Source organism: Pipra filicauda, unplaced genomic scaffold (assembly GCF_003945595.2).
Source record: "Pipra filicauda isolate LSUMZ 115617 unplaced genomic scaffold, ASM394559v2 scaffold45_size4122338_pilon, whole genome shotgun sequence".
Lineage (NCBI taxonomy): Eukaryota > Metazoa > Chordata > Aves > Passeriformes > Pipridae > Pipra > Pipra filicauda.
The window spans coordinates 3,854,039-3,990,657 of NW_024104598.1; the positions used below are offsets into that span (position 1 = coordinate 3,854,039).

General features: G+C 53.4%; 9 protein-coding genes and 1 long non-coding RNA gene across 13 annotated transcripts in view; 3 read left to right on the forward strand and 7 right to left on the reverse strand.

The window, feature by feature from the left end:
* The window catches only part of DNAJC17 (DnaJ heat shock protein family (Hsp40) member C17), a 16,097-nt gene extending 15,695 nt beyond the window's left edge, over window positions 1–402 (reverse strand). Inside the window, exon 1 of the mRNA XM_027717960.2 lies at window positions 270–402. Coding sequence (XP_027573761.1) covers window positions 270–347 — 78 coding nt within the window. The 5' untranslated portion in view covers window positions 348–402. The remainder of the gene's footprint in view (window positions 1–269) is intronic.
* Window positions 403–1,594: 1,192 nt separating this feature from the next.
* On the forward strand, window positions 1,595–3,053 carry LOC113986332 (pre-mRNA-splicing factor 38B-like). 2 transcript variants are annotated; one of them, XM_027717959.2, is made up of 2 exons: window positions 1,595–1,905; window positions 1,991–3,053. In XM_027717959.2, the coding sequence occupies exons 1-2, from the start codon at window positions 1,828–1,830 to the stop codon at window positions 2,831–2,833; spliced, it is 921 nt and encodes a 306-aa protein (XP_027573760.2). In that variant the 5' UTR covers window positions 1,595–1,827; the 3' UTR covers window positions 2,834–3,053. The 2 variants fall into 2 exon arrangements, with proteins under 2 accessions (XP_027573760.2, XP_027573759.2); XM_027717958.2 differs by having other exon boundaries at window positions 1,598–1,905; window positions 1,969–3,053.
* A 1,431-nt stretch (window positions 3,054–4,484) lies between these two features.
* On the reverse strand, window positions 4,485–12,936 carry LOC113986329 (SITS-binding protein-like). Its single transcript, XM_027717948.2, has 10 exons — window positions 12,478–12,936; window positions 10,567–10,738; window positions 9,625–9,829; window positions 9,346–9,496; window positions 9,084–9,263; window positions 8,384–8,652; window positions 7,796–7,932; window positions 6,626–6,747; window positions 5,396–5,575; window positions 4,485–4,751 (listed from the first exon to the last, which is right to left on the reverse strand). Exons 1-10 carry the CDS (start codon window positions 12,934–12,936, stop codon window positions 4,578–4,580), a joined length of 2,049 nt encoding a protein of 682 aa, XP_027573749.1. The 3' UTR covers window positions 4,485–4,577.
* Window positions 12,937–20,429: 7,493 nt separating this feature from the next.
* Window positions 20,430–27,757, reverse strand: LOC113986334 (ras-related and estrogen-regulated growth inhibitor-like). Its single transcript, XM_039386014.1, has 5 exons — window positions 27,655–27,757; window positions 23,497–23,553; window positions 22,939–23,012; window positions 21,972–22,453; window positions 20,430–20,963 (listed from the first exon to the last, which is right to left on the reverse strand). Exons 1-5 carry the CDS (start codon window positions 27,749–27,751, stop codon window positions 20,798–20,800), a joined length of 876 nt encoding a protein of 291 aa, XP_039241948.1. The 5' UTR covers window positions 27,752–27,757; the 3' UTR covers window positions 20,430–20,797.
* Window positions 27,758–34,349: 6,592 nt separating this feature from the next.
* MRPL21 (mitochondrial ribosomal protein L21) lies at window positions 34,350–46,102 on the reverse strand. Of its 2 annotated transcripts, none has more exons than XM_039385978.1 (7): window positions 45,917–46,102; window positions 43,958–44,018; window positions 42,556–42,644; window positions 40,470–40,633; window positions 38,818–38,870; window positions 35,073–35,176; window positions 34,350–34,581 (listed from the first exon to the last, which is right to left on the reverse strand). In XM_039385978.1, the coding sequence occupies exons 1-7, from the start codon at window positions 45,957–45,959 to the stop codon at window positions 34,517–34,519; spliced, it is 579 nt and encodes a 192-aa protein (XP_039241912.1). In that variant the 5' UTR covers window positions 45,960–46,102; the 3' UTR covers window positions 34,350–34,516. The 2 variants fall into 2 exon arrangements, with proteins under 2 accessions (XP_039241912.1, XP_027573764.1); XM_027717963.2 differs by lacking the exon at window positions 45,917–46,102 and adding an exon at window positions 44,946–45,023.
* Window positions 45,191–70,968, forward strand: IGHMBP2 (immunoglobulin mu DNA binding protein 2). The gene is made up of 15 exons (XM_027717947.2): window positions 45,191–45,264; window positions 46,032–46,201; window positions 46,434–46,626; window positions 47,263–47,360; window positions 52,494–52,657; window positions 53,406–53,606; window positions 56,499–56,646; window positions 59,155–59,329; window positions 62,820–63,002; window positions 63,627–63,745; window positions 64,797–64,891; window positions 65,193–65,316; window positions 67,415–68,248; window positions 68,663–68,835; window positions 70,657–70,968. Exons 1-15 carry the CDS (start codon window positions 45,191–45,193, stop codon window positions 70,852–70,854), a joined length of 2,949 nt encoding a protein of 982 aa, XP_027573748.2. The 3' UTR covers window positions 70,855–70,968.
* Window positions 58,437–66,236, reverse strand: LOC120324202. Its single transcript, XR_005565318.1, has 5 exons — window positions 66,178–66,236; window positions 64,082–64,205; window positions 60,272–60,532; window positions 59,139–59,385; window positions 58,437–58,992 (listed from the first exon to the last, which is right to left on the reverse strand). It is a non-coding gene; the product is annotated as an uncharacterized LOC120324202 (long non-coding RNA).
* Window positions 70,969–72,672: 1,704 nt separating the features above from the next.
* Window positions 72,673–82,035, reverse strand: SYT12 (synaptotagmin 12). Of its 2 annotated transcripts, none has more exons than XM_027717957.2 (8): window positions 81,495–82,035; window positions 78,734–78,798; window positions 77,176–77,369; window positions 76,500–76,892; window positions 74,631–74,846; window positions 74,416–74,536; window positions 74,078–74,211; window positions 72,673–73,370 (listed from the first exon to the last, which is right to left on the reverse strand). In XM_027717957.2, the coding sequence occupies exons 2-8, from the start codon at window positions 78,768–78,770 to the stop codon at window positions 73,197–73,199; spliced, it is 1,269 nt and encodes a 422-aa protein (XP_027573758.1). In that variant the 5' UTR covers window positions 78,771–78,798; window positions 81,495–82,035; the 3' UTR covers window positions 72,673–73,196. The 2 variants fall into 2 exon arrangements, with proteins under 2 accessions (XP_027573758.1, XP_027573753.1); XM_027717952.2 differs by having other exon boundaries at window positions 78,734–78,973; window positions 81,495–82,034.
* Window positions 82,036–84,812: 2,777 nt separating this feature from the next.
* On the reverse strand, window positions 84,813–119,214 carry PTDSS2 (phosphatidylserine synthase 2). Its single transcript, XM_027717949.2, has 12 exons — window positions 118,942–119,214; window positions 110,133–110,234; window positions 104,970–105,052; window positions 99,588–99,655; window positions 97,765–97,899; window positions 96,916–96,966; window positions 94,818–94,931; window positions 93,804–93,922; window positions 92,998–93,112; window positions 91,067–91,212; window positions 86,795–86,980; window positions 84,813–85,710 (listed from the first exon to the last, which is right to left on the reverse strand). The coding sequence occupies exons 1-12, from the start codon at window positions 119,121–119,123 to the stop codon at window positions 85,566–85,568; spliced, it is 1,446 nt and encodes a 481-aa protein (XP_027573750.1). The 5' UTR covers window positions 119,124–119,214; the 3' UTR covers window positions 84,813–85,565.
* Window positions 119,215–127,121: 7,907 nt separating this feature from the next.
* Window positions 127,122–136,619, forward strand: part of ANO9 (anoctamin 9) — an 11,253-nt gene continuing 1,755 nt past the window's right edge. Inside the window, exons 1-20 of the mRNA XM_039386044.1 lie at window positions 127,122–127,433; window positions 127,664–127,780; window positions 127,997–128,133; window positions 128,331–128,380; window positions 128,623–128,681; window positions 128,892–128,974; window positions 130,140–130,274; window positions 130,386–130,482; window positions 130,784–130,844; window positions 131,796–131,878; window positions 132,139–132,243; window positions 133,017–133,181; window positions 133,271–133,307; window positions 133,874–133,985; window positions 134,166–134,223; window positions 134,392–134,489; window positions 134,665–134,831; window positions 135,320–135,472; window positions 135,754–135,901; window positions 136,515–136,619. The exon at window positions 136,515–136,619 is cut by the window's right edge and continues 15 nt beyond it. Of these exons, the coding sequence (XP_039241978.1) occupies window positions 127,122–127,433; window positions 127,664–127,780; window positions 127,997–128,133; window positions 128,331–128,380; window positions 128,623–128,681; window positions 128,892–128,974; window positions 130,140–130,274; window positions 130,386–130,482; window positions 130,784–130,844; window positions 131,796–131,878; window positions 132,139–132,243; window positions 133,017–133,181; window positions 133,271–133,307; window positions 133,874–133,985; window positions 134,166–134,223; window positions 134,392–134,489; window positions 134,665–134,831; window positions 135,320–135,472; window positions 135,754–135,901; window positions 136,515–136,619 (2,282 nt within the window). The remainder of the gene's footprint in view (window positions 127,434–127,663; window positions 127,781–127,996; window positions 128,134–128,330; window positions 128,381–128,622; window positions 128,682–128,891; window positions 128,975–130,139; window positions 130,275–130,385; window positions 130,483–130,783; window positions 130,845–131,795; window positions 131,879–132,138; window positions 132,244–133,016; window positions 133,182–133,270; window positions 133,308–133,873; window positions 133,986–134,165; window positions 134,224–134,391; window positions 134,490–134,664; window positions 134,832–135,319; window positions 135,473–135,753; window positions 135,902–136,514) is intronic.

The window sequence follows — 136,619 nt, forward strand, 5'->3', positions numbered from 1 at the left end:
GAGAAGGCACAAGGGCAAACTGAGGGCAATAACGCCAATATCGGTAAACCCGGGATAAAATAACCAACACCGGCAAAACCGGCCTTTCCGCACGATTTCACAGCCCCGGCCCCGCAGCAGCGCCCCGGGCAGCGGGAGCGCACCAAGAGCGCTCGGAGCAGCCGCTCAGCTCCGCCCCGGGCAGAGCGCGGCACCGGGAACATCCCGTTCCCGAGGACGCCGGGACAGGGAGGGAAGGGGCCCGTCCCGAGCCGTCCCGCGCCCACGACCTCCTTCTCCGACGCCTTCTCGCCGACTCCCAGCAGCCCGTAGAGGTCCAGCTCCAGCAGGTCCTTATCGACCGCCATCTCCGCGTTCCCCGGTGCCGGTCCCGCTCCCGGTGCCGCTCGTTCCCTTTCCCGGTGCCGCGGCCGGGCCGCGCCGCTCGCTGGGAAACGTAGTCCCCAAGCGCTGCCGCGCCGCGCGCCGCTCCCGCGGGTGGACTACAATTACCGTGATGCACCACGCGCCCCCGCGGAAGGGCGCGTCTGACGGGCGCCGTGCGCCGCGTGGTGCGCCGGGTGCTGTAGTTCCTTTGCGGCTCCTGTGAGCGGGAAAAGGCGGGAAGAAAACTACAACTCCCGTCGGGCTGTGCGCGAGAGCCGGCGCGCCCGTGACAGCGAGTTCATCGAGGAAAGCCCGTCCGGGACATGGAGTCCCACTGTCCCCCCCCACCGCTGGCCATGTCCCCAAGTGCACAGACACATCCATGTGGTAGATCCCTCCAGGGGTGGCGACTCCATCGCTTCTCCGGGCAGCCTGTGCCAGTGCGGGGTGCTGCGAGCCCAACTACAGCCCGTTCCCAAAAGCATCCTTGTTTTTGTTGTTCCCAGAAAAGCATCCATCTCAGCCCAAGGCACGGCTCCTTCGGAAATTCCTATTGTCTTCTTATTGACCTAAGATGCCTTCCTTTTTTTCCACGCAGTTCTGAGTAGGAAGCACTAGTCTATCCAATTATTCCATTACATAGGAGATGGAGTTTTTTCAGTCTTTATTCGATTATTGTAGAAGGATTTGTGTCCTTGCTGGCTGAAGGACTAAGAGCCTTCAGACCATTTATTTTAATCAGCAATATTAACGAACCTGAGATCATGAAGAAAATTGGGTAAATGTGAATCCAGCAAAGTGTATGTTTGGGAGATGTTTTCTAACCTAGCAGTGCAATGAAACCCAAGAATTCTGGGTCCGTCTCCATGGAGCTTCACCCAAGGAGAGCAGGAGCCTTGCTTGTCACAGACTCATAGAATGGTCTGTGTTCAAAGGAACCTTAAAGCCTGTTCAGTCCCATGGGCAGGGACACCTTCCACTATCTCAGTTTGCTCAAGCCCCGTCCAACCTGGCCTTGGACACTTCCAGGGATGGGGCAGCTGCAGCTTCTCTGGGAAATCCACTCCAGTGCTTCAGCACCCTCACAGGACAGAATTTCTTCCCAGTATCCCATCTAACCCCACCCTCTGGCAGTGGGAAGCCATTCCCCCTTGTCCAGTGACTACAGTTCCTGATGAGTCGCAGCCCTGGGTGTGCTGAGGGCACCTGTGGCCATCGTGGTGCCACCTCGGGGACCTCCCTCTGGGGCTCCACTCTGGAGTCCCCTCCTGTGACACCATCTCACCCTCGAAGACACAAAGTATATCTGCTGACACGTGTCCCTAAACCCAGCCACAGCACCCCGGCCCTTCGGGGCTGTCCCTTTGTGACACGGGCGCGTGACGGGGCCGACCTCACCCGTGACACCGCGACGTGGGCCGCGTCAGAAAGGGCCGTGTCCCAGCATTCCATGGAATCGGGATGGGGGCACAGATCTTCAGTCAATCCCGTGGGGAGACTGGTGGGCGGCAGGCCCCGCGTGACAACACCGCTGCTGAGGTGTGGGACGGCTCCGAAGGGACGAGGCACTGTGGGATTTTTCTGAGGGACGCGTGTCCGCAGAGAACCTTTGTGTCTCTTGCAGGGCGAGATGTCATCGAAGGAGGACTCTCCAGAGCCGGGCACCTCTGCTGCCAGCACCAGCCAGGAGCCACGGGATGGCAGCGAGGAGAACCCCGCCTGCCCGGCGTGCCGGGACATCGACACCAAGTGCTCCAGCTTGTGCTGGCACTGCTTCTGCCGCTTCTGCCTGTGGGATTGGAGCCTCAGCGACGCCGCGTGCCCCCAGTGCCAGCGGCCCATCCGCCACACGTACCCCCAGCACGTGGCCCTGTACCACGAGGTGCAGGACCAGGTGTACGACAGCAAGCAGAGGCAGCTCGGCCGCTCGGAGCAAGGCACGTGGAGCCGCTCAGGACACAGCGGCAGCAGCCACGATGAGCTCTCGGAGCAGGGCCGAAGGAGGTCCTTGAGGTGGCACCGTGACGGCCACCAGTGGTCTCAGCACGCCCAAGGGAGCAGCTTCTTGAGAAGGAGGAGGCGTCGGCGGAGAAGGAGGAGGCGTCAGTGGAGAGGGGATCGGGACAATGTGCCTGGCGAGGGACGAGCTCCGGGGTCTGAACAGGACACCTCGGACTCCTCGTGGGGGAGGCGATCCCGGCGCGGGTCCCACACGCCACGGAGCCAAGATCAGCAGGGACAGGCACGGGGCCGCCGCAGCAGACAGAGGTGGCGGAGGAGGAACAGGGAGCGTTCCCACGGCTGGCGCAAGCAATGGAGCAGGTCCCGCAGGCAACGCCGGGACACCCAGACATCATCCTCAGGAACGGAGCCCCACGACGACTCCGCGAGGCAGAGGCACTGGAGGAGCAGGAATGCTGGTGAGCAACGAGCTCCGAGGCACCAACAGCACATCCCAGACTCCTAAGGGAGGAACCGGTACCGGTGCAGGACCCAGAGCCATGCAGGGCACAGGACCCAAGAGCCCACCCTCCCAAGAGGGGAAAGGCCACACTCAGTCCTGGCACAGGACAGCCCAGAGTGTCCAGCCAGCCTTCTGTGATCTCCCAGCATGGAGCCACCAGATCCTCTCTGGGCATCCCGTTCCGGGGGGTTTGACTCCCTCCGAATAAACAAATGTCACTTTAGCCCAGCGCTTCCTTTATTTCCCTTTGTGCTTTTTGCTGCCTCAGGAGCCTCCACAGGTATTTTGGAGCACCCCAGGCCGTGGGGGTGCCTTGGGTTGCCCTCATGAGCCCTATCCTTTCCCTCTCTGTGCTCCCTCCAGCGCCATCATGTGCCTCTGTGGATCAAGGAAGGAGCAGGGGGTTCTCCCCACATCCCCACGGGCTCTTCCCCTCTCTGTGCCCCAGGATTCCACAGCTGAATTTGATTTATTTGTTTTTTTTTTTTTTTTTTTTTTTTTTTTTTTTTTTTTTGCTTTTCCTCCAATTTTATCCGGGGAAATTTTGCTGGGAAAAGCTGGAAGCCCTTAGCATTTTTTCAGCGGAGCCACGCCTTGGTACAGGAACATTTTCCACAAAAAAAAGGTGTAGCTGATACCATTCAGTGCTGGAGGTGCCCTAGCCCTGCCCCAGGGCCAAAACCTGCCCTTCACTTCCCTCCCAGCTGTCACCCAGCCCCTGTCCCTAAATGCCAGCCTTTGGAATCACCCCAATAACCTGCACTGTCCCATTTATCCCTCACTTGGGACATCAGTGTAGTTGATAATCTCCCTAAATGCACATTCAGCACGTGGGACATGGATTTTGCCAATGGATATGTACTGTGCTGGATGGAAGGAGGCTGATCACACTGGATCCCTCTTGCACTGCTAGAAATAATTGGGAACAGAAGCCATAAAATTCAACAGATGGTGAAAAACAGGACCTGGGGCTCACAGGGCTCAGTGCTGAGCTCTGGAGCTTGTGGGCAAGGATCCTGGATGTCCACACCATGCTCTGGTAGAGCCACTCCTTTCCTTGAGTGAATTTATTTTTCTTCCACATAAGCCTGCTTCAAATAGATCCGGAGTTCACCCATTTTCCCAGATTATCCTCAAAGGGGGGCTCTTGCTACCAGAGACTCCTGGCAAACACACCCAGTGTCCGGTGGGAGAAGCGAGGAGCGCTGGGCACAGGAGGGGGCCACGCACAGGAGCAGAACTATCCTGTTAATTTTTCCCTGGATTTACTTTTCTCATTAAATCCCAAGCTTCCCATTTGGTGTAAGCTGTTCAGTTTTCCCTGGATTTACTTTTTTTTTCACTCAGTACAAAACTTCCCATCGGGTATAAGCTGATGTTTGTTTATCTCCCCGGAAAATCCACTCCCTGGCCAAGGCAGCCTCTCTGAGCACCTTGCCAGGGATCTGGAAACGCTGGATGTGTCCACCTAAACACACTCACGCAAATATTTCAATGGGAAAACCCTGGAAAGATACAGGTGAGCATTCATTGTGGGTGGATGGTGGTGGCAGAGCCATATTGCTGTTATTTTCGGATAACAGCGAGTAAGACAACTCAAACAATTTCTCCTGAAATAAAAAAAAAAAAAAAAAAAAAAAAAAAAAAAGGCTCTTGGAAAAGTGCAAACAGTCTGGAAGTGTCAGGGAAGAGCCTGTGGCCAGTGCTGCTCTCTGAGGTCACCGTCCAGGAGCTGCCCAGGCTGGATTCAGGAGGTCTTTACGAACACGGGCACCTCGGCCAGGCTGGCAGAGTAATTCCTGAGGATGGTGCCTCCATCAAACACACGGGCAGAGTTGGTGTCCAGCCAGAGGTGCCCTTCTCCAGGCAGGAAGACATCCCTCCATGTTTGTCCTTTTTCTGTTATCGGAGCAACCAGGACCTGCAGTGAAAAACAAAAAAATTAAGAAAGAAAAAAGAACTTTAGCAGGTGGTGGATTGGGCGGGATGTACGTGTGGGGATGAGACGGTCACCAGGGAATCCTGGAATGGTTTGGGTTGGAAGGAACCTTAAAGCCCATCTCATTCCACCCCCTGCCATGGGCAGGGACACCTTCCACTATCCCAGGTTGTTCCAGGTCCCGTCCAACCTGGCCTTAAAACTGTTTTCCCTTGTTTTACAGGAAAAGCGGTATCCAGCATTCTGAGACTAGAATAGTTGTACAACTGTTTTTATCAACTGGAAAAAGCTGTGATTTTCCCTTTTTTTTATTCCCTTCCTGCATGGCAAAGGTGTGCTAAACAGTTTTTCCTTTTAAATATATAGAAGACCAAAAGTTCTTGGATACCCAAAGCTGAATTCCCCCTTGGAGGAATTCCTGCTAAATCATTTCACTTCCAAAGCTGAAAGAGGTTTCCAGGGCCCTGAATAATAGTTCTGTGAAGAAAGCCAAGCTTTTCCAAAAAGGAAAAACCCCAAACCCACATCAACCAGCTGCTTTGGCTTGGATTTAAATCTGCTTGACTACGAAGCTCCGGTTTGTGTTTCGGCAGAGCTGGGCTCACGGGATGGTGCAGAATTCCCACCTCATCTCCAATGAGAAATTCATCCTCTATGGTGAAGGCGGTCGGATCCGTGGGGCTGAGCCACCAGGCTGGACGGAAGATGGGGTGTCCCAAACTCTGCCACTCCTCGCTGTATTTTAGGAGGAGCGGCAGCACAAAGTCCCGGTGCCTCTGGATGCATTGGCGGGTCAGGTTCAGGACCTGCAGGGTCAGAGGGAAATCCGTGAGGAGTCTGACATCCAGGAAACAGCAAAGCAGGCAGGGAAAAATGAAAATAAATAAATAAATAAAAATTTTATATATATATATATATATATATTCCCTTGGGAAGAGAGGTGACTGAATTCCAATGTCCTGATCAAGTTATGGCAGCCAACAAGGTACAAACAGGGTTGATATTGGATATTAATTTATGTGGGTATAAATCCATTGATAACAGGTTTAACTCAATTGATAATGCATATGAATCCATTGGATTTAAATGGTTTAAATCCACTGATAGTGGATGTGAATCCATTTGAATTAAATCCATTATCAATGGATATAAACCCACTGTATTTAAATTTTTTATAATGAATATTAATTGGATTTTAATGGATTTAAATCTATTGATAATGAATATAAATCCATGGGATTTGAATGGATTTAAATCCATTGATAATGAATATAAATCCATGGGATTTGAATGGATTTAAATCCATTATAATGGATATTAATTAATTGGATTTAAATGGATTTAAATCCATGGACAGTGGATACAAATCCAGTGGATTGACATGGATTTAAATACACTGACAATGGACCTAAATCCATTGTATTTACATGGATTTAGATCCCTTGATAATTGATATAAATCCTTTGGATTAAAATGGATTTAAATCTATTGATAATTGGTATAAACCCATTGGTTTTAAATCTACTGATAACGGATATGAATCTGCTGCATTTAAATTGATAAAATCCATTGATAATGGATATGAATCCATTGGATTTAAATGGATTTAAATCCATTGATATTGTATATAAACCCCTTGGATTGAAATGGATTTACATCCATCGACAACTGGATACAAATCTGTTAATTTAAATGGATTTAAGTGGATTTAAATCCATCGATAATGGCTACGAATGCACCCGATTTATGTGCATTTAAATCCACTGATAATGGCCATAAATCCTTTCCATTTAAATCCCTCGGATTTTCCTCATGAGAGAGCCGGTGTCGTCCTGGTCAGGGGGAGGGATACACACCCAGGAGTCACAGCAGAGCCAGGGTGGGGACCCGAAGGCCATCACGGGCAGGAAGGTCACGACCTGCAGCCACCGCACAAACAGCTCCGGGTCCCCCGCGGAGTCACCGGCCAGGCTCCCTCCTGCGGGAACACAGGGCTCAGTGGGGCTGCTCAGGGGCCTCCCACGGGAAAAGGCGGCTCTTGGGAACACTTAGAGCCCCTTCCGGTGCCTAAAGCCCCCCCCCAGGAGCCGGAGCATCCCTGGGAGCCGTCGCTCCAAAAACCTGCCCCAGCTTCCCTAGAAACGGCACGAGCCGAGGGCTCTCCCAGCCATCCACAAATGCCCATTTCCCCCCAGAGGCTTTTCCCAGCTTTTGCAGCTCTCAGAATGTTGGGACACAACCCAAGGGGCCACGTGCCCCAGTAGCAAACACCCCAACCCTCTCCATGCAGGGGGACCTGCGCTCCCGTCCCGCTTCCCTGGAATAAGTCGAGGGGTTCAGTGTCCGTCGGGGTGGGAACTGCCGTGCTGGGATTGCCTGAGCCACATTTTCTAAGGAAAACAGGCTAAAAATAGAGGCCAAATTGAAAAAACTGCTTCCAACCCCTATTTCGGGGCTGTTATTTAGCTCCATTCTCCAGGTCTGAAACCCCGTCCGCTCCAAGAAAAGGGGCAACAGTCCGCTTGGCCCTGATTAGAGGTTGTTTCTTGCCTTTTATAACGTGTTTATTTAAGGATTTCTCCAGCCATTGTGCTTCGGGGCAGAAAGGCAAACTTGGAGCACAGCTGCTTGAGCTTTAGGAACATCCACTCCCCAGCCAGGAGCCTGGGGATGTGGATCCTGGCTAAGGGCTCCCTCCTGGCTGTACCGGGTGGGATTTAGCCCAAGCCAAGCCCTGGGGGGGTGGGTTGTGGTGGAGCTCTGCAAAGGGCATCCCCAGAGACCTGGCTGCTGATGGGGCTGCCTGGTAATATTTACAGCATGTTCTTTTGTTTTTAAATTCCTCAGCTGATTCCCTGGTAACGTTCATCCCAACCAAACCAGCAGAACAGAAAATCAGGGAGCAAAGTGCTCCAAGCCTTCCCATAGCACACCTAAGGTACAAATGCACCTCCTGCCTCGAAAAACTCCGCAAAAATCACTGAGGAAAAGGCAGAAATAACGAAAAAACCCAAACAAATCCTTACCTACAGTGTCAGGGATGAAGAAGTTGTAGCCCAAGAGGCTGTAGTGCAGCACGGAGGGGATCAGCCCCTTCAGCCCCGCGTGGCTCCAGTCGGAGCGCAGGGGGCTCATCTGGACGAACAGAGGGAGGTGACTGGAGCTGGGGAGGCAAAACAAACCCTTAGAGGTGCTTAGAGGGATCACAGGAGCCAAAATTCCACAATGCCTGGCTGGCTTGGCAGTCACTGGGGTCAGATAGAGAATCCTGGAATGGTCTGGGTGGGAAGGGACATTAAAGCCCATCCAGTCCCACCACCCCCGCCATGGGCAGGGACACCTTCCCCCAGCCCAGGTTGCTCCAAGCTCCGTCCAGCCTGGCCTTGGACACTTCCAGGGATGGGGCAGCCACAGCTTCTCTGGGCAACCTGTGCCAGGGCCTCACCAACCTCAGATCCCACACGGATCATCGACTCCAACATGCTGCCCTGGACCACCTCCGTGCCACTTCCCTGGGTGCTGAGCACTCCTGGCATCCCAAGGACATCCCCTCAACCATCCCCCAGGAACTCACACACCCCTTGGCTCCAGCAAAGCCTGTCCCCGGTACCCACCCGGCCCCGGCGCTGACGACGGTGCCATTGCCCAGTGTCGCCAGTGCTGCCGCCAACACCCTGGTGTATCCATCACCTGCCAGCTCGGCGGGAGGTGGGACATCCTGCTCCAGGAAGGAATTACCCTCGACTCCCTCAAAGGCCACGTGTGTGGCCCCCAGCACCTGCCGCAGGCGCCGGGCACGTGCCAGGTACCAGGCCAGCGCCGCCTCGCTGGTGACGTTCAGGCGGGCACAGAGCTGCCCCTTCCAGGTGGTCAGCAGCGGGATCTGAGGATGAGGACGGAAGTGGCTGTTAGATCCATAAAATATCCTGCTTATTCCAGGGTGTGAGGCTGGGGGATGCCACTCTGCCCCCGCGCCGCGGCGCAGCACGTGAAGGTGTCAACCCTCCCTCGATTCCCCCCCAAAACCCCCCCAGTGGGTGGCAACGTGGCTGATCATTAAACTGACCACAAAAACCAAAAAAAAAAATGGAGCTGAGGGATTTTCTGAACACGGGCAACTTTTTAGAATCTTTTGGAAGTGTGGGAATTTCCAAGCTGCTTCCGTAGGAGCCAGGAGAGAAGCTGCTCCCCACAGCACTGCTGTGCCCCAGCACAGGGGCGCTGGGCTGTTCCCCCCGTAAGTAATAAACCCGAGAGGGTTTATCCAGTGCTAATTTTTGGGTTTAGGGTTGAGGGGGGTCCTGTATCCTGTACCGTGCTGCCCCCAGGTCGGGGCTGGCGGCTCAGCCAGTATCCCGCGGCCTCGCCGCGGTGCAGGGATTGCAGGAAGAGCGGGGAGGTGATGCTGGCGTAGGGGGACAGAGTGATGGAGAGCTGCAGAGGCTCCACCAGGGCCGGGTCCTGCCTCTTCCAGCGCTCCGAGGGCACGTGCTCCTGCGGGAGGGAAAGGCAGGGAGGGGTGGTCGGTGGGAGCGGCGATGCCGAGCTCTCCGTGGGCGCGGGGGGACGCTCGTACCGCTGCGGCCAGGATGGCGGTGCCGCGCTCCCCCAGGGCCACGACCCCCTCCTGAAGGCCGTGCCGCTTCAACCTCCTCACCAGCGACCTCAAACCTCGCTTGATTTTGGCGGCGGAGCCCTCCGGGCCGTGGTACCGCCACATCGGAGACCTGCGGGGTGGGAAAAGCCGGGGGGTGGGTGGTGGTGGTGTCGCGGTTTTGGGCCGGAACAAGATGCTCCGGGCAGCGACCTGGGGCTCCTGGGAGGATGCCCATCGCCGGGAGGAGGGAACACCCACCCCAGGAGCGCCGTGTCCGGCCGTGCCCGTGCCGGCCCCGCCGGGGGGTTGCCCCTGTGCCGGTGCGCGGCCGCCACGTCGGTGCCGATGCAGAGCAGGTACCGCAGGGGCTCCGCCCGGCCCGCCGGCGTCTCCAGGCAGAAGTGCCGGTGGCTCTCCAGCGACAGGAGCAGGGGCACGTCGGGCGCCACCGTCACCGTCACTCCTGGGGGGAGAAAAGAGGGGAATTCGGTGTCTCGGCGAGCGCCCGGCTCCTCCCAGTCCTGGCACTTGTGCGCTGCCAAGACCTCCCCGACTGATCCCACCGCAGATCCAGCCATGCCGACCGTCCCCATTCTGTTCCTGCTATTCCCTTGTAGCCTCCAAAATGCCTTTCAAGGGCTAGATTTCTCCCATTCCTGCCTTTTTTTGCTCAGCATGCAGTGGCTGCAGCAGTTCAGGGTGGCTGCAGCAGTTCAGGGCAGCTGCGGGTCATTGGATAAATTTGGGGGAATACCCAAAGTTCAGTGCTCTGCAGAATAATCCCAATGTCCACCCAAAAACGACAACAGCAGCTGAACTCCTGCCTGAATCCAGCATCCCACAGCAGCATCGGGGAGCTGTGAAGCCGCTCAAGCGGAGATAGAGGAAGCAGCAATGGGCACAGACTTAAGAAAAAAAAATCCCAGACACGTGAAGAGTACAGGATGTCCCCGGGGTGACCTGGACCGTGCCATCCTCAGGCACTCAGGTTCAGTATCACAGCCTTTCCCACAGGGATGAGGCGGTGTGGGATCCAGGCAGTGCCACATCCTGCTGCCGGTTGTCATTACGTTTGTAGGATATTTAATTCTTGGAGGCATCTACGCTGCTCTTAAACCAGCTGCTTTGGAGGTGAGGAGGGGGATGGGGAAGCACAGGGATTGAAGCCATAGGACAGGGGACAGGGAAGGCTGTGATTACCTGTCGAGCCCAAGAAGTACCTGTCCAGGACAGGCCCGAAGCCGTCGGGGTTGGTGCCAAGGTCTCCGCTGACGAAGGGCTGCACGGGGCTCTCGGCGCCGTTGAGGGGCCAGCGCTGGGCACGGATGCTTGGCCCGCCGTACCAGGAGACATTGGCCATGGAAAAGCAATCCTGCAACCGGGAGAGCGTCGTTAAAGAGCAAGGAACGCTCAAGGTGAGGAGAAAGGTCAGGCTGGGTGAGGCCGGGAGCAAACTGTGCTAGTGGAAAGTGTCCCTGCCTGTGGAATGGGGTGAGCTTTAAATTCACCTTCAGGAGCCCAGCTGGGAAATCTGTTTGGGGTTTCTTGGTTTGTTTGGGGTTTTTGTTTGGTTGTTTTTTCTTTCTTTGGTGCTTTTTCTTTGTTTGCTTTACTTCTTAGTTTGTTTTACTTTTAAAGACATTAACCTTTCTATCCGCTTTTCCCAGAGTTTCTGGCACGAATTTACAGCTGCAACTGCCCCCACCTGAGGGAGGTTTTAGCCCTCACCTCGATGGCACCACGGCATCCCTGGAGGGACACGTGCTCTCTCCCAAGGCACAGCTTCCCAAGGGCTCATAACAAGAATCTCCCTCAACGAGACTCAGTTTGGGGGATTTGGGACACTTCTCATAGGGCTGACAGGACCCTGTGCCCGGGGACATCCCCATCCTTGACCCGCCTCCTGCCAGAAACCATCAGTTTTCACTTCAAAGCCTCTAAAACTTTCTCCTTTCTGCCAAGTCAAGGGATCAGCAGGACTTAAGAGTCCGCGTGACTTCCCAGGCGGGACGGGTTTCCCCGAAATCCCGAGGATTTGGGGCCGTGGAGGGAGGCTGGGGCAGGCAGAGGAGACCTGAAGAACCCCAACTCAGCCCACCCCCTGTTTATTCCCAGTCCCAAGGCTTCGGAGCCTCCTGGAGCCCTGAGCTCGGGGCACAGAGAGGTTAAGTCTCTCCAAGAGGTGGGGAGAGGAGGTGTAAATTATTAAAGTGGAAACCCTGGAGGCTCGGAATAGATGTACCAGGTGTCAGCTGAACTCGTTACACCAGCTGGAAAAGAGGGAAAAACAGCCTGTCCTAAACTCAGATTCCTCTGGATCATATTTTCCAATGGTTTGTTTTTTTTAAAAAAAGTGGGGAAAAGCCTCTTCTGTCTTGCTCATCCTCTCGTACACCCCACACCAACGCCAGCAAAGGGGACCCAGCCCCGTACGCAGGGGTTGTGCTCAGGCAACACCTTCCACCCACCCAAAATGGTGCCAACAGGTGATTTACAGCTAAAGGGGAACAATCCCCCGTCCCACACCGCCCCATCCTGCTTTCCTCCCTGTCCTGGGGGCTCCCCACAACCGGACACCTCACTCTGACAGGGTTCCTCCATCCCCTCCTAACGCTCCCTTTCAGAGCCTGCTTTCGTTTAACCGAGGGACAAAACAGGGAATGATACCAAAAATAAAGCCCCCCTCAGTGGGTTATTCCCATCCCATGGGAGCTGCCCATTGTGTCTGTGTTGGAATGGACCTTCCCGAGGTTCTCGCCAGCATTGTCTCCAGCAGTTATTTACTCTGTCTCCATATAAACACAGTTCTCCCACCCCGGGGTCACCAACACGGCACCACCAGGGCCCCCTGGGGTTTTGGGGGGCTCAGCATCAGGTCACGATGCCGCCAAAAGGCTTTTCCAACGTGGCACCGGCCACAGCCCCTCGGGGTTTTGGGGGGCTCAGCATCAGGTCACGATGCTTCCAAAAGGCTTTTCCCACCCGGTCGCTGGAGGCTGTGGGAGCTGGGGAGCTCCACGGGAGCTGGGGAATCCTGCCAGGCCAGACCCTGCCCGCTTTGGCTCGTTGGGCCCCGAACGATGCCGAGCTGGGCAGGGGGGTCCCCGTTACCTTCAGCGTCACGTCGGGGCGCAGGGGGGTCCAGCGGACGCCGTAGCACTCGGTGCCGGGGCCCGCCGGGGGCTCCAGGGAGAGCCGGAGCTCGGCGTCCTCCTCCCAGGAGTAGCAGAACTGGCCGCCGTCGTGCCAGCAGTGGTCCCGCGGCGGCGGGGGCTCGGCGGCCGGCACGCCGCCCACCGCGATCGCCGCCACCGCCCGCCCCGCCGGCAGCGCCCGCAGCACCAGGGCCCCGCGCCGGCGCTCCCACAGCATCCCGCCGGCCCGGCCGCGCAGCACCCACTCCTCCGGGGACTGCTCCAGGGCCTGCCAGGAGATGATGCCGATGGTCATGGCGAAGAAGACGGCCACGCCGAGGCAGCCGACGGCGCCTTTCCAGGGCTCCGTCATCTCCCTGAAGCCCAAGGTCCAGTTGGACTCTGGGATTTGGCCGGTGTGGCGGGAGAGGGGCATGGTGATGCTCCGCTTCTCAGCCCTCCTGCAGCGGCACGAGAAAGAAAAGCCTCTGGGGTTGCTCCAAAAGACTCCCTGGGACCGCTCCAAAAGCATGTACAAAAAATTAATTCCATTAAAAAAACGGTTTAAAAGAAGGAAAGCTGCAGCTCTGTTCTCTCCGCACCGATCCGAAGGTAAGAGGAGTCCCTTCCACAGCCTCCTCCACGGCAGATCCTGCTGCTGGGCTCGGTGACGGAGGCTCAGCTCCCAAAGCCTGTCCTGGAGCCAGCTCAGCCCCTTGGCACGGCTGACAGCACCCACACAGTGACACTGAGGAGGAGGACACGCGTGGCCCAGAGCCCGGGAGGGAGATGGGGCCGTGGCCGGTGGGAAGCGGGGCTGTTCTCCAGCCTCTGCTGATCCCTGGGGTTTGGCATCAAGTCACTGCTCCATTTGGAAGCAGCAGGAAATAGCCAGGGGTGCAGGAAAATATCACAGGATGGTTGGAGAAAAGAGAGGGGGGGGGGGATGCAACATCCTCTTTCCGTCTCCTTTCTCTCTTCCCTGGAAAAGTATTTGGATATTGCGCAGAGCAAAAAACACCCATGGGCAAGGTCCAGGTGCTGGGTGAGTCCAAGGGAACGGGCACCTGGTGCTCCCCCAGGTAAGGGGTCACCTGTGGTGACAGTGTCATGGGGTGGCACTTGTTGTTCCTGCACCTCAGGGTGCCCCCCCATCCCGCTGCCCGACAGCAGGTTGGGAATGGTGCCGACTCCCCTGGCACAGCACACCCACCCCTACACCCCCCACCGCCCCCTCCCCACATTTCTTTACCTGAAGGCAGGTTCAGGGATGCTGTTGCAGCCTCTCAAGTCTCCTCAATGATTTTTCCCGCCGGTTTTCCCGCCAGCAGCAGGTTTTCCTCCTGTTTCCCAGGGCAGTTTTCCCTCCTGGCTGCGTCCGAGGTCGAGCCGAGGCAACTTGATCCAGCCTAACTCAAGAGTGTTACTTAAGACCAGCTCCCTCCCTCCCACCCGCTCCCCTGCAGCTTGCACGTAGCCACAGGTGGCTGTTCATCAGAGACAGGGGCAGGAAATTAAAAATAATAAGTTTTAAAGGCTTTTCTTTACAGGGGAATAATTTTAAAGGGTTTTTGTTTTTTTTTTGCCGAGTTTTTGAGGCGGCTCTGGTTGAGCCTTTACCACGCACCTGTGAACCCACACGTGAGAAGCCCTGGCAGTGCTGAGAACTCCTTCTTCTGCTGCTTTGGATTTTGCGGTTGTTACTGTTATATTTTTGGGGGTTCTATCCCTGTTTTTTACCTCACAAAAGCCACTGGACACCCCTCAGATCATCTCCAAGGCTGCCAAAATGGGAGCTGCAGGTAAGGGTGCTGCCTGCACCCCAAAGCAGAGGGAAGCAACTTCCTGAGACACTTGCAAACCCCATCAGTGCAAAAAAATGGAAATCTGGGATTTCCATCCATTTTCCATGCCCCAGTCACCGTTCACGCTTATCCCACCCTGCCTACAGGTGATCAGGGAAGACCTGGGTTTTCCAAGCAATATTACAACCTGTTGGCTGCCAAGATATAAAAAAACCTGGGATTTAAAAGCAATTCCCCATCGTGCATCCAGGCCAAACCCCGACAATCCCAAGCCCTGAACCCCAAGGCCAAAGCTCTGCTCACCTCTGATGTTGCTCTTTGGGAAAATCCCAGGACAGCCAAATCCACCAGGAAAATTCTCATCCGTGGCTCAAAGTAATTCCCTGGAGGGACCTTTCCCCATCAGGATCAACTTTTCATTCCAGCTGGGGCAACATCCAGTGTGGGATGGAGGGAAAATGGGTGGATGGTGTTGGGACAAGCCTCTCCCTGGGCCTCTGGAGCAGGAGAGAAGGATGGATCCAGGATAAGGAGAAAGGATGAGTCAGGCTGCCCCAAAAACTTGGGTGTGAGCTGTGAGACAGTGGATGTCCATCCCAAAGGAGCTGGGAATCCCCTGGGAACACGGATCAGGAGGGGTTAAGCAAAGCTGTAGGAGGTAGAGCAGGGCTGGGTGCGAAGCACTAAGTGAGGAGGTCACAGATCCCGTGGCACCCTAAAACAAGTTAAAATTAAGGGGAAAACATCCAAAAAAGAAGGAAGAAGGGGTGCTCCTTCCACCAGGGGAGTTACAGGCACTCGGGGGGCTCAACACACCCCACGACCTGGAAAAGGGGAACAAGTAGAAGTGAATAAACCCCATGGTCATTCAGAGCTGTTCACCCACAGCATCAGCCGGAGCTGATGGAATTACTGGTGTGGGATTTGCCACCATTTTATGAGGCTTTATAGGTCCATGTGCCCCAGGCAGGGATTGGTTTGGCTGCAAAACCTTCAGAAACGGGGCAGAGGAGAGAAAAAAATAAAGATCTTTGTGATGACCTGGAGTCCTGGTGCACTGGGAAGGATTAATCCTCTGTCCAGGGGAAAGAAGGGAATGCAACAGCAGCGTCCAAAAGCTGCACAGGGATCTGCAACTCCCTGTTTCCCACCCTAAAACGGGCTGGGGGGGGGGGGCGACTAACGGTGGTGTTTGGCTGCAGCAGCTCAAGGCAAAGCTCTGTCACATGGCCCACGATTAAATCACATCCATGGGATGGCAGAGGGGCCCCCAAGGTGGGATTAGAGAAACCCCGGGATGGCATGTCCGGTGGTGCGGATGCAGCGGGATAAGAGGGGGAAGGGTGTGCGGAGGGGCCAAACCCAGGTGGGATCTCAGGAAACAGGGGGATTTTTTAAAAAAGCTTTTCTTAAAAAGCATCTCAAGTCCCGGGGAAAAAGTCCTGCTGGAGGTTTCAACAAAATATTTGGCCAAGTTTGGGCACCCCCCCCGCCCCCCCAGCGCTGCACGTGGGCAGGGTTTGGGCTGAGCCCTCTTCCCTCCCAGAACTGCCGTGTTTTGGGAGGAGGAACAGTTTTGGGAGTTTTCCTGCCCCTCACAGATCGCAGCACGAGGCGGCTCCCGCGAGCAGCAGGAAGCCTCCCTTCATCTTCCTCACACTGCCAAGGAAAACCACTTTGCCTTGGCCCGTTACAGGAAAAAAACCCATCATTTTGGGGTGGCTCCTGGATTCCAGGAGAGTGTCCTGCCCCCCTGCTTCCAGTAGCTGGGGTTTTGTTATACATTCTTAAGTCTCCTCCTATGCAAAGTGGAGCATCTTTCCTCCTTTCCTGACTCTGCAGGGCTGAAAGGACCTTAAGTTTCCCTTTTAATATCCCCCGGGGCTTTCCAAGCTCCAGGGATGCTGAGGGGTTCTGGGCAACCTGGATAGTGGAAGGTGTCCCTGCCCATGGCAGGGGACCATTCCAGGATTCTGGGATTTGCCAGCCCTCGAGGTTGTTTGGGATGCAGCACCAATAGGTCCCCGGGGAAGGATGGAGTGGGAGGCTTGGAAAGACATTTAACCCACGAGCACCAATAAGCAGAGCTCGGGAATCCAAGCTTTTTTGGTGAAACACCCAGAAAACAGGGATTAAGGGTTATTCCCCCTGGGATTTAGGATCAGCAGCCCCTAAGAGAGGCTTTCTTCACCGTGTACCCTGTGGATCACACGTCACATCCTTTAAGAGTCCTGTTGTCACCTTTCAGTCTGGCTGGAAAAAGAGAGACCACGGAGAGCCACAGGGATTTTCCATGTGTGTGGGGTTGCACTTGGGAAGGACCAGCCCTTTCCATCAATATTTTCCTACAGCCTTGAAGCACCAGCAATTACAGCCACAGCTTCCCAGCAGCACGGCCAGACCCTCCAGGGGAGGCTGGTTTGGGGTTTCATAAATATTAATGTTTAAAAAAAAATAATAAAGGAAAGCTGTGTGGGTTGGCCAAGAGCAAAGGAAAACTGGTGGGAGCAGCAAAGCCCTCCAGGACTTGGCATCTCTCCTTGACTTTCCCCAGTCAAGTGGAGCAGCCTCATCCCAAACTCTCCCTGGGGGGACGGATCCTGTGGTACCAAAAACCCACTACACCAAAGCCCCACTTTTTATCCATTTTCCCATGATATCCACAAGCTGGGAGACACAGTGGTGAGGCAGGGTGGATTACCTGAAGCTGGAAGCACGGATGTACATGGATATACTGTCCTCCCGCTCTCCCAAGGTTTGTCTCATGGGAGAAGGTGCCTTCAGAATCCGTCCCGGGAATAAACCAGCCGATGTGCTGTGGTGGGTGTTCTCCGTCGGTTTTCCTTCCCCTTGCAGTTCCCAGTCTTTCCTTTCAGTGCCAGCAAAAGCCTTTGGCTTGTGCTGGAATTCTCCATGCCTTAGGAAGCCTTGTGCTTCTTATTCCAGCTGGGACATTTATCGCTTTAAAAGAAAAAAGAAGCAAAAAGGGTGATACGGCTCCAAAACACCCAAATCTCAGCCCAGATTTCCTCCTGGAAAACAATTCCAGGTTTCCATGAACTCCACAGCTATTCATAAAGCAACAAATGAGCAGCAGGACTTGGAATGACAATGGAGCTTTACCAACAGGAACAGCCCTTGGAAGTGACTGCAGGACGACTGTCCCTTCCCATCCCTATCATGTCTCCCAAACCAGGAGCACCCGGACACAGGGGGCTCTTTGTGTCCATCCACAGCCCATCCGTGCTTTCAGGGAAGTCTCACATGGAGCAGCAGATTCTGGGGAGAGGGTGGTCTGGGGGACAGCCCAGAGCACCCACAGTGACCCATGGATGGATAATTTTCTAGCTGGAAAGTCCAAAGCTCCAGCTGCCAACTCCGGTTGGTGCTGGTGGGATAGGAACAGCCCCCGTGTATCCCTTGTCCCCTCTCCCTCCAGGCACAGCCCGATATTTTGGGAATAACCAAGGTGGTGAGAAGGAGGCAGGGACCAAACCCTAATGCACAATATTCCCTAAACTTGCTAATGTGGGGAGAGAGGAGCCCGCTGTGCCGAGGAAAACCCCTCCATGGAGCACTCACCCCCCTTGCACTCCCAGACTGAGCCCAGGCATCTTAAATCCAGGGATTGTTGTAGCATTCAGACACCCTCAGTGTTCCTGCTCTGAGCTCAGATCCCTCAGAGTGGGGTGGAGGTGCTGATTTGGGGTGTCCAAAGGCAGCACCTGCTTGGGAGGGGCCATTGGCAGCTCTGCTCTCCCCATAACCCCAGGAATGGGGCTGGAGCTGCAGCAGGGCCAGATCCATGTGCTGCTCCTCCAGGAAAAGCCTTCAAAAAGCCCGAACTATCTATTTTTTTTCTTAAAACAAGGCACAACTGCTGATAAAAGATGTGGCTGCCAAGAGAAAGCAGCTGCACCCCATAACCTCAGCCCGTGATTTTGGTCTTCCAAAATCCCTTGGTTTTCCAGCAAACCCTTTGGCAGAGGGGTTAAGAGGGGGTAATGGGGAGGCTTGACATGCCAGGGAGCTGCTGGAGGTGACCACAGGCGAGGGAGCTCTTGGAAAGGACCTTTCTGCTTCATCTGCCTCTCCCAAGCTTCCTAGAAACCTGCTGAGCAGATTCGCAGCCCACGTGCTGCCAAATCCAATCCCGGCCCTGGAGATGCTGTTTGGGAGATGAGATCAAAACTCTTCCTGTGGAGCTGAGCTGGAAAGGTGCAGGACAACCTTCCTGACAGCCACGTGTCCCCAGAGGAGTGACACCTCCCAGCCACACACAGGAACACCCACCCAGGGGATTGCCACAGGATACCCCGGCTCCGTCCATCCCTCTTCCCTGTGGGGGTCATTAGCAGCCCTGAAGCCCTGTGCTCCCTAAGGACAGTCGTGGTTCTTTTGGGAGAGCTCCAAGGCACACCAAACCCCAGCCCTCGCTCCCGGCTTCCATCCCAAAAATGCCCTGGGGTGTAGTTTTGGTGGCACGGCCCTGCTCTGCAGGGAGGAGGCTGCAGGTCACACGTCCCCACGGAGCTCTGGGCTCCTCCTCTCCAGGGAACTGGCTTGGACTCACCTCCCCGGGGCTCTGAAGCTGCAGGCTCTGCTCTGAGGAAGGCACAGATCTTCCTCTTCCTCCCCTTCTTTGTCTTTTTTACTTCCTCCTCTTCTTTGTCTTTTTTTCTTCCTCCTCTTCATTTTCTTCTTAGTTCCCTTCTTTTTCTTCCTCCTCTTCTCCATTTCCTTCCTTGCCCAACTCCTGCACACCCCCCACCCCACCAATTTAGGATTTATGGGGTTACCCCAGTGCTGCCCCCCAGGATCCACACAGAGGGAACCCCCCAGACTTGTCCCCACCCATCACAGATGCTGCATCCTGAAGATTTTATACCCGGGAGGGGAATCTCCCCCCTGGAGAGCCAACCAGGGGGGCTTCCAGTAATTAGCAATTACCAGCCCTGGCAGCTCCCCTGGCCTCTCCCAAAGCAGAGCCCAGCACTAATGAGGTTTTGTGCTAATTATAGTGGGCAGGCAGGGCCAGGAGTCCTGGTGAGGGGCTGCAGCAGCTTTTGGCTGGAGACCTTTCTGGATTCCTTGGGGTATAAAACACACTGGGGTTAATCCAGGACAGCAATCCCAGCCGTGCCCAGCACCCCTCCATTCCCAGGAATGCTGGGGGTGCTGTTCCAGCACTGGCCCTGCTTCCTGCTCACGAGCTGGTCCTTTTTCATCCATCTCTTGGAATAATTCCTGCTGAATATTGCAGGATTCTGCCGTAGCTGGCACTGCACTGACCTGGAGATCGAGCCAGCAAAGGGAAATCCAGCCCTTTGGACAAACCTTGGGGGGATATTTGGGAACTGAGCAATGTGGATGAGGCACCCAAAGCCTGTGCAATGACAGATTTGAGCATGTGTCCAGCATCCCAGCAGGGTTTAATCCTTCTTAAGCTCTTCTCTCCCCATCCCAGCAGCTGGCTCAGCACTTCCCAAATTCCTGCCAGGGCAGCAACACCCACCCCAGCTGCCCTATCACAAACCTCAGCCCAGCTCCCACCGTTCAGCTCCCTTGGGAATGCTATAAACTCTCTAAAATTAAACAAAAAAAAACCCAAACCTTGTCCAGCTCTCCCCCTGTGCAGAGCCCTGAGCGAACTTTAATTCCCTAGATTAAACATAAATCAATAAAACTGGGATTTTAATGAAGGTGCTGGGAAGGAACAGCCACAAATTACTGTCCTGGCTTGGCCCCCTCATGGGGCTCCTTTTCCCCTCAAGGTGTATGGACAAAGGTGGGATTTAACAAACCCCTTGGAGGGAAACCCCTCAGACAGACCCAGGCAGCGCCAGGAAACACTTTTGGAAGCTGCAGGGTGTCCAAGTGGGTTCCATGGCAGGTTGGGGATGTGGGATAAGTGGTTTCCCAGGCTGTGATGCTCCAGGGAAGCTCTCCCAGGCACGCATCCAGCCATTCCCATCCCTAGGGATGGAGGGACCCAGGACAGCTCATGGTGCTTGGGCATGGGTAGAGGGTAAGGGGGATGCCCAGCCCTAATTTAAGGTGATCCCACAACACTCACCCCTTTGCTTCTGCTCCCTGAGAGGGACCCAGCACCCTAAAAATAACCCATGGGAGCAGCACAGGTGCTTGGGAACTCGGCTTTTATTGTCACAGGACGCAGCAGCAGACAATGGGGTCGGTCACAACAGGGGGGACAAGGGAGAGGTCACACCACAAGGTCCCAGCACAGCCACCCTGAACAGCCACAGAGCCCCCAGCACTGGCAGGGAGGGAGGGAAACGTGAGCTGTGACCTGGATCCTTCCCATGTATTTCCTGCCCCATCCCTGTGCAAACAGACAAATTCTCAGCCCGTGGTGATTCTCCCTTTGGGAATGGGGAAATTAATGAACAGACACAGGGGCCCCTGCAAGCAACAGCATTTGTACCTCCTGGAATCGGCTCCGTCGTGTCCTTGCTGCTGAGCGGCAGGGCATCAACGGGAGAAGCTGCCCTGGGAATGCTGCTCTTCTGGGATGGAGAAGGGGGATCTGAGCCTAAGGGCTCGGTGTGCATCCGAAATCTGGGCAGGTCGATTTGCCTCCCCCAGGGATGGGCTGCCCCGGCGAGGTGGAGATGTCAGGCCTGGGGTGACTTGGAACCTTGGAAAGCAGGGAGCAGGTGGTGGATTCAGCAGGGATGGAGCATCTGCTGCCCTTCTTCCAGGGTTTATTTACAGTCTCACTAGAGGAGAGCAAGCCAAGGGGCCTGAAATGTTAAAAAATGGCTTTTTGGAAAAGCCAGGGATTAGCAGGCTTTTCCCCCCGCTGTAAACAGATCCCTGTTTGCTGTAACGTGCTCGGGGTTCCAGCCGTGTGCAGCCGGTCGGGAGAGGGGCTCCAGCAGCCCCTCCACAGCCGCTTCAGTTCGCAAATCCAGGGGAAAACCGGGATGGAAGTTCAGCCCTGGCCTCTGGCAGGGGCTGGAGATGGGCAAACCCAGCTGGCCTGGTTCTCTGGGGGACAGCAGTGGAGGCAGAGAGGGACACAGCCCCCTGTCACCCTCCTCCGTACGGTGCAAGGGTCTGGGGGCACTTAGGGGTGGGTGTGGGCAGGGATCACCCCCGGAGCAGCTGGATGGGCTGGCAGGGTTTGAGAATCCAGGGGGTTTTACCAGCCACAGCGGGCAGCAGAGGCAGCAGGGTCCATCCCCAGGGCAGGGACAGCTGGTGGCATTCCAGGAGCCAGTGCAGCCCTCAGGGTCACCCATTGTGGGGGCTGGATTTGGGGCGCAGACAGACACAGCCAGCTTAGGGCAGTAAGGAAAGACCCCCTGGATGTGCCTGTGCTGGATCTGAACCTTGCCAAAACACAGCTGAGCCTCCAAAGGTCGGCCCAACACCACTGAAGTCACCAAGGGCCAAGGTGCTGCTGACTGCAGCCATGCAGGAGGGGGAAGAGGGAACAAAGGGGTCAGAGGGATGAAGAACATCTTCCCTGCTGGCACAAAGCCTGTTTGTAAGAACCCACGGGCTCTTGTATCCCAATCCCACCCTCCCCACTCTCCACCTTCCCCTTTGGGGAGCCGGCACAGCCCCACCAGCCTCCCTTGACCCTGGGGCTGGAGCAGCAGGATGAGCCGTCCCGCCGTCCTGGAGCCAGGACACTCACTCAGGGATGTAGTCCCTGAAGGAGTTAAAGCTGAGGCTCCGGCCCACAGAGTTCAGGGTGGAGCTGGCCTGCATCTTGGGAATCTTCTCCATCAGCTTGGACACTGTCCTCCTCTTGAAGGAGCCCGGGGAGAAGTGCCCCTGCCTCAGCAGCTCCTGGTAGAGGCTGCTGAACACGGCCACTGGCTCCTCGTAGCTGTCCCGGGTGGAGATCTCGTAGAAGGGAAGCTTCAGGGCTTTGGAGAGGTTCTCGCCGTCCTCTGTGGACACCATCCTGTCGAACTGCAGGTCCTTCTTGTTGCCCACGATGACGACGGGGGGCTGCTCGGCGCCGCCGCTGCGCTTGGGGCTGGCGTGGAGGTGGTTGATGAGGAAGCAGAGCCGCATCACCTCGTCGAAGCTGCACCGGTCGGTCACCGAGTACACCACGGCAAAGCCGTCGCCCCACTTGATCTTCTCCTCGATCTGCAGGGAGTCCTCCTCCTGCCGGGGCAGACGGGCTCCAGTTAACGCCCCTGGAATTCCAGCACTGCCGGGCTGCGACCCGGAAAAACCTCCCGAGGGCCCGGCCCCGTCCCCGGGAAGGTTTTGACTGTGGGTTCGCAGAGAGCAGTGACCTGCAGGCAATGCCTGGGGCAGGGACGTGGTGGCAGATGGGGACGGCCATCAGCCTTGTCCTGGCACGGGTAAGGGGGGAATCACTGCTCCCTGGAGCCACCAGGATGCTCCACCGGCAGAGCGGTGCCACGCACCAGCAACGGGAATGTGGAAACATTCCCCTGAAGCCACACTGTGACTGACATTAGAGAGACATAAATTCACCAAGGCATCCTTTTTCTGAGATGGACACCATGAGGGGTATCCCAGACACCACGGGTTAAGGCCAGTGGGAGGGCGGGGATGGCCTTCCGTGGCAGGTTGCTCTGCTCCAGTGGTGTTCTCCCGGGCTCTGAACGGCCTGAGCTCACCTGTCCTGCCGTGTCAAGGATCTCAAAGTGCACCATCTCCCCGTCAATGACAGCCACGTGCCTGTAGATCATTTCTGGGGGGGACAGACAACAAAGGTGTGTGAGAGAACCCCAGGGGAGCAGCCACAGCCCGGGTGGCTGCGATGGAGCCGTGACAGAGAAGTGGATTTTCACCTGCTGCATCCCACAGCCCTGTGGCCTCTGTTTCAAGGCCACATCTTGAGCCAGCCCGTCTTTCCATGCCCAGGAAGGGCAGCCCTGTGCTGTAGCATCAGGCCCAGCATCTCCCATGGCACCAGAGACCCCAGGACACGTGGATGGCTGAGGGGGCAGCAGTGACTAAAGCGTGGGAGCAACATGGGGTCATGGAGCAGCAGAGGGAAAATGGATAATAATAATAACAACAGAAAGGGAAAAAGGGATTCAGGAACCAGGGAGAGGCCAGGATGGCTGGGGGCTCTGCCCACTGCCAGTCTGGACAAGGAGGAACAGGAGGGAATGTGGTGAGTTCGGGACAGTTAACTCTGTGACAGCACCAAGGAAAAGGAGTTTCCCTACCCAGAGTTGGATCATAGTCTCCAATGAATCTCCTGGTGATGAATCGTACGGTCAATGCTGGAAATAAAAACACAACAAAGCCTGTTATGGTTGTCAGATCAAACTGCAGGGAAACATCAGCTGCCTGAGGCAGGAGGGATGGAGGATGGATCTGTGGGAAGGATGAAGCAGGGATGTAGAGGAGGAACAGAGCAGGAACCTGCAGAATGGATGGAGCAGGGACCTGTGGGAGGGGTCCCATGAATTTCAGCCCAGTCTGTTTAACCTGACCCAGACACAGCACGTGGAGAAGGGAAGGCTGCTGGCACCAAATTTCATGGAATTCACCAAAAGGCCAAAGTGGGAGGAACACAGGGCACGGCAAACCAGGATCTCCTCCCTAGGCCAGCCATGCCTTGCAGGAAAGCAGCGCTGGAAGCGACACCAGGAGCTGGGAGAGGAGCTGAGCTGGTGTCTGGAGGATCAGCCCATTCTCGGTCCTCACATCCCCTCCCTGCTATGCCTGAGCCTGGGAATTCACATCCCTGGGATGCTGGGCACAACTGGGGACCAGTTTCATCCTTGCAAGGCCTCCAGCACCCCAGCCCCTTCTGATGCTGCCACAGCACCAACACAGGGATCTGCTCCTTTGCAACGATTTTTCCTCTTTGCAAGGGCAAGGAGCAGCAGGAGCAGCCACAGCTCGGGCAATTAAACCCCCTCATCCAATTACAGGTTTCCCTGTGCCAGAGCCAAGCCAGGCAATTCCCAAATTGCTGGCAGGGTGAGGGCTGCTGGTGCTGTAGCCTTGCCCAGCCACTCCATCAGCACAGCAAGGGCTCTCTCCTGGCTGCCTCTCATCAATCCCAGCCAACCAGGCTGAGGGATCCAGACCCTGGCTCCAGAGCAGGGCTGGGAGGTGGGCAAGCTCCCTGGGCACTGCAAAAGACCTCCACAGGCTCCTCAGATTTTCCTGTGAGAGGCAGGAAAAGCTTTGCCATGGTGCAAAGTCTCCAGACAGGAATTTCCAGCCATGGGGAGAGTGGCACCGACGCCTGGGGGGAAATTTGTGGTTGGGAAGCTGAAGAGAGTTCAGAAGCACGGGTGGAAGTGGTTCCTGAGCCATTCAAGCTGTTAATGATGGTAATGGAGATGGGAGTGAAAGGCAGTGGAGAGGCTGAGAGCTGGCTTGGAAAGGCAACAGGAGTGGAGAGGGAAATTAGAGGAAAACGAGTGGGAACAGGGGAAAAAAGAACAGCCAGAGCAAGGCAGGAGTGCGGATCCAGGAGGGAGAGGATGGAGAAGCTGCACACCAGGTGCCAGTGCAGCGGGAGGAAGGGAACAGAGCAGGAGTGTGACGGGAGAATAACCCTCAGCAGAACCAGGATGTGATGAAAACCCCTCCAGAAACACAAGGGGGGATGTAAAAATCCAACACCAAGCCAGCACGACGCTCCAAGCTTACCTTCCCTGTGCATCCTGGGGTCAGTTGGTCCCATCTGCCCATCAGCAGATATTCCCAGTGTCCTGCCCTTATAGACCCACACCAGACCAGTCAAGATCTGTGTGCTTGTCCCAGGAATGTGGCATCCCACCTAAGTCAGGCTTCCTGCTCCACCAGCCCCAACAGCTTCTCCTGCCTCTCGCAACCTGCCCGGCTCCTGTTTGGGGGATTCACCATCCCCTCACCCCCCAATCCGCCTGTGGGTTTAAACCTGCCCAGCAGGGAAGGGATTTGATGGGAAAAGCAGGTAATTTAGCCAAACTGCTCTGAGGAGATAACCAGGGATCCCTGCAGGAGGCACCTATCGGCACCTTCAAAGAGGCAATGGAATTATCAGGGGGAGTGGGACGAGCCAGGCTCGGTCTGTAGAAAGCACCTGATTGTGTGTCATATGTCAGGCAGCCACCCAAAGCTGGAGCACATGCTGTGGGATGAGAAGAGGAGCCAATTAGATTGATTAAAAATTGGCTGGAGCGCAGGAACAGGAGCGGAGTTGCCAATGGGGGAAGCGGCCGCAGGCAGAGCGGCCGTGGCCACCCAGCCTTATAAGGAGGTTTCTTTCCCCATCCTGAACATCAGTAACCCCGGGGAGGGCTCTCTGAGGAGAGCCCCGGAGCTGAAAGGGTTAATTGTGTATAGAACCTGGGCTCCAGGGGTGGCTGTGGGCTCGAGGGGTGATTTACCTGCCACGGGGAGGGCTGGGCACCTCCTGTTTGCTCTGAGCGCCTGCCCACGTTGCTGCCCTGTTTGTGCTGCTGTGGAACGGTGTCCAGCACCGATCCATCTTCTGTCCACGTGCTGCAGCAGAGCTCTGCTCTGGATTATGGCAAAGTTTACGCTGGGCAGCAGCAGCAGAGGATAACACAAGCCCTGGCCGGGCTGCGTTTCCAGCTCCCGAGGGTGAGACGCACAGCCCAGACCCTTAAACCACAGGGCTGCCCCCAACCCCCCTTCCTACTCGGAGGGTCTGTGACCTCAGATCACCACACCCTGAAGGTTTCCAAACTGCTCCAAAAAACCCCAAACTCTTTCTGAGAATTAAGGAGATTTTTTTCCCTCTTGCAGCTGCCCAGATATGAGTTACCCTCTGGTTGTTCCCACCCCTCGGCTCTCCCAGCCTGGTTCTGTGTCCTGCAGGGTGGACGCAGCAGCTCGTCCTGGTGATGCTCCAGTGTGGGGCCCATTCACATCCTGGGGGCTGCTCCCTGTTCCTGGCACACTCCTCTGCAGGAGCCACGTATCAATGACCTCCCTGTGCCCTGATTCCGTGGCCTCTGTCACCATCACACGGGCAAAAACCCCACTGCTGGAGGACACGAGTGTCGATGGCACCAACAGAAGCCACAGTTGAGCCCAACTGGAGGAACTTTTAAAGACCCTCAGCACGATCCCACCCGAAGCAGGAGGCGCAACAGACCCTGCAGGAAGGGCCTGAAGCTCCCAGGAATCCGCTCTGTGCTGGGTGGGATCGACACCAGCAGGAAGACACGTGTTCAGGTCGGGGTGGGGGTGAGCCAAAGGGTCTGTGTGTGCTGTACAGGCTCCATCTGCTCTGTCGAGGCCGAATACTGCCCTGGTGCTGCTCTGGGTACTGCAGAGCTGAGCCCCATCCCGTGCTCCTGTGCTGCTCATGGAGAGCTGGGAGCTGCCTCCTCTAATTCAATCAGGGAATTATAATTTTTCACTAGTGCCAGTTGCTGTGCACAGAAAAGCAACTCCAGCGGCTGCAACAGCCGCCGGTGCTGCGGCACCGGCACAGGTGATGCCTTTTCCAAAGGGGCAGGACATTCCCTTTCCCCGAGGACGTGGCAGCTTGGCTGTGTCCCAAAGGCTCCCCCAGGCTCTGCACGGGTCACGGATCATTGCAATAAACCGGTGCGGATCCACATGAATACACACCTTCCCCTGCCTCTGACCCCCTCCCGGCACGCTGGGTGCCGCCGAGGGCACCTTTGCCCCCAAGTGCTCACAGCCCGGGGTAGAGGAGTGGGAAGGGGGAAAGGATGATCCCCAGGAAGGAATACGGCGAAGGAAGGAGCTGAGATGCTCCCGGCAGAGCATCCCGAACCCCCGCCCCGACGGGCGCAGACGGAGAGCGCCGAGCAAGGCGCAGGGAAAGAGAGTTTTCCTGAAGGAAAACAGCCAGGGCGCCGTGCAGGAGGCTCCGCAAAGCCGCTGCGGGCGCCGGGAATGAGCGGCGAACTCCCAACACCTAGGAAAGCCCAAACCCGAGCCCAGCTTTTGGGAAAGCTCTCCCGGTCAGCGATGTGCCCCCCCCGGACCCACCACTCCCGCGCAGCCGGGGACCCCTCGGGCACGGGAAAACCCCCCGAGGGACGAGCCCCGGCTGCGAAGTGTCCACGCGGGGAACTCGAGGGGAGGGAAACTCGGTGCCCTCAAACGCCGTGAGCTGGGGGACACCGAGGTTATGTTCCCCATCCCGGCTTTCTAAGGGACACGGGAGGGTCGGTCCCTCTGCCCGGGAAGAAGCCAAAGGGGAGATACCGGGGGGACGCCTGGGGATGCCAGAAGGGTACCGGGGGGTGCCGGAGGGATGCCGGAGGGATACCGGAGGGATGCCGGAGGGATACCGGAGGGATGCGGGGATGCCGGAGGGGTGCTGGCGGGAGATGCCGGGGGGACACCGGGAGGATGAGGGGGAAGCCCCGTCCTACCTGTCTTGCCCACGGCGCTCTGCCCCAGCACGACGAGGCGCAGGGTGCGGGCCGGGCTGAGGCTGACGGAGCGGCGCAGGGGCCGCGGGAAGCTCATCCCGGCGTCGGGCCGGGGCTGCCCCGGGCTCCGCCGTCCTCCCCGGCGCTGCTGCACCGGCTCCGCCCCGGGGGCCGGGCTGGGCTCAGCCCCGGCTGATGCCGCCCTCCTACTCCTCGTTCTCCTCCTACCCCGTCCCGGAGGCTCTTCGGGAATCGTAGCTCAGTTTTCCCGGACCCCTCGCAGCCGGCCGGGAGAGCTGCTCACCGCAGAGGGGCAAAGACAGGGCTGGACGGGGCGTGGAGCGACCTGGGCCGGTGAAAGGTGTCCCTGTGCGTGGCAGGGGGTGGAACTGGGTGGGCTTCGAGGTCCCTTCCAACCCAAATGATCCTGTGATCCCACGAGTCTGTGAAAGTGAGGAAAGAATTGGAGAAGTGGTGCAACAACTCCCCAGCCAGGCAACCAACGGCCAGGGTGCTGCCTGTCCCTAAATCCCTGCCTGAAATCATGATTTCCTCCACGTCTGTGCATAAGACAAATTAATAAAGGTGAGTGGAGGTGGGTTAGCCTCAGCCTTTCCCCTCAACCACAAGCAGGGAAAGGAGTGAACCCCGGCTCCAACACAAACCACCGACTAAAATCCCCATGGATATCAAAGAGCAAGGACTTCACACCAGGCCTGGAACCAAATTTAGTGTGTTTTGGTGCAGCAGCATCACCAGGCTGTTAAACACCAGTGTAAGGGTGTACCCAGGAACAAGGTGTGCAGGTAACGAGTAAACAGCTCAGAGCAGTACCTGGAGCAGGCAGGGATGTGTGTTGGGTGTCCTGGAAAAAAGGGAAAAGCTTGGCAACACCTCAGCTGTCTCCATCAGAGCCCAGGACGCCACTGGCCTGTGGGGTGCAGATCCCAGGTGACACCAGTGCTGCAAACGCCAGCAGAAGGGACCTGGCCAGGAGTGTGGAGCCCTCAAATGCCCACACCAGGGACTCAGTCCCTTTTCCAAAGGCTGCAGCCATTTCTCTGGCACAGGGATCTCTGTCTGCCCATCTTGGGTGACTTGGCACTGGTGCTGGAGGGAACATGAACCCACCTGGTATTTATAGCCCGTATCAGATGTCCAAAGGGAACACTGCTGGTGCCTATGGAGACATCAGCACTCACCCAGCCCCGGAGGGTTATCAGGAGCACAGCTGCCAGCAGGATTAGTGCTGGAGAGGGGCCCAGGATAACACAGGGGCTGCTGTGGGGAGCCTGGAGAGAGAGCAGACCTCACCTAAACCCCCACTTTGCCATCACGTGTGTCTCCCTGTGCATCAGCCACCGGCAACAGCCTGGCTCCAGCTTCTCCAAAGACTCATGGCTACATCTGGGGCCCAGAAAACACCAGCGAGGCAATAAACCTCGGATTTCGGGACAAAAGCTGATTCCCAGCTGGGGAACAGCAGGGTGTCAAGAAAAAGAAGTCTCCGTTATGATCCTTCCCTATTTTTAGCCCCATTTCCTACGGAAATGAGATGTCTGCAATCAAGTCCTCTTCTTGCCTGATCCTCTGCAAACACCAGTTTTAATACATTGCCTGATTTCAGGCAAATGAGGGATAAGCCACAGAGAAAATCCTTTTCCTGCAAGTTGCGTGACAAAAAAAAATGGCCAAATTTCATGGAAAAGCACAGCCTGTGCTTTTTGGAAGGCAGGGACTGGCCAGCAGGTCCCTGGCTGGGGGATCCAGAGTAACAATTCCTGCTGCTCCAAGGAAGCCAGGCAGTCACACCTGTACACCTCTGCCTGCCTCAGTTCCAGGTGCATTAACAGGGCACGGATTTGCAGGGGTGAGGGAACAAACGGACAAGAAGCACGGAGTTAACGTGGAAACCACCTTGGGAAAATCACTTCACCTCCCTTTACGCCACCCCCAGGACCAGGCTGGATTGGATCACTGTGACCCTCCAAATCCAATACCAGCTGCTCCAGGAAAATACACCCCTGGATTCTTTAGGGAAAGATCAGTGTGGGCCCTGCAGCTGGGAGGGGGTTGTGTCCCCGACAGCACATCTGGGGACTACCCAGAGAAACTCCTGCTCCTCACGCACGGATCTCCCTGGCATGGTGGGAGCCACATGTGTGTTCCCACAGGAACACTCAGCACCACGTCCCACGTTTGCCAGGGAACATTTGGCTGGGTGACAGTGGAAACAGGACTTTATCATCTGCCATCACTGAGTAAGCCACCTGTGGCAGAGCCAGGTGGGAGAGGTGCAGGGGATATTGTTTTCTGCTGAAATATTTGCGGCCGGGCCATTCCATACTTGCTGTTTTATAAAGACATGGAGTCTGCTCTGGGAAAGAGGCCAGGGGCTCCCATGAATCACGGCCCTGCAAACAAAAAAATCAACTGAAATGAAAAGTTGGCCTAAAGCAAAGGACCAAATCTCCTCAGGCTGCAGTCTCAGATCAGGGGGATCCTGTTCTGTACTCCAAACCACTTCCCTACTGGATCATCAGCTATTTGACAGCTGCCAAAAAAACTGAACTTTGTTGCTTCTGAAAGACAGCAATGGCGTGGTTTTATTTAGTAAAGGGAAATAAAATAACAGCAGTCCCTTTTCTCTGCATTAGATGATCCAAAGGCACGGGATGCCAGCAAATCCATGCGGGAGCCAACTCCAGTTTTCAAAAACGACCAAGGCATCTCAAAGTATCTCCACAAGGTTTAGCTCCTCTCCTGAGCCTCCATTTCAAGGGCTCAAACCTGTTTCCAGCTCATCCATCACGTTTAATTGTCACTCACTGATGACTGCACAGACATTCCCGTGTGCGGCTCGGCTGCCGGGGGAGTTAATGCCAGATGGAGCCATCAGGGAATGCTCCCCGAGGATAAAACCAAAGCCATGCTGCCCTGTCAATAAGCACATTTTGGGTTGTTACAGCAAACCCAGCACCCCCAAGGATCCTCCCAGCCTTCAGGCCCTCACCTTCCTCATGCCCTCCGTGGACTCGCTCCGTTCCTTCCGAACCCGATCCCTGGCCCTGCTGCAGCTGTGAACCCATGTTCACATCCAGGATGAGGCACCAGGAGCAGGGACACGGATCCCAGTTGCTTCTCCACGTGCTATAAATAGCAAGAGGGAAAACAGATGAAAGGCCCTGAGCCCCAGCACTGCCCAGGCACTCCGGCTGCAGCCGGACTTCTCCGTGCGGGATTTGCATCAGCCCAGACCCGCTGGGGAAGCATTCCCTTTATTTTCTTAATAAAAGGCTGGTTTTTAGGCCACAGAAGATGATAAAACCTCTAGCACAAGAAAAATCCAACCAGCACAGGTTCCTGGTATCCCATTCTGTCTGTCACTGAAACGGATTCCGAAGCGTGTCCGGATCACGCTGGGAAAATAAATCTGGCTCCGCGTCAGAGTTCAAAGACGCCTTCACAAAGCCATCAGGGGAAAAAAAACACACGGAAGGGACAAATTAACAGCATTTCCCCCTCGCCCCAGGGCCTGAACAACATGTCCCGAGAGCTTTCCAAGCTGCTTTGCCACTGGATAAACTCCGGCAGCTCCTGGGGCTGGCAGAGCGTGCGATCCACGTATCCTAACGGAGCTGCTAAAATCCCTTTGCTGCCCTGTGGGTCCCCAGAGGAGTGTCCTGCACTGTTTTTCCACAGGAGCTGGCTGCTGGGAAGGAGGGCACTGCCACGGACCACTTCTGCCACGCTCCATCAGGCTCCACAAACAGTGGGGCTCCTCGCCGCGGGAAGTTTCCCACCGCGGGAATGGCTTTGCTCGGGAAGCTGGTTTTAGAACACAGAGCAACGTGCCCAGGGAAGGGAGAGGAACCCCGTCATGGAGGTGATTTAAACCTCCAGAAATGCTGCAAAAAGTGATCCCGTGGGATGACAAGGAGGGGCTGTTTCCCCTTCAGTCACGAGGATGATTCCACTGCCAGGATGTGAAACCCCGAGTCCAAGCCCCTCGAAGGTGCAACATCTGAAGCACAGAGGGGGGGGATTTGGAACAGGATCAGCCTTTGAAATGATGGAAACCTCGCTCTGAAGCAGCTGGACCCGAGGGGGAGGGAAAAACCTGCAGCCACAAAGGAATTCAGGTGCCACAGGCCACTCCTGAAAGGGCAGAGGAGGAAGTCAGGGCTGGGCTCAGCACACAGGAAATTAGGGATTCAAACACCTCCCTTGGCTCCTCCGGAGAGGGGAGGGCAGGAGGGACTCTGGGAGGACACACACCTGGGATCCAGGGAGCAGCAGGGCCAGGGATCCACTCAGCTGCACCCGGGTATTCCTGCCCAAAACAGGGGGATGCCAGAGCAGAGCCGGCAGCGCAGCAATGGCACCTCCTGAGTGATTTCCGACAGCTATTCCCGAGCAAACCTTGCAGCTGGCAAGAAAACAACGCTTCCTCAGTATGGGAAATGTCAGAGCTGCACAGCCAGTTGTCCTGCTGCCGCGGGAGCGCTGCCGGAATTCTTGGAAAGCACGAGAGGAGCAGCACAGGCAGCGGCTTTGTGGCCAGCGGGCAGGGATCAGCGCTGGAATTCGCTCAGATTCCCAGCAGATGCCCTCTGCTCCGGCTCTCCAGCCTCCTTCCAGGGGGGACAGACGCCACAGGGGTGGCCAGAGCCCAGGCCTGGTTCTTGTCTGACCCACGTGGATCTAACTCTGGGCAAAGGATCTCGAATTCCACCCGGATCCGACGTGATGTTCTGTCCTAACAGATAAATTCCCACCATGAATCAGTACAAACCCGCTTTGGTGAAAAATTCCTCTCCTTTTCTTATGTAAGTGCTATTTAGCACCAGGAAGAGGGTCACAAGGATCATTCCCCAACACATGAAGCCAGAGGGAGACCTGTGACTTCTCCATGGAAAAACAGGGATCTCTCTGCTTCCACCTGGAATTGCAAAATGCCTTTTTTTTTTTTTTTTAAATTCCCCTGAAACAAGATAATCCCCTTTTCCCTCAGTCTTAATGAATAATTCCAACAAAAAATGAACACTTTGCTCTAATCTTGTATTAAATTTTCAAACAAAAAAACTTTCTGATAGTGGTTGATTTTCTCTTCCCGCATTTTTCTCCCCCAAAACGCTGTGAAACCACCCTGATTTTGTACAGTATCTCACTTGGATCAGAATCACATTCCCAAGGGCTTTTTTGGGGGCTCAGTCTTACAGAACTTAAGCCACTTGCTTTTCTTTTGACTCCACACGGGCCTCTTCCCTCCATGTTTCCAAGCCCTGAATCTCTTGTTATTTCCAAGCGTTCCTTCCTATCTGGGAAGGACAGAACATTCCTGCCACATCCCCTTAAAGCCAAGACATGCTGTTTCTTAGCCCCAGCACCTAAACACAGAGGGACTGAGGGTTTCCAGTCCAATTCCTTCAGCTGCTTCCGCTGTGGATCAGGAACAGCCTGTATCCGGAGGAAGGCACCTCGTGCCAGCCCACAACACCCTCTCTGCCTGCTGCTGGGGTCTGTGGGCCCACTGGAATCACACCTGTGGGAGAAGGGGAGAGGTGGGAGATGATTTTTGGAAGGGTCTCCCCGCCCCTTCAGTTTTAAGAGCTTGGGAACAAGGATGTGATGATCCAAGTCATCCATCAGCTGTTTAAAACCGGGCGTCCAACCTCAGCAGCAGGGAAGGAGCAGCATTCCCAAGGGCTATCCATGCCAGAGGATCCCAGATAGGAAGGGGTGAGTCAGCCTCTGCAGATCCAGCTCAACCCAGGCCCCCATGTGGATCCTTCTCCGGCTGAAGTCAGGCAGGTGAAAAGCAAGCTGGCACCTCAAGTGATTTCCTGAAGGAATGGTGAGATTGGACACCCAGGACAAGCCCCAGATGGATCAAAACCTTCACTTTGTTCAGCACAGGGTTCTGGCGACCTTGGTCCCAGGAGGAGCCACCGTGGTGGGGCACAAGGACACCAAACATGGATTTCCTCCCAGCCTGAAGCAAGATGTTCCCTGGGGAAGTGACCAGGTGAGCAGGGCCTGTTATCCCTTCCCGTGGTGACTGCAGGGAATCCCACAGCTACCCCCCCCAAGAGCCTGCTGAGAAACTCCCTAAGAATCCTTCTGGTTGATACCCAGCCCAGAAACACCTACAAACCTTGGCTGGGTACACCTGGATACACCTGGCCTTGCATGTGCTGCTCAGAAAGGGACAGTGCTCAACATGCAGGCAAGGAAAACACCAGGATCTAGACAAGGAATACACTCAGTAGGTCAAAACCCAACTCTGAGATAGGCACAAACCCCTCCTGAGTGACTAGTGTCTTATTTTCAAGTGTTACACACGCAGACAGTGCAGTGCTGCTCACCTTCAGGAGGGCAATTTTCCAGCTCCATTTCCCACTGCTAATCCTTAAGAAGGATTTTCACCCCTTGCCACGATCTGGGAGTAGATTTGGGGGCCCTGCAGTCACCTTGTTTCACAGCTCCTTTCAGTCCCGTGGGCTGTGGGCATTCCCTGAAGCCACACAATGCCGGGAATTACACGACCAGAGCTTTTTGAGAGCCTGAATTCCTAAAGCTTCCAGAGAGGTGTGGAGGCAAAAGGATGCACCAGGCACGAAGAGGCTGGGCAGCCAGCCATGGATCCCAGGTGTTTAAAACTTCCTGGCAAATAAAAACCATCGAGGCTGAAATGACAGTTCAAAAAATATTTCATTATTTTGAAAAGACAGCACGTAGAAGTTTCCATTTCCCACTACAGCAGCAAGTCCAGGACTTTCCAGTGCTGAGGCAGTTTTGTTTCCATGATTGCCTGGAGCAACGATGATTCCCAGCCACACCTTCCCCCCCCCCCAATCAATCAGGACAAACACGGGTAGATTTCGATGGTGTTGATCCGGAGGACGGTCTGGGGGTTCCTAATGACTGGAAAAGAAGAGGAAAGAAAGGATCAGGATCAGGTGACAGCGCAAAGCCAGTGCCCACCTGGTCTCAGGGCTCCCATGGGACTGGGGCAGTCTGGTCAAGGCTTTACCATCCATTCCATACAAAACCAGCCATAATTTTCCCCCCCCCCTCTCACAGAAGGGAGAGTCATTTGGCAACCAAAACCTGCCACAGGACCCTGTCCAGGCTCGCTGGTACCTGTGACGACACATCCAATGTTTTAAGGCTTTGGGGAGAGAGAACAGGATTGCTTTCCAGCCCAGGAAGTTTCTTGCCAGCAAGGTCAGGGAACACAAGGTCCTGGACTGAGGGGATATTAAACCCTGGTGCTCCGTGGGCACGCTGGGGGCGGTGGGCTGGGCCCTGAGGGGCTGTGGGCACACGGAGAACAACCTTCCTCAGACCCTTGTGCCATCATACCTCCCCCTCCCACAGCCAGCAGGGAAGGAGATGTGTTCTCTCCCTCTTACTTTTCTTCCTCTGATAGTTGTGCCTCTTCCAGAAGCGCATGTGGATTTTGGGCCACGACTCCGTCTTCTCAATCACTGTGGCCTCCACGCGGACCAGGTCTTTCCTTAAAAAGCAGTTAAATAACAAAGTGATGCTTTTAATCTTCCCCTTCTATTGGGAAAAGAGACACAGGGGTAACACATCCTGCCTGACAGAGCCAGATCCTGCCTCCACAGCCCAGATCCGTGGAAATTGGAGAGTCACCGTGGGAGGACAAAGGCAAACCCAAAAGCCTCCAGGTGCTGTACCTGGCTCAGGTGATGTGACAGTTCACAGAGCAGAACTTGCCAGTCATGTGAGGGATGAGATCACTCCACCTGAGTGAGAGGAACCTGCAGGAACTTGTGGGATTGTAGCAAGATAAAACTCCCCTGGCACCTTCAGGTGATCTCACGTGTCCTGCTTTGCTTTTGGGACAGGTTCAACCCCACCCACAGCCCCTTCTCCTGGTCAATAAAAGAAATCCTTCCTCCTGGTCACCACACAGGTCCTTCCTCCTTCTCTAAAGCATCACAGACAGCTGGAATAAAAAGTCTCACCTGAGGAAGTCATGGCAAACGTTCAGTGCCCTGGGATTCTTCCCACTGTTTCTGGCAGGAACAACAGCCAGTGGCTGCTGGAGCACTTCCCTTCTCCTCCCACACACCTCTTGTGCCTCCCACTCCTGGTCTGTCCTGTTTGTTTACCCCAGTTTGGAAGAGCAGATGGGGACTCACTGAGGATTCCAGGTACAGCTCTGGGGGAGCTCAGGTGAGATCCCTCAAAGGTTCAAATTACTGCTGGATCTCATCTGTGCACACAACAATTCCCAGCCAGTACACACCCTTCCTCCCTCAGCGTGGAGACCAAGGGAATACAGCCTTTACTGCCTTCACAGGTGAGTAAAACCAGAGTAACTGGACACACACCAACACCTCCTGCCCACCCAGGGCTTTGCAGAGCTCAGAGAAGAGAAAACCCCCCCTCCTTCCCCCCCCCAAAAAAAAAAAAAAATAAAAGAGCTCTGGGCTGTCCAGCTGCTCTCTGAAAAACTCCAGATCTGGAAAACAAGGTGGTGGAGGCAGGACCAGCTCCCTGTCTGCACAGCTCCTCCTCTCTGGATAGGTGAGAAACTCCAAAAAAGAGCCAGACTGGAGCTCTGGCCAGGGGGAGGTTAGTCAGAGCCGCAGGGGAGGAGGAGCAGCCACCCTTCCGTGCACAGCACTGCAGAATGCCATTAAAAGCTCGTTAACTTTGCCACAGGAAGACATTTAAAGACCATTTTGCTGACAAACTGCTCTGTCTGCGCTTGAGGGGGGCAGAGGGGGAAGCCCATCCAGCCTAAATTGCTCCAGCAAGGTCACTGGGAGGCCAAAGGCTTCAGACAGTCACAATCCCTCTTAAAATCCACGCCGGGGGTGTGATTAAATCAGAGATTGAATCCTGGAGGGAGGAGGAAACCGATATATCTGCAGTAAGTGACTAACCCAGAAGAAAACAGATGAAAAAAGATCTAGATTTTAAAAGAGACCAGTGGGTGACCCTGACATCCCAGCTCCAGGATGTGATCCAGATTCAGCACTGCTGAACCACACACAAGCCCTGAAACGCTGAGGGAGAAACCAGAGAGTAAAATGCACTCACAGCCGTGGTTTACCACTGTAATTTGGGAGCTAAACTTCCTGGATTGAAGGCCCTGGTGAGTCCTTCTCTGTTGGACACAGCACCAGGAACTGCTGGTGAGAGGCTGAAGCACAGCAGAAACCAACTTGCTGGTGAAGAGCACGTGAGCAGAAAAAAAAAGTTCTGAGCCAAACAGAGCCCGAGGAAAAAAAAAAGAAAAAATAAAAATCTCTATCAAATGTTTTAGGTATGACTGGAATGTCCATAAAAATAAGAAGGGGGTCACACATTTCCCAGAGCCCGACACAGCTGGGCCTGCTGCCTTCAGCAGCAAAATGTTTTATGGCAAAGCACGGGGGTGGGATTTTTACAGGAGGTAAAAGAAACCCATGCCTGAAATCTCATGGATCTGAGCTGGGCTGAAAGGTGTTGTCATGAGGCAGAGAAAAAAAAAAAAGATCCAGGCAGGCTACAACCCCACGGGATCATAACTCTTGGAGGTCATAATTCCAGCTGCCAAGCTCGCTCCCTGCAGGACTGAATCCCAGCCTGGCTGGCTGTGACAGGAACAGCTCCGTGGCCTTCAGCATTTCCACTGCAAAAACGGGCAGGGAGGAGCAGAAACAGGTTCACCTAGAGGGAAAAATTCCCCATCAGCTGTGTTTTGCCCAGAAACAAGCCAGACTTTCTCATGGAGGCACCTTTCCCCTCCTCTCAGGTCTAACACGGGCTCGTGCCCTTGTGCCAGGCGGGGCATCCACTGACCCGGACAAACAGGGAGCCCAAGGGATTCCAGGGATTCCAGGAGCCAGCCAGGAGCTCTCCCAGAATAGCCTCCACCACGCAGCTATGGGGTTGGGGCACTGCTGTTTTTTGGGGGTTTAAAGGAGTGTCATCCCGGGAGGAATCAGAGGAAAAAAGCAGGGCCAGCTGTCCCAAACATCTGGGAGCTGAGGGGGTGAAGTGTCTCAGGCACTGCGAGCACTCACTGGGGTGTTTATTTACAAAAGGACAGAAAAAAACAAAACTGCCTGTGATCTCATCCAGCCTCTCCTCTCCAAAGTGTCTGTGGTTCAGGGAATTGTGTGGGAAAACTGCAGTCCACCCTGCTGGTGACACTCTTCCCTTCCTCCTTTCACCTTTCCCTCCTCCTTTCCCCCTTCTCCCTTCCCCTTTCCCTCTTCTCTTTCTCCCTCTCCTTCTTCTTTTCCCTTCCCTCAGCCATAACTGTACCAATAACTCCTAAATACCACCAGCCTCTGAGAGACTCAGCAGTGAAACCACCTCAAAAACAGGTGGTTTTTCTAGCCTGAACCTAAAAGCCACCAAGAAATAATTCCCAGGTGTCCAAGTCCCTCCTTACCTGGCTGTTCTTTGCCACAGTTAAAGCCAAGCCCACAGCCAGGGCTTCCAGGTACTCTGAGCACCTGCAATGCTCCTTATCCTGTGTGTTTTCCCACTAAAATCTCCTGTCCCAGGGAGAACAACAGGTCAGGACTTTGCTTTTGCTGAGTAATAACACCTGGTTCACATCCTCCTTCCTTTTGGGAAGGAAAACACGGAGGGACCAAGGGGTTCTGTGCAGCAAGTCCTACAGCACTGGGAAGGAGACAGTGCCAAGGGATAAACTTCCCAAAAGTTCTCTGGCTGCTGGATTATGTGACTGAGAGGAAGGGAAAATTAGGAACACTAAAAATTAAGATCAAGGCCTGCTGGGGCAAGGCAAGGGCAAAAGGAAACAGATTAAAAACCCAATTCGGATTAAGGGACGGAAAAGGATTTCTGGGGTATTTTCAAGATGACTGCCACCAAAATTAGAGTAAGGGAGTGAACAGGTTGAAGAGCAAGATTTCCTGGTAGTTTGTGCAAGGAGAAAAAGATCCAACTGAGGTGAATATCCCACAGTTACCTCAGGACTGGGACTTGCTGCTCTCTGGGCACTGGGGAGGGAGAGAGTCAGCAGAGGCTGGTGAGCTGTTTTATTGGTGACTCTTTCAAATGGGCTGGGAAAAAGCTGATAAATCCCAGTTTCAGGGAGTGCAGAGCCCTGAAGCCACAATTAAATACAAAAATGTAAGATAATTCCTTTATGAAGCATCTTACCCCAGCAGTGGCCTTCCAATGAGCGTGAAGTCGTCAGCACCAACCAGCAAAACCTGGGGAAAATAGATCAGCCATAAATCACTGCTCATTGTCCCAAGAGAAATGCAAACAGGACCTTCCAAATCCTACAGACATAAAGGAGTCAGGCTGCTTAAAAACAGCAGGCCTTCCCACATTTCAAACCTGACACTAACTAGAGGGGTGGTGGGGAGAGAGCTGTTAACAGGCAAGAGTCATAAGTCTTCCAGAGAGCTCATCCCACTAAAACATACTGCAAAGTATCTTTCTCCATGATCAGAACACACTGAACCTCTCTGTCCTGGCTCAACAGCAGCTGTAAAAAATATGGAAAGCAATCAGGGATGAAAAATAACCCGCCTCCTGTGGGATCTGGACAAATGGCAGCTCCTAAACCATTGAGTTTTTATAGCAATTTTTATAGCAATTGCTCCAAATCCCAGTGGAGAAACATTTGCCTAATTCTCCTCCATAAGGCCTCAAGATGGGAAATAAAGAAATGAACATCTGGAGGATTCACCACCCCAGGGACCTGCTGATTTGGGGCATTTCAGTCACTATCTCAAGGAACAGGCAGGATAAGAGAGGATGCAGTGGGAAGAGGCAGCGTTTCACAGAATCACTGAGGTTGGAAGACCTTCAAGGTCGTGGAGTTCAACCATCAGCACCACCACAGCCCCCCCTAAATCATGTCCCCAAAGTGCCACATGGAGAGCCATTTCTCCCAGGCTGCCTCCTTTCCCCCCAGATCCTCTGGCAGCCATTAAAACCTGCACAGAAATGGTCCAGAGAAGTTCTCACTCTGGTTTTAGACCAGAAATTGCCAGAAAAATCCCCCCAAAGGGTTCTGGTGTTAGGCAAGTTCTCACCTTCACTCCTATCCAGACCTTTGCATTCTGAGCTGGCTACACCACACACTGGCTCCTCTCTGTTTTACAGGGATGTGGGACACAGCTGAGGACATCCCTAAAAAGGTGCCTCAAAACTGGGCTTCGAAGCAGTGGACCAGCACAAAAACTTCCTTAATTACCTGCTTAGCTCTAACAACCAACAAGAACATGAAGGTAGCAGAATCCCACTCCACAATATTTCCTTCCAGTTTGGATTAATGATCCCTCTGCAAGATCCTGCCGGGTATCCAAGCCTGAGGATAAAGGTATGATTTGGATCCTGGCAATTCTCCCTCCACCTCCACCCAGCCCAGTCAGATAAGGATCTTGCAGAGCCCTGAGGAGTGACAATCCACCTGGGAGCCCTGCAAGGACTTAGAGGTTGGACTCTACGATCTTACAGGTCTTTCCCAGCCTAAATGATTCTGGGATCTGAGGTGCTGGAGTCCCAAGGCAAGTAGAGGCTTTCGCTGCTGTCTCTGGAAACAACAACTGTCATTTTCCTTTTTTTTTGGAAGAAGTTTGGACAACAAAAATCTGCCTCCCCACAGAGCCTGGCACGACTCTGCTGAACAGAAATCACAACAATATTATCACTAACTGAAACTGGAACAAAACTAAGGGGTTGGAACAGAGCAAAGAGCCGGAGCGAGGGCGGGAGATCCCCCAGGGACGCGGGTTTAAAACCGGCGATGGGTTTTTGCCTCGAGGGGTGCTCGCAGGGAACCTGCTGTGGGGCATCACCTTTTCCAGCCGGATCCGGTCTCCACACTCAGCCTCCAGCACGTTGTCCATCATGATCAGGTCTTCACTGGTGACCTTCCACTGCTTGCTGGCGAAGTGGACGACGGCAAAGAGCCGCCCGTACTCCCCCGCCGAGATCATCCCGTTCACCTTCTGCACCAGCTCTGTTGGCAAACCACGGGGAGGGAGCGGGGCAGGACCCCCAGGGAGGTGGGAAACGCTGGTGAATACTAACCCAGCCACTCTGCTCTCCCCCCAGAACTCTCATCTCCCGGGAATCTTTCAGCAAAGGACCGACGGCAGTGTTGTTTCCCAGGCGCGCTTTCTTAAAATCTTAAAATCCCCTTTCCTAAAAAATCGATGCCCTATTTGTATTTTAGGTGCTGGCAAACCCACACGTGAGTAAACATCTGGTATATACACTGTGTATCTACTCTACACTGCTGACTCTCTGCCTATTCCTCAGGTATCCCAAAACTTACTGTACTTGGATATAAAGCTCTTGTCCATGATGCCTGCATTTGGAGGATTTCCTCCAAATTCTCTCCATTTTCGAGTAATATGCAGAACAGCCCAGCCACTGACTAGTGTCTAAAGCATGCAGGAACATCGGGAAGGGCTTGGCAAAGTACCAGGGAAAAGGGCTCCAGCATACTACAAAGCCTGGCCTGAGAACTTGTACCTGCAGCGAGGACAAGAGAGAGCTCTCCCTCCCTCTTTCCCAGAAAAAATCTCTTCCCACATGCCCACAGAGTGGTGCCAGGAGCAGGAGAGATGCCAGAAACCAGGTCCTGCACATGGATAAACCCTCTCCGTGATCAGCTTCCTGGGCAGTGGCTCCAAACCCAAATTTTATGGGAACACCAAAAGGTGTTGCTCAATGACACCATCCCACTGCCAAACAGCAGCTTCCCACCCTCCCGGGCTGCTCAGAAAAACAGGTTTTGCCTCACTGTCCTAAAAAGTGGCTGGATCTTTTCTTTTCTTGGAATGTAAACAGAACATCCCTTTGGGACAGACAGGAATCCAGCAGCCAGGCAAACCCAACCCAATCCTTACAGGAACACTCGGAAAGGGTCCAAGTTTCAAGCCAGAGGATACAAACTGTTAAAGGTAGAGGCAGGAACACGAATTATTTTTGCAGGGCAGTAGTAGCTGCTGCAGCTCCCACCAGGATAAAGAGCTGTTGTGATAACTCTTCCAACACCTCCAGTGCCAGGAAACATCAGGTGATTCCTGGCTTAGATCTCGGCGCCACACGGAGCGACCCTTCCTAAAATATCCACAGGCACCAGGAAATAAAAGGCAGAACTGAAATGCTCTCACTGCTGTTCCCTTTGGATAAGCCCAGCCAGAGGAGATAACGATGCAAAGCTCATCAGCAGCAGGAGGGATCCCATGAGAATCCATCAGGGATGGGACCATCCATGGGGATGGGACCCTGCTCCCCACAGGGCTCCAGGGACTCAAACTGAGCCGTTCGTGGTTCACTCCTGGGTTATGTCACACACAGGGACAGACTCCCATCTGTCACTTGAGCGATCCCAGGAGCACAAAGGAGGTAAAAATCAGGATCAAAACAGCCTGTGAGGAGATGTGGAACTCCTTTCCTTATGTCCCATCCCTGCAGGTCTGCCCTGTGCCCACCATCCAACTGCTCCTCCTGGCTGGATGTTCTGTTTTATGCAAAAATGTACACCAGCTCTCCATGTGCCCACCATCCAACTGCTCCTGCTGGCTTTGATTTAGCCAGTAAATGGAAAATAACTGGTTTCTCCTGTCCAAAAAAAGGGTTTGCTTCATGCCTTTTTCTGTTTGTTTTTTTTTCCTTCAGATATTGTGTGATGTGTCCTGCCACGTATCACATCAGGTAAGATTTCTCTGGGAATGCTACAAGCTGTCATAAACTAAAGGCAAATCATATTGTACCCAAATCTCCAAAACCAGCAGCTGGAGCACAATTCCAGTGACACTAAAACGTGTGAGAAATAAGACAAAAATGTGAATAACACAAACTAGCTCCGACAGGATTTATGCTCAATCAGGCATCAAGGCAATGCTGGAGGAATAGACTTGAGACTTTTACCTGCATGATACTTGGCTTCTTCCACTGGATCTGGAAGTTTTGGCACTTCAGGCCACGGGGGTGAAGACAGGGAAGTTTTGGCAACAAGACTGCAAACGACAATTGAAAATTTCATTGCAGCAAACAGATACTGCCAAGAGATGTAAAACAGGGAGAGGAAAGAAGGTAAAAGGAGTGGAGTAGAAATGGATTTCACTCACAAACACCTGACCAAAAGGCATCAGATTAAAGTTAACAGCTAAGCAAAAATCTGTGATACCACAAAACCAAACTTAGATTTCAAGAGGAGGGAGATTTGCCTTGGAAAAAGTCCCCCGAGATGACCACAAGGGCCTTGGTTTCTGAAATTTGAACGTTTAGTAGATTAAGTAAATACCATAGTATTTACTAAATTTAGTAAACACCATCCCAAAGGAAAAAGCAAATACCATCCCCACCATGAGTGGGCGGTTCACGTTTTCCTGCGTGCCGAGACCCGCGCTTTGTATAAACAACACAGGATGCACCAACTGCAAAAAACATTCAGGAATAAACATGAGATCTGGCAAAACTGACTCAAAATCAGTTGCATTCCACTGATTTGCTCTGTAACACCCAGCAAAACATCCCAAAGGGCTTCAGTTTAACAGGAGCTCACGGTACCTGTGAGCACATGAGCACAAGCACTGAGGCCTCGTGGGGTTTAGGCAGGATTTGGGGTGCCGTGCCAGAGGTGGAGATCCAAGGATCTCTGACCCGTGAGGATCAGCGGGAAGATGCTGCCTCCCGCAGAGGGAACAGTACATCCTGCTATTCCCTGCTGCAGGAATTCTCTGCTCCTGCAGTGTCCCCTCCTGGTCGCAGCCAGCAGCACTCGGTCCATTCCAACACGAGGAATGGAATAAAGGCATAACAAGCAGCTCCCAAAGTGCTGGAAACAGCCAAGCCTGGAGCTTCCAGGTGTCCTGCAGCTGCTCGGGCCCTTAATCCCACCTGACTGTGCTGCAAGTCTGGAATTCACCGGGTATCACACCCAGGATGGTTTGGATTGGAAGGGATCTTAAAGCTCATCCAGTGCCACCCCCTGCCATGGGCTGGGACACCTTCCACTAGCCCAGGTGGCTCCAAGTTCTGTCCAACCTGGCCTTGGACACTTCCAGGGATGGGATAGAAATAAAAAAAAAAAAAAAAAAAAAAAAAGGGAAGAATCCTTCTGGGAAAGGTGACTGAAGGTAGGTAGAGTCCAAAACACTGGGAAGCAACAGAGTGACCAAGGGGCAGACAATCTTCCTTCCCAAAGGAGAACCAGCTGCCCTCCCCACCCCACTGAGACAGATCAGCATCCCAGGTGGGAAGAGGCACAGTGACATGACTCCAGATCAGCATTCCAGGTGGGAAGAGGCACAGTGACATGACTCCTCACCCTTCCTGCAGTGACGTGCTCTGGGAACTCCGGTGCCGGACCGCGGCCGAAAGCAGGAAGGCTGAAAGGGAGACAGGGAAAAGAATTAGAACAGGCAGCAGTTACTGGGCTTTTGCAGAATCCCAGAATCACTGAGGTTGGAAAGGCCCTCCCAGATCCTGTGCCTGATCCCCACCTTGTCACCCAACCCACAGCACTGAGTGCCACGTCCTTGGACACCTCCAGGGATGGGGACTCCACCACCTCCCTGGGCAGCCCTTCCAAGCCCTGACAAGCTTCCCAGCCCAGCTAGGAAGGAGAAGGCTGATGGAGTCTCTGTTTCCACCATTTCCTGGATTTTGCTGAAGGGTTTATAGCAGCCTGGGAAAAACTATGTCAAGCTGATTCTCCTTTTTGGGCTGTTCGAGGCTGATACTGGGAAAGATGTGAGCGGCTCCTTCCACCTCTGCAGCAGGGAGAGCTCCAGGGCTCATCCATCGGGTGCATGGCAGGGATGCACCAGGGCCAGGAGCCGACAGTGGAGACCCTGATCACCTTCCTTCCTTCCTCCATTCCTTCCATCCCAGCAGCAGGAAAAACTTTTTCCTTCCTTCCTTCCTTCCATCCCAGAAGCAGGCAGAGCATCTTCCTCCCTTCCCTTCCGTCCTTCCATCCCAGCAGCAGGCAGAGCATCTTCCTCCCTTCCCTTCCTTCCTTCCATCCCAGCAGCAGGCAGAGCATTTTCCTTTCTTTCATTCACTCCTTCTTTCCCAGGAACAGGCAGAGCTCCTTCCTCTCCTTTCTTCCCTACTTCCCAGCAGCAGGCAGAGCATCTTCCTTCCGTCCTTCCTTCCCTCCACCCCAGCAGCAGAGCGTATTCCTTCATTCCTTCCTTCCTTCCCAGCAGCGGGCAGAGCTCTTTCCGTTCATCCCAGCAGCAGGCAGAGCTCGCTCCTCCCCTGCTCCCTGCCCCGTCGCCCGTCCCGTCCCGTCCCCGGTCCCCTCTCACCTCCGGCCCGTCGCGCTCCCGCCGCCGCCATCGCGGTGACCCCGCGCCGGACACGGAACCGCAATGGTGGGGCGAGGGGCGGGGCCACGGCGGGCAGTGGGCGGGGCAAAGGGAGGGGGTGAATGAGCGGCGCGGTGAAGGGGCGGGGCCACGGCGGGCAGTGGGCGGGGCGATAGGCGGGGTGAATGAGCCGTGTCGTGAAGGGGCGGGGCCACGGCCGTTGTGGGCGTGGCCTCGCGGCGGCCATGGCGGCGGAAGCGGCGGAGCGGCACCTGGAGCTGCTGCGGGAGGAGCGGGAGGCGGAGCTGGCCGAGAGCAGGCACGGACCGGGACGGGGAGGGACCGCCGGGGGCACGCGCGGCCCGGGGGAGGGTGGGGGCAGGCACCCGTTGTCACCCGTGGGCATCGGAGGGACCCTCCCTTAGGACCCACTGTCACCTACGGAAACCCTGGGGGACCCTCCTTTGGGACCTGCTGTCACCCGTGGGAATCTGAGAGACCCTCCCCTGGGACCCTCATTCACCTGTGGAAACCCTGGGGGACCCTCACCTGGGACCTGCTGTCACCCGTGGGAATCTGAGGGCCCATCACCCGGGACCCGCTGTCACCGGTGGGAAACCCTGGGGGACCCTCCCCTGGGACCCTCTGTCACCTATGGGAAACCCTGGGGGACCCTCCCCTGGGACCTGCTGTCACCGGTGGGAATCTGAGGGACCCTCCCCTGGGACCCTCATTCACCTGTGGAAACACTGGGGGACCCTCACCTGGGACCTGCTGTCACCCCTGGGAAACCCTCCTGTCACCTATGGGAACGCAGGTGTAATCCCACCTTTCTAACCAGCCCCATCCCAGTAGGAAACCACCCCACAGGGCTCTGATCCGTGGGGAACCCTGCTGGACTCACCCCTGTAGGACCAGCTCGCCTGTAGCCATCCCTCTTAGACCCCTGTGCTGGGGGTGCAGACCCTTACCCAGCCACGAGGAGAGGGGTGCCAGGAGCCAGGACAAGGTCATTCCGCTCTGTCACCTGGAGCTTTGATTCTTGACCTCATCCCCATGGTGTTCTCACCCCTGTGTGATTCCCAGGGCATGGCAGGAGAGCGTCTCCCTGAAGGAATTGCAGCGGAGGGGCGTCTGCTTGCTCAAACTCCAGGTCACCAGCCAGAGAACCGGCCTCTACGGGCGTCTCCTCGTGACATTCCAGCCCAGGAAATGGGATTCGGACTCCGAGCTGCCCTCCAACAGCTTTGGGCCTGGTAAGGGACATTCCAAAATTAAAAAACAGATCTCAGAATCCTGGAATGGTTTGGGTTGGGAAGGGACCTTAAAGCCCACCCAGTCTCACCCCCTGCCATGGACAGTGACACCTTCCACCATCCCAGGTTGCTCCAACCTGGCCTTGGACACTTCCAGGGGTGGGGCAGCCACAGCTTCTCTGGGCGACAACACGTTTTCCGCCCTTCACGCTCTCCAAACTTGCCTTTGCAGGGGACATCGTGGGGCTCTACGACTCTGCTGGGCAGGGTGACCCAGTGGCCACCGGCGTCGTGACCCGTGTCACCTCCAAGGCAGTGACCGTGGCCCTGGAGGAGCCCCGGGATGGGGAGCTGGGCCTGGACCACGAGCGCTCCTTCCGCCTGCTCAAGTTGGCCAACGACGTCACCTACAACAGGCTCAAAAGGTCAGGGCTCCCCCGGGGTCCCTCTGCTCAGGGGCGGGGGAGCCACGGGAGAACTGCCAGCTTTGGTCCCAGACGCTTCCCAGTTCATTCACTAGGCTTGGTTTCTCTCCTTTCCCATCTCATCCCTCTTGCTCCTACAGCAGCTCCACTGAGGGGAGGCATCCACCTGCCTTTTTGTGCTGCCTACTGAGGGAATCCATCCCGGGATAATTCAGCTGGATTTGTCATGCTACAGCCTCATAACAGCCTAAATTCACTCACCTGCTGGCTGGTCCTCCTCTTCCCTTTCCCTCTCCAAGCTGCGTATTTTGGTCTGGTTGTATCACCTCTGGCACTCCCTGGGTTCTGTGTAGGGCCTTTTCCATCCTGGCAGGAGGACTGAAGAGTTCTTTGCTGGATTAACATTCTGAAAAAGCACATTTGGCTGTACCAAGCTGGAATAACGGGAAGTGGAAGCCTGACCAGCGCAGGGACGCGTGTGGGAACATTGGGGGATGCAGGAATTAGGTGGGATCAGTCTCACGGGGTAACGTTGTTCAGCTCTGGAATAGTTCCATCTGTGCCCACAGCCTGTCTCTGGGCCCTTGGGAGTCTCCAAAGGAATTCCTGTAACCTGGATATTCCCTTCTTTGGCAGAGCTTTAACTGCACTCAAGCAGTACCGTGGTGGCCCGGCCTCCGACCTGATCGACGTCCTCTTCTTTGCTTCTGCTCCCAGGGCGTCCAGTGACACAAGTAAGGATCCTCTTTTTCAGTCAGGTTTTATGGGCATTCTTGGGAACTGCCCGGGGGAACACAAATAATTCGTGCCCCACGTACAGTTTTTATCCACACGTGCAGTCACTCGGCTCCAGGAAAGATCCGAGTGTTGAACGTGGCCTTGAACACTCAAGTGTTCATACTGGTTTATACTGGGCACGTTTCCCTCACAGAAAGAGCCTTGGAAGAGACTCTTCAGCTGGTTAATGCTCCCTTTTCTCAGAGCATGCCAAGGAAAGCGGAGTTCTGGTGTGACAGGCAGGATTTGTGATGGGAGAATCAGTTTGCACACATTCACGAGTCTGAAATCCAGTCCAGTTTATGAGGAATTTCTCATTTGCTTCCTGCCCCAGTCCCATCCACAAACTCCAGAGATGAGAAACTGCCAGTGCTGCTTCTCTGTTGAAAATCCAGTGACTGCCTCTGTGGGAATTAAGTGGCTGTTTGGAACAGCACGGGAACACTTGGATTTTTATTTTTACAGCCTTCTCGTTGCGTTCAGTCGAGTTGGAGCTCTGGTTTCATCCAATACTTAATGCTTCACAACCTGCTTTTACCAACAGCCGTCCAAAAAACTGGATATAAGTAGAATTCCCCTTTGTTGTGAGTCTTTGGAAAAAAGAAAAGGTGAAATTACACAGTTTAACCTTTCAGAGAAATCAAGGGGAGACCAGCCCCCCTGATCAACCCTTTTGGGGGCCTTGGTGCACTCACAGTTTTTAACATGAGATAAAAGAATCAAATTTTCGTCTTTAACTTTCTGCTTTTACCCTTGAGGGAGCAGAACTGCCTCTAATGAGGGAAAACTCCTTCTCACCAGATTGCCAAGCGAAGCAGAGATGAATTTTACATCTCCCCAGCCCAGGCAGTATTGATGGATAGAAACATTCAGTCACAGTAGACAGGCAGAGGAGATGAAATATGAGAAGGCATCACCTGAGATCAGTAAAATACTCTGGCAGGGTACGAAGGCCTTCCAGTTACTTACTCCCCTTAGAGCTGCTTTCTTCCCAACTAGAGAGATTTTTTTTTTAATTTAGGTTAATTCTAAGTTAAAATAAATTAGATTAATCCTATTAATTTATTAAAACCATATATTAAATAAAAAATTTTAACAGTATAATGTGATAAATGATAAATATAATAAATAATATATAATATAGCTTATAATTACATTGTACATTATATATTATGTTGTAATATAGAATAATATAATATTAAATAACAATATAAAATACTAATATAAGTATGTGTTATATATAATATTATATATATATACATAATATATATACACGTATGATTATATATGTATGCATTTATATTAATATAAATAAACATAAAATAAATAGTAATAATATAAATATTAATAATAAAGGTAAAAGAAATATTAAAATAAAATATAAATGATTTATTAAAATAAAAATATAGATAATTACATTTATATGTGACATTTTAAATCATAAAATTATATATTGATTTCAAAATTAAAATTAATTAGGTTAATTTAGATAAATCCCTACCCAGGAATTAAATAATAATAATAAGTTCAAATAGATCCTTGAACTGCCAGCCTGCACTGAGCTGAAGTGCTGTGACACAGGAGGACACAAAAAGCTCCCAGGTGCTTCTCCACGTCACAGTGTCTCCTTTCATGACCCAGCACCCATTAGCCTGGTTTCTCTGGGAGATGCTTCCCTCCCTCTGTGTCATCCCATCCATTACCCGATCTCTAACAAACCCATCAGCAGGCTGAGTCAATAAGTTCTGTACAGCTCCTAAAATTGCCTGTCTAGACACACATCTGTGTCAACACCATTCTGGGATGTGGTACAAGCTCGCTGCAATCCAAAGCCAGAAAGCCATAGAAAGGAGTGAGGGGAAAATCAGCTCCAGTGAGTGAAACGTGTGGCAGCAGAAGCCTAAACCTGATTTTTTTTTTTTTTTTTAAGTGTGGGATAAAAATTAGAAGCCTTATTTTTCAAGCAGGACTTTTAGGTGGGTTCTGACGCCGCTGTGCATTTTAGTAATTAATTATCAGACACCAGCAGCCTAACCCAGCACAAGGGCCAAGTCCTTTCAAAACACTTCAAAATGGAACAGTGAACATCCTTGTCCTAACACAAGAACACGAGACAGGCTGTGGGAGGAACAACCTGTGGGACAGTCAAAAGAACAGGAAGGTGCCACCACTGGGTAGCTGGGATCTGCACCTGAGAGTGGGAGTGACACAAAGCACTCTCAGAGCTCACCTTACTGCCTCCAGAAAAGTTCCAAGTGGGAGAATAAGCTTTCCAAAAAGGCAGGCTCTGAACTGAGCGGGATTTTTGCCCTTGTCAGACTCCCTGGGAAGCAGAATCCGGGCGCTCATCCGACAGAAATGCTCTGCTTGTGTCTCTCGCGTTCTGGCCTGCATTCGTGGCCCTGCTGGAGCTTCCACACCCAAAATCTCCTCCAAGCATTCCTTCCCCTGCTCCCACCATCCGTGTGGGACTCCTGGAGCCCAGTATTTTGGGAATGGGGGGAATGTGGAGAGGCTCTGCTTGCCAGCAGAGGCCAGCATTGCTCTGCTTGCTGTGCTCCCCACAGTCATCCAAGTGGGGCACATCCCTTCTGCCTCAGGAATCCTGGTTGTGCCTTACCTGTGCAGGTCACCAGTAGCTGCCAGCTCTCTCCTGTGATCCTGGGCTGGAGAAAGTGAGGGATGTTCATTTCTATTCCCAGGAACTGGCTCCAAAAAGGCCTGGCTTGTATTTAAACCTGCCCGTGGCTGTAAAAACATTTGAAAGGAGAAAGAAGGAGGAAAAAGGCCTGGTTAAAAGGCAGGAATGTCCCCAGTAAAAGCCAGCTTGGCACTGGGGAAGCACCAGGGATTTAAAGCAAGACTTCCTTGGGCTTCTTGGCACAAGTCACTTGCAAAAAATCCTAAATGCCCCTTGTCCCTCGGCCACGTGACATCTCCTGTGATCACAGGGGGTGTGGAGAGGCCCCGAGGATTTCTGGGGGAGACTGAGCCACCCAGACAACTCAGATGCCAAATATTTCCCAGGGAGAACAGGGAAGGTTCCTGATTCAGGCTGAAGTACCCACCTGGATTGTGTCCAGCAGCACTGGCTGTAGTGAGGTTGTGCTGTGGAGGAGCTGCTGGTGGGGTCTGGTTTGCTCTTGGTGCCTCCACACACTGATGGTGAGGAATATACTGTGAAGAGTGCACTTTCCCCATCTCTTTTTGGTACAAAGACCCCTTTTCATGGGCTTGAATATCACCCCCCAGCCTGCTGCCTCCCCAGAGCAGAAAATCACCTCAGTCCCTGGAAACGTTGGAGAGCCAACCCCGATGGCCAAGGTGGTTTGTTTTTTCAACACTACACCCCCTAAATCACGCTGTGTTTCAGGGCAGAATCACCTGGCCACCAGTGAGGCACGTCCCTGCCAGACCTGAGGGTGCAGATTTCCATCCCTCCTCTCCATGGCCTGGTTGGGATCTGGGATGGACAGCCTCGGGCAAAGCAGGAGGCAACTGCGCAGAGCTGATGCCCAGGGGTAGAGCTGGGCTAAGAGGTTCAAATCCTAAACCAATTCCTTATGGAGTCCTCTGGACCAGCCCTGCTGCAGTGGATAACCTGCAGCTCTACCTGGAGCCCAGCTGGTGGATGGAGAAGAGTTTGGAGGAGCCCAGCATCCCTTAAGAGGCTCTTCCCTCCTCCTCACCCCTTTGCCCAGCCCAGGAGAGGCACATTCCCAGGCTGCCCACACAGCAGCTCCTGGAAGCATGTGTTTGGAAGGGATGAGGGTGGGCACAAGCCTGGAGAAGCTCCTGAGCTCATCCTTGAGCAAGGAAACATCAATGACTCCCACGTCCCGGCTGTTCCTTCCTCACTGTGGGAAATGCCTTTCAGTTTTTAAGCTATTCTTGCTGCTTCCCCAGCCCATGGGATGTTTCCTGGTCTTCTCTTAGTCGTTAGCACACTCACCCAAAAAATTATATATAAACCAAGAGGCAGATTAACAGCAAAAAGTACCTTTGGCCCCAATTCTCCCTCCCTCACCACCTTTTTAGTGGGAGTTTTTTTTTTAACCCAGACACCTCGTTTAGTTGTGCTGCTTCAAAAGCCAGGGGTCCCACACAAGTTCACCTGGCTAAAACCAGGAGAAACTTCCCAGTTTTTAATCCAGCCCTTAATGCAAAGAGAGGGATAAACCACATGATGCCCAGCAGGGAACCATGCCCAGAGATGTGTCTTATATAAGCTTTTGTGGGAACGTTATTTTCGGGAAACCTCAGTGTAATGAGTCATCATCTCTGCTGTAATTAACTCCCATAATGAACAAGGAGATTAGCAGCAGGATTAGGGGGGGATGAGAATAAATTTGGGCCTAAATGAGATAAATCTGGGAGGTTAAAAAGCAGCTTGTGAGAATTGGGTCTCTGCAGTGAAACCAATTCTCTTCCGATACAATTTGCATATTGTTTTCTCTTTGTTCCCTTCCTTATGAAAGCTGAAACCAATTTTAGTTTTATCATTTAAATTGCTGTTCTTATCTTTTCCTGCCTTCCTTGGTGACCAATACAGGGCTGCTGTGTTCTGCTCACAGACTCTGTAGGTTTTCCTGCTGCTTTTTCATTAGTGCTGCGTCGGGTTTAACCGCAACGGGTGTCATTTGTTCCCAAGATCAGCTGTTTCCCTCCCAATTTCCACTGAAGATTCCCTAAATATGCTGGCTAACCTGTGAAGCAAACCCAGAGCCTCCTCCACAGCCAGGAAAACCCTCCTGTTTGATGTTAGAGCAGCTAAATTCCTCTTTAAAAACTGGGAATTCTAACACAGACTGGCTGTGTTCACAGCTGAATGCAAAAATATCAAGGATGGGGAGGAAATGGGGAAGGCATGGATGCAGGATGGACAGCTTGTTTGTTTTGGAAGCATAACAAGCCTTACTTTTACATGCTGGGGTCTTTTATCCCCCTCAGTGCCTTCCTCCCAAGTTCCTCCTCCCTATGAAATGGATTTGGGCTGGCTGTGGAGAACTTCTTGTATTCCTGGATTTGTGCTTCTCAGCCAGCTCCCAGGTAGGGCAGAGGTCCCAGTGACCCTCCTGCTGTGTCCCCAGAGCCTCTGAAGTTTTTCAATACCTCACTGGATGAATCCCAGAGGGAAGCTGTCTCCTTCTCCCTGGCCCAGAGGGAGCTCGCCATCATCCACGGACCACCCGGCACAGGGAAGACCACGACCCTGGTGGAGATCATCCTGCAGGCTGTGCAGCAAGGCCTCAAGGTGAGGGGCAGTGGCAGGGCTGGGGTGACAGTGACCACCTCTCCTTGTGTGGAGTCCTCACAGCACCCCCCAATATCAGAAGGGACCTGCAAGGAAGCTGGAGAGGGACAACTCATCAGGAACTGGAGTGGTGGGACAAGGGGGAATGGATTCAAACTGAAAGAGGGGAAACTTAGGTTGGATATTGGGAAGGAATTCTTCCCTGTGAGGGCAGTGAGACCCTGGCACAGCCTGCCCAGAGAAGCTGTGGCTGCCCCATCCCTGGGAGTGTCCCAGGCCAGGCTGGATGGGGCTCGGAGCAACCTGGGCTGGTGGAAGGTGTCCCTGCCCATGGCAGGGGGTGGGACTGGATGGGCTTTAAGGTCCCTTCCCACCCAAACCATTCTGGGATTCTATGATTATTGTGCATACTCAAGGGCTTTGTGGCAGCTGGAGCAGCTCCCACAGGAGCTGTGCTAATCCAGAGCCTGGCTGGGCTTGCAGGGATCAGGGATTTTCCCACCAGCTCTGATGAGGTGCTGATAGAAGCTTCAAAGCTCAGGTTTGCTGTTTATTGTAGACTGTACACTAGTGCTGCAAAGCCAGGTGAGAATTACCTTTGGAGCCTGGAGGCCCTGGAGATGTCAGTGGTTTATTCCCAATAGGTGCATGTTGGTCTCCCTCTCTCTGCTTCCTCCTGCTTGGACACTGCTGCTCCAGGATTTTGGTGCCCTTGGAGGTACCAAGCAGCTGCTCTCTTCCCTGGCAGGTGCTGTGCTGTGCCCCTTCCAACGTGGCTGTGGATAACCTGGTGGAAAGGCTGGCCAGCTGCAAGGCCCGGATCCTGCGGCTGGGACACCCCGCTCGCCTGCTGGAGCCCATCCAGCAGCATTCCCTGGATGCAGTCCTGGCCCGTGGGGACGACGCCCAGATAGTGGCAGATATCAGGAAGGACATCGACCAGGCCTGGGTACGTGTCCCTGCAGCTCATCCCACATGTGTTGCCTGGCTGCAGCACCCCATCCACAGTCCTCCCTAAAATAAGGGACAGCTCTGCCACTTCTTAGATACCTGTGCTCCGGGTTATCCCAAAAATCAGCGACTAGAGGCAAGTCAGTGACTAGTCCTGACATAATCCAACCTGCATACCCTGGTTAAACCAGGTATTTGGGGGTTCAGGATACCACGAGCCCCCAGGGATGCTCATTCTGGATCCTCCTGTATCCAGGCAGGGGGGTTGTTGGTGAGTCTGTGTTTGTGGCCAGTCAGCAGGACAAAAGGACACTTCAGGGGCGAGAAAAATAATGGCAAAGTGCAGCAAGAGCTGGGAATGGATCCAGAGTGGCCTGGATTAATCCCATTTACTCTGATTGGAAGTCAGAAAATTAGATATTAGGAAGAAAATCTTCCCTGTGAGGATGCTGAGGCCCTGGCACAGGTTGCCCAGAGAAGCTGTGGCTGCCCCATCCCTGGGAGTGTCCAAGGCCAGGTTGGACAGGGCTTGGAGCAACCTGGGCTAGTGGAAGGTGTCCCTGCCCATGTCAGGGGTGGCACTGGACAGGCTTTAAGGTCCCTTCCCACCCAAACCATTCTGGGATTCCGTGATCTCCATCTGCTGGAAGGCAGAACTCCTCCTGGCTGAATCCCTCACGGAAGTGGGAGAATCACAGTCCCTGCTGGTGTGCCCTGCCCCTCACATCGTGTGTCTGGCATGGTTCCTGCCATCCTCTTCACCAGAGAAACATTCCCATCATTAATTCACTTCCTAATGAGCTGTCTGCCTGTCCTGACACTCCCTCCCACTCTCAGCCACCTCAAGTAGAAAGCAGAGCACATTTAAAAATGCATCTTTAATTTCTTCTTTCTCAACCTAGTTTTCCTAAATTTAACTTACAAAGTAGCTCCATTCTTTGGGATGAGGTTTTGATACTAAGTTATTTTCCCTTCCCTTCTGGTGACAGCACTGTCCAGAAGCCATTTTTTACTTCCTAATTTATTTTCCATCGTTCTCACTAGTGATTAATTTTGCTTTTCCTCTCCTTGGGAGACATTTGGAAAGCTGAGGGTTTTTTCACTGTTGATTCTCCATAGTAGAAGGGAAATTAGGGAGGAAGCAGAGCCTTCAGGGTTGAGGTCTCCATCTGCTTCCTCCCTAGGAAGAGGATCATGGTGGTGGGAGGGAGGAACTGGCCACCAAGGCTTGTAGTCCAGCTTGTTTTGAGCTGCCCACAGTCAGGTCTGTCAGAGAACATGACCCTGACTCGTTCCATCTCTCTCTCTGGGCTGCAGAAACCTCACCTCTGGAGTCCTGGCCCGTCTTTCCCCCCTCCTGCCTCAGTTTCTCCCCTGCCACGTTCCCTACTTGTCCCTGTAATAATTTCTTCCTTTGCAATTCCACACTTTGACTCTTCTCACTCCTCCCCTTCCTCACAACCCCAAACCACAGGAGGGCCAGTGACAGAAATAAAACCCTGTGCTCTCTTTGGGCACTTCCTGCCCCTTTGTGCCTCCTGCCCTCCTCAGCTGGCTTCAAGCTTCCCAGGATCTCAGCTCCTGGATGCTCTGCACCAGCAAAACTGCAGCCCCACAGTACCTGAACAAGAAAGGCAGCACAGGTCCAGGTCCAGGTCCAGGTCCAGGGGGATGAAGCAGGTAATCCAGTAAGGAAACCAGGCTCAGCCTGGCCTGGCCTTAAATACAGCTCCCAGACCAATGAGTGGGTGGGTGGGGGCCCAGATGAGACAGGTGGGGACAATTAGAGCCTCGTGGCACCCATGGAGCCCTAATTAGGGCTGGGTGAGATCCAGTCTGACCATGTGCCAGTCACCATCCTGTGCTCTGTTCCCTCTGGAATGTGCTCCCTGCTCCCTAAGCTGCTTCCAGAGCCCAGAATCAGGCAGATGTTTGGATCTGAGTGTCACAATCCATCATCAGAGAACAGTTGCTGTGGTTAATTTATTCACTGGATCTTTGCAGAAGAACAGACATTCCCCTTGGCCCTGCTGGCGCTCTCAGCTTGCCTCTCTGATATTCCTGGTTCCATCAGGGAGGAAGTTGATGCTCATTTGCTTTGTTCCTTCAGCTCAGTCCACCTGTCCCTCAGGTCCAGCTAAGGAAGAGGTGCCTGTGTGGTCAGGGATCTGCCTCTCTGTCATCTCCCACCTGGAATTTCTCAGCCCATTTTCACTCCACTTGACAGACACGTGGAGGTTTCGGAGTTTTAAATACCCACAAGTTCAACAGGCTGAGCAGAGGCTGCAGCATGAGCTGATCCACGTTAGACCCTGGGAAATCCATCCATCTGGAGCGTGACTGTAGGAACAATCAAGCCTTATTGGTTTGGCTCCATGTAAAAGCTTCTGTCTGCAACACTTCATCTTGATTATCAAGTCATTACCTCCAGGGAAATTATCCCAGTTTCCCTCTGGGATTGCTCAGGGTGCCTGCAGCGAGCCATGGCTGGGCTGAGGTCTTGTGGCCGCTGGTCTGGAAGTGCTGGTGCCCAGTGCTGGTGGTTTGATGTGTTAGATATATTTAATAGTGCTGCTAAAAAAAGCCATGGGCCTGTCTAGATGCTGCTCTGAGTCACTTAGAGCAGCCCAGAGCTGCTGGTTTGAAGGGGCAGAGTTGCTGCTGTGGCTTGGGGAGCCCTCCTGCTTCCAGGAGCCAGAGGGGCAGAGCTTCCCAGAGCAGAAGGAGATAGGAAATCCCAGTTACCCTCACCCAGCAGAGGCACGAGACCCCTCTTCCCAAACATTACCTCCTGCTCCGTGTCCAGATTTGGCAGGTCACAGGCTTGGCTGTTGGACGGACTGAGCTGACCAGAAACAGTTGGTTCCATCCCGATTTTTCTGTTTCCTAGGCAAAGACCAAAAGGGCCCAGGACAAGGGAGAGCGGAGCCATTTCCTGGGTGAGATAAAGACCCTGAGGAAGGAGCTGAAGGAGCGAGAAGAAGCTGCCATGGCCTCAGCCCTCAGCCACGCCAGCGTTGTCCTGGCCACCAACACAGGTGTGGGATCCCCTTGTCCAGGATTTTTACCTCCCTTTGCCAGGACTCGGGCAAACCACGTGCCCTGCAAGGGTACCTGGGGGAGCTTATCCTGCCCCAAGCTCTTGGGAGCTCAGTGGGGTCTCCCAAAGCCCTCCACAGGGGGATGCTCCCAGTTTGCACTCTGGCACAGGGGGTTGTTTGGCACAGAATACGTGTCTGGAGGGGCCTTTGTTAGCTCTGAGTAGGAACTGAGAGTTCAGTGAGTAAACAAGAGCTGCTGGAGGTGTGCAATCTGCTATTGATTGCATAAGTCACATGGAATTGCTTCCCTGCTTGGATTGTTTCCAGAATTGATGGAATCCAACACGTGTTTCCAATGCCTGCTCTCAGTCTGCCTGTTGTTAGTTCTGTAATCACCCAAGTGATTATTCCTGAAGTGGGGAGACATAAGATAAACCTTCCTCCCTCTTGGCCTCACAAAAGTCCTTAAATATCTGTCTTTAAAAACATAAATTATATATATTTATTTTATATAGTATATATATATTATATACTTCATTATATATAATATGTAACAAATTACAATGTATTTTATAATAATTATAATATATTTTATAATAACATTTTATAATAATTATATTTTATAATAACAATTTATAATAATTATATATTTTATAATAATTATAATATATTATGATTTCATATAATATTGTATATTGTAATATATTATAGGATGTTATATGTTGCATAATATATAGTATATGTTTATATTTTTATATATATTATATTCTTATATATTAATTTTAATATAAATTTTGTATATTTATCTTTAATTTATTAATTACTCATTAAAAATTAAACAAAAAAGTGTGGTGTGACACAGGATTTAGGGAGCAGATCCAGGTATCCATCAGGCATCTGCATCTACAGGTAGGAAGGTAATACCCCTGCAGTCGAGGGGGATGTGAGTGGTTAAAGTTTAACACATGTTAAAAGGCTTTTCTAGCTCAGATGTTTAATACTCCACTTATAATTTTCAGATTTAGTTGCTCAGGGATCATTTCCTGAAGGGAAACATCAATAATTTTAGGTCATAAAAAAGAACTCATGGGGCAAGTTACTGGGGTGAAAGTTAATGGAAAGATAAGTCTTCCCTTTATTCTCTTGGAATTGGCCTCTCCCTTCTTTTAACCTTGCCTGGAAAACGGGGAGGTTTCCTTTTTTTCCAGCAAAACTGGTATTTTGGGGGATCAGCTGTGATTTTCCCCTGGGGCTTCCCAGCTGGGGGTCTGGAATTCTGCTTCAGAGAGAGGTGGTGGGCGAACCAAGGGGTTGGATTTTGTTAAGCAGTGGTGGGATTTCTCTGGACCCGTGGGATTGGGGGGAATTCTGCAGCCCAAGTGCTCCGCCGGTGGCTTCAGCCCAGAGGAAAATCTAATCATGGCAGCACTCGGGGACATGAGTGGCCTTTAATTAATGGCAGTTCAATAAACCCAAGACTGGGAGGGAAGAAAACCAGGCTGTGCTGGTACAGGCTGGTTTAGACAGGAAGAAACTTTCATTTCTTCTCCTTCCACCCTCGGCGTGGCCAAAGGCAAAAGTCAGGTTATAAGTGTGCCCCTCTTACCAGAGTGGATTCATATAGGCTGGAAAACAGCTTTTAAAGGAAAACAGGGTGTCTTAGATGACAAGCTGTAAGATCTGAAGCAATACAGAGGTGCAGAGGCAGCAGGATTTACGGTGGCAAAGCCAAATCCCCCCTCTCAGAGCTGCTTTCAAAGGAGGAAAGTAGGAAGAATAGCACAGGAGCTGTGGGAAAAAAACACCTCTGTGAATAAAAATCTTCTCTCCTGGCATGCTGGCTTCTTAACCCTGCTCTCCTCCTTTTGCATCCTTTTTCCTTGTGAATTGGGTGAGATTTTGATGCCCCTGACATCCAGATTTCTGATCAATGCGTGGATCGGTATCAGGTAGGTCTGGGTTAGAGCAGGTTGTGTGCCAGGGTCATTTGTTTGATGTTACAAATGGGCTTCTGATACTAAAAATTAGCCCTTGCTGTGGTGGCCTGGTTACTTCTCCTGTGCTTTCCCTTCTCCCAGTGCCATGAGGAAGGACAGAGTGGCACAGCCAGGGGGTCAGCAGGGCAGAGGAGTGGGGACTCAGCCCGTCTCTCCCTCCTGGGCTGTCCCCCACTTCTCAGACTGGTGGAGCTGCAGTCCCTCACCCTTCCAGTGTTGGTGATGAGGAGTTCTGTTTGCACTGAGGGGGCAGCAGGAAGGTGGGTGTTCACTGCTCTGCTCTGGGTGAAGCATTCCAGGATCTCGTTCTCTTTGGCTGCTGTTTTCCAAAGAGTCTTGGAAGCTTCTGGGCCCAGATGCCGGGGGGAAAAAAAAAAGGGGACAAACAGGAATTGGCAAAAACAATCCTGACATACACATATCAATGTATACGTGCCTGGCATGGGCTGCAGAGCTGGATTTCTAAATCCCTGCAAAGAAATATCATTGTACCTTCTGCTTCCATCAGGTGCCTCCTCCGACGGCCCGCTGAAGCTGCTGCCCGAAAACCACTTCGACCTGGTGGTGATTGATGAGTGTGCTCAGGCCCTGGAAGCCAGCTGCTGGATCCCTCTGCTGAAGGCTCCCAAGTGCATCCTGGCCGGGGATCACAAGCAGCTGCCCCCCACCATCGTCTCCCACAGGTACAGTCCCGGCTCCTCCTGTTGTTTTTTGCAGCCGAACGCTTCCGAATCCTCACCTGTGGAGATATTTCATAATGGGATTATTTGTTGGATCTCCCCCTACCCACCCACCCACCCAGGGGCTGGTCACACTGCTAGAATTCCATCAGAGCTGCGTTACAGACGGTCACTGCTGGAAGTGGCTCCATCCCAGCAGGTTTCTCCTGGGAGGTGGTGCCTTTACCTGCGGTTTATCCCAGCCAGGGAACAGGGAGAGGCCCTGTGTCTGCTGGGCAACTGCCCCGGGGCTTCCAGGGCTCTGAGTTAGCAGCCAGGGAGAGCAATCCCACAGGAAGCCTTTGGCTCTGCTGTGGGATTGCTGGGAATTCTCAAAGGTGTGTGTGTGCCAGCACAGTCCCTGCAGACCAGGAGAAGCAGCACAGAGGCAGATCCCTTCCACCTCCTCCTGCAGGTAATTCCAGAGCTCTCCTGAAGGCCCCGAATCACCTGCCACCTCCTCTTTGGTTCAGGGAAAGGGATGAGCTATTTCCAGGGATGATTCATGCGGAGGACTCCAACCCTTCCTCCCACCTTCCCCTTCTCCATTGATGACAGCGGGCCTGGAGTGGGTGGGCTCCTATTTTGGGGTCCAAAGTGAGCTGGGATGGATCCAGGCTGGCAGGAGGCTCGGCTGTTACTACACCAGGGGAAGTCAGCCCTGCTCAGGCAGGAAGCTCCTGTCCAGCAGGAATGCTGGGGTGGGTACTCCAACTGCCTTCCTGTTGCCTGCTTTTTCCTCCATGGATCCAGCATTTATCACTTATTATTGTCAGGTTTTTTCCCCTTGAGGCTTAGGGAATGTTTGGTGGAGAGTCTGAAGGGTGCTCCTCTTGCTTTCTGACACATCTGGGGCTACCCCAGGATGCAGAGGGTATCCCACTACACCCCTTGCAGTCCACTCACCTGCATCTTGTCTGTGCTGGATGGTTTCTTCTGAGAGCTCTTCCCAGCAATGGCAAATTCCAGCCCCCTCACTGGCAGCAGCTTCAGACCTCCATCTGGATTTTGGCCCTGTCCCAGTGGGCACCTCAATGCCAGGACACTTCCTGTGGTCTGACAGGAGCATTTGTTTGCTGGTGTTCATTTGAGCCTTCATTCCCTCCTTTTCTGGCAGCCCGATTAATTCATCTCCACATCGGGGCTCTGATTTATTAACTGTACTCCCTGCAGATATCAGCAGATATTTATCAAACCTCTTGCTGTCACAACTCATTTCTTAGACAAACACTGGGGTGTTTTGCTGCTTGTTTGCTAATGGTCAGTCTGGGTGTCTGCACCATCCCAAATCCTGTCGAGACTGAATGGATCTGCTTTCACTTTGCCACTGAAGAGCAAGTGTCAGGCCTTGGGTTCCTCTGCCAGCTTCCACAGCTGGAATAGAACATGCTCCCCTCCTCCTTTATATTTGCAAGGATTAAAAAAAAACCAAACCCACAATATCCAGGGAAAAGGGGGGATTCTGCACAGCCTCACTACTGCTTTACCTTTCTGTGAAACCTCTTAAAGCTTTACCAGGATGGAAAAACCCAGGGCACAGAGCAAATACTTTCCATGTCCACAACAGCCTCAGCCTGGTTTTGCCATCCAGGAGCAATGGATGTGCTCCTGGATGCACATCCATTAATTAACCCTGTTAATGTGGAGTTCTTGAGGCAGGAAAACACAGTGACATCCTCCTCCAGGCTCTTCCATCCAAATTCAGTGTGTGCTGCAGAGATCAGTCACACCAGCATCTCCTGTCTCAGGGGTGAATAAGAAAAGGGCACACTGTGCAATCGTGTCTGTCCAACCTTTTCTCCCAGTTCTCTTTGTCTAAAGCAGTTGATACGTAAAAAATGTCTGCTCAGGGCACTTAGGATTTTGTTGGCGTAGAAATCAACCGCTGTAGGAATTAATTGAGTGGTAAAATAATAGAAATTATTAACAGGTGAAATATTCTCAAGCAGTTTAATTCCTCATTATTAATTCAGCATGTAGAGCCCTGTGGTGGGAATGGAGCTGGAAGGGTATGGAAGAGCATTATTCCTGAGGCTTGCTGGGAGATTTAATGGCTGTTTCACCTGAGTGCAGACAGCTCTCCCTACTTAAATTCCCCCCTTGCCCAGGAGATTCAGGGTCTGTGGGAGGGATCAGGCAACATGACAGCACCTTCTCATTCAGGAGCAAAGCTCGTTCCTGGTAACTGGAACGCATTTCCCAACCCCCCATCCTGCTCTGTCCCTTCACTCCAGCCCACCCCTGGCAAACTGCTGCCTCCCAGGTCCTGCAGCTGTGTCCATTCAGAGGTTATTCCCCATTTTTTTCCCCTATGATCCAGCAGGAAGGAGGGCTAATGAAACCCAGCTTCTTGGAAAGATCTGTCCTTAATTTTCCTTTCTGTAGGTTTAGTGACTTTGCAGTTCTCTGGTCGCATTTTCCAAGTACCTGTTGGGAGCATGGCAGGACTGGCCAGTACCACAACAATCCCTCACTGTGGGGCTGGAATTCCCAGGGCAGGGATTGGATGCGTGCTGTGGCCCTTAGCCTTGATGGAAATCATTCTCCTGAGCTGTCCTCTATCATCATTTCATCATCTTTGTGCTGGTTCATTGTGTCTGGCAGCAGCCAGCACCCCCTCACTGTCAGCACAGTATGAAAAATCTCTTCATGCTCACAAAATTCAGGCACGACGACTTCCATCCTTCTTCCTCAGACGGTGCCTCCGGCTGGTGCTTCCAACAAACCCTCTCTGTCAGTGAAGGCAAAGCAATTAAGCTCCCAAAAGGCTAATTTCATTAGGATTAATTTGTGCCCCAGGGCCTCTGCCAGAGGTGATGGGGTTTGGTGGGTGATGAAACAACGATCCCTGTGTTAGCCTGGGGCGAGCGGCAGGGAAGGATGAAAACACTGGAGCAGCAGGTGTCTGGGTGAAACATCAGCAAGGGCTGGCTGTGTGGACACCAAGCATTCCAAAATTTGGGGTTGAGCTCTGATCCTGATACACTGGGTGATGCCGACGCCGTGGCTGAGCTTGTAGTAATGCCAGTGTAGCCTTATGCTGACGGATCATGGAATCCCAGAACCGTTTAGGCTGGAAAAGACCTCCAAAGTCTTCGAGTCAATCTGTGACAGGTCCCCACCTTGTCACCTGGACCTGCCACGTTCAGTCGCTCCTTGGAGCACCTCCAGGGATGGGGACTCCACAGCCAACACTGCACCCTCCTGGTACCTGTGGGTGAAACAGGGGTGACAGTGCCACCCCAGCAGGGCCACGTCAGGTCGCTGAGCAGGGTCTGGAGTAGGTGCTGCAGGTGCTCCAACAGCATTCCAGCTTACCCATCGGCAGCATTCCGACTTACCCGCTGGCACCGACGGGCGCCGTTCGTGTCTGTCGCCGGGTGCTGGTTGAGCTCAGCCCAGCGCGGGTCCCGCCCGTGCCCCGGGCCCCCTCTGAGGTGGTTGTCCCCTGCAGGGCTGCGGCCCAGGGCCTGTCCCTGAGCCTGATGGAGCGGCTGGCGCGGCACTACGGGGAGCGGGCGGTGCGGATGCTGACGGTGCAGTACCGCATGCACCGGCTCATCATGGACTGGGCCTCCTCGGAGCTCTACGGCGGCCGGCTCAGCGCCCACCCCTCCGTGGCACAGCACCTGCTCAGGTGGGTCGCTTGCTCTCTGCTGGCACCTGAGCTGAGGTGTCCTCCTCATCCCGGTTTGCCCCTTCCCCGGGGGGGTTTTCTGTTCCTGCTGTCCCCTTGGCGGTGCCGTTTGCGTTTGGTCCTTTGGTGCGCCGAGGGAACGGTAACTGAGGGAGGTTTGTCCTTTTCTGCTGCCCGACCAGAGGTCAGGCAGAGTTCATAGAATCATAGAATCAGTTGGGTTGGAAGGGACCTCCGAGATCATCAAGTCCAACCCTTGATCCACTACCACTGCAGTTACTAGGCCATGGCACTGATGCCACATCCGGTCTCTTTTTAAAAATCTCCAGGGATGGAGAATCCACCACTTCCCTGGGCAGCCCATTCCAGTGTCTGATCACCCTCTCTGTAAAGGTTATCTTGTGTGTGTCCTCCTTTGGTATGGGAGCGTGGAATCCCAGAATGGTTTGGGTGGGAAGGGACCTTAAACACCATCCAGTTTCCATGGGCCCACCTTCCACTAGCCCGGGTTGCTCCAAGCCTTGTCCAACCCAGCCTGGAACACTCCCAGGGATGGGGCGGCCACGGCCCCTCTGGATACTGCAGAGCATTGTTACCTGTCCCTTTCCCAAACCCCTTGTGCAGGGACCTGCCGGGCGTCTCCTCCACAGAAGAGACCACCATTGCCTTGCTGCTCATCGACACCGCTGGCTGTGGCCTGTTTGAGCTGGAAGAGGAGGATGAACAGTCCAAGGGGAATCCAGGTACCGTCGCTCGGAAAATGCCATTGCCCAGAATGGATGGTCTGAGGTGCTCAGCCCTCCACATCCCAGAGGTGTCCCCCTTGGGGAAGGTGGGGATCCAGGGAGCCTTGCTCAGCTGAGGGATCATCCCCCTCCATAAATCCTCAGGCTCAAAGAACTCTGAGCTGGAGCAGAGTGGCCACGGGTCCGTGGTGACAATGTCCAGCGTGGGGGTGGCCAGCCAGTGTCCCCTTGCAGGGACATTCCTCCATGCTGAGGACTAGGACAGGGTGGAGGATCCCTGTGGGGGGTGCTTTACACCATGGAAGGGCAAACAGCAGCAGGGAGAGCACAAACCTGTGTTGGGAAGGCTGTGGGCAGGGCTCAGAATTCCTTCCGAGTCCTCTGCTCCTTCCATGAAATCCTGTCTGGCTCTTCTCCAGGGATTTTCCTAAGACATCAGGTTCCTGCTGCTTTTCACCTTAAAAAAATAGGTTTCATTATGGAGCTTGAGCATAAAGTCAGGCTGGAAAATACAAGGACAGCTTTTACCAGTTTAAATACCTTTTACCCCACCAGCATTTTAGTGCCTCATTTTTCCATGCACCATTCCCAGGGCCCCACTGAACAGTGACAGGCTCTTGTCCCCTCACAGAGAGCCCAAAAGCCTTGACTGAGAGAACTCAGGGATTTGGAGCAGGGGATCAAAAGCACAGCTCCCCAGATTTGGGAGGCAGCCTCTTGGCTCACTGCAGTCTTGATGTTTATTGCTGTGTTTTGCTGCAAAGCAGAAGTCCAGCCAGTGAACCAGGGAAATAATTCACATTTGATTTAACTTGTCCCTTTAGATCCCTCTGAACCAGGCACCTTTCCTGCTGTTTGGCAGAGCTCTGGACCAGGGTGTCCTGAGCCTCTTCTGCTGTTTTAGGGGCTGGAGCAGGGTCTCCCTGAGCCTTTCCAGCTGTTTAAGGGGAGGGAGCGAGGTCTCTCTGAGTTTTTCCTGCTGTTTTATGGAAGCTGGGCACGTTTCTCTGGCCTCTGGTCCCCCTGTCACACTCTGTTTCTGCCCCAGGGGAGGTCCAGCTGGCCGGGCTGCACGTCCAGGCCTTGGTGGACGCTGGTGTGAAGGCCAAGGACATCGCTGTGGTGGCTCCCTACAACCTCCAGGTGAGCTGTCCCTCTCCTGGCATTCCCCCTCTCCCTGCACAGGGAGCACCACAATGTCCCAGAGACTGGCAGAGCCAAATTTAATCAGCATTTGGGGCCAACTCCTCCACATTTGAGCAGCTCGAGGCCGTGGGGGGAGGAGATGTTAGTTAGATGCACCATTCCCACCCTCAGGAATCATCACCTGACCTCCAGGAGGTGCAAGCAGGTTTGGGAGGAAAGGATTTCCCCCAAATTGTGCCATTTTAACCCTTTTCACCCCTGTCTTTCCTTTAAAAGCTACCTGTGGCCTGTTTTCCAGGTGGACATGCTACGAGAGCACCTTTGTCACAGCCACCCCGAGCTGGAAATCAAATCAGTTGATGGTTTCCAAGGAAGAGAGAAGGAGGCAGTGATCCTGTCCTTTGTCAGATCCAACAGGAAAGGTAAGAGCTCGCTGCTGGAGCGTGATTCCGTGGGGAATGGGAAGGAAATGGGAAGGAAGTCGTGCAGCCAAGCACTGTGGTTTGATTGCAGTGCTCTAGGACTTGGCTCTGAATGGAATTACTGGCAAAATGCTTCCTTTTCAGCCTTTTTTGTTTAATTAATGAATATATTTGCTGTCAGGGTTGCAGAGGAGGCTCCCATGGTACAGCAGGTTCAAAGGGGCCGGGACTGCTCAGTTTGGAGGTTTCCTGGCTCTTGAGGCCTCAGAAATGATTGAATGAAGCAATAAGAATGATGATGATGATGATAATGATAATAATAATACTAATAATAACATCCCATCCCATTAGCCCCACATTTACTGGAGTTGGGGGGTAATTTACTGGGTTTGGAGCCAATTCTGGGTCGGTTCCCTGCAGGAAGCAAACAGGAGCTGGCATCCCAAGTCAGGCACGGAAAATGCAGCTTTTGGGAGCAAAATCTAGAGCGGAAAATCAAGTTCTTTCCTATCAGCAGCTTCAGAGAAAGTTAATAGCTGGAAAAAAGCTGCTGCCCTGGGGGCACGAGGCTCCTGTGGGGGAGTGGAAGGATTTTGTGGAGCGCTCCAGGACCCCTCTGTCCCGTGCAGGGATCACTGCCCTTTCCAAAGCCACAGGAGACACAACCCTGCTGCCCTGCCTGTGCTGCTGAAGGTGAAATGCTGAGTGCTGATGGCAGGAAGGGGGGAAAAAAAGGAGGGAAAGCATGCATGGAAGGAGGAGGTACCTTTTTTTCCAAGCCTAGAGGAAGAAAAGCAGCGTTGTGGGGAGAATGGAGGTGGGGACAGCACTAAGAATAGTCCTTATCCAGGAGTGACTCACCCCTGTGCTGGTAGGAGCTGGTGTCCCAGGAAGGTGGGTGTCCTCAGCCCCTTTCCCTGTACAGGGAGCAGCCAGAGCTCAGAAGTGGGGCAGGAATTGCCTTCCTGGGGGAACAGGGAGGCTTTTCCTGCATGGGGTACAAGAGATGATATTGATGCTCTCTGAGTCCCTTGGGAGAAATCCATAACCTCTTGCAGCTGCGTTTCTCCACTCAGAGCAGGCCAGGGACCTTGACCTGTCCCTCTGCCACCATTCCTGATCCAGCAGGAAACTTTTTTCTTCTTTTCAAAGGAAATTGTTCCCTGTGAGGGTGGGGAGGCCCTGGCACAGGTTGCCCAGAGAAGCTGTGGCTGCCCCATCCCTGGAATGTCCAAGGCCAGGTTAGACAGGGCTTGGAGCAACTTGGGCCAGTGGAAGGTGTCCCTGCCCATGTCAGGGGGTGGGACTGGATGGTGTTTAATGTCCATCCCAACCCAAACTATTCCAGGATTCTCTAATTCCCAGATCAAAGGAGTTGGACTTGCCCCTCTAGCCAGGCTAAACCACATCAGAGGAGCTGGGAATGGTTCTCCGAGCTGCAGAGCCCGGAGAGGGGCTCACCCTCACCCCATCCCTCAAAGGCAGCACAAATTAGGCTGCTCAGGCACGGCAGGAGCAGAGCCAGGCTGGGCACAGCTCCGGTGGAGGCATTAATCTCTTCCCGACTGGCCTCCTCTCTATTCCCTGGAGCTGGAAGCTCGGCAGCTGCCCACGCTCCCCTTCTCGCTGGCTGATCCTCCCTGAGTCATCCCAGCACTGCTGCTCTGTGAGCAGAGGAGAACCTCCCCAGCTCCTAAATGGCTGTTCCTCTAGACCCTCCAAGGACGAGGGAGCTCTGTAGGACAGGGGGAGGTCCTTTACCTGCAGTTCCTCCTCTGTCGCAAGGTGAGCCTTTTCCACGCTGCTCCAGCATTGCCTTCGCTCCCAGATCCAACCTGGTCTCGTGTTGTGGGCCAGCCAGGGAAACATTTCTCCTCTCCACGTGCCTTCCATCCTCTTCCCTATCCCAGGAGCTCAGTGTGGAGCCCTGGCTCTGGCTGCGGGTGGCGAAACACAGGTAGAAAGAGGAATGGGATGGTGTGAGCGGGGACCCCGTAAACGCCGACTCCCACCCTTCCGCCAAGCAACCCTTGGGTCACTGGGACCGGCCCCTCGCCTGGATCCCTCCCTCCCACGGCCCTCCCTGTCCCTCTCCCAGGTGAGGTGGGTTTCCTGGCGGAGGAGCGGCGGATCAACGTGGCGGTGACGCGGGCGCGGCGCCACGTGGCCGTGGTGTGTGACAGCCACACCGTGGGCAGCCAGCCCTTCCTGCGCCGCCTCCTGGACCACTTCTCCCGGCACGGCCACGTCCGCTCCGCCTTCGAGTACCTGGATGACCTCGTGCCCCAAAACTACTCCGGGAAGGGCCGGGGCGAGCGGCAGCAGGGCCCGAAACCGCCCGCGGCGTCCGGCCCCAAACCGCAGCCCGGCCCCAAACCGCAGCCCGCTCCGGGCGGGAAGCAAAAGGCGGGAGCAGCAGCCGGAGCTGGGAGCCAGAAACAGGGAGCACGTTCCTCCCGGAACACCGCCGGAGCTGGGAGAGAGGACTCGGGGACAAAGGATGCCGGGGACAGGTTCAGGGCCGCGCTGGTGGCGTTCCTGGCGAGCGGCGAGGTGCAGCTGGATTTCCCGCCGTCCCTGAATTCCCACGACCGGATGCTGGTTCACCTGCTGGCAGAGGAATACGGGCTGCAGCACCTGAGCTCCGGGGAGGGCCGGGACAGGTACATCAGTGTCCGTAAGGGAGACCCCGTGGAGCCCCCCGAGCTGCCCCCCGAGCCCCCGCAGCCCCTTCCAGAGCCTGAGCATCCCAGCGGGAGCACCCCTGTCCCTGCGGAGCCGGGGGGGAGCAGCGAGGGCTCGGGGAAAGTGGACCTGAAATCCCTGCACCTGGAGAGAGTCCAGAGGGAGAAAGCCAGACGGGAGGAGGCGGCCAGGAAGGTGCGGGAGCCCGGCACCAGCAGCAGGAAAAAGGACAAAAGCGAAGCCAAAGGTAGGTCAGGCTTTTCATAACCAGAAAAGTTAATGGTCTTCCTTGAGCGAATCTTAATCCCTGTGAGTTTGCTCCAGACCTTGGGATTTGCCTGTGTGCATGAAGCATGTGGCTCTTGGAAAGCTCCCTGGTCCTTGTCAGAGGGGTGGGAACTGGCAGGAATGTGCATCAGTTGGCTACAGCAGCTGGGGAGAGGGCTTTGTGTACCTGGAGGCACATTCCTTAAGTCAGAAGAAAAACATTGGGGACCCTTTCCCAGGAAAGAGGCTCAGGGGTTCCATGGGAGACTCCCAAATGCAGAGGGAAGAGCTAAGAGGGCCCACACTGAAGGAAGCAGAGGCAGCCCAGGCTGTGGCTGTAGGTGGGTGGGTTTGTTGCCAGTCCCCATTCCAGGTGTCTGCTCACCTTTCCCAGGAAAGCCGGCGGTCGGGAGCGGAGCAGGAGAAGATTTCGACGCTCTGATCTCTGCGGCCATGGAGGCTGACAGGACCTGTGCCTTCCCCCGCTGCAAAGCCTCTGTCACAACCCTGGGCCAGCTCTGCCACCACTGCCGCCGGTGCTACTGCCTCAGCCACCACATCCCTGAGGTACAGCAGGGCGGGCTTAACCTGGGAATGTTCCCTGTGGAGCTCCCTGGGCAGGGTTTCCTTGCAGGGGGTTTCAGCAGGGCCCTCCCTGTCACAGTCTGTGCTGAGCTGCAGGTACACAGGGCTGCCAAGTGCCACACCTGGGCTCTGCCCGCCTTCTTTTCCTCTCACTTTGCCCTTCTTTGGCATTTTCTGGCATTTATACCCTCAGGCCATCGAGGCAGGGAGGAGAAATGGAGAGGCACAAGCTTAAGGCAGTGACTCAAGGGAGCTTAGACTCGATTCCCAGCCCTTTCCAGATTCCCTCTGCATCCTGGGGACGGGTCCCCAGCACGGAGAAGTGCTGTCTGGTCAGCAATTCAGAATTCCCTGTGCCCCTGACCCTCCTCCCACAGCTCCCAGGCGCAGTTCCGTGCCCTGTGGAGCCTCCCGGAGCTCAGCAGCCCTATAAATCCTTGGCACAGCTTTTCCCCCTGTCAGGAGCTATCTGTTTCCATGGCAAAGAATAGCTGTATTTATGGTCACTCACCATCCGGGGGGATGTGAATTTATATCCTGCAGAATCGCCTCTCCCTGCCGAATTGTAACGAGCCTCCAACGAGGAACAGTTGTAGGGATTCAAATCCCTGTTGGACAGTTTTCCTTGCTTTTTAAAGCCCATCCCTCTTCCCAGATGTTATCAGGCTTCCATGTGGAATAGCCCCAGTGGCTCTCTGGGACCCCAGGTCGTGGAAACATAAATGACTTCGGGATGGACCAGGAGAAGGGGTCAGATTTTAGGATCTCACCTGTGGGAGATGATTCTCGTGTTGGATTTGGCTCCACACCCCTCGGACACGGCCAGGGCTGGAGCACAGGCTGGGCTGGGAGAGCTTTGCCTGCACAGAACGAGCTTTATGAGGGTTTTTTAATTCCACTGCAGGAGACAGATCAAATTTCATGAGAGGAGCAGATCCGTGGCTGAAAAGGTCTCTTATTCCCCAAATTACTTTTCCCAGTTCACTGGAAAGGAAGTGGAAGGAGCCACTTGAAACATCCCAAAGGATGATTTACTTGCCTGGGCAGAGTCCAGTAGCAGAAAAATCACCTTTATATTTCGTGAGAGGAGCTATAAATGATGGTTTAACAAAATATATAATAATACATAAGAATAAGTAATAATATTAAGCTTCAATTTATTATTAAGAATAAATAATGATAATGAATAGTAAACAAAAATAAAAATTAATATATAATAGTATAAGCAGAAGGAGCCACTTGAATCATCCCAAAGGATGATTTGCCAGCTGTGCAGTCCAGGAGGAGAAGAATCCCCTTTATATTTTGTTCTGAAGCATAAATGAGGGTTTAATAAAATACATAATAATAAGAAATCATTTATTAATAATAATAAAAGGTGGATTATAATTAACAATAAATAATGATTATAATACCTGATAAATCTGTAAATTTATATAATTTAAAAATAACAATAAAATATAAATATTAATAAAATGAAAATTAAATTAAAAACTAAAATAAAACAAATCTATGTGTATATATAGTATTATATATAATATATAGTATTATATATAATATATAGTATTATATATAATATATAATTATATATAATGTAATAATAATAGATAACAATAAATATAGATAATAAGCAATAATTAAAAATAAATAAGAATGTAAATTGTGGTTACTAATGATAGGAGATGGTTTTAGGAGGATGCGAAGGTGGAAGAGGAATTCCACGCTCCGGGAATGAAACCCCCTGGTTCCCAGGTGGGTGATCCCTGCCCTGCTTCCCAGCTGGTGTCCGTTCTCCCCCTGCAGGTCCACGGCTGTGGGGACAAGGCCAAGGCCCAGGCGCGGCAGCGGATCAGCAGGGAAGGGGTCCTGTATCCCGGGAGTGGCTCCAAGGACAAATCCCTGGACCCAGCCAAGCGAGCCCACCTCCAGCGGCGCCTGGACAAGAAGCTCAGCGAGCTGACGAGCCAGAGGAAGGGCAGAAAGAAAGACAAGGAGAAATGAGGGACCTGAATCCCGCTTTTTTAACCTCAGAGCCGCCGCTCAGCCCTCCCAGGTCGGAGCTGCTGAGCTCTGGGGGGAGTGGGGGGGCTCGATTTTGGGGGGGACACAGCCTGGAGCCAGGGGCTGGGGAGGGAGAGGTGCTGTATTGTCCTGGTTATCCGTATGGACACGGTGATGGATGTTCACAGAGGCTGGAGCTCACGGTTACAACAGGCATTAAACACCCAAAGCAATGAGCTGCCACTGTCACGTCAATCCCTGAGGCAGCCAAAGATGGATGTCTGGGAGCAGGAACGTGGGAGGCACCAGAAACCCCGGGTGACCCTCTGCTCCAGGGAGGGTGACTAAGGAAATGGATGCCAGCCCAGCAATCCTCTGGCACTGCTCGGAGTGACCCGGCGTGTCCACACCACAGCCAGCACAGCCCAAACCCCTCGGGGCTGTCCCATCCCCTCACACCCAGGAGAGGGGCTTGGCAGGGGGCTCAGCCCCGCTCCGGGCTTGCATTGGGATGGGCATGGGGAGCTCCTGGGACACCAAGGTGCACTGGGAACCCCACAGCAACAAAGGCAGTGCAGCCCTCCCAGGCAGGAGGGAGCCTCGTGTCCCTCCCAGGCCTTCTCCCAGTCCTGTACCCCCAAACTAATCCATCTCTCACGTTGCTTCCTGCCAGTTGATCCCCGTTTCCAAAGCCTCTCTCCATCCCCACACGGCCCCTGCCCTATCCCCTCTCCTTGCTGGCTCCAGTCCCACTCACAGGGTCCACCCGTCCCCCCCAAAAATAGCTCCAGCAGCGTTCTTTTGCCCTCAGGATGAAGGAAAAGGTGCTGAGGTGCCTTGAAAGAGGAATGTCCAGAGAGGGGCACAATAAACAGCCCCAAACCACATGTTCCCCATCATTTTGGGGCTGAACATCACTGATGTTGCCCAGGGTGATTCCAGAACCTGTGGAAGTCACTCACCTCATCCCGAGCAAGGCTCAGCACTTGGCAGGAGCTGCAGGACAGCCAAGGATCTCTGTGTCTGTCTCTTCCCAAAAGCTGGCTGCGGTAGCTAATAAGAAAATTTTTGCCCCCAAACCTCGGGGCCTGTGAGTACTGGCTGTGAACAACTTCCCAAAAAAAACCTTCCTCAGTCCTTCAGAAAAGCTCATCCTTCCAGCCCCTCCATCCTTGGCTCGTGCCTCGGTGCCTGGGGCCGGCCGTGCGTCAGCCACGGAGCGATGGCACCAACTCACCTGGCAGCAGATGGGACAGGGGGGCTCCTGGAGGGGAAGGTGGGGAGGAGGAGGAGATGGAGCATGGGAGAGGGAAATCTGGGCATCAGTGAGCGGAGACGGGCACGTACGGGAAAGGAGGCGGAGCAGAGGGGCGTGATGGAACAGGGACATCACAGCCCTGTCCCAAAGCCAAGGTCAGGCAGGACAGATGAGAAGGGAAAAGTGTCACCAGCTCACGGGATAAGTCACCTCGGAGTCACCTTTAATCAGGGGAAAACGGCTAAATGGCTCATTCCCACTTTTTCCCCCAGGCAGCCACATCCCAGTGTGTGCTCGCCCCGCGGCGCTGCTTTCCTGGCACACAGCCCCCAGATTTCCCAGCCTGGCTCCCCACCAGCATCCTGCAGGCAGGGAAAAGCCGAGGCTCCAGGCAAGGGGGGATGCGGCCCCAGGGCATCCCCTGCCACGAGGGGCTCCAGCGGAGCCCTCTGCCTGTCACCCTCGAAACCTTGGAAACCAAGTCCAGCCCCCTCCTTGCGGCCAGCGGAGACGGAGCAGGGATTTACTGCGTGGGAAAACAGACGGAAGGAGAAGCCATATATAATAACAATTGCTTTTTCTGCTCTTATTGCTCCCTTTCTCCGTTCCCACTGGAAACATCCTGTCCCCAGCACGACACACCGAAATCCCTCTTAAAAATCCCCCCAGGATCGCCACTCTCGCCGAGAGGAGCCACGCCATGCTGGCATTTATCACCCCCCTCAGAAAAACCCACATTCCAAAGGAATCCCCCCTCTCCCGTGCAGCCTTGGGGTCCGTGTTTGAGGATTCCACCGATTTTGAGGCCGCTGGGATGCTCAGCCCAGCCGTCTGGGGAGGTTCTGGCTGGTTTTGGTCCGTCTGGGCTCCTTGCCAGTGGGTCTGTCCGTCAGTCCCCACGTGTGGGGGACCCAGGAGGGCGGAGATGAAGCCGCAGAGTCACTCCATCCATCCTCGGGGTGTTTTAGGCAGGAGCTGACCCTCTGAGGTGCCACAGAGTCCTGCTCAGCCCCTGCTCGGTGGCTCCTGGCCCCGCGGTGCCCGGCAGAGCCGGCGTCGGGGTGCAGCCCCCCCAGGAGCCCCCCTAATTCCTGCGGAGTGGGTGCCACATGGACACGGGCTTCCTCAGCGTGGCCAGCATCTGGTTCCAGTGCGTGGTGCCCATCCCGCTGGCGGTGGGGCCGATGAGCACGTGGCCCGTGTTGTCACCGCGCCCGTCCTCGCCGCTCTCGGCCACCGTCACGCGCAGGGACAGCTCCTGGGGGGCACGACAGGGGTGTCACCACACGCCAGCCCCCAGCCCGGACACGTGTCCCTGTGCTCTTCCCAAGTGCACACACACGCACACACACATAGTGCCAGACCGTCCATACTCCCTCCACCCCGTAAATTCACCCCCAAAACAGCTGCACCCCACATACAGCCCTCTGTGCCCCCACCCTCTTCAAACCCACTCCCTGCACTTGAAACCTCCCCTAAATCCCCCCATGCCACTATATATACACACCCTCTTATACCCCCATACTTACACATCCTCCTGTTTTTCCCCACATCCCCTAAATCCAGATATGCCCCTGTCCACATACACAACCACCCCCCCATACATATGCACACCTTATATCCCAGCCCACACATCTACATCCCCCCACAAGAGTCCCCCACGCGCATCCCCCCCACCAGACACTTCCACACATTCACATCCCCTCCGACAGCCCCCACACATCCACATCCCCTCCAAACAGCCCTCCCACCAATCCCCCAAAAGTCACCCACATCCCCCTAAAAGCCCCTCCCCATGTCTGCTTCATGCCCTGCCCCACTCATACACCCCCAAACCATCCCTACACACCCCTGGCCCCCACAGCTCCCAGGATCCCCCCAGAACCCCTCATCCTCCTGGAACTCCCCACTGGAGGATCTGGGGAGCTCGAGGAGCGGTGGGATGTGCCCCAAGCTGGGCCAGACCTGGAGCACGATGGCCGGCACGGAGAAGATCATGGCCTCGTTGAACACGGGGTTGGTGTCCCCCCTCTTCACCGCCGTCTTCTTCTTGCTGATCTTCCTCCCGTCCTGCAGCAGGTACACCTTGACGAAGGGATCTGCTCGAGAGGTGGGGGAGAGACCCCAGGGTCAGTCACACATGTCCCCAGGGACGTGGAGAAAGAGGGGGGACCCTCTCTAGTGGCCCTTCCTCAGCGGGAGCCGCTCCAGTAAAGATCTGTGTGGTCAGTGGCACAAACCAGGGCAAACCTCAGCCCAACACAAGCCCCCCGTGCCCGCCCGGCCCCCCCCAGCCCTCTCACCTGCGGTCACCTTGCCGTTGGTCCACACGAGGTTCTTGGCCTTGACCACCACCACCGTGAGCCGCTCGGCCGTGGGCAGGTAGCTCAGGGAGAGCAGGATCTCCCCCACCGTGTCCACGGGCTGCGGGACACAACGCCCCGTCACCCACCGACCCCTGGGAGCCCCCCCCCGAGACCCGAGGTGGGAGACGGGGCACCCCCCCGGCCCCGCTCACCTTGCTCATGTCCTGCAGGTAGAGCCAGGCATTGAAGGGGCGCGTGGCCAGGTCCAGGTCGGAGAGCTTGAGCTCGGCCACGCCGGTGCTGACGCTCCTCTCGTCCTCGTCGATGCCGAAGACGGAGAAGCGCAGGCTGTTCTCCTCCAGCGCCGCCGGATCCAGCGGGATGGAGAAGCGCTCGTCGAAGGCCACGGCGTAGGCGCTCCTCTGGATCTGCCACGGGAAGGAGGGATTGCCCTGGCACCCCTCGGGTTTAGGGGCCACGTCCAAGACCCACCTTGTCTCTCCTCACGGGAGCTGCGAGGAGCGCGTGGCCTCGGGGAGCGAGGGCATCCCCGAGAACAACAAAGTCAGGGAGGGCATCCCCGGCCTGATGGAGCTGGGGGGTCCCAGCCTCCACGGGGATGAGTCATTTCCCACTCCACCCCAGCAGCCACTCAGCGACTGGGGCAAAAATGAGGGCTGTGACCTGCCCCCAGCGCCTGTTAATTTTTCTAATTAAAAAAAATCAAGGTTGGTCTGGTGCTCTCAGATCCATCCAGGTACCCTGAGAGCTTGGATGTGCATCTGGCTTGGCCACATCGGGCTCCAGGATTTTGCTGAGGGGGTGTAATCCCCAACCCCACTCTGAGACGGAGCTGAACCAATCCCTGGATGTGCCCAACGGGAATGGTGCCTTTTGGCTGACACTGTCCCCGTGCCACATCATTCCCTGGGAGCAGAGGCAGCAGCAGCTCCCAGGGCCCATCCTGAAGGTGTTGATCCCAAAGCTGTTTTTTCAAACCCCTCCATAAGCACCACCAAAAGCTCCGACTGGGCCTTCATCTGTGGCCTGGGGGCAGCCAAGGACAGAGTGCTGGTGAATTATAAATAATGATGCTAAATAATAAATACCTCCAGAGCAAAAACGAAGAGCCTGAGATCTGGATGGAAAAACGGTCTAAAAGGGCACTGTGGAAATATTTTGGAGGCAGCAGAGGGTGTGTGTGGGTGGAGCGGCACCGCATCCCCCACAGAGGGGTTTCTTTGGTGGGATGAAGATTCCAAATAAATATCCCGATTAAATCAAACTGGCTGACCCTGAGCTCTCCAAAAAGCAGCTGCTGAAGGAAAACTGAGGCTCCTGCTTTCTGAGACCAGCTTTTGGGGCGCTTAAAAAGAGAAGTTTTGCCCCAAATCCACCCCCAGTGGTGGACCTGACATTGCAGCCACATGGATCTTTCTGCATGGAGAGGGAAAAGCTGTGGCAAGGAGAGGGATTGCAGGGCCTCTGGGGACTCAGGGGGCTGTGGGACCATGGCAAGACACCAAGAGCACCTGCCCAAACTGCCACTGCCCCCCAAGTTTCACCCCAGGCCACTTCTTCCACCTCCCACAGCATCCTCGGCACTTGGAGCAGGGCAATTCGAGCAGGAAAACCTGCCACCAGCCACGCTCGGAGATGACAAAGTCAGCCCAAATCCCAGTCAAAGGGGAGACACCTCTGCCTCTGCCAAGCCTCTGATGTGCAAACCCACCTGGGACACCCCCCAAAATCCTGTGCCAACTGCATCCAGTCCCGACGCACCGGGAGCTTCCTGCTCCCAAACCCCCGTCACTGCCCTGGGAAGCTGACATCCCCAAAATCCCATGCCAACCATATCCAGCCCTGGCATGCCTGAAGTCTCCTAATCCCAAACCCCAAACTTCCCACTGCCCCAGGAAGCTGAAACCCCCAAAATCCCGTGCCAACCGCACCCGGTCCTGATGTGTCTGGAGCTCCCTGCTCCCAAACAAACCCCCACCGCTGCCCTGGGGAGCGTGCCCAAGGGATGCTGCCACCCAAAATCCCACGCCGGGGTTCCGCGGGGGGCCTGGGGGACTCACCCGGGAGATGCCGACGATCTGCTCGGCCGGGAGGAGGCTGATCCGCATGAAGCAGGACTCGAACCGCGCGTCCTCCTTCTCCAGCAGGTCCTTGCCCTGCAGCAGCGTCACGTGCAGGGCGGCCGCCTTCCCGTCGTACTCCATGGACACCTCCACCTGCCCCACCGTGAAATCCTGCCCGAAGTTGTTCCCGATGGACGAGATGGAGTTGAGGGAGTCGGCCGAGATGGATTTCTTCAGGGGGCCGTAGTGGGCCAGGCCCAGGTCTCTGCCCATCAGCTCCAGGCTGCCCAGCTCCTGGATGCTCTCCAAGGTGTCCTCTGCCCTCAGGCTGCTCCTGCGGCTGGCAGCGCTCTGACCCGGCGTCCGCTGCGAGCCCGGGGCCAGCCCTCGCTGCCAGGGAAAGGAAACCAGGCGATGCCATCCCGTCCCTCCAGCTGGGCTTCTCCGGCGCCTCTTTGGATGCCTCCCGGCCCCTGCCTGGCCCCAAGCTGCTGCGGCAGCGAGCCCGGTGCCTCCCGCAGCTCCCAGCTCCGCCGATCCCCCCAAACGCTCCACCAGCACCGGGTCGCCGCCCGTGACCGCTCCCGCTGGGAGCCAGGAGATATTTTCACCCTTGCGGCATCCCACACGTTGCAAAGGGAAGGAGACCAACCCGACTTTCCCCCCCTTTTACCTTGTGCCTGACGTCCGGATACGCGGCTCCGTACTTCTGCTCCAGGTACCGGTAGTCATAGTTGGGGAAGGGGGAAGGGGCCGGGTAGCTGCCGGAGCGCCAGAGCTTCCAGAGGTTGATGGCTGCGATTCCCAGCAGCGCCAAGGCGCCGGCGGCGTAGAGCCCGATCTCCCACCGCGGCGGGCTGGAGGCCACTGGAGGGGACAAGGGGCTCCGTGAGCTCGTCACGACCCCCGGGCTGAGCCTTCAGCCCCAGCCGCTTCCACGCCAGGAACTCGGCTCTAAGCTCCGAGGACGGGATGGGCCAAGGGGGGATAAACCACAGCTCCCACCCGGGTCAGGCAGCGGCTTTGCCAGTCAAAAAAAAATGACAGTCCTGGCTTGGCTTTCTCGGGAGGTGACGTGCTCCTGCTTCCCAGCCCCGCTTCCCAGCGAGTGGCTTCATCACTCCAGGGTGCCGGGGGTCCCTTCGCCAGCTGCGGCTCCGTCCCACCGACAGATGTGCCCCGTGCGCATCTGCATCCCCCTCGCTGCCGCCTGGGTCCCCACGGGCTGGGGATGCCAGGAAAATCCAGATATAGGGGAAAAACCAAACCCAAAAGCTGCTGGAAACGGGGGCAGAGCCCCCCGGGTGCTGCTGGAGCGAGCGGGGAGGGAGCGCCGGGCTCGGCAGCGATGCTCCGGCGAGCGGTTCCTGCTGCATTGCACCAGCCTCCATCACTCCCGCGCGGAACCGACACCGACCGCTCCGGGGAGCACAAAAACAGCGGGAAAAGAAAGGATTTCTCATCCCAGAGCGCTGCCGGGGAGCCCTCCGGCATCGCGGCGCGGCGCTCCCTCCTTCGGAGCCAGAAAAAGCCCAAAGCCAGGCTGAACTCCCACATCGCATCCGAGCACAGGCACAACCTGCTGCTCCCCCCAGCCCTCCTCCGGCAGGAACGGAGGAAGGATGAGCAGAAGGAACTGACTATCTGCATCCAAAGCACCTAATCCGGATCCCGGGAGCAGCCCAGAGGGATCTCGGGGGTTAAACCTCGGGGTAGGAGCCAGGCCCTGCTTCCTCCACCTCTCCCAAACCCCATAAGGACTCTGATTTATCCCTGCATCCCGGCTAAGGATGCTGGGGGAAGAAGTCACAGGTTTCCTTTGCCAGAGTTCCCAGGCTCCTGCTATGACAGAGGGGCAAAACTCGAGAATAAAAACAAAATTGGAAGAATAATCCTTTACTGGCGCCTGCTTCTGAATAACTCCAGGTACAAAAATCCCAGTTGAACTGCAACCTGCTTCCTCCTCACTCCTGCCCCTTTCTGAGGGCTGAGCACTAAAACTTGGGGGCTTTAAGGGTTTTACCCACGTTTTAGGAAACTAAACCCCATATCTTGGAGGCTTTTAAGGGTTTTACCCACGTTTTAGGAAACAAAATCCCACAGGCGTGTGGAGCAGAGGGTTCTCCCGGTGGGAAGCAGCGAGGACCAGCCAACCCCCCCCAAAAAGACCTCGGTGTGAGCCCGGCCAGCTCTGCCCCAAACCCTCCCCGGGCTCTCTGGGGAGGACTCACCGCTGAAGCGGGACCTGCTGACGTGCCCGGTGTCCATGGCAAACGCTCCCTGCCAGCGGGACAGCCTGGAATGCGCGAGACACGGCGTCAGGGCGAAGGCAAAATCGTTCAAAAATCGAACGCCTTGTGATTTTCCTGCAGTGAGCGTTCCATCACTGCTCCCCCTCCGCTGCTCCCGGCCTTGGCTCCTCTTCCAGGCGCTGAGCAAAGGCGCTGAAGCCTCTCAGCCGGCGGCAGGAGCTGGAGGAGGGATGGAAACCACTTGGGAAGAGGCAGAGCCGCTCGATTTACCTCAGGAGTGTTTAGTGGGTGACATTCCCAACCGGAATGTCCTCCCTCCCGCAGCCCTTAAAGCCCTTTGCTGCTTTTCCAGCTTAAATCTTCCTTCTCCTCCTGCAGTTTGCCAGACTCTCCCGAGGCTCTGCCCTGGCCCCAGGTGAGGGGGGCAGTCCCACTCCCCAGTTTTGGGGTTGCCGCAGGTGATGCCATTCCCCAGGAATCAGCTCCCGCGGTGGGAAAGCTCCGCCACCTTCCCCCCATGAAGGGGTTTTCCCAGTCGAGTCATACGAGAGAGATCCATCCTAATGGAGGGAAGCTGCTCCTCCAGGCAGATCCCAGTGAAGGTACCACGGATGCCAAAGGGGATTTATCCAGGACAACTATTTCCTGCTGTACAAAGGGGGTTTGAGATCCCCCAAAACACCCAGCAAGCAAATCAAATCTAGCAGGAACCGAGCCAGAATGCTCCCTGGCATCTGAGCCAGGAGATCACAGCCCATGGGATGCTGACATGATCCCACAGACCCCCAACCTCAGCACTGCACCTAAACCCTCTCCCCACCCCCCTCAGAGCCCCCCAGCCCCTCTCCAGAATTTCCACAGCCCCAAAGCCTACTCATGGCACGGGAGAAGGAGCTGGGTTGGCCTCAGACGGATGATCCCGCAATATTTGGGTCTCACTTTCCAGGTGCTCACAGCTTCAAGCACTGTGGGGTGATCAACCCTCCCCAAAACCATCCAGGCTTGGATTTTAACAGGCAAAGGTGGGACTGTCAGTGTATTATAGAGGAAAATATGAGCTGTGCTGGCCTGGCCTGGCTGGGGACCCTCTGCAGGGACACGTGGCCCATTTTTGGGCTAACAGGAGGAGGGGGGGTCCCAAATGCAACCCAAAGGGACAGCGAGGCTGAGGTGGGGCTGGGAGATGCCCAGCTCCTCCCCAGCCTCCTCCCACCGGCACAAACCTCCCCAGGCAATCGATAAAACAGGAATAACCCGGCTGAGAACGTGCTGAACTCGTGTCACACACGGGCTGAGCTCAGCTCAAGGGATGCTCTGCTGTTCGGTGCTGAAAACTGGCATCCAAACAGAGCAACACGATGGAGATTTGCCACCTCTTTTTGTGCCCTGAAAAGCTCCCATGCCCAAGCAAGGGGCTTCGCTCCTTTCCACGTTTCCCAGTGTTTGGGTTTTTTTTAATACAAAAATAGCAAAGTTTTCACGACCGACTCTTCCTGCAAGAGGACAAACCTCCTCCATCTCTTCCCAATTTCTCTTGGAAATTAAAAAGAATTCCTGATTTTCCTTGTCTTTCAGAGCTTCTCCCCTCAAACCCTCCTTCTCTAAGCAGCAAGTTAAACAGATTTCCGAGGCATCACCCGGAAAGAGACTGCGGTGCTCAGCTCTAGGACAAAATCCAGAGGTATTTTCCTGTTAGGAAAACAGCATCAACCTCTCCCGAGTGAGGAAACGGAGGTGGAGGTGCTCGGGGAAGGATTCATGGCTTTTTTTGTAAACTAAGCTCTTCCCTGGAGCGTTTCACTGAGCTGCTCTGACATCCCCCTGACCTGCTGCTCAAAATCCTGGGAAATCAAACCTGAGGGATTTGGAAGGAACTGGCACCATTCTCCCGCTGCCGGCAGCTCAGGGGTAGGTGGATTTCTTACCCACAGACCTCAAGACCAGGGTGCAGAGCCCTGGTTTGAGGTAGAGAGCCCCAGAACAGGGTGCAGAGTCCCAGAACAGGGTGCAGAACCCTGGTTTGGGGTGCAGAGCCCCCTCCATCCATCCTAATGTCCTAATACTCAGGGCCAGGGCACCTTTGTTTTCCTTGGGAGCTGCTGCAGACCTTGGGTTCCTTTTCCTGCTTGGAGGGGCAATAAAACAGCTCGATGAGGAGAGAGAAACAGCATCAAAGCCGTGTGTCCCCCATGGAAAAGGGGGTCCCCCCCAACCTTCGGGACTTGTCACCCGGCTGCTGTTTTGGCACCACCACCAGCTGAGGCTGCAGGCACAGAAACCAAATTGCTGGTCCCAGAGCACCGGGACCAACCTGGGTACGACCCCTCCCCGAGCACGCTGCAGTCCCCAAATGTCCCAGTCCAGGTTCCAGCCATCTCCCTGCTCATCCATCCCTCCCTGCCGTGCCGGGTGTGCTGAGCCCGGGCTAAACTCGGCTCGCTGGTGCCACTGGTCCTGCGGCTGTGCCCACCCGGGCGGGGCTCTGCCAGCCCCTTCCATCCCCCTCCTGCCCTGCCTGGCCTCCATCCGCAGGGCACAGAAGTGGGATGGAGTTCGCTCCTGGCACAGATAAAAAGACGCATCCCAAACTTGCCAAAACACAAGGATTTGGGCTCCGCGCTCACCCACCGCCCTCCCCGGCCCCTCGCAGGGGACCCACCCCACCCCCACGGGCACCCAAACCGGCGGCCCCCATCGCTGCACCCCCCCGCACCCCCCGGTTCCTCCCGCCGCGCTTTACCTGGACAGGTACGAATCCTCGGGGATCTGCGGGAACCCTCGGGGTGTCCGCTCCCACGGCGGGGGGAACGCGGCGACCGCCGGGGTCCGCCCGGCCGGCGGTGGGGACCGGGCAGAGCCCCCTCCGCTGCCCGGGGGTCCCTGAGCTCAGCCCCGGGATCCAAGGAGCTCCTCCCTCCCGGGATGCTTCCCGCCGGTGGGTACCGGGCAGAGCCCCCCTCTCCGCTGCCCGGGAGTCCCTGCGGGTTGGGGGCTCAGCCCCGGGATCTCCGCCCCCCTCGCCCCCCAATCCGGGATGCTTCCCGGCCGTGCCAGACCGGGAGCGGCTCCGCTCCCTCGCCCAGCCCAGCCCGGGGCGGAGCCGGGCGCCACTGCCCGCTCATCCGTGCGATGAGCTGGGCGGTCTCTGCGCTCGCCAGACCCTCCCCGGGGTTTGGCTTAACCCGGCCCAAACCCCCCCCCCGGGCAGAGCGGAGCGGGGGAGAAGCGACTTCCCAGGGCTGCGGGAGATGCTCTGCCCTGCCCGGGGGGGACGGGTCTGGGCACCGCAGGGAGGGGATGCAGGGGTCTCTCACTCTCGATTTGCCTCCCAGGCTGGCAGCTTTCCTTAGGAAGTTGCCATAAAAACCCCCAAAACCCCACAGAAATCACCCCAAACCCTGCAAACCCACCCCAAACCCCAGCCAGGAGCGTGGAGGGACAATGCCAGCTCCCTCATCCCACACCAGAGACCCTCCGCTGCCTGCAGGCAGCTCTGGGCACAGGGGGCTTCCCCAAATCCCACTTCCCGCTGCCCAGGGACCCCCTCGCCCCTCCCACTGCACCTCTGCATCTCCAGCTCCTCCTCCTCGTGGATCCTGATGAGTGTTTCTCTCCATGGGGACCCACATCCCCTCCCAGTGCCCCCCAAAGCCAGTGGGATCATCACCCCAGAGCCAAATCCTCAGGTCCCAAACAGCTTCCAGCTGGGTGTCCCTCCTGGCCGTGGGGACACCTGGGGCCATCCAGCAAGGTCTTGGCTCTGGCTGTTCCTGAGAAAAAAACCCGTCAGATCCTCTCCCTCTGCAGCAAAAGGTGGAACCTTTTGGGATTTGGCCCAAAAAGCCCCTTGGGCAGTTTGGAGACCAAAGGCTCTGTGCCCACCACACCTGTGACACCGTGACCATCGGTCACACTGCCCCTACACACCATCCCAGGGGATCTTCCCTTTCCCTGCCTTCACACCCATGTTTTCAGCCACCTTACCTCAAGTGCCAGGTGACTTCCAGGGCATTAAGGAGTCATTTCAGCCAGCAGGAGAATCGCTTTGCTTGGAGAAAACGGAATAATTGCAACTTTGCGGGGAGAAAAGCCCACACACCCTGAGCAAAGGTGGTCTCAGGAGCAGTGTGACATTCCAGAGGAGCTGTAACTCCCAGGAACACCCACGACAGTCAGCCACAGGGCCAGCTCGACCCCTGCTGCAGCTCCCTGCTCCGGAGGGAGGGCAGCACTGGGAGAAGGTCCCACAATCTTCCCGGTGGGGAGTTCATTTTCAGGGAAAAAACAGAGCAAGTTTCAACTGTGCCAAAAACATCACCTGGCTGGGGGGAGCTGCCTCATCCTGCAGCCAAGGGTCCTTTCCATTGGGCTTCCTGGCCCTTCTTCTGGGTGTAGCTGGAAAACAGCAGGCCGTGGTCCTTTCCCAGTTCCCAAACTTCCTCTGCATCCCCAATGATGGGACAGGGTGTCCCCTCCAGGGCACAGCCCAGGATCCAGCACCCTCCTGCAGGGCTCCAGCCTCAGGGCAAAGGTGACCCCTCGAGCTGTTCTGGACAGGACGGGGTTGGGACGAGGTTTGGAAATCTCCAAAGGCCCCATCTGGGCACCTGGATTTATCCAGCCTCACACAGGCACCAACTCACCTATTAAACATTCCTCCCTTTTGAAGCCAACACTTACCTTTGGTCAACATCATTACGAAGTCAGGGTGTAACCACAGGTGGGACAGACCTGTTCCAGCTTCCTGACCCAGGAGAGCTGGATACATCTGTGTGTGGAAGCAGGAGCCTGCCCCCTCTGCCCTCTTCACAGGGATAGTCCTATTTTAGGCCACCCCAAACGTCATTCCCACGAGGCCTGTTGGCTTCTCCCCATGAGGCTGCTTGGAGCACCTCGAGGTGATCACAAAGGGATTCCTAAATCCAGCTGAGTTTGCCATGATCAGAGCCCACCTTTTTCCCAGAAAACTGGGACATGTTCCTTACCTGGAGGCGCAGCATCCATCATCCATCCAGTGTGCTGGGGGTGGAGCCCCCTCAGCCCCCCCAGCTCCACGTGTGAGGTGACAAGAGGGGACCCAAGGGCACACGCTGTCCCAAGGAACACGCTGCACACAGGGCTTTATTACACGGGCAGGATCCACTACCTGGGAGCTGTCAGATGGATGCAGGCGAGCCAGTGTTTCCTGTATTAGGTAAAAAGCTCCAGGATATTTCGGGATTCCTCACCGGGTGATGCCAGCGCAGGCCCTCTGGTGGGAAGGGTGTGCAGTAACGGGTCCCCCTGGGTCACCTGACCACCACCCCAACCGGTGATCCAAGAATTCCACACTGCCCATTGACCACTTTTTATGGCTGGGAAGTACCTGGGACGCCAAAGCTGGGAAAAATGCAGGTGTTGGTTGTCATTCCCATACGAGACCAAACCGGATCAAAACTGTGGATGTTCACCAGGCAGCAGCCCTGCAAGCTCCTGCCACTTCCAAAATCTGGGGTTACGCCCTTGGAATTACACTGTGGCATTTGTGCCATTTTCCTCTGGATAAACACTTCCCTGGAAAAGCACCCTTTGGCAGCCTGATTGGACCAGAGCACTTAAGCAGTGACACCGGTGCCCGGGACGGCGCCATGAGGGCTCAGAGCAGAGGGTACAGAATCCATGCTCACTGGAGCTCTTACTTTTTGGGAATAACGACCTGGGGGATAAAAAAAAAAAGCAGCCCAGGTTTCCAATTCCTTTTCCAGGATGCTGAGTCACCAGCACAAACACTGCCTGGCTCAGGATGCTCAGACCTCCCAGGCCACACCGTGCCAGGGACGACAGGCTTGGCCTGGGCCTGCTGCTGGCAGGGGGGTGGCACAGGGACAGAGGCCGGGCGTGGGACTGCAGGGAACAGCTTTTCCTGCTGGACTCAGAGATTCCTCACTCCGGAGCTACCCCGGGAGGAACAGGGCAGTGATGAGGGGTGAGCGTGCCAGAGCCCAGGAGCGAGACCGTCCTGGTGAGGACACAAACCCAGCTGAGGACGAGGCAAATAACTTCAGACTGACGGAGCAACTCCCAGTTTCTGCTTGTGACACATTTTACTCCGCAGAGCGAAGGCAGGTTGACCTTTCTCACTTCACCTTCCCTTACATTTAAGAGATGACCAAGACTAAAAGAGAAATTAAAAATAAGAGCTAAGGAGAAGCTGCCTGTCTCCCCAGAGCTGTGATACACCACGAAACTACCACAGGCCGCTCCAGGATGCTGGAAGTCAAGTCAGATTCCCCCGTGGAGGGGCTGGACCAGCAGTGTAGTGTGGTTCATCCTGTGCAAGGAGCAGCTCGGTCACAGGGCTCAGTTCACCCGCGTTCCTCTCGCCGAACACTTCGCCCAATCCTCCTCCACAGCTCCAGGTAGTTTCAGCAGGAAGGAAAGAACTCATTTCCCGTGCCTGGTCTCTGTACAGCCCAGAACAAGTGTTCCTAATGCCCGAATGCCCCGTGGGACTCCCGCAGTTCTCTGGGAACAGAGCAGCAGATCCCTGCGTGCTGTGCTCCGAGCCCCCGCCTCCACACCCGGTCTGGAGGACACACAGCACCCGCTGAAGGTCCCTGTTGTGCGGTGCTGGCTCTGACTTCCCTCCACACAGACCTTCTCCGACGACAGGAGGAGAAAGGAAGGGGGGTGTCCGTGCCATCCTTCCCCCCCCAGGGGATTCCCACACGCTGGAACGCTAACAATGACAATTAGGAGTTAGGGTGAGGTTGGGACTGTGCCCCAGGCCCGCTCGAGCACCACGAGTTCCCGTCAGCCCCGCGGCTGCTGCTCAGAGTTTCCTCTCCCGGGGTCTGTTCCCGTTGGGCTCATCCAGCGGCGCCGAGTGCCGGTCCCCGTTGCTCAGGCATTTGTCCTTCTCGTGCCTGTGCTCCTGCTTCTGCCGCCGGATCTCCTTGTACCGCAGGGTGATGTCCCTGCAGCAAACACACGGCACACAGTTCCAGCCTGCAGCACGAGCAGCAAGGAAGTCTGCCCTGAGTGAAGCTCCCTTGGGATAATTTAACCCACTGGAGCCTCCGGCTGACGTTTCTACAAGTGCTGATGGCACTGAGGCACTGGAGGTTTGTGTTCCTTGCTGGTGGCCTGGCTCTTCTCACCTCTGCCACAGCACAACAGCCACCGCTGCCTCCTGCACACATCGCCGCAGTTCAAGGAATCATGGAATGGTTCGGGTTGGAAGGGCTCTTAAAGCCCATCCAGTTCCCACCCCCTGCCATGGGTAGGGACACCTTCCACCAGCCCAGGTTGCTCCAACCAGGCCTTGGACACTTTCAGGGATGGGGCAGCCACAGCTTCTCTGGGCAACCTGGGCCAGGGCCTCCCCACCCTCACCGGGAAGGATTTCTTCCCAATATCCCAACTAACCCTGCCCTCTGGCAGTGTGAAGCCAGTGCCCCTTGTCCTGTCACTCCCTCATATGCAGAGTCCCTCTCCAGTTTCCTTGTAGGCCCCTTCTGATACTGGAAGACTACCAATTCCTTGAGCCCTGTGCAGCTGCTTTCCATGGACTTGCTCAGAGCAGCATCCAAACCAAACACACATCACTTGGCTCCCCTGTCCCGATGCTGGGACAGCTCAGACAACCTCAGACTGTTCTGGTAATGAAGCTGGAAACACCTCAGTCTAGCATGGAGGGAAAATAAAACCCCGATCCCATCTCCCACCTTCCCTCCCCTGGGAGCACTGGTGCAGTCAGGCACTTCCCTGCTGCCTCCTCCTGCAGCAGCACAAACACAGGCAGGGCCACAAAGCTTCCCAGAACCCCAGACTGGTTTGGGCTGGAAGGGACCTCAAAGGCCAACTTGTTCCATGGGCAGGGAGAAGGTGATCCAGAAAGAAAACTTCCAGGGATCAGGCACAGAGAGCTCCCTGTTCATTTAACAGCTGCAGCCACCCAGGAGAGCTGTGCTCCCTCTCCAGTAACAACAGCACATCTGAGGAGGGGCTGTCGAGCAAACCCCCCTAAAACCCAGATGCAGCACATCCCACCCCACTGACCGGATGAAGAAGCGCCAGGCTGTCCAGGTGAGCACCAGGATAATCCCCAGGATCCAGCACTGGGTGATGTAGAAGGGCAGGGAAAGCGTGAGCGTGTAGGGATCGTACTTGACCACGATCAGGAACTCCGTGGCAGTAATAGCAGCAACCAGCCAGGCCTGCTGGCCCAGCTTCTTGTGGAACTTCCTGCCAAATAAACACACAGACAAGACATTTCCTTGCTGTCAGACGAAGGATTCGGAGAAACCTCCATAAAAGTACAGCTGGGAGAGCAATTTCAGTCAGCTCTGCACAGTTCTGCGAGTCTAGTTTGGATCACACACGCGTTAAGACAACTTTCATGTTGGTGTTACTTTGGTTTCCTCTCAGAGGCTCTGAAAACACACGAAAAGTTAAACTTCATCCCCACACGATGCAGGGAAGCGTCCCCATGCTCAGGTAAATCCACATAAATCAATCATCTGATCAGCCTGAGACCAGCAGATGTTCAGGGTATGGTACCAAACGGGAGCTCTGCCCCTGGATTTCCTCTGCAAACCTCAGCCACGCTGCCTTAAACATATCTAATCCTTCTGGGATTGCATTCTGGAACTTAATCTCTTCCCAAAAAAAAAGTATTCGGTGAGCTGCCACTACTGATCTTGGAATGGGTTTTAAAGGAAAAAAAAGCTTAGTAACAACAGGCAAGATTCTGGGAGACCCAAGGACTGTGTTTCGCTCCCAGGACAAACCAGGCCTGGGATAAACACCTGATTCCCAGGTTTGTTTTGAGCAGGCCAGGAAAGCTGTGGAGTCCAGGGATGTCTGGGAGCAAAGCCGGAAAGTTCTGCTGCAGCAGCACCAAGGCATCAACTCTGGGGCTCTGATGTAATGTAAACTTGATTTTTTTTTTGTACATAACGATTAATTTTTCTGGTGTGATTACATTTCTGCCAGTGGTACAGAGTATAGCTTTTGTCTGAGGTGGCTGAAGATTAATGAACCTAAATTAAATAAATGGGATTTCTGGTTCAGGAAGTCACACACCCCTGGTGACAAAAAGGCTCTTTTCCTTTAAAAACTAAAAAGCTCACTTAACAAAATATTGAAAGTAAATTTTTTTTTGGTATCCATCAGATATGTCTGTAGTCATTTACACCCACCAGATACCAGCTTAAAGTTAAAAACAAAACCAGAAAAACCCCACAAAACATACAGACATGTATAAAAAAATCCATATACTTAAACATAAAAAAATCCATATAGTTATATATATATATATATATATATATATAATTAGTTGGTAGGAACCATTTCCATTTGTTTTTGTAAGCAGTGAACTGGAAAAAGAAATGCCAAGTACCCCAAACAGCAAAGAAATACAGGATAGGAACGAAAATTTACTGCTGCAGTAGTAAAGAGTGATGGCTAAGTTTTATTATTACGAAATACTAAAGAAAACTCTCACGCAGACTTTGCTGTAATCAAAATTTATGGAAAAATGGAGTCTAGGAAAGGTATCAGTTGTATTCCTGGTTATTAAAGAAGTAAAAGGTGATGGGAAGGTCTCAGGAAGCCTTATTCCAGGTAACAGCCTGCACTAGAAATCTGGGAAAGCTGCTGACCTGCACCAGGAGGATCCTCCTCTTCCCTTATCCACCCATGTCCTTTTGGGTTTTTTTCACCCCAAGGCATCCATTCTGCTGCCTCTCATATTCCCATTGCTCATATCTGCTCCAATCCCTTTGGACTGTCAGTGCCTGGGAAGGGATCTGAGCATGGAGACCCAACAGGGCTTCTCCTCCCTCTCCTGAATCCAGGGAGTCCATCTCCCACCACACACACAGCTTCTTACACACGAGGCCCAGAGTCAGGTTTGACACCAATGAACAGTTCAAACTACACCAAATCATCCAAATGCACCAGGAAAAACAGGAAATAAATGAAGGGTAGGTGACTGCTGATGCAAAGGGGATGAGTGCATTCCATTTGAAAGGTCTCCTGCCTGGATCAGCTCCATGAAAGGCTTCAGAAACTGCTCCAGGGGGTTCAGCTCATGTGGCAGATTAAATGGGCAAAGACCAGCCTTAACCACTGGCAGAGAGATAAAAGGAAGCGGCAGATGTCTCCCTGGGAATTCCAGCTGTTCAGATGATGAGGGCAGTTTTCTGCTCTCCTTCTTCCTCTGCCATCAGGGGAACAGATGACAGACAGAATTAAAGGCAACACAAGAGCCAGGCAGATCCTAAAGCTGCCGAGGAAGAGACCTGGTTTCCTGCCCTCCTACTCGTGGGAGATTTTAAAGAAAAGCCCTTTTTTCACGTGATGAGTGAGATTAAAATTCCTGGCCTCTGTGCAGACTCCTTGGAAGCGACAGGAAGACTACAATCAGGAATGTATGACGAGCTCAAATGCTACAGATTGCTGCACTCACTAAGACATTCCTGGTCAGGAAGATTTCACACATCCAGTCCTCAGGAACTCGGAGGCAGCGTGTGGGTCAGTGTGGTGTGTGAGGGCTGGAGGGCAGCTTCACCCCTCCTCCTGGGCTGTGGCAATTCCAGGGACTCCACCAGCACTGTGCTCAGCCCAAGGTCCTGCAAGCAAAGCCCCAGAACTGTCTGCAGATCCTCAGAATCCTGAGTGGGAAGAAGAGTCTCCATTTCGGAATTTCACTGCTTTCTAGACCCAGCATTGCAGGGTTGGCTGAAGAGATCTCATCCATTTATTCCAGGCTATCCTATCACCAGCAGGCAATGCTTCTGTCAAGGTCAATGGAATATTCCAATCTCTGAGCGTTAAGTTCCCAAAAGGAAAAGGTCAGGAGGGTTTCCCACGTGTTGTTAGCTGGGAGTCCCTGGTACAGCCAGCTCTTCCCAGCAGCTTCTACCCACACAACCACGGGAAGAATCCTAAATGATCCCGGGTTTGAAACGATGTGCAAGTGAAGGTGGTAAATGGGGGCAGATTTTCTCTGCCTGGATGGCCTGGAACACACAAAGGAATTGAAGGCTGGTTGCAAAATCAGGGGCTCAGTTCTGCAGGACCAGCCCGATGTCAGCTCTGGGGGGGGCATCAAGCAGAGCCAGGAACCTCAGAATCTGGGGGGGGCAGTTCCCCACCACAGAACATGGCAGGAGGTGGGGGCAATGATGTGGATATGCAGCTTGGGATGAGTTTCTCCAGCTCGTGGAAAGAACGGCACCAAACGGCCCCGGGAGCGAGGCAGCGGTGACAGACGGCTCTCCTAAATGTCAGTGTTATGCCATGTGGTTGAACTGAGGGCAGAGGAGCTTTTCCAACCCAAACACAAGGCCCAGAAGATGAATGGAGCTAAGGAGAGGAGCTCAGCAGCGAGAGGCAGAGACCTCTTCTTACCTGTGAGTTGGAGGCACGTCCCAAACCAGTAGGTCCAAGGGCAGGGCAGCTGCCACTGCAGAATGTCCTGAAATCCGACTAAGCAATGTGGGTTGGCCCTTCTTCCCAGTTCTAGGAGCCAAAGCCTTGCAAGGGGAACTGATCTTCAGAGAATGTTGGAACCCTAAATTCTGAACACAGACACTTTTTGGTGTTGGTCAGCGACAGACAATGAACACCCCTGGAAGCCAGGTGTGGCCTCGGGCTCAGGATGTGGGCTCAGGCAAGTTGTGACATTAAAAGAAAAGGTGATATTTGAGAAACAAAGCTTTCTCAGCTCTCACATGGTCTGCAGAAACAAAAGCAGCGAGGACAAATATGATGCTGGAGTGGGAACAGTCTGAAGAACATGCACTTGTGTGTGTGGTGCTTCACCCGCAGCACTTGCTACTGAGGGCCTCTGACCTGCAAGAGGATGCCAGGAATGCTCCGGAGGGCCAGGGACCAGTGGGAACACGGCTCAAGGAAAGAAGTGCCCTTAGGAATCCCATTTTTTTTATAGTTTGGGCCCTGATGTCCTCGGAGGGCACGTCCAAGGACCGCAGTCCCTGGCTCTCAGTCTGGAATTGGAGCACAGCGCTGCCCTGCCCACGAGCCAGTGGCACTCCAGCTCCTTCACACATTCCATTCTCCACAGAGAGACCCTTTATGAAACACTGAGCTCAGAACAGTGCACACAGAACGCCCTTAACAACAGCTGCCCTCTGACCAGGGAGAGTGGGACCTCCAAAACAAAGGAACACAAAGCAGATGCTTTGGGATTAGGCCTTTTTTTGCCCCTGACAAGCTGCCTGAGATGGATGCCAACAAGCCGGAGCAAATTCCAAACAAAGCACGTGGAGCTGGACATGGGAAGTACAGAGAGGTTGGGCTTACGGGTCGTCCATGAAGTCGTAGATCTCCCTCATGGCCACCCCTCCCACGTTGACAAAAAACACCAGGCGCAGCAGGACCAAGTAGTGTTCCGGGGGCATCCACAGCACAAACTTCAGGTAAAACGTGTTCAGCTCTGCCAACAAAAACTGAGAGAAAGGACATCTTAATTACACTGAGAAAACCTGGGTGGGTGAAGCCTGGAATCCCCCCCCCACTTCCCAGTCCTGCTCCGTGTCACCGAGTGAACCACCAGCAGCTTCAACAATCACCACCCACGGCTGGGTTTTTAAATGTTTTCACTGGGTTGGAAGAGGCTCTAAAAACCACAACAGAAAGCTGGGCAAGCACTGCCTCAAATTTTGAGCAAGTTCTTGACCTCCAAATGAGGAGCTTGAACTGCAAATTCTAAAGGCAACGACTTCTCCTTCCGCTGTCACTTAAAATCTGGCTGATGGATAACAAGGGGAATGAGCTGCACATCCTGGGGAGGGGGAATTGGTTTGTGTTTTCTTTGCACAGTTGTGCAAATGTCACCCTCAAAGCCAACTTAGGTTGGTTATAAATTATATATATATATATATATATATATAACTTGGTTATAAATTAAGAGTAAAACATTCCCAAGTGGGCTGCCCTGGCAATGTGCTGAAGGGAGTAAAGAGACAGCAGACTGTCACTTCAAAAGGAATGATAACAAAGGGCATTAAGCATTGCTTAAGCCAAAGGAGTGAGCCAAAACCTGAAGCAGCTTAGAAACTGTCAGCTCAAGCTGAGTTTTGCTAAAAGAAACATAATCCCACAGCCCAGTATAAATTCGCTGGAATCCCTCAGCTGCTGCAGCACCTAAACCCCAGTGTCTTCAGGGTGCAACCACTAACCATTTGGGGAAACATCTGTTTTATTTACACAGTCTTTTCCTTCTCCCACAAAGCAGGGGAGCCTCAGCAAGCCTGGTGTGCCGTGTGAGCTTGGCCAATGTTCCCCTGCAGCAGAAACCAGGGATTGTGAGCTTGTTCTAGCAAGTTCTGTATTAAAAATACAGAGTCATGTCCTGAGCCACAGAAACTGGTTAATGCCCTGTGTCACTATAAGCATCACAGCGTGGTTTTTAGTTAAATTTCACAGTTGCTGGGTTGAAATAAGTTTGAGTTGCCCAGAGCAGAGCCAAGTGACATCCCCCGGATGGCACGAAGGCCAAAGTCCCTCAGGCTGGGAAAGGGGCAGGAGTGGGGAAAAAACACTCAAACTGCCCAATTAACCCTCCCTATCAGTGTCATGTGGGTGATAACTTCTGTTTCACAGTCACAGGTATGAATTCCAGGTGCTGCATTCCCATGAAACGAATCCAGACACTCAGGTGCTAAGTGTTCAGCGAGACATAAAAAAAGAAAAATCTAGGATAACTGAATTATTTAAGCCTGTATAAAAATGTTATTTATGTATATTATTATTTTAAAATTATACACAATATATATTTTAAATATTATTATTTAAAATATTATATTTTTTAACTATTTAAGCCTGTATAAACATACTACCAGAGGCAGTAGTGTGCTTCAGGAGCCCTGCTCTGGGGAGCTTGAGTACAGCCCTTTCCAGCTGCATTGTGACCTGTACCTGCACAAAACTGAGGGAAACGAGCCACTCACACCCCAAACCAATGCTTTTGGGGGCAGAAACTTGCTGAAATACGTGCAGACCCCAGTTTGTATCGCTCACAGTGCCAGCAACAGCGTTCAGCAAATATCTGTGCCATGAATCTGTCGCCTGTCCCAGAGACACGGACACACATCCCAGTCCTGTGGGGTTGGGAAGCGATCCCTTCTGGCCTCAGCTCCAGGAATAGCACCTCCCAGAAGTGCATCCCGGGTCACCCCCTGTGCTACAAACCACGAAACCAAAGGGCAGGAGGGACAGAGAGGTCTCCTCACCACGAAGATGATGCCACAGACGGCGAGCCACCTGCGCAGGCTGGACGCCGGCTTCCACTCGAACTTCACCCAGCTGTAGGGGGTGAACTGGAAGACAATTCTCTTCATTTTGCCCCTGGGGAAAAAAAAAAAAAAAAAAACCAAAACATGATGGCAGGTTTAATGAAAAGCAGGGAAGAGACACTGAGCAGTGTTTCCATTTCAGACACCAACTCGGGGCTGAAAAATGCCCGCGTTTACTCCATCAAAATCACAATTTAATGAGGTTAACTCCGAGTTAGAGAAGCTTGTTATTTTAACTATCAATTTAAGCTTTAATACGCTACATCCACTGTTGTCAGCAGTTCTGCTCTGCTCAGCAAAGACACTACAAAGCACGATGGGTCATTACTGGTACACGCCTACAAGGGATTTATTAAATTTTAATTCCCAGTGTCCCAATTCCTGTGAAGTTCTAGTTACCAGGGAATGCACGAAGATGAATCAGATCCTTGCTGTGAATGAGAGTATGATCCCAACTTGGATCCCTGCCTCTTCTTATAACAACTGCATTAATAAGCTCACTTCCACAGGATGCCCTCATTCCCCGACATCAGGACACGCAGGCGTAATTCCAACAACTCCGTTCTCAAGTTAAATAAAACTCTCCAACCAGCCTCCCTGTAGCAATAAACCATTGGATCCCCAAGCCATCTGAACACCCAGGAATTCTCTAATCCACGTGAAGCCAAACGGAACCACCAAGATCTCGAGTACAGGCCCCACCTTTGTGCTGTGCCCGTGGAGTTCCTTCCCCCCCAACTTACTTGTAGGTGGGAATGTTCCAGAGTCCTTGCCACTTGTATGTTTTCAAGGAAAGCCAGGACAGAGTCTTCATCCCGCAGTAAATTCCTAACCCGTTACACAGGATCACATCCATTATCCACTGGAAGGAGAAAGCACACGGTGATGCCGGGGAAGGAACAGGGAATCACTACAGGTACAGCTCCCCTTTCGAAGGAGTGGGGCACAGAGAGTTAATTCCAAAAGGTTTTTTGAAGGCAGAATAGCTTTGCCTGGTGCCTTCATACATAATGCATTGACTTTTATAAATACTGCCACTGAGCAAATCATTCCAAGCTTGGGAAAGAGCTTCAACTGTAAAAACCCAGATCAGGGCTGTGTGCTCTGACTGCAGAGAATTCTGATCACTCTGGCACCACTTTACACCTCACAGGAAAACAAAGCATAATTTAAAAAGGGGTGTCCCTTTAAGCTTGAAGGCCCCTCTGGCTTGGAAAAATACACACAAGCTGTACTTTAGGACAAGAATACAAACCATAACTTGCAATGACCCCAGAGTTCTTCAGTGAGGCCAAACATTTATCTCTTAAAATCTTTTTATAAACCAGATACATTCCAATCACAGTAATATTTACTGCTTTCAGAAAGGAGAGGTTTGCAAAGAAGGAAAAGCTGGACAAAAATTGCACTGAGTCTGGTCGTTGGGTTTTTTCCTAACAGGCAAGAAAAATCGTCCTCTGAAACTTTATACACCAAGTTTTACCTCTCTCTGAATTTCAGACTTCATGGTTTGTGCCCTCAGCAAATATCTGAAAGTGTTCAGCTTTAGATTCTTTCCCCGGGTGTGAAACGAACCCAAACAAAATATTTACCACGTGCAAGGGCTTGAAACCCACAAAATTATAGAAACAGTGGCAAAAATGCTACAAAACACACACATACATGATCCGATTCAGCTCTTACCACATCCTCCCCCTCCCTATAAAACATATATATTCCCATTTAGTGAAATAAACCCTGATCCCTGCAGTACGTACGTGATCCCACCAGCATTCACTGAAGTTTGGGAGCTGGTGTTCCAGGCTGTACTCCAGGAACTCAAACATGACACTGATGATCATGCACATCCACCAGTCCCGAATCATCAGCGTCTAAAGGCAGGAAAAAAAAACCCAAAAAGTCTTTCAAACGCCCACAACAGCTGCTCAAAACCATCCCAAAAACGACTTGCACGGCAGAGAGAGAGAGCAGAACCAGACACCACTCACCTTAATGCCCCTTAGAAACCTAAATAACAGAGCATTCCATAAATCCCGGTCAGACTCTGCTCAGATTTAGAGTCTTGCAACGGTGCATGAAACATTATTACTTTTCATTTCCCTGACTTCCAAACTTCTGGCCTCAGAACACAAAGGACAGACACGGTGTGGGGGTTTTTTTTCACCAGTTATTTGTACAGTTGAAAATCTTGTTTCCTGATTCTTTTCTGAACGCTGGAGACTCGGGAAAATTTCATTTTCATGATGAAGCCAAATGCTCACAGGCCTCTCAACGCTACACATGTTCAGCACAAGAGACAAAAGACACTGAGGGGAATTAACTCTCCCCCAGGCAAAACCAGCACAGAAATGGAGATGATGGCACAAATCCCAGCCCACGAAAGAACAGAGGCAGGTAAGATGGGATTCAGCAGGAAGGGAATTAGGTAAATGCAGGGAATTACTACTGGGTGCTCGACCACCACAGGCAGCAAGGTTCTAACACTGCTCAAAAAAAAAAGCTTTTCAGAGCCTTTTCACGGGCTCTAAATTACTACAAAGCCAAAATAATTTCTGATGAATAAGGCACATTCATTCCCAACATTGCCATCCTGGTGGCTTCTGAGATCTGGGGAAAAACCCAAACACACGGCCCACCTCTGTTTATTGGGACAACACACTCAACCCTCCAGCTTTTAAGAGAGAAATATGCTAATATTTAGCATATTTAACAGGCAAATGTGTTATGACCCAGAGAAAATCCAGCAGCCAGTTTCTGTCTAGCTGAGCAGCCCAGGAAAAAACCCCTGCAGGGTTCACCTTGATCTCAGCCTCTTTGACAAAACCCAGGCTTCTCCCAGACCTAGATAAGAACAGCCCCACTGGCATATGGAATTCTATCCCATTTCAGTGCCTCAGGAATGTGTTACTACTCCCCTTATGTCTTGTCGTCAGGCACTCACAATTTAGGCATTATAGCAGGGGTTTTTTTTTACAATTTAGACATTTTTTCCTCAGTATAATTTATTTGTAAAAATAACCACGGAATGTTAACTGAAATGCTGTTTTGACATTTAAGTTTCTAATTCGTTTGTCTTGGACAAGAAAGACCCAAGTTTTCCAAATTTATCACTCATCTCATTAACAGAACAAGCCACCAATAGGCTGAAGTCCAGGTCTCCCCACGCCCAGCAAACTCACCTCTGCTTATGGGGGAAACCCCAAACCAACCCAATCCTCTCCCAGAACACATCTGCACTTTTGAAATGAAAACACAAAGCAACAGCTCCAGCTTTGTTTTTAAGAGATCTGAGCTTTGTCAGATTGTTATTTCTGGTGGGCTTGTGGGTAAAAACCCACACAAGGTCTGCAGGGGGCAAAATCAAGTGTGTTAGTAAGTCTGCTCTGGTTAAAAAAGATAATATTTAGACCAAAACAATCAAAGCAAACCACGTGTTGAATGTTTTGCAAGAGACAAGCACAGCTGGAATTTCTTCCACAGTTGGTTGATACTGACTAAAAAGTAACAAGAATTAAATCTCTGCCCATTTAATGGTTTAAAATCCTGATTTGATGCCACTGGGAAAGCAGCAGTAGCAGCCTATGAGTGTTTGGGAACAGCAGACTGTCACTGCCTGTCCCACACTCCACTTCCAAAGGTCATTCCAGCATTTCTTGCTGCAGGAATAAAGGTCTTTATTGATCTGCCCCAGAATGAATCCCATGGAGGAGGGAGCCTGTCCATGTAACACAGCTCTGGCCAGGAATGAGGTGGCCTAACATGGGCAGGAGAAAGGAAAAAAAAAGGGGGGGGGGGAAAAAGGCTTTTCCTGTATTCCAAACACAGCCTGGGATAACTGACCAAGGCCATTCTTACCTTCAGGTACCAGCCAAAAAAGTGAGCAGGAACAAATCCATCCAGCTTGTCCTGGAACCCAAGAACAGAGTGTAGGTCATTACACTACAGAAACAGTCTTTTTTTTTTTTTCTCCAAGAAAAATGCAGCAATGGACTTCTGTTGTTTCACACATAAACACTTGATGGATTTTAGGAGTGTTTGTTCCCAAGTACAGCGATGAAACAAGCTAAGACAGCAATTTTATGGGGCAGAAATTGGGATTAGGATAGCGTTGGTAGAGCAGAGACCACCTCTTCAATGCTGAACTGTCCTGTTCCTTGCCTGATGTGAGGACAGAAGCAATCAGAGAGCTGCAAATAACCATAATTGCTTTGCCCCTGAATTTCGAGTCTTCTGTTTACCAGCAAAAAAACAACCACCTGATGGTTCCTGGCACTCAGAAAAGTGCAGCTTATGTTGCTGGAGCAACCTGGGTTAGTGGAAGGCACCCCTGCCCATGGCAAGGAGTTGGAACTGCATCATTAAGGACCTTTCCAACCCAAACCATTCTGGGATGGACTTTGTGCCCCGAGCTGACCGAGAAGAAGATTCTTTAAGCACCCAAAGAAATCCAAACTTGACATCAACAACCTGAGAAAGAAGGGCTGTCAAACAGTTCACCCCTGGGCAATCAGGCAATTAGGATCCAGAGACACATCTCCACCTGATGGACAGGGAAGGTCAAGAGAAGGGAAATAAGGCAGCTGAAGAGCCAGTCACGGCCTGTGCTGTGACTCAGCACTCAGACAGACTCCCAGCTGCACTCTGAAGAGCTCAGTGGAGCAATCTTTTAACAAAAAGCCCAGACTCATCGAGTTTGTTCCTTACCCAGATGTTGTGAAAGGGATCTGACTCGTTGCCAGGGTCATAAATAAGGCAGTTGCCCCCGTAGTCTCTTTCTGGCAGAGGAACCCCTAAATGTGGGTCAATGTACTTCATAAACTGCCTCCCATCCTGCACAGTCTGCAAAGGAGCACACAAACAAGGGGTCCATGGGAAGGATTCGTGCACAGAAGGTACAGAGAGAATTAAGATCAACGATTATCTTCAAATTGATCTTTTATCAAATTCGTTGTGTTACATCCGGGTTTTGAAGCCTCACACATATACCTGACTTTGAGCCTCTCCAAGCCTACACAGTAAGGGGAAAATGCCTACAGAATGACCTTAATATTTCTTAAAGATGAGAAATCAGCGCTCCTTAACCCTGTTCCCTAAGGCATTGCTCTGGGCCACCCCATCCCTCCCAAAACCTCCACAGGGCTCACCCTTCCCAACACCCCTTTCCACTCAAGGACGTGTGAGAGACTCGAAGGAAACAGCAAGAAGAAATTACCCAAACGACCAAAACCTATTAGAATTCGCCTGCAGATCAGCCACACACCTGCTGAGCATTAATTTCCCAGTGAATTTGTGGTCAGGGGTTTCACCCCAGAAGCACTGGGACATCCGTGACGGGCAGCAAAGCAGGACAAGGCCAACATTAACTGACAGAGCAATAATAAAATTATAGAATAAACCCACTGAGACAAGGCTCAGCCACGGGCCAGCTTGTGTTTGCTGTAAGGAAGTTCAGTCACCTGCAGGCTCAGCAGAATTTCACCTTATTTAAACCTGGGCAAGGCAAGGATGTATTTTTAGAAAGAGCTGAGCAACAACAGGGAGTTCCTTAACCACTAAATCTCTGGTGATACCACGTGCTACCAGGGGAAAGCAAAGCCATTCCAGGCTTTTCTACTGGAATTCACAGCTACACCAGCACAGGCAAGCAGAACAAGAAATGCTGGAACCAAAGGAAATCTCTGATGACATGGAAAGGGTTTGATCAATATTAAAACCTTGTTTGCAGAGCAAAGGCCCTACTCCAGCAGCAGGCAGATCCCACACATCCCAATTCCAGCCTCACTTCCTCAAGTCATGTGGCCTCTAAAGGCCAAACTTTTTTTTTTTTAAAAAAAAGCACATTCCTCATCCTTCTCTCACCTAAAATGATTTTTAAGGCTGCCTGATGAGTATATTGCCTCAAAACATTTCCTTCAGCTTCTGCCCTTCTGAGAAGTGATGGAACTGTAAAAGTCAGGGGGAAATTCTCTTTACTAAAGAAGGACAGGATATGCTAAAAATGTGGTAAAAAAAGAATATGGTAAAAACTGCTTTATTTGGAAGCACCAATGGCATGTTTTTCTAGAAAAAGCCTCCTCCTCAGCTCCTGCCACCAGACAAAGCTGGGTGTGAAGGTCTGGTTTATTCCAAAACCCCCAAATATTCAAAGCACCTGTCATTCAAGGTCAAAGGTATTTCAGAAGGTGAAACCAGCTGAATTCTCCCCCAGGTCACAGCAGGCCCAGCAGAGCAGAGACTGGATGTGTGAAAAACCAACTCCTGATTGTTTGATCTGAACAAGAACCAGCTCACCTAAGAACACTTTACCCCAGCGTCTGCCCTGGGCTGAGGGCATCTGGGGGTCAGAGCAGGTGAAACATTTTTATATCATAATTTCCCTCAGCTCCCAAGTGTCTTTTAAAAGCCCAAAGATTCGATTTCACAAAACTGAAGAGCATCTCCTGCTGTCGGTGAAAAAAAGCACACCACGAAGGGGTTGATCTCCACAATAAAGTGGCATTCAGGAACTGGAGATCTAAGTCACTTACCTGGAAGAGGATGAAGATGAGGAAGAGCTCATACACCACACTGACACACAGCCAAAACCTCCAGTAAGCTGCAGAGAGAGATGGGGGGGGATGTTACAAAGTTTTCAATAAACCAGCAGTTAATTATTCATTTACTGCAATATCACCAAACATGGAATCCTGGAATGGTTTGGGTTGGAAGGGACCTTAAAGCCCATCCAGTGCCACCCCCTGCAAAGGCAGGGACACCTTCCACTAGCCCAAGTTGCTCCAAGCCCCGTCCAACCTGGCCTGGAAAACTTCCTGGGATGGGGCAGCCACAGCTTCTCTGGGAACTAATTTCGTTTCAAGAGATGCTCCCACCAAGAAGTCACAAATCCCAGCTCCCAAGCACGGTGTTCCCCACCCCTCCTGAGGGATACAGCCAGAAAGGACCTTCCACTCCCACACAGGCTGCTGTGCAAACCTGCTGGAGTGGCTCAGGCACTGACCTGGATCTGGGAGAAGGGACCAGGCTCCAGAACACTCCCACCCAACAAAACACTTCCCAGTTAGGAATCAGAATCCAGCAGTCCTTGGAAAAGAACTAGATCCTTCCTCAACGTCCTCCTTGATCTCAGGTGCCCTGACCTGTCCAACCTCGGCTCAACCAGCCCGGGCAGAGCCACTTTTGGAAGCCCAGCTTTTGGCCTCAAGACAGGGCTGTGCCCTCACAGGGCAGAAAGCATTTCAAAATCCCAAGGCCAATTTCACTTTTACTCGGAATTAAATTAAAAAAATAACATACCAAAGGTTTTAGCTGGTTGCAAGGCATGTGAGGTCACCTGAAACTGTCCACAACAAAGGTGATGCAAAGCTCAGCCCTGCAGAGCCCGGGGCTGCTCTCGCCCTCCCCAGACCTGTGACTGTGGATCTTCTCACGCTGAGCAACACCAAAGGCTGCCCAAATTACAGTGTCTGCACACTTCCAGCTCCCTCCTCAGCACCTCAGATCTCCTGACAGGCTCAGCCCTCGGGTCACAGGCTCTCTGCCTGTCCTGGATGGAAGTTTTGTGCTCCGTGGGCTCGTTCCTGCTCCGCACAGAGACTGGTTTGGCCTCTATTCCACCAAGTGATTTCTGGGCTCTGAACTCCCCACTTGCCCTAAGAAGTCGATGCAGAGCCAGGGTGGGCACACACAGCAGTTTTCCCCATCCAGATCCAAAAATTCTACACCAGGTAATTCAGCAGAACTTGACATTCCAAGTGCATATTTAAATTCAGAGCTTTTCAGGGGTTGTTTGCACCCAAACCAAAATGTGCCTGTGCCCAATTCAGCCTCGAGTAGAAAATAAATTATAAAAAAAAAAAAACCAACAAAACAACAAAGAAGCAAAAAGAAAAAGAAGAAAACCAACCAAACCTACCGACAAATCCCCCACATTGTTAAAAGTAGTCCCTGACAACCTGCTTTTGACACCATCATTAAAATAAATCAAAATGTGAGAAGGTGGGAACTTTTTTTTTCAGCAAAAGTGCTAAATTAGTGTCATCAAAATCACCTACTTGACACTTCTGGAAAATAAAAAAAAAAAAGAAAAAAAAAAAAGAAAATGAAAAAGGCAGGTGTGGCCCTCAGAGAACAGCAATTCAGAGCTCTGTGACAGCTTTCACCCTCTTGTCGTTCCAGAACACAGCTTAGGAAAAACCAAACAGCCAAAAAAACCCCTCCACTGGTCACAGGATTCTTTGGAAGAGAGGAAACTATTCCCAGGCTGGCACCAGGTTCAAGCCAGCAGGGAGAAATAACCTTTCATCACCACCCTTCTCCCTCCAGAACCGAGCAGAGCTTCCTTCAAATGTCACTGCCAGATGCCTGAAAATGCTGCTTTTTCTAACCCATAAAGCCTTGTAGGAGAGATTTTAACACTGCTCACAGACAGGAATGTGGGTCTGAACCTGATGGAGGCTCAGAAATCAGAGAAACCTAAATCCTTACCTGAGCTTTTCTTCCTCTCTATTCACATGGTTCTGGCAGCTGCTGAATATGCTCAGCAAAAATCCATAATTAAAAACTAAGATCTGGCTCTGCTTTAGTGCTGTGACAGAGGTCCCTGAGAAGTTTTTAACACACTTTGTATCTGTACCCCAGAACCACCACGTTTCCAAGGCTGCACAAACACTGTTCTCTCTCCCTTCCTGGACCAGCTGTAAAGTTATTTTTGGCAGATCTCTTAATACTTGTTTTCCTTAAATTCACCTGCCATTTTGCCTTCTTCCAACCAGGGCTTTCCTCCTGGTTAAGGAGGCTTCTGCTAAGCATTGACACACCTGAAAACCCAGTGATTCCTGGGATCCAACCCCAAACTGCTGCCATTGCAGGGATTTGGGAAGAGGACATCAACACGTCCCAGAGAGCAGAGGGCACAACCAAGCCTCTTACCTGCTTCTGGTCAGAGCTTGGCCCACACCACCTGAAGGGCTAAATGAGTAAAGAAACACCAAAATCCCAGTTTGGGTTTGCCCAAGCCAAGCACTTCTGCTGGAGCTGTGGATGCTGAGCAGAGGGGGCACGGGACTGGGCCGCTCCAATTCCGGCTTTTCCACAGGCAGCTGAGGTCCAAAGCACCACCTGTGGGAGCTGGGAGCTGCCAGGACTGGGAGGCTGGGACACTGATTCTCATCCCAGCCTGGGAGGGCCGCTTTATACTCTTAAATGTAATGTCTGAACACATTAAACGCTGCGTCAAGGCAGAAAAAGATCTGAGTTAAAGGCTCAGCTCGCCCTCATTTATTCCACCCAGCCAATTAGGATCACTGTCCCCAGAACAAAACACTCATGCAAAGCCTGCAGTGAGTACCCAGACTCCTGAATTGTCACAGGAGCTGTCAGGAAGGGGCAGATCACTGCTATTCCCTGGATAAAGTCCTAATGAAAGGATTTTGCACAATTACGAGGCTGCTCCTTCCAGTGCCACCAGCGGCCTGTGCTTTGTCCCCACCTTTCTGCCTGCTCATTCCCAGCTATTCCAGCCCTCCGCCCCCATGGGTTACTCAAGAACCTCACAGTTTACTCCCCAAACAGCTTTGTGCTGTCACACACGATGTATTAAGTCCAAATAACTGCTGGCAAAGGCTGGGAATATTAAAAGCTACTTCTTGGGGCATTAATAACTGCCATGGAAAATTTCTTCGGAATGACAAACGTGGGCATGTTATCTTGACAAAGGCAATAAAGCATCCCTGAGCTCCTACAACACCAGGCTGTTGGCACGTTCACAGCTCCAGAAAGGAGCTGACAGTGAGAATGAAGAGCATCTTTTATTTGCAAATATCAGTGAAACAGGCTACTGGTGCTGACAGCACCCATGATTAATTTTATCATTAAATTAATGCCACTCCCCAAATTTGGCCGTTCAGCCACCAGTAAATGGACCCTCAAGCAGAGCTTAAGATCTGTCCCCTGTGCAATTCTGCTCCCTGGGGTTAAGGGAGTTGTTCCTCCTTTGCCAGGAGGTTTGGATGGAACCAAACAAAGCCGACGGTTTACAGGAAGGAAATGGAAAACGGGGTAAAAGCAGGGTAAGTTGGTAAAGTCTTGCCTAAACAGTCAGAGCTACTTATTTCCATGACAGTCCCACATTTCTGGATTACAGTCAGGCCATAATGGAATATGCCCATGTAGCAAATTATTAGTTAAACTGGAGAAAAGGGGGGGTTGTGTGAAATCAGCAGGAAAACGGCAAAGCTGGATGAGCCCCTGGCTAAAGCTGCCATTGCTGGGAATCCTAAAAGGGTGGCCAAAAAAAGAAATAAAGCCACCAACTCTGGACAGATGCCATTTAGGTGGTGGCTGGGATCAGTTTCCTTAATGGCCTTAGTGAAAAGTAGGTTAATGACACACAGCAGGGAAGGCAGGGACAGCAAGGAGAGAACCAGATGATCCCAAGGGACTGGAGTGACAGAGGAGCTCGTAACACAGCTCCACACTCCGGCACCGGGAACATTTCCTGCCACCTCATCAGCTGAACCAGAAGGATTTGGGATCACCTGCCAGCCACCGACATCCAGCCGTGAAAGCAGCACGTGGAACGTGAAGAGGGACATCAAGGCTCTGCCAAAAATACTGGGAAGCATCACACCATCCCAAAAATCACAGCTGCAACATCCTGCAGGTCTGGGGAGCCACTTGAAAGCAGAAAACTCAAAGCACACAAAGGAGGACCGCCAAAAATGTTACACTGAAGGGGAGACCAGAAGCCAAACTTGTTGCTTTAGCAATATTTTTTTTGCCTTAGCAAAGGCAAAGGCGGGCTGTGTGTAAATAAATCTGGTGGATAAACCCCAGTAAGAAGAGATATTTAAACACAATAACAACGTTAGACAGAAAATAAACCAGAAAAAACATAAACCATCTCTGAGCTAGCCATAAATTGGACTTTCCCCATCATCAATTTGTACTGGTTTGTTCTAGGGAATAAAACCAGCTTCCACCCCAAACCCACCGATGTTCTAACCCTGAATGCACCCAAATATCACCGGTGCCCTTAAGAGGAGTAGTTTATTTCATAGGAGGAACCAGAATTAACTGTAACAGGAGGAAAGATTAAAGTCTGCTATTTAATAAGGCCCCAGAAATGCAAACTTAATAAACCCCCCAGGTTTGCAGAGAGCATTGCTCTGGAATCACTCCTGCTTTGCCTGAAGTTTTCTGAGGTGTCTGCTGGTTCTCATTCCTAAACTGGAGGGTTAAATTTTTGGCATAAAAAACACTTAAAGCTTCACTGGGCTTTAAGTGAGAGCCCAATGCTTTCAGGAATATTATTTAAGCCCATATAAATTCCCTTAATTCTTTCTCTTTCAACGATTCACATCTGAAAATAGGCAAAAGATGGAAGATATTGAAATATTTTCATGTTTCACCCGCTGCTACATTTATGTGGAAGAGGTTTGTGTTGGGCTTTCAAACACTTTCAAGACTTCCAGTCTTACAAGAAGTCTTTAAAATCATAATCGAGGGCTTCTGATCTCCCAGTTTCTGTGGATAATGGACACGGAGCAAAGGGAGCAGCAAAGGGAGCAGCTCTCCCCAGTACAGAGAGGAGGGGAAAAAAAAAAAAAAAAAAAAGAGTATAAACAGGGGGAAGTTCAGGTTTCAAGAACCTGGCAGTTCACACAAAGCTTTTCACTTAACAACAGGAAGCCAAAAGGGGAGATCCAAGCAAAGGCTCCGTGCTCCAGGCAGCCTGGAAGCCCGGCAGGATGGAGTGGAGCCGGCGTGATAAGTGTGCAGTGCTGACGAACCCCTGGGATTGCTGAGGTCACAACTCACCTCCTCTGCAGGCAGCACAAACACTGACCTCCCCCACAGACCAGGCAGCTCGTCAGAAAGCTCAGAGTGACCCAAGGAGCAAGGAGGATTACCTGGGTGAGGCCTTGAGAACGGTCCATCTTTAGCTTGGGTCACCCCGAAACACAAGAAAACCAAAATGCTGGCGACGATGCCTCTGAAAGGGAAAAGAGAACAACCTGTGTTATTGCTTCTTCCTCCTCACCCCGCGTCCTTTGATGGGAGAAACGTCTGGGCTTTTGTTTTTGAACTGCTTTTGTCTTTGAACTCCATCATAAACGGATCCAGAAACCACCCAGAGGAAAAAAACGACCCAAAGGGGCAGTGCCTGAATCCCCAAGAGTCAAACACCTCCTTGTGTCTGTGAGCAGCTTTTATTCCCACCAGGTCACAGAGACACTCGGGGTTTAGCAGTGAGAAAGCTCTCACTGCTCCACTAAACTTCCATGAAATTTAAAAACAAGCTGTTAGACTTGTCCCCGCTCCAAAAACAGCTTCTTAATCAAGCTCAAGGCAAGCAGGAGCTTACAAGACCACACCAGCAGTTCCTTGCTGTTTCAAGGGCTGGAACTGTAACACAGAGCCTAAAGAACATGACAGAGATATCAAATAAAAACAAATTATCGGACCAGGAGCCCAAATATACCAAAGGCCCACAGCCTTGGATATGTTCCATTGGTTTTAATGGATTAAGTGGCACAAAGCGATCCAAAAATGCTCTTTTTAATACACCTCAACTCCCACTAGATCCTGCTGTCTCATATCACCTGCCTAAGTGCTGGCTGAAGGGATGGATAATTGGGAAATAGCTCATTCCCTGTTTGCAGCAAATGATGCAACCCCTGACTGCAAATGAAATGGCTCAGCCTGCAGGAGCCACAGAAAATGCCCAATAATTCTGCTGTCAGAGAGAAAATGTTGCAAACCAAAAGCAATAGAAGACTGTTCACCCTTTAAACGTGTCAAAAATTCCATTCAAAACAGAAAACTGAAGGATTTACAACACTCATTTTGCAACATTCACCTCCGAGCGCAAATGTTTGTGCTTCCTGAAAATAAATATGGGGTTTAGTTAACAGATGTAACTCAGTTACTTTGCTTGCTTTAAACACTGGGAAGCTCACCAGAATTAGCTGCTGAATGGACCTGTGAATAGACAGTTCCATGGGGATTTCCAGAGGTCTGGATGGCAAAACCCTTTCAGCTGACCTCAAATAATGAGAATATTCTGCATTTTGAGTCATAGTTGTATTTGTCGTGGAACAGCCTGCACTGTGTGAGGTGTGACAACCCCACCTCTGCTCAGTCTGGACCCCTCAGCCCATGGGTCGTTTTCCCAAAGCTCCAATTCAGATCCCGAATCCAAACCACCACAGGAACTTAGCTGTGCTCCTTCTAAAACCCATCCCCAGCCCATAAAACACGCTGGGGATTCAGATATATTAATTTACTTCAAGTTCACCACGGCAAATCCGGAAGCAAATCCCAAATTCGCATAATAGCCACATCGTCTTCATTATATTTTGGGGTTTATTTTTGCAGTGGTAACTAAATTTTCCCCCTTAACATCATTAATCTGTCTCCTCAGGAAGCTTCCAAGGCCTGACCAGCAGCCTGGCCTAGAGGCAGGAAGGCTCCAGGACCTGAGAGGGGGTTTCCTCTCCTCGCCTGGATGGACAACAGGCAGTGGTTTTTCCTGAGCAGCAGATCAGGAAGGCACGAAGCAGTAAACCTGTGCCTGCAAAAATCATTTCAGCACTCGACCAAACAATGAAGGGAGAACCTGGCAGCAGCTTCACTGGTACAAACAAGCTCTTGTTTGTGCTAAGAGTCGACTCAGAGACACGGGACAATGAAGCCTGTCTGTGAGGAGCTGTGTAAGGTCCTTTGTCCTGGCTCCCACTCCCTTGTCCCCTCCTGGGCTGGAGCCACGCTGGCAACAGCTGGTACGACCCACAAGCCCTGGAAAAGGGGCACATGGAGGTCTGGTCTCTTTGGTGCCTCAATTCCTCTGTGGGAGTTCAGCCCCAGCAGCTGGAGATCACCCACGAGCAAACCCACAGATCCCTGGATGCGTCCCCACGGAAAGCAGGGATTGCCAAAAACTACATAGAGGCATTTCGTGGCTTGAAATTCAACTTACAACCCTGGAGCACACAGGTGCTTTGAAACCTGAATGTGTTTTATATGGGAAAAGGTGTTTTTAAACCTGAATGTGTTTTATATGGGGGAAAAAAAAAAAAAAATCCATTTTTTTTCCCCAGGATGCCTTGCTCAGCATTCAAAATATTTGGGAGCTGTGGATTTCTTCCACAGTCATGGTGTGCAAAAGAGGTGCTGAATGTTCATTTGGCTCCTCTCTGAGATGGAGCTCAGTCCTGTCCCTCCCAAGTGCTTGAACAGAGGACAAGGGGGCAGTTGTCAGTCGGGATGGGCTATTCCAAGGAACTGTGGGGGAATAAAAATCCCATGGATCAGACAGGTCTGCAGCACAACACCTCTCTGCCTAACAAAGGAAATGTTCCACTGTCCTTACAACAGAAGCAGTTTAATCACATATATAACAGGATCACGTGTGGGATCCTAATGAACTCCTGATTAGATCTACACATAAAAGATTTCCATAAACCTTACCATTAAAAGAAATAATCCACCTCTAATTGTTTAATTGCCCTGGCCTGCTGCAGGAAGGAAAATGTCCCTGGGACGTCAGACAGATGCAAACACAAATCTCAGCTACAGACACCACACCCCATGAGCTCAGAGGTCTCTGCCCTCACGTGGGTTTTGTCCATCACTTCTCCTGTGACTTATTCCATGACTCCACCACTCATCCTGCTCCTGTCAGTGACTGGATGGAGCACTTTTATAGGGTAAGATAATCCTGATTTTACAGGGAGAAGGTGGGAGCCTCACATGACTCCAGTCTGGGAAACTGGAGTTTAGTGCCAGCAAAATTTGGGAACTTCACCTCAATTTACTGCTCTGAGCACCTTCTGCACCTCAGCCAGAGCATGGAAACAAAGGAGGCTGGAGTGCTTGGAAGTGTGTACTTAGGACCTGCACCTACCCCCAAACACTGCTCCACTGTCAGTGTGCAGGAGGTGGAAATAAAACCCCATGACAGCTTCAGACTCTGCTCAGTGGTGCCAAAACCACTCCTGGTCATTAGGCAGCAAGTGTTCCCATGAAGTACCAGCACACAGGGACAGCCTCGTGCTGGTCAGGATTTGAAATCAAAATACAGCTCAGCATCAGGACTGACAAAGATCTCGGGCTGGGATAAGGGATTTTGAGTTATGGAAGCAAAAATAAAAATTCTGTGAAAATTGGGGCTGTGGATATACTTATGCACGCTGTGACCACCTTATCCCGCTCTGAAATGCCTGGTTTTGTTCAGATATACACTTAAATATACCTTTTTCTTGTTCAGATTTATACTTGAAGAGCCAGGAACACTCTGAGAGCAGCAGGCTCACAGATGCTGGAGAAGGGAAGGGACAGGGATTGAGCTGGAATCCTTCACGTAGGATGGTGCTAAACTTGTAGCACCTCAGAGAGCTCAGTAAAGAGGCTCATGGAGGGATTGGGATTGGGGCTGTCCTGTGCAGAGCCAGGAGATGGACTTTGATCCTTGTGAGTCCCTTCCAGCTCTGGATATTCCATGATTCAGCTGAGACCAGAGTTCCCTGAAAATGGGCTCGGCATAAGGAGCATGTGGAACAGCACAGCCACGTCCACCCCTTCCAGGAATCAGGGCCAAGGCAGCAGGCAAAGCCTGGGAAAGGCCCACAGGACTCGTGGTTATGCCTGCACTGATCTTCAGCTTGGAAAAAGGGATAATCTGGCCAAGTTAACTACTCTTGGAGCTTGAATGGCTGACAACAGCCTAAGGGAGCAGCACGAGCGGGAACACAGACGTATAAAACACGGAATATTTGGAAGACCGTGTCCAATCCTCAGGATGCTGCTTTTCAAGGATTTTTTTTTGGTGACAGGCGGAATTCCACAGGCCAGAGCAGCAGAAGTGACCAAAGCCCATTTGCTGCCCCTTCCCTGGTATGATGCTGTAGGTTGATTTTAACAACCGGGCACGTCATTCCCCTCACCGAACAGGCAGAAAACAACCTGTGTTTCCCGAGAGAAAGGCTCACCTGCTGGCTAATCTTCCCTGGGTTTGTTTTGATTAAGGCAGTGAAGGCTCTAAGCTCAATAATAAGATATTCCACTGAGTCACCTCAGCTCTGTATTACTCCCTGAGGATGTGTTATCACTTCTCCTTCAGCTTTTCCCCTTCCCAGCTTCCAACGGCCATTCCAGAGCATGTCACGCCTCCAACCTGGACTCCCTCATTTAGAAGGGGGAATAAAATGGCATTTGTTCACACAGAAGCCTTCCAGAACCTTTCCCAGCCCCGGACAGCTTCCAGCTTGTTCCATTTCACCCCCACGTGTAAAATCCCAGCACTCGGGTGGGCACAGGGCGAGTTCCACCAGCCCCAGCTCTTGTGTAACTGCCAGAACAACCAGGATTATCTCAGGAAATATCCCAACTCCTGCATCTCCAGGACAACAAACCCTATATCCTGAGTCACTTCAGAAATGTACAAAAATAGGAGGAAACCCTTTAACAGCAAGAGGAAAAAAACTGTTATATTTAAGAAACCAGACTGGAAGAAAACAATGATTTTCACATTTCCAGCAAGGATGCTTTGCAGTATATTTTTAAAACATACCTAGCTTTTTAAAACACCACTTTTCTACATGCTATTTCTTCCCTACTGTAGTGAAAAAGAGGAGAAATTCAACCACACTGAATCAGTTTAAACTGCAGTAGAAACAGACCACACACATAAGACTCATCTTATTCTTGTTTCCCTTTTGGGCTACGAGTCCTCGTGGCAATTTTCAACAACAAACAGTGATCTGTGCTGAAATCTTGAGCATCATTTTTAAAAAAAGGCACTCGAGTCAGAGAAATTTAGTCATTTAGAAACGATGGTTATTTTAAGGAAAGGTTATTTTAAGAGAGGGGGTTTTTAAACCCCACCACACCACGGCCACAGGCCTGACAGTGACACTTAAACTGATTAGAAATTACACTCAATGGTCAGCATCAGAGGAGCCTTATGGCCTTATGATTGGGTTTGTAACTTTGTAAGGGTGCAGGCACTTCAGTGAGGGGAGTGCAGAGGTTCCAAAAACACGCCTGAGAACCCCCCCTGCTCGGTTATTTACCTCTTGGTGTTGTAGGCTGTGTCCTGGGGAGTCTCCTCCAGCAAGGTCACGTAGCCCAGCGCACACGTGAGGATGAACAGGACTGTTAAGGTGTGAGCTCTCCTAAAATCCAGAAGAGAGAAGATTGGCATCAAAAAGCAGAAAGACTTACATCTCCCCCCACCCTGCCAGTGCAGCCTCAGGAGGCCAAATGCACAGAGAGCAGGCAGGAATACTGAGGTTTTCTGTATTGTACAGCACAGGGGGCTGAATTTACAGTGGCACTGCATGTGAACTGCAGCAGCAACTTTGAAAACAACAGCACTGGATCTAAACACCTCCAGGTCTCTCCTCTGGTTTGGCAGGTCCATACCTGACAGTGCTGCTCTGTTTCACAGCCTACTCATAAAAACTGCAGCAGAGTGAACAGACCCTTAAGACTAACCAAATTCACTCCAAACGTGGGAATCACACAACAAAAACTAGTCATTTAAAAAAAAAAAATTATTTAAAAATCTCTAAAGAAGAACAGCTGCAGCTGTAAGAATTCCAGAGCTGCCTCGAGATGCCTGATTTCCAGGGATTCCTGCAGTTTCAGTGCACTGAGCACAAGGGGTTTGTGTGGGAACAGCCTCGTCAGCAAAGCTGGGTGGTTATTCCACACCAGTAAAACATCCCCATCCATAGGTTTATATGGATTTTGGCAAAGCACTCAAGAAGAAATTCTTCTGGCACAGGTTGCCCAGGGAAGCTGTGGCTGCCCCATCCCTGGAAGAGTCCAAGGCCAGGTTGGATGGGGTTTGGAGCAACCTGGGCTAGTGGAAGGTGTCCCTGCCCTTGGTAGGGGTTGGAACTGGATGAACTTTAAGGTCCCTTCCCACCCAAAGCATTCCAGGATGACACACACCCCCTCCACCCACCGATCACCACACAGTGAGCATTCTTAAAACATCCAAATCTTCTTCTATATAAAGTTAAACATTCCCTTCCTAATGAGAAGCCATTCATTGTTTTCAGTGGAAAACATCTCCAGTCATAGATGGGAAGCATGGGAAGCCTGGGCATGTAAACATGATAAAGGCTTGAGTTCTGGCTTAAAGGACCACAAGATCTGTTATCACAAAGGATTAAAACAACCCAGGTACACAGAAGAAGCTCAGAAAGGAGGAAAAGTGTGAAAGAAGGTGCCTGTATGTGGCATATTTGGCTCTATTTCCATTTTCTTTATATTTTATAACCGCAGCTCACATTCCCTTTCCACATCACTGCCAACAGACCAAGGTTGGTACATTCAGGTTGTGCAGACAAACCCGGGATCACCGGGAATTTCCAAGCCATCCACTGACTTACCTTCAACCAACCCCCCAGCAACCCACCCAAAACTGCTCTGCAAGTCAAAGAAAGGCTGATTCTGAATGAAAATTCCACCCTAATCCAAACACCCCAGCCACTCTCACACCCCTGGAAAAATACCTCATAAGCAGACACAGTCCTCTTCCTCCACTGCTAAAGGAGAGCTTGGCATTGAACACTATCCTTCCCGAGGGCACGGAATAACCAGCTCCAGGACCAAAAAAAAAAAGACAAGGATCCACAAGTGTTTTCACAATTAGCAAGGACTCAACGTGTGAAAAGCCAGGCAGGAAAGGTTTTGGAGCCGTGTGAGCTCCTGCTCGGCAGCTGCATCTTCCCGGGTGCCGGGACAGGTGATTCAGCCATGGAACACTCCCGTGACGTGATGCCTGTCCTGGATCCTGCAGGAGCTGGAAAACTGAACACCCTCCTCTCCCAGGAGGCAGGACAGCCAGGACTGAACTCACGCTCCAATCACACCACACTCTGCTTTTATGTATGTGTATAATTGACATAATACGCTTGTATTTTGATCAGCAAAGAGGTTACGTTAACTCAAGGCCATTTTTATATTTTATATGCCTTGTTTTACTGCTTATTTTTGAAACCCGTGTCTAAGAGGCTACAAAAATAAATCTGGAAATGCTGCCTCACACCTTACCATTTCACCACCTGAACACCTACACAAAATCAGTTCTTTTTCCAATGTGCTGAGTGTCGCACAAATTGTCAAAAAAAAAAAAAAATCAGTTATTACACGTCCTCACATGGATAAACACCTTGAGAAACTCCTCTACCAGCACAAGGATGATCTAGTTCCATTCCTTGCCTGTGGCATGGGGAAGGGTTGGTGCTGGAGAGCCTCATACATCCCGTTTTCCAGCTATTTTTGGTGCCACAGCCATCAATCTGAAACCCAACCAGCTGCCCTGTTTAGGGAGAAACAAGAGGCTGAACTCCAGCTGCAGCCAGATCCCCTTGCAGCAGGTTTTCAAGGTGGTTTTCAGTCATGGAAAGGTGCTTTCAGCACACGAAATCCGGGATGAAAGACTTTTGGAGACGGGTTTGTCTCCTGGGAAGAGCAAGTTGGCAGCTCTGATAGAGGGCTGTGAGCAGCGACACAGCGATGAGAGCCCCACATAAACCTACCTCAGGGGGGGAAAAGCACGGAAATACAGAGGCACACCATGTCTTCCCACAGCCTGGGAGGTAAAAAAAAATAAAACAAAAAGGAGCAGCACGTGGAAGTGCTCGTCCCGGCGAAGCCAGGATGGATTTCACGGCACAAAGGGATTGTTTTCATCTCCGCACACGCTGTAAAATAACACACCAGAGGAAGACAAGCTGAGAACATCCCAGCGAGGTAAGCACGGCAGGAATTACGTGGAAAGGCTTATGTTCTCCTGGCCTGGAGCCCAGGAGGCTGAAAAGAGCTGAGCTGGCCAGACCGGGAATCTTCCCCTCGGGATTACACAGGAGTTCGGGCAACACGCACGAGGCAAAGGGGGCACAAACTGCAGCCAGTTCTAGGAGGTTTCACGTCCAAAACTCTGCACACAAAAATATGTAAGGCCAGGGAGAGGATTTACAACAAACACCGAAGTTCTAAAAAGCTGGAAAATTAAGTAGCTTGGTTTTCTGCCTTTCGGTGCTGCGTATGTGTCTCTTTCCCACTCAAAAAACTGGGACATTGAAGTGAAACAAATAAGGTCTGTTTTTACGAAATCCACTTGCCCTGCTCATTCAAACACCCAGCAAGAGCAACTTCAGCAGCAGCCAAAACACCTCTCCCACACCGCTGCTCACAAAAAAAAAAGTAGGTTTTCTTTCCCCGGTTAATGGGATTAAGTTTGATCCCAACTTCTCTTTTTCATGCTAAAGTCATTCTCCTGTCACACCGAGAAACTGCAAGGAAATGACTATCAGCGCCTTTGTTTTCCAAATGAAGCCCGTGACACAAACGACCTAAGAAAATGGTTTAAACACCTCTTTTTTGGGGGGAGATTGGGGCAGATCCCTGGATGGAAAGGGGGGAGTAACACCCCGTTGGCCTCGTTCAATCTCCCACAAAGTAAAATCAGCTTGAGCAGGGGCCGCACCCTTGTTATCCACTGCTTGTTTGTCACAAATGATGCAACAACTCCATTAAACACAACAACAATCACTGGAACACAATGCAAAGAATTTATTTATTAATATTTTGGTCGGTTCTCTTAAGTGGAACGAAATTCCGAAGGAGAGCCAGTCTAGTTTGCCCCTTGGGTTTAAAAAGTTTCCTTAATTGCTGCTGCTGGAGAAAGAATCTGTCAGCAAACTCAATTAGTCCCATCAGCAACTTTTTCATTATTTATTTCTTCATTCCAAATAAATGACGGTCATAAAAGCATATCTGAGAGAGGTTTTTTTTTGTAAATGGATGTCAGAGCTCTCTGTACCCTCCACGAGCCAACACAATCAGCTGGGAATTCTAAGAAAATATGGCAAACAGCAGAACAAACCCATCCCTCCAACAGCAGCAGAGGGTTTGTGTGAAGAATAAGACACAGGCAGACACACCAATTTTAAACCAACCCATATTTTGACACGCAAAATTAAGATCACAATTGAAACTGTCGGGATAGAGAGAGCGTCTGGAAACCTTCAACAGAAATCCAACCATACAAACATCCCTGTTGGTTTTTAAGCTGCAGGCTGCGTTTTAAAGCCTGTTTAAACTCTCAGAGTTAATAAAACAGTCCCTATTCTTAGAGCAGCCGCACGTCTTGGGCACATCCACGAAGTCACACGACGCTGATTAAATTTCCCTACGGACTCGGGACACTCCAAAATAGCACCGGGCATTTTCCTTGCCGTGAGCCAGTGCCTCTCCTCAAACAAACCCAGGGACAGGGACCTCCAGAGAACCAGGACCACGGGACAACAGCAAAGCTCTGGCAAATCAGGCGTTTTCCTTCTAACCAGGAGGAAGGACCAAGGTCTCCGATGTTTCCGCAGTTCTACAGAGCCCAGAAGTTCCCCAAATGCTCCAATTTCAATTACTGAGCATTTTCATATTTAAACCTATAGAAATCTGTGTTCCAGGTGTTAGTTTAGAGCAGTTCCACTGGGACAGGTGACCGGGAATTACGGGTAACACACTTTAAGCACATTTTTTCCCCTTAAAACTTCAGGAGCACATTTACAAAAAAAAAAGCACAATACAGAAAATTAACGCCCAGGTGGGGCATTAAACTCTCACAGGCTCTCTGCACAAAGATATTCCATCTGCACTTCCAGCTCACTTGGCAGAACCACGCAATCCTATCCTTTCGGGAAAGGGCAGTGCCATTCCCATATAATGCAATTCCCAGGACAAAGCTCCCCTCATCCACAACCAGCCGGCGAACATGGCTTAGTGGGATTGCACAAGGCCTGGATGTCCCAGCTCCCTGGCCCTGCCAGCCTATTCCCACAGGCTGGAAAAGCACGGCTGGGTGACCCAGGGCTCTGGAGCAACGTTCCCCTGCTCCAGACAAGCAACGTGCTCCAGCGTGGTGAATCCCGAGCAGGCGGCTCGGCACACACGGAATCCCAAAACTGCCCCCCTTAAAGCATGGAAAAATCCACACAATGTTCAGTTCCCAGCAAGCTCAAGGAATGCTGTCTTGGAAGTGCCACAGCCAGCCTCCAGGAGAAGGCAGTCCCTGCCTGCCTGAGGATCTTCTGCCTCCCTAATCTCTCTTCCGGATAAATCCCCACCTCTTCCTCCAGACCTGCCCTTAGCAAATCCTGAGAGGTGTTTTCACAGATAAGAACAATCTCCGTAAGGAATGTGTGGGTTTGAACGCCAATCCCATCTTTCCAAAACCAGCTGGTTTGCCCACACACATCCTCGTTTCCAAGGCCATCTGGGAGGACTCTCACAACACCGAATAAACCGAGAGGAACACGCCGGCAGAGGCTGCAAATTCCATGCTCTGTGCACCAAACAGGCTGAAATAATTCCCACAAACACTGTATTAGCCCAAAGAATCACTGCCATTCCCTCTTTTTGCCTTCTTTTCCTATTTATTTTAACTTCCTGAGCTCCACAGATCTCTGCTGCCACACCACACAACCCTAGGAATATCGCACCCGTGTGACGGCAATATGGAATTATCAACGTGAGAGACAAAAAAACTCATTCATAATCAAGAGGTGACCTTAAACCAATCAAATCCAAATTAAAGTAAGGCTCAGGAAAAGCAATTAACCCACAGAGTCACAGCGTGGTGGCAAAGGCACATCTGGCACCTCCCAGCATCCTCAAATCACAACTGGGTGGATGTTTTCCTGGAAGATCTGCTTTTGCTGAAGGCAAGCTATGAAATGTATACAGAAGTCAAGATAACACGGAAATTTTAGGAGAAAAATCATACACAGTGTCCAACTACTTGATCCCTTCATCTAAATGACTCCTTCCCTTGGCATTTACTAGCATCAAAAGGAGCTGCCAGGCCACACTGACTGAGCAAGTTCCCCCAGCAGAGTATTTTCCAGCCCCGAGTCGTTTATGTGGAATAAGAACAGAGATATTAGCACACAACTGGTTTTCCAAAGTTTCAAACAGATCTGAAGAGCAGGAAGCCAGCTAGGAAGCTCCACCTTTCCCAGTGATCACATTTACAGTAGGAAAATCACCTCTGCAAACTGAACTGCTCCAGGAATGATTTCTGACTCTGTTTACAGGTCCCAAATCCTTTAATTCTTCCAAACAGAGCAAGCCACGGGGGTAACCTTATCCCTAACTTCTGGACTTTGAAGAGAAGGTACATTCCATACTTTTCCAAAGTCAGAGCATCCTCACAAATTCCCCTTTCCTGTAGCCACCTCCACATCACGAGAAGAGTCCCAAGGGTCACAGGAAGAAAATAATTTCTCTGGATAATCTTTATACTCGTACACTTTAAGAACTGAGTCATTGCCAAAGGATACTCTGTCACGCACAGGGCAAAAGGAACACCAGGAAAAGCCCTGGGACTTTTCCAAGTGTTTAAACTCCTGCCTGCCAGCAAAAGTTACTAGGTAGGGAAAAGAAAAATCGGATAAACAGGGAAGTTAAGGAACAACTCAACACACTTGTCCCTGCTGCCCTCCTGGAAGGGACCACCCGACACAGGGAAGCTCCTGAGAGAACAAGGCACATCCAGATTTCCAAATGAACAACCCACATGGACACACTGACTGCATTACAGCATTTATCCTGGGATGACAGACAGCCCTGCCACCACCACGGACAGGTGCAACGAGGTGAGATTCCACAGCAAAAAAAAAAAATCAGCATTCTAAGGCCTCACAAAACACCTGGCAAGAGCCACCTGAAGTAGAGAGTAAGGAAAGGACACTTTTACCCATTTTCCATTTATAGGATGGCGCCAGGACCCAGCGATTCACTCGGCCTGCACGTGCTGTGCTCTCCAGGGAAGGTCCTCTTGTCCCCAAGACCACGATGTGCCTCGGCTACACCCGCCTGTCGGGGTTCTGCAGAGATCCCGCTGGGATCCAGCAGCATCCCAGTGCTCCTTTGCAGCTTGCACTGGCAGGAATGTCACCTACTTCATGGGGATCAACACCCTCGGCGCCGCTGCTGCCCAGATTGGCAGGGTGAGAGCCAAGTGCCCTCCCCTCCCGCTCCTCCATGACAGGCTCCAGCCAAATCCCATCGCCCTCAGCTCGTATTCCAAAGGAGCCTCTGCAGTGTCAGCTTGGTTTCCTTCACCAAAAAGGACGTGTGTTCAGCACAAGCAGAAAACCCACGGACCCGCACGCGTGCGTGCAGAGGGGATTTGTGGAACGACTCCAGCAAGGACGGGATTTAGGAGCACTTTTCCAGGTGCAAACACACCACTTCCTGCAAGGACTGAACGCAAGGACAAAAAGCTGTTTTTCTCTGCTGGCCCAACACCGTCAGTTGTGGGTTTCTGCACCCGTTTTATGGGCCAAGACACACGAAAACACAACAGGACTGGGGCACAACAACTTCGGCTGTCTGCCAGGATTACTGGGAAGAACACGGATGGAAAAAACCTCTTCCAAGACTGAGTGGGGGGGGAGAAGGAGGTGGGGTTCACATAAACAATGCTGGTAGCTGGAATCAAGCAGAAATGTTTGCCTGCAGACAGTGGGCTCCCAGGGTGCTGGAAAACACCTCCAGAGCACTCACCGAGTGGGATATGGGGAAGCTCTAAGGGTCCTGCTCCTGGAGGGGCTGGGACCAGGACTGGGAAAGGAGGTGACATGACCTAAAGCCAGCCCCATTAAATTGCCAGGAAAACACCCTTAGCCTATTCCAGCACCAGTACCAGCTAAGTCAGAGCAACGTGAACAGCGGATAACGGGCAGTAACTTCTTTAATTTCCCCTCCCAGACCCCCTGCCCATATCCCATACTTCAGGCTCCCATAGATACCCCATTTCTCAGTGCCCCCCCTCTATAACCCATTCCTCAGCCCCCCATATCAAACTCTCCAGCCTCCCCTATCCTATTCCTGCATCCCCCTCATATCCCATTGCTCAGTCCCCTCTATCCTATTCCTCAGTGTCCACCAGCCAATATCCCACTCCCCAGACCCTCTCTATCCTATTCCTCAGTGTCCCCTCCATATCCTATTGCCCAGCCCCCTCTATCCTATTCCTCAGTGTCCTCCATCCTTCAGACTCCCCATATCCCATTCCTCAGTCCTCCCCCTCTATCCCATTCCTCAGTTCCCCCCTATATCCAATTCCTCAGTGTCCCCCCTCCCATATTTCACTCTGCAGCCCTTCCTCTATCCTACTCTGCAGTGTCCCCCCTCCCATATCCCCCTGCTCAGCTCCCCCTCTATCCTATTCCTCAGTGTCCCTGCCCCATATCCCATTGCTCAGCCCCTCTCTGTCCTATTCCTCAGTGTCCCTGCCCCATATCCCATTGCTCAGCCCCCCCTCTATCCTATTCCTCAGTGTCCCTGCCCCATATCCCATTGCTCAGCCCCCCTCTATCCTATTCCTCAGTGTCCCTGCCCCATATCCCCTTGCTCAGCCCCCCCCATCCTGTTCCTCAGTGTCCCTGCCCCATATCCCCCTGCTCAGCTCCCCCTCTGTCCTATTCCTCAGTGTCCTCTCCCATATCCCATTGCTCAGCCCCCCTCTATCCTATTCCTCAGTGTCCCTGCCCCATATCCCATTGCTCAGCCCCCTCTCTGTCCTATTCCTCAGTGTCCCTGCCCCATATCCCATTGCTCAGCCCCCCCTCTATCCTATTCCTCAGTGTCCTCTCCCATATCCCATTGCTCAGCCCCCCTCTATCCTATTCCTCAGTGTCCCTGCCCCATATCCCATTGCTCAGCCCCCCTCTGTCCTATTCCTCAGTATCCTTGCCCCATATCCCATCCCTAAGACCACCCCCCATATCCCATTCTTCGTTCCCCCCCCATCCCCGCGGAGGAGCCCCCGGCGGACCCCTCCCGTGGGGCGCCTCTCACCAGAAGAACGTGTTGGTGCCGTCGTCGTACACCTCGGACTCGGTGCTGCGGCGGTGGCCGCTGCCGTCCCGCTCGGCCCCGGGGGCTCCGCCGTTGGGATGCGGCGGCGGCGGCCCCGGCTGTTCCTCCAGCGCGGCCTTGCCCAGGGCCCCGCCGTGCACCCGCCGGTCGCCGCGCCTCATGGCGGCGGGTGGGAGCGGGGCGAGGGGACCGCGGGAGGGGACCCGGGGGACACACGGCGGGTCCGGCGGGACCGGGCAGGGACGGGCAGGGATGGGGGGGGGGGGGGAGCTGAAAGTGACGCGGCACGCGCGCGACCCCGCGTCGGCGCGTGCGCGGGGCGCCCCGCCGGGGGAGGGCGGGGCCGGGCGGGGCGTCCCCCCGTTGCTGTGGCAACCGCCTGTCGCGCCACCGGCGCGCCCGCCAGGCGGCGCCACCGGCGCCAGGTGTCGTGTCCCGTCCCGTGTCCCCCCCCCCCCCTCAGGCGCCCCCTCATGGGGGGGTCCCGGTGCCCCTCAGCCGCCCCTCACAGGGGTCCCAGAGTCCCTCAGGGTAGGGGTCCCGGTGCCCCTCAGCTGCCCCTCACAGGGGTCCCAGAACTCCTCAGGGCAGGGGTCCCATTGCCCTTTATGGGGGCACCCCCAGTGCCCTTCACAGGGGTCCCAGAATCCCTCAGGGTGGGGGTCCCAGTGCCCCTCAGCCGCCCCTCACAGGGGTTCCTGTGCCACTCAGCCACCCCTCACAGGGGTCCCAGAGTCCCTCAGGGCAGTGGTCCCATTGCCCTTTATGGGGGCACCCCCAGTGCCCCTCACAGGGGTCCCAGAGTCCCTCAGGGTAGGGGTCCCAGTGCCCCTCAGCCACCTCTCACAGGGGTCCCATTGCCCTTTATGGGGGCACCCCCAGTGCCCCTCACAGGAGTCCCAGTGCCCCTCAGCCGCCCCTCACAAGGGTCCCGGTGCCCCTCAGCCACCCCTCACAGGGGCCCCAGAGTCCCTCAGGGTGGGGGTCCCGGTGCCACTCAGCCACCCCTCACAGGGGTCCCGGTGCCCCTCAGCCGCCCCTCACAGGAGTCCCAGAGTCCCTCAGGGCAGAGGCCCTGATGCCCCTCAGCTGCCCCTCACAGGGGTCCCGGTGCCACTCAGGGCAGGGGTCCTGATGCCCCCTCACGTGGGTCCCTGTGCACCCCTCATGGCAGGAGACCCAGTGCCCCTCAGGGCAGGGGTCCCATTGCCCTTTATGGGGGGACCCTCAGTGCCCCTCAGCCGCCCCTCACAGGGGTCCCTGTGCCCCTCAGGGTGAGGGTCCCGGTGCCCCTCACAGGAGGGACCCCCGATGCCTCCGTGCCCTTTCCACAAAAACACACAAATGAAGGGGGAAAGAAATGAATGAAGAGAACAGTCCTTTCAGCTGTGACAGCGTTGGGCTATGAGTGCACATACTCAGCATTTGCAAATTATGCCAGGGTTGTTATTTAATGCTAAAACTCTGCATCTCTCGGCAAAAGTAACCAAAGAGTGCTAATTAAAGAAAACGGCTTCCTTCTGCACGCACTCGCTTGAATTATTCAGGGGAAAGTGCTCTTTGCCAGACTGTCGTGTGGCTTTCAAGTACCCCAGACCGTGCTTTCCCATCAGTCTCATCCCTAATGCCGTGTCCGCCCCAATTCCCACATCTTTGTGTGATGAAACATTAAATACATGGTCAGATTTGCATTTGCAGAAATGTGTTTTTCTGGTAAAAGTTTTTGTTCCCACCTGGAGAGTTCAAAGGCAGGGTGCTGGGTGCTCCTGTGCCCTCAGATCTGATGTGTTCTTAGAATTCCTCAGCTCTTTCCAGATTTTTCTTGGCCAGGCTCCTCACGCAGAATGTGACATGGATGGATGGAAAGATCTGGCTTTCTGGAAAGATCCTGACACGGCACCAAGCACCATGGAGCGAAGAGAACGCTCTGCAGGAGCAGACAAACAAAACCAGGAAAGAAATGAGAGGAAACATTTACAAGGCTGCAAGTAGTCAACATGACCTTTAAAGGTCCTTTCCAACCCAAGCTATTCCGTGGTTCTATGAAGTACTGAAAGACAGCAGGGTTAGATGGGATATTGGGAAGAAATTCTCCCCTGTGAGGGTGGTGAGGCCCTGGAATGGATTTCCCAGGGAAATTGTGGCTGCCCATCGCTGGAAGTGTCCAAGACCAGCTTGGACGGGGCTCGGAGCAACCTGGTCTAGTGGAAGGTGGGGCCGGATGATCTTTAAGCTCCCAACTATAACCATTCCAATATTCTAGGATTCTACAAAAGAAAGGAACTGGCCACGGGAGGGCAGCAGCCGGCTGGGTTCAGCTATCGTGAAGCACCAGCTCACAACCATCACTCATCTGTATGAGAGGGGCTTTTATGGGCTGGCAAAGCCAACCATTCTGCCTCTTTGCCCTCTCAGATACAGCACAAACTGTGTAGTTGCCGCATCTGCGGGAGAAGGGTTTAGCCAAAGATTCCCTGAGAATCTGGAAAACTCCTCCCCTTGGAGATAAAACCAGTAAAACACAGTTCTGGGATATATATAAGGGACATTTCTGACTGCTGCACAATTCCCTCTCAACCTGAAACACTGGTGACCCCGTGATGCTTTTATGAGACCTGGAGGCACTCACCTTGTTCCAAGAGATCACAGAATATCCCAAGTTGCAAAGGACCACCACAAGCTGCAGCTGGAAAGAATAGTTTGGAGTTAGGAGAGCCTTTATCTCGAGGTTCTCCCAGAAGGATCATCTCCTTCTAAGCCAGGTATAGAGGAAAGCAATTCCCCTTTTAGGCTTCTCCTGGGTGGAAAAAAAAAAAAAATTAAAAATCCAAGATGCAGGGAACTGAAAAGAGCAAATAAATCTTTTAGCACCGTCCTGAATTAGGGAGGTGTTCCTTTGCACACTTGGAAAGCATCACTGCCAGCTGAGGTGGCCAGGCAGCCTCTGTGTGGCTGGAGTGGTTTCACACACAGAAAGCCTCAGTGGTCTGTTACCTCTCCTCTGGTGGGAGTTACCCTCTCCACACCCAGCCAGGACTAACAGGTCAGGGAGTGCTGCTGGAGCTGCAGCGCCAACACACTCAGCGTGGGTCAAACCACCGCCCCAGGCGGCCGGAGTCCATCGGTGGGTTCGGGTGTGTGACCAGCCCCAGCAGCCACGGAGCTGATCAGACCTTAAATAATTCTCCCTGCTCACACGGGGTTTGTGTGGCTGCAATACCTTGGCACGGGTTCGAGCCGGAGCTCCACAACACCTCACGTCAAGAGGATTTTTCACCAGAGCCCGGCGGGCGCATCATCTCCCTCCCCGATTCCAGCTTTTCGTGCCGCCGTCCTCGGCCCCGGGCAGCACCACAGAGCAGTAAATGCAGAGGCGGTGCATGGCACGAGGGGAGGGAAGTACTGAAAGAGGGACAGCATCGACCTGGTCACCTGCCTTGCTGCAAAAGCAGCTAAATCTTGCCCAGGCAAAGCCGAATTCCTCCTAAACAGGAGTAGCAGCAGCGCAGTCTCCTCTGAGCGCCGTGAGATGCTGCAGGGGATGGATACGTCGCCCAAAGCCAACCTGCGGGCACACACTCGCCTTCCCCACCGGCTGGTAACGCCTACAGGCTTTCAGGACTGCTGCTGGATACCCACACTCTGGAGAGCAAAGTCCTCCCAGCCCTGCCAAGGAGAAAGGAGCCGGAGTGTGGGTGGAGCGACGCGGCTGTTCCACCCACAGGTAATCTCGTTTCCCTGGAACCAGCCGCGCTCACACTGCAAAGGTCTTTGCTCTGCTGGCAGGTGGAAAGCGCTGCCTGACAGGGCTTCGCTCTCTGCAGGTAAACACACACACGCTCCCACACCCAGGGAGAGCTGCTGCCCATACAGACTGTTCTCCACTCCAGGCTGTCCCTGTGGATCACTCCTGGGAGGGTAAAGGTCTGCCTTCCCTCTGCGCTTGGTTTCACACACAGCAGGACATTTGGAAGACAACTCTTTTTTCGCCCCTGTTTAATAACCCACAGGTCTAGTCTGGAGTCTGTTCAAGGCACTTGGCAAAGCCACAGGGTGGTGGTGGCTTCACTGGGAACACCGCTCTGGACATGCTGGCTGCCTTTCCTGCCAGGACACAGCTGGATCACCCCCCCCACCAAGGACTTATTTTAGAGTAACTCACAGCAATGCTGTTGGAGTGCACAAGGGAATCCAGAGCAGTTACTGATCTTCCTGCTATTCCCAGGAAAGGCAGCTCTTCTTATTTGGAAATTAAAATAACAACCCCCCCAGAAAGCCAGTAAAAGGGGGACTGAGAGGCCTGGCTTACACATAACCACCTTTTCACTCACCTTTTGTAAGAATTCATTCCCTGCTCCAAGCCACAGCTCCAGATGGGAGGTGATTTTGCCTCTCTGCTCTGCTCAGGTGAGATCCCAACCGGACCACTGCATCCAGCTCTGGGGGCACCAGCACAGGAAGGACATGGACTCATTGGAGTGAGTCTAGAGGAAGGACACCAGGTTGATCAGAGGGTTGGAGCACCTCTGCTATGAGGAAAGGCTGAGAGAACTGGGATGGTTCAGCCTAGAAAAGACAAGGCTTCGAGGTGACCTAATTGTGGCTTTCCAGCACCTGAAGGGAGCCCACAGTGAAGCTGGAGAGCGGCTTTGGACAAAGGCCTGGAGTGACAGGACAAGAGGGAATGGCAAGTTTAGATTAGATATTGGGAAGGAATGGCAAGTTTAGATTAGATATTGGGAAGAAATCCTTCCCTGGGAGGGTGGCAAGGCCCTGGCACAGGTTGCCCAGGAAAGCTGTGGCTGCCCCATCCCTGGAAGTGTCCAAAGCCAGGTTGGCAGCACTGTTACACATGGAGGAGGGAAAAACAGCACACAATTTCCAGAGCTGCTTTACCAGCCAGTGAGGCATGAAGAGATTTCTAGAGCTTTCTAGAGCTTCTGCTGATAGGTGCTTCCTCCTTTTGGCCCCTTTGTGGCACCTCTTCGGGGATGTCGCAGGACACAGCACATGGCACTGGCACGGAGAGGGGCAGAGGAGGGTGGCAGAGCCCTGGGGCCGCAGGAGGATCCCGGCACATTTACCTGCCCCGGTGCTGGGCGGTTCTGGGCTTGCCACTCCTCTGAGCGAGGGTGAAGGGCAGCTTCCTCACCTCCTCCCGATATCAGCTCCCTCCCAAGGCAGGCGGGAGTCCCACACGGAAGTCGAGGCGCTGCACATGAGTCCTCGGGCAAAGGAGCCGGGGACGGAAACCACGCGACAAGGAAGCCCAGGAGCCTCCAGCCCATCTTGCCCGCAGATCTGTCCCGAGGAGCACCAGGACAGAGGAAGGCTCTCCGCTTCACCATGCAGGTAGGAACACAAACTGCTCCAATACTTCCAGGCTGCTGCTTTTCAGCACCTCTAAGCACCTGTGCCTTGGAAACACAGGATGAACTAAGCTCTGATCTCTACTGCTCATCTGCTTCTGGCCTTTGAGGTATTCCAAAAGCAGTACAGGGGCAGCGGTGCCATTTTTCTTCTCTAGACTGGAAGAAAAGATGTGGTTTCCTTCCCTTGAAAAAGCCAGGCAAATTCTCCAAGATCAGGGCAGGTGGTAAAGGTCCAGGTGTGCTGTCTGCCTCTCCAGCTCAAGGCTGTCCCACTTCTCTCAGGAAGCCATTAGGTAACATGGAAGTGCTCCAAGGGAAGCTGCGTGAGAAACATCCCGGAGAGAAGAGCAATTTGATCATCTCAGTGTGGGTGATGGGAACAGCCCAAACCCTCACCAATCCACGACTGGAAAGGAACACAAGGATGCCGGATCCTATCCAGGTCCTTGGCCTGAGTTACTCACACAGGTGACCACACCCCCAGCCCAGGGGTGCCTGTGGCCATTTCCCCGAAGGAATGCTCAGGGCAGTGGGTTACCTGGCCTGTGACAGGGGAGAAGCACCACTGACATACCTGGAGGCACCTCAGGGCATGGAAACCCTTTTTAACATTGAAATTCCTGCTTCCCATTGTGCCAGTCGCTTCTCCTACACCTTTGCACAGTGGCACTTCCAAATCCCGCTCTGACCACAGGGCAGGAGGGAGTGAAAGTGTCCTCCCCGAGAGCAGGGATAGAGTCCAGGGTTCACACTACCACTGCAGAGCCCAGGTGGCCTCATCAGCTCGTGATCCGACTCCCTAATCCCCGGGACAAAAAAAAACTAGGTGTGGGAGAATAACAGTGATCTGAAGTCCCTGCCCTCTGCAGCTGTCCCTGCCTACACATCTCTGCCTTCCCATCAGGAACTGGAGTGACAGGACAAGGGGGGATGGCTTCAAACCGACAGAAAGTAGGGTTAAATGAGATATTAGGAACAGATTCCGACTGGGGTCAGCAGCAGCAGGGAAACGGGAGGTGGCATTTAGGAACGCCCCAAGACCGCCCTGTCCCCAACAGGTGGCTTCCCCTCCACAGCCCCGTGATCACAGGTGGTGCTGGCAGGGAACCTCTGCAGGATGAGGCTGGTGCACATGGAGGCTGTGAGAAACCAGCCAGGCAGGCATGAGCCCACACGACAGGGGAGAGCTGTGCCAGGCCAGATCTGTGCCAGCACCAGAGCGTTGGCAATAGGGCAGAGCCCAGTGAGGCTCCCACTCCCAACCCTCTGTGCCCAGATGAGCAGAGAGGGGCTCAGCCAGGGACAGGGAGAACTGTCACACCCAGTCCTGCCCCCCAGACCTGGTTAGAGCTCTGGCAGAGCAGGTGACAACACCATAACCCCCTCCTCTGCCTCTTGCCCTAAATTGAGTACCTTTTATGCAAGAGAAGTTCTGGCTCTTGTCACAACAGCACCTCTGGGCTAGAACATTCCTCTTCTCAAGCATTCCCATTTTGGCTTCCTGGCTGTCAGTCTCCTCATGGCTCCTGTGCTGTGGCTGATCCACGTGAGCAAGGATCTGATGGAACATTTCAGCCCTTTCCTCATCCTGGCCTCTCCTGCATCCATGGCCTCATTCTCCAGTGAAAGCTTGGGATCCAGATCTTACATCAGGGCACGGTTTCACCACCACGGCTCTGCTCCCAAGGTGACAGCTGGAGGAACCCGTCTGGCTGGGCTGCCTTTCAGGTCACAGTGTCTCTGGTGACCCTGGGTGACAATACCCCTATCCCTGGCAGCTCCTTCCCGCTGCTGCACTGCATCACCAGCCCTCTGTGCTGCTGCTTGTGGGGACACACCACGAGTCACAGTAAAGCACAGCAAAGAAACCCACAGGGCCACTTTATGGCTTAAGCTGAAGGGAGGCAGGGCTAAGATGGGATGTTGGGAAGAAGTTCTTCCCTGTGAGGGTGCTGAGGCCCTGGCACAGGCTGCCCAGAGAAGCTGTGGCTGCCCCATCCCTGGAAGTGTCCAAGGCCAGGCTGGATGTGGCTTGGAGCAACCTGGGCTGGTGGAAGATGTCCCTGCCCATGGCAGGGGGTGGGACTGGATGGGCTTTAAGGTCTCTTCCAACAAAAACCATTCCAGGATTACCTGCTTTGTGCTCGCCCAGAGCTGCACCCTTGGGTGTCCAAGCGTAATTCCCTGTAAACAGGAAGGTGGGAGCTGCCTTGGCCCCCGCACAGCCGTTCTCTCCAGAGCCGGGGACACACAGGAGGGAAAAGCCAGAGTTCCAGCAGCATTTGGACAATGCTCTCAAGCACATGGACTTTTGCAGTGGTCCTGTGCAGTGCCAGGAGCTGGATTCGATGGTCCTTGTGGGTCCCTGACAACAGAGGATATTCCTTGATGCTGTGATCAGCAGCTCGTCCTTCCCTCTCCGTCCCTTGGCTGCAGATTGAGGCATCCAACATGTTTTCCAAGGATTTTTTTCCACCTGCTCTGCTGCAAGGCAGTGCCAGCCTGTCTGTGCCTCACTCTCCCTTCACCAGAATTTAAAAGTACCTTCCCCACCCTCCCCAAAAAGCCAACAGTGCCCTATCTGAGGGGAACAACAGACGAATGGAAAAGCCTGACTAGAGCCCATAAAATCCACTGTAGCATGGAGAGACAGGGTGAAGTGTTGACACTCTTCCACTACAAATGTCAGGGCACCAGGTGAAACAAGAAGGAGCAAAGTCCAGAGCAGACGGAGGTTTTTTTTCTCCCGGCCAGTTCCCTCACAGCCCCAGGGCACCGCTGGGCATCATGAGTTCTAGAGGAGGCTGCACACCCTCACGGGGCAGCTGTCCCTCCATCATCCTCGAACACAAATCCCCAGCTGGCTCAGGAGAGCCCCAAACAGGCAACCAGGAGTGGGTAGGAGAAGGTTTTGGACAAGATCGCTCTTACCTTCCTCCCCGGGCATCCCCTCGAGGCTGCTGGGAGAGGAAAACACAGGATGTCCCAGGGAGCCCACTGAAGCCTTCTCTTCACTGCTTGTCTTTTCAGCATGATGAAATTCTGTTGACTCCCTGGAGGGATTATCCTGTGGAGGACACGGACCCCTTCACCCCCCCGGTAAGCTCTGCTCCCTCTGCACCCACAGCGAGTTCAGCCCAGCTCAGAGAGGGGAGCAGGGCAGTGCCAGGGAAGCAGCTGCCTCAGTTTCCCCATCCCCATTCCCTTGCTCATTCCCAGTTCCCCTCTACACAGCCACAAGGAAGGTCCAAACCTCTCAGAGGCTGGAGCTGGGAAGGAGAGCTCTCGGCTTTCCATCCCTAATAATTCCCTGGTGCTTTTGTGGGTAGAGTGAAGAGAAGTGGGATTTCGTTCTGGTGAGCGACATCCATGAAGTGGGCAGCGAGAAGGAGACCAAGAGGAAGAAGTTCCTGGATGAGCTGAGCAAGAAGGGGTTCACCATCAAGGTGAGGGGCTGTGGGAGGAAAAGGCAGCAGAAACTTGGCCTGGCCTGGGTACCTGTATCCCAGGAAATGGACCACTGAGCTGATCACCACATCAGTGCTGGAAAATAAACCTCTTGCTCAATCAGAGGAGAGAGACCACAGCCCCTGGCCTTTCCAGCTCTGCCCCTTCCCTGCCCCTCTGCTCTGTTCTAACAGCCCCTCTCTTCCCCCCACTAGAAAATCGAGGACACCAAGCTATTTTATGGAGTCCGTGCCCCAGAGCAGGTCTTCCGGAAGTACCAGTGTCTTCTGGGGAACCCCGACAAGAAGCTCCAAAATGAAAATTCCCCCCAGGACATCCCAATGACCACCAGGTGGGTGCTGAGCTGACTTCCAGCATCCTGCACTCACCATTCTCCACACCAGCATCCATTATCCAGCTCAGCTCTCCCCATCTTCCCTCCATGGATTTTGGTGCACACCTTCTCCTTCCCTGCCCTGCTTTTCCTGGGCCACACAACACAGTTCTGCACCCCAGAGCAGCCTTTAACCACAGTTTCTCTTTGTTCAGGATAAGGATCGTGCACTTCATCCTGCGGAACACGGTGACACCTGACTTGGGTAAGGGAACGGGGATCACAGGGGTGGTGCTCAGCCTGGATCTGCAGGAAAACTCCTGCCCTGTGGTGGGCACAGGCCATCCCAGGGAAGATGTAAACAGGGGGAGAAAGCCAGGGTGCAGCTCAGACAAGTCAATTTGCTGCCACATCCAGAGGCTGGGAGATTTGGACTGCGGGAAGCAGCAGTTCCTCTGCTCCCTCTCCCCAAATCCCTAACCCTCTCCCCTTCTGCTCTGCTCCCAGAGAAGCTGCACGGCCTGATGAAGAAAAACGTGTTTGAGGCAGCGTTTCCCCTGCATGAGGTGAGGCTGAGCACACGGGGGCCTGGGAGGAAAATCCAGGACAGGTGGAGGAGCAAGACAGGGTGGGAGAGACCTGTGGGTAACCGGGGCTGCCCCAGGAGCTCGCTGGGTGAAGGGCACGGCAAAGCTCCTGGCAGCAGCCTCGGAGCTGGGCAGGGAATTGAGGGTGCACTGGTATTCCTGTATCCAACCGACTTCTCTGCTCTCCAGAAGGAAGCTGTAAGGGAATTCTCCAGGGACAATTGGGCTCGCTGGAGAGGTGTATTTAACCAGCAGCCAATTGAGAAGATCAGGTAACACGGGCAGAAGGGGCAGAGCTTTTTAACCAAGAGGTCCCACCTGAGACCCAGAGAGCCTGATGACCTTGGCCAGGGCTCCTGCCTTGCCTTTGAAATCATTGCTTTGAACCTTAAAATCATACCTTTGAACAAGCACTGGGCTGCTCCTGAATCTCCCAAAGCTCTTAGCCTGAGGGTTATCCCTGCGGCTCCCAGCTCCATCTGCTGATCCTGCAGCACGAAACAACCCCCACGTCTGTGCGGGTTTTAATTAACCCTTTTGGTTTTTGACCACATTCAGAAGGCAAGAGAGGTGGGAATGGAGCATTGGTGCATCAACCCAGCCTGAGGCTGACCTCAGGGCAGTAAAAACAATGAGGGGCTCCCACAACCACTTTAAACCCCAGAGAAGAGCACAGCTCTTATTTTTGAAAACTAACTCCACAGGCAGGAGGGAAAAAAGAACGTGTTGCTTCATAAACCTGTCAAGGGGAGATCTTAAAATGGAGGTGCTCTCACCTTCCTTAAACATTTTACATGTCTAGAAGAGGCGCTGGAGACTGTGCACAAGCTTATTTCTAAGGTCAATGTGTCATGACTTGTTGCTATCACTCAAGGATTAAAGGGCAGAGTATTAAATTGGGGGTGGTGGTATGGGGAGGTGTTGGGGTTTTTGTTTAAATAAAGGGCAGGGAGCACATCACCACCTCTGACTGCTGGTAGGAAGTTAATCCCCCTGGAATACAGGAGGGGAGGCCGGTCCCTCAGTCAGTAGGTACCATGATTTCTTACCCACACCTCCAACCCTCTTCCTACACCATAAAAACCAAAGTGCTGCCACCGGGGGACATGGAAGCACTGCAGGGAGGTGGCTGAACCCAGGAGGAGGATTTGCTCTGGTCTGAGAAAGCTTGCACCCCACAGCCCTCCCATCCTCTTCAGGCCCAGTGTTTCTAAAATTGGAACCTTTCCTTTCTCAGCCTTTCCCTCCATTCTCAGCATGGGGCCTATTTAACACCACAGAGACATAAAATAGCTGCTCTGCCCACCTGGGCTGACTCCCAACCCCAAAGCCCCCAAACCCAAAATCCCTCGGGGGGTTGAAGAACATTTTCTTAGTGACCCCCCAGCCACCTGATCTCCTCTCTGGCTGCAAACCCCATCTCCCCTTTCCTCCCAGGGGCTATTTTGGTGAGAAGGTGGCCTTATACTTCGCCTGGCTGGGCTGGTACACCTACCTGCTGGGTTTTGCTGCGCTGGCTGGGGTGCTGACCTTTGTGACTGGGATTACTCTCTTCAGTTCCAGCCAGGTGAGGTAAGGCACTTGGGAATGCCAGACTTGCATCCCACTGACTGTGCTCTGTGCTCTGCAGGGAGCCCTGAGCCACCATTATCCCCCTTTGCTTCCCTCCTGCTTTCCCTGCAGCAGGGAGATCTGTGAGGCCAACACCACCATCATGTGCCCGCTCTGCGACAAGAAGTGCCCCTACTGGGTCCTCTCCGACACCTGCACCTACGCCAAGGTAGGGAACCCCCTTCCCAAAGGCAGCCTCGAGGTGAGGGATGGGGAAACACTCCCGGCTTGTGCTGCTCCCACACCGCTGGAAAGAAAACCCCTCCCAGATCACACTTTCCACCTCCACCGAGGGTGATTTTACCAGTAGCAAGCCCCAGTGTCCATCACCTTCCTGCATTTTGCCCTCCTGCAGCACCTATACCTGTCTCAGGGGAGACCAGGGTGACAAGAGGGTGGCTGAGCACCCCCCGGGGTGCCACAGCTCCTGTGCCTCCCTGCCCCAACACACTCCTCCTTATCTCCTCCAGGTCACTCACATGATTGACAACGAGGCCACGGTCCTTTTTGCCATGTTCATGGCCCTCTGGGGTAGGTGCCAGTGTCTGGGTGCCCAGCACACACGGGTTGGGAGAGGGAGCAGGTGGTGGAAAGGGGGGCACCAACACAGCTTCACCATTCGGGATGGGTTTTAGCCCTTATCTCCTCCCCTTTCAGACACAGCAAGAGACAAAATCACCCTGGTGATATCCTCCAGCTCCCCAAACACTCCTTACCTGTCCTACCTGAAGCTTCCACTCACCACAGCCTCCCCCAAAGCACCCAGCAGCCTCTGGGTGGACCTTTTTTATCAGCTGCCTGTTAAGTGGCCACAGCTGCAGGAAGGAGGGACCTCCAGAACCCTCCTCAGCCTTTCCAAATCACTTCACTGCCTCTTATTTGCTGTGGGATGATGGGATCCCATCATCACCTCAGCTGCACACTCATTTGGCTTTGCCACAGCCCCCTCAGTTACCAACAACCTCCAGTGTGAGATGGGTGCCCACAGGTCCTGTGTGTAGCCATGGGCTGGGTTACACAGGGTCAGTCAGGAGGATCAGTCCAGATTAACAGGAGGGAAGTGGATTTGCAGGGGTGTAGCCGTGCCAGGGTGCAGTGCAGGACACCCATTCCACCTGAAAAGTGCATTTTTCATCAGTCTCAAATGACACGTCTGGCTGGTGCCACGTGAACATGCCCAGCGCAGCAGGACAGCCCTGGGGCTCGCTCTGGCTTACCCCAAATTCCCTAGGGACACCAGAGCTGGCCTGACTGTCAGTGAAAGCTCACCTGCACCATCCCCATCCCCTCACTGCTCCATGCTCAGGGTCCTGCCAGCTCACTGAGCTGTAGAGGTGACCTGTCCTTCACAGGCCAAGGGCAGTCCAGGCTGGTTGGCATCGGGTTGGATGGGACATGACTCTCCATCTCGCTCTGTGGGACAGAGGGATGGCTGTCAGAGCCATCCCTGAGTGTCACTGCACTCTCTCCTTCCCAATCCAGCCACTGTGTTCCTGGAGCTGTGGAAGAGGCAGAGAGCCACTGTGGTCACCAACTGGAACCTATACGGGTGGGATGAGGAAGAGGTGAGGACATCATCTTTCTTGCTCTATGCTTTCCTTCTCAGGAGCCACCTGGACACAGAAAAGACACGTCAAAGGAGTTCCTGGCCTAGTTTGAGCTCAGTCAGGCTTAGCCATGCTGTTGTGGGTTGGGTGCTTATCCCTGTCCTTCCCCAGCGCTGCTTATCCCGTATGTCCATTGACACAAGGACCCCTGGGCACCGCTCTGCTGGATCCTTTCTTTCCCATTTTTTTTTAGCTTTATTTTTTTATTCATTTTTAAGGAGGAGCTGGCTATGGAACTGATCAATAATTTACAGCATGAACCTCGGAAGTACCAGCACTCCTACTTCCGCAGCACCATCATCCTCCTCTTGGTTCTGCTGATGGTACGTGACAGGTGACCACGGGAAGAAGGTCTGATTTAAGGGAGAGTGGGCTTCCTCCTTCCCTCCCTACTCTGGAGCATCTCAGAACATCCTCTTGCTGCAGCAAAAGCAGAGACCAGGTTTTTAGGGCTGGTCTGTGCCCATTACAAAGATCCAGGGGCTCCCTCACGTTCACACCTTGCTGTGCTGATGGCTGGGGCTACGTACCCTTTTGGGGTACTGGGGCTGAAGGCTCTGCTCTGGCAGCAAAGATCAAGGCAGTGACCCAGAGGGCAGGAAGAGGCAAATCTCAATGTCCTCGTGCCCCTCTGTGTGCCAATGGAGAGTCCAGACTGGTTCAGATGGAGATGTAGAATCGTGGAACCATAGAATGTTAAGGGTTGGAAGGGACCTTAAAGATCACCCACTCCCAAACCCCCCTGCCCTGCACAGAGACACCTCCCACTAAATCAGGTTGCTCAAATCCTTATCCAACCTAGTCTTGGACGCCGCCAGGGTTGGAGCATCCTCAACCTCCTTGGGCAACCTGCTCCAGGGCCTCACCACCCCCACAGAGAAGGATTTCTTCCTGACATCCAGCCCGAATTTCCCCTCTTTCAGCCTGTACCCATCACCCCTTGCCCTACCCCCAACACCCACCTCACGAGCCTCCCGCCCTTAACTGCGGGGCGTGGGTTTGCCCTCGGGGCCACACCCCGATCCCTGGTGGCCCTCGGGCGGGACGGGGCACACGTGCCCTTCCATGCCCTTCTCCGGCCTTCCCTCCCCCGCAGATCCTGGTGCTGATCGGCATCGCCCACGCGCTCGTCATCTACCGGGTGATCGCCACGGCGCTCTTCGCCCAGAGCGGCCTGGGGCTGCTGCGGGAGCAGGCCGACACCATGGCCGTCATGACGGGGGCCGTGCTGCACTACCTCACCATCGTCATCATGACCAAGGTGCCGAGCCAGGCGGGGGGCCCAGGGGTCTCCTCCCGGCCTCGCCGCCCCGCTCGTGTTATCCCTCTCTCTCTCTCTCTCTCCCGCAGATCAACAGGCGCGTGGCCCTCTTCCTCTGCGACCTGGGTAAGGGAAACCGGGGGCGTCTCCCGCCGGCACGCCCCGCTCCTGCAGCACCCGGTGGGACCTGCAGCACAGCACAGCTCCCCTGCCATTCCCAAATGCACCCAGGCTCCTATGTCTTCCCCATCCTCCGCCATCACAAGGCATCTCCCCGGAAGCTCCAGCCGGGCAGGTCCCCGTGGGAGGCCAGCAGCCTCCCCAACACACACCCATCTGTGGCCCACGTGCTCCCAGCTTGGCTGCTCCACAGCCACATTTTGCTTTGTAGGGACCTTCACCCTACAGGGCTGTGACCCAGCACAAGTAGGAGGGCAACACAGCTCCAGGGGAGCTCACAACGTGGATTTCCTCCCAATATGGATTTCCTCCCAGCTGAAAGGCCCTTTCTCCCCAGGCTCGTGGTTCTAGGGGACCTCCCTGCTTGGCTGGGCTCCCTTCCACCAGAGGGCTCAGGTGGAGGGCAGGGACACCTTTCCAACCTTCACAGAGCTGCTGTAGCACCTGAGGGGGAGCAAGGCAAGGTCCCACTGCTCTGTGACCAAGCCCCCGGGCCTTGCTCCCTTTCCTAGAGAAACCACGGAGCTTCTCCCAGAGGGAGAAAAACTTCACCATGAAGATTTTCACCTTTCAGTTCTTCACAAACTTCTCCTCGCTCATCTACATCGCCTTCTTCCTGGGACGGTGAGCGGTGGCTGGGGGGGAGCAGAGGGCAGACGGGGCTTGGGGTGCATGTCCCCAACCCTCCCCAGGGCTCAGGGACAGACCCACCCCCCCGCCCTCCCTGCCAGGCACAGGGACCCCATCTGGGACTCGGGGGGGCCATGGCTCAAAGGGTAATGCTGTTGTTGCTTCCTCGCCCAGGATCAACGGCCGCCCAGGGCACTACGTGCGCATCGCCGGCCGGTGGAGGCTGGAGGAGGTGAGGCACTCGCCCTGAAGCTCTCTGACCCCACGAACAACTCCTCTTCCTTTTCCTACTGCCACTAGAGAGGCTCTGGGAATCTCAGCTTCCTCCTCTAGCAAAGGGCCCCGTGGGCCTGCCCGCCCTGCTTGCAGGGCACAACCCTTCTCCTCTCCTCCCTTCCAGTGCCACCCCAGCGGATGCATCACTGACCTCTTCATCCAGATGGCCATCATCATGCTGCTCAAGCAGACCATCAGCAACGTGATGGAGTATCTCATCCCGTAAGCTTCCCTTGCTGAAGCTCCTGCACAGCCAGGACACTGACCCAGCTCTCGCAGAGAGGAACCCTGGTCTTTGGGCCAGGGTGTCCTCCGTTCCCTTCCTCCAGGCGTGTCCCAGCAGCAGTCCAGCCCTGCTGCCCTCTGCAGCAGCCACACAAATCCCTCTGTTTTGCAGCTGGATAAGCCACAAGCTACGCAAGAACCAGAAGAGCCCCAAGAAGAGAAGCATATTTCTGGGAGAGGAGGAGGAGGCTGAGGACCCCTGCAAAAGGCAGTGGCTGAAGAACTATAAGCTCAACGAGGTCAACGTCTTCAGCTTGTTTGACGAGTTCTTGGAGATGAGTACGTAGGGCAGGGGGGGCGGGCGAGGAGGGTGCTGGGGTAGAGCCACGTGTGCCCCTTGGCTGGAGAGTGCTGGATGCTGGGGAAGGGATTCCTGCAGGGAAGGGAGAGCCCTGAGCCCCACCTCCACGCTCAGCCCCACTCTGAGTGCTCTGGTACACCAAGGAGATCATTCCCAAAACAGAGGGAGCGGGCAACTGTGCTGGCCTCGGACCTTCCTCTCCTCCCAGGGTGATGGCTGTAACCCCAGCGTGGTCCCTCAACCCTGCAGGTCCCCACAGATCCCCCCTCTGACAGCCCCATGAGAGCTAGGGGTCCCCAGTGGGGGTGTGGGGTCCCCAAGGCACGCCCATCTCCCACTTCCACCCCTGCAAAGCCCCTCTCACGCAAGCCACAGAGCAGGACTAACCCAGACAGCGTTCCGGAGCCTGGGGGACGTCTGCTCTGCGGTGGCTTCACACCAGCACCCGGTGTCTCCCCCTCTGCAGTGATCCAGTACAGCTTCACCACCATCTTTGTCGCTGCCTTCCCCCTGGCCCCGCTCCTGGCGTTCTTCAACAACATGTTCGAGATCCACCTGGACGCCATCAAGATGGTGCGGCTGCACCGGCGCATGGTGCCCAGGAGGGCCAACGACATCGGTGAGAGGGGCTCCACAGGCGCCCTCCTGCCAGCACTGCTGCCTGGGACAGTGGTGCCGGGGCTTAGCCCCTTCCCCAGGAGCCCCTGAGCATCCCATGGAAGTGGGAGAGCACGGGGACAGCTGTGGGTCGGGGAAGGAGAAGCCGTTTCAGACCCTGAAGAGGCTGAGGGGCAGTTTGGACTGGCCATGCCAAACCTGTCTCTGAGGTGGAGCTGGGTGGGGCTGCAACCTGCCAGTGAGGGTAGCAGAGGGGCCTCACCAGCTGCTGTTCTCCTGCAGGGGTCTGGCTGCAGGTCCTGGAGGCCATCGGCATCCTGGCTGTCATCGGGAACGGGCTGGTGATTGCCATCACCTCCGACTTCATCCCCATGCAGGTCTACAAGTACATGTACAGCCCCTGTGTGGGGGAGAACCGCACTGACGTGGAGTGAGTTCAGTCCCTGAGCAGAGCCCACCTGCCTCAGTGCCACCGCTGCAGGAGCACGAGGAAGCTGAGCTGTCCCCCAGAGTGGGGTGGGGGGAAAGGGGAGCAGGGCAGGGTTTCCAGTGGCATCACCTTCAGCATCCCAGCTGGCCACCCCCTCGCATCATCCCCATGGTGGGTAAACTGGTGCCCTTACTGGAAAGGGCACCGTGTAACACGGGAGAGCTGCAGGACTGCCGAGGTGCTGGCTCACGCTCTCTCCTGCCCTCCCCCTGTTCCTCCAAGCCTTGGCTGACTGGCCCAGTGCAAACTAGACAGAAGCCTCAGAGACCTCCATTTCCCCCAGGCTGTGTGAAAATGGGGAGGGAGGGAGGGAGGGGAAAGAGAGGCCCAGGTGGGTGCTGGCTCCCCCAAAATGGGAGGTTACAGTGCTTAACCACACTACGAGTCACCTGAGAATCCACACGCCGGGGAAACCTTAGAAATGAAAGCTGCAGACAGATGGGTTTTGTTGCCATCTGGGGACCTCTGAGTCCCCCAGAAGGGACAAGAGCTGCTTGGCTCAGGGCCTCCCACAGCCCCCCAAAATGGCCACAAACCCAGTCCTTCCCCGCAGCTGCTCCACGGGGTACATCAACCACAGCCTCTCCATCTTCCACATCCGGGATTTCGAGCCCGACATTGGTATGCCTGAGATGCTGCCAAACTTTGACAGGGACGA

Coding starts and splice junctions, on each gene's coding strand:
- LOC113986332 (XM_027717958.2), top strand. CDS start 1,817: ATGGAATCGGGATGGGGGCACAGATCTTCAGTCAATCCCGTGGGGAGA. Junction 1,906..1,968: donor GTGACAACACCGCTGCTGAG/GTGTGGGACGGC, acceptor GCGTGTCCGCAG/AGAACCTTTGTGTCTCTTGC.
- LOC113986329 (XM_027717948.2), bottom strand. CDS start 12,936: ATGCCCCTCTCCCGCCACACCGGCCAAATCCCAGAGTCCAACTGGACC. Junction 7,933..8,383: donor GTCGTCAGCGCCGGGGCCGG/GTGGGTACCGGG, acceptor TTGCCTCCCCAG/CTCCAGTCACCTCCCTCTGT. Junction 6,748..7,795: donor CTTCATCCCTGACACTGTAG/GTAAGGATTTGT, acceptor GTGTTCCCGCAG/GAGGGAGCCTGGCCGGTGAC.
- LOC113986334 (XM_039386014.1), bottom strand. CDS start 27,751: ATGAGCTTCCCGCGGCCCCTGCGCCGCTCCGTCAGCCTCAGCCCGGCC. Junction 23,554..27,654: donor GAGCGCCGTGGGCAAGACAG/GTAGGACGGGGC, acceptor TTTTATTTCCAG/CATTGACCGTACGATTCATC. Junction 23,013..23,496: donor AGACTATGATCCAACTCTGG/GTAGGGAAACTC, acceptor TGTCCCCCCCAG/AAATGATCTACAGGCACGTG.
- IGHMBP2 (XM_027717947.2), top strand. CDS start 45,191: ATGGCGGCGGAAGCGGCGGAGCGGCACCTGGAGCTGCTGCGGGAGGAG. Junction 46,627..47,262: donor ACCTACAACAGGCTCAAAAG/GTCAGGGCTCCC, acceptor CTTCTTTGGCAG/AGCTTTAACTGCACTCAAGC. Junction 63,003..63,626: donor GTGGCACAGCACCTGCTCAG/GTGGGTCGCTTG, acceptor CCCCTTGTGCAG/GGACCTGCCGGGCGTCTCCT.
- MRPL21 (XM_039385978.1), bottom strand. CDS start 45,959: ATGACCTTGTCCTGGCTCCTGGCACCCCTCTCCTCGTGGCTGG. Junction 44,019..45,916: donor ACCCCTCTCCTCGTGGCTGG/GTAAGGGTCTGC, acceptor TCTCCCTTTCAG/CCTTCCTGCTTTCGGCCGCG. Junction 34,582..35,072: donor CAACTATCAGAGGAAGAAAA/GTAAGAGGGAGA, acceptor CTTCTTTTCCAG/TCATTAGGAACCCCCAGACC.
- SYT12 (XM_027717957.2), bottom strand. CDS start 78,770: ATGGACACCGGGCACGTCAGCAGGTCCCGCTTCAGCG. Junction 76,893..77,175: donor ATCCGGACGTCAGGCACAAG/GTAAAAGGGGGG, acceptor TTTCCCTGGCAG/CGAGGGCTGGCCCCGGGCTC. Junction 74,537..74,630: donor ACCTGCAGGACATGAGCAAG/GTGAGCGGGGCC, acceptor TGTGTCCCGCAG/CCCGTGGACACGGTGGGGGA.
- PTDSS2 (XM_027717949.2), bottom strand. CDS start 119,123: ATGAGGCGCGGCGACCGGCGGGTGCACGGCGGGGCCCTGGGCAAGGCC. Junction 110,235..118,941: donor GGCACCAACACGTTCTTCTG/GTGAGAGGCGCC, acceptor TCTGGATTTTAG/GAGAGCTCACACCTTAACAG. Junction 93,923..94,817: donor GTGAATGCTGGTGGGATCAC/GTACGTACTGCA, acceptor TTCTCCTTCCAG/TGGATAATGGATGTGATCCT.